The sequence below is a fragment of the Amia ocellicauda genome, chromosome 8 (genome assembly GCF_036373705.1).
Source record: "Amia ocellicauda isolate fAmiCal2 chromosome 8, fAmiCal2.hap1, whole genome shotgun sequence".
NCBI lineage: Eukaryota > Metazoa > Chordata > Actinopteri > Amiiformes > Amiidae > Amia > Amia ocellicauda.
This window is the reverse complement of record NC_089857.1, coordinates 10,367,297-10,492,161: the sequence shown is the minus strand read 5'-3', so window position 1 is coordinate 10,492,161 and position 124,865 is coordinate 10,367,297. Positions and strand designations below refer to the sequence as shown.

General features: G+C 40.8%; 3 protein-coding genes across 5 annotated transcripts in view; 2 read left to right on the top strand and 1 right to left on the bottom strand.

Annotated features, from left to right (window-relative positions):
- Window positions 1-3,225: 3,225 nt before the first annotated feature.
- Window positions 3,226-57,176, top strand: LOC136755412 (LHFPL tetraspan subfamily member 2a protein). Of its 2 annotated transcripts, XM_066711975.1 has the most exons (4): window positions 3,226-3,464; window positions 23,717-23,782; window positions 41,628-42,422; window positions 52,283-57,176. In XM_066711975.1, exons 3-4 carry the CDS (start codon window positions 42,011-42,013, stop codon window positions 52,537-52,539), a joined length of 669 nt encoding a protein of 222 aa, XP_066568072.1. In that variant the 5' UTR covers window positions 3,226-3,464; window positions 23,717-23,782; window positions 41,628-42,010; the 3' UTR covers window positions 52,540-57,176. The 2 variants fall into 2 exon arrangements, with proteins under 2 accessions (XP_066568072.1, XP_066568073.1); XM_066711976.1 differs by lacking the exon at window positions 23,717-23,782.
- A 2,650-nt stretch (window positions 57,177-59,826) lies between these two features.
- Window positions 59,827-88,908, bottom strand: scamp1 (secretory carrier membrane protein 1). Its single transcript, XM_066711974.1, has 9 exons — window positions 88,735-88,908; window positions 75,536-75,613; window positions 72,164-72,271; window positions 70,638-70,749; window positions 68,597-68,725; window positions 65,909-66,068; window positions 65,494-65,595; window positions 64,886-65,003; window positions 59,827-63,872 (listed from the first exon to the last, which is right to left on the bottom strand). Exons 1-9 carry the CDS (start codon window positions 88,789-88,791, stop codon window positions 63,708-63,710), a joined length of 1,029 nt encoding a protein of 342 aa, XP_066568071.1. The 5' UTR covers window positions 88,792-88,908; the 3' UTR covers window positions 59,827-63,707.
- Window positions 88,909-95,006: 6,098 nt separating this feature from the next.
- The window catches only part of ap3b1a (adaptor related protein complex 3 subunit beta 1a), a 93,923-nt gene continuing 64,064 nt past the window's right edge, over window positions 95,007-124,865 (top strand). The window contains exons 1-7 of one of the 2 annotated variants that reach the window (XM_066711973.1): window positions 95,007-95,321; window positions 101,823-101,898; window positions 102,498-102,572; window positions 107,779-107,874; window positions 109,648-109,808; window positions 110,222-110,288; window positions 117,127-117,309. In XM_066711973.1, the coding sequence (XP_066568070.1) occupies window positions 95,185-95,321; window positions 101,823-101,898; window positions 102,498-102,572; window positions 107,779-107,874; window positions 109,648-109,808; window positions 110,222-110,288; window positions 117,127-117,309 (795 nt within the window). In that variant the 5' untranslated portion in view covers window positions 95,007-95,184. Of the gene's footprint in view, window positions 95,322-100,393; window positions 100,717-101,822; window positions 101,899-102,497; window positions 102,573-107,778; window positions 107,875-109,647; window positions 109,809-110,221; window positions 110,289-117,126; window positions 117,310-124,865 lie in introns of those variants that run through there. The other variant, XM_066711972.1, reaches the window with a different exon arrangement.

The following is a 124,865-nucleotide window of genomic DNA, read 5'->3' as shown; positions in this document are numbered from 1 at the left end:
TATAAACAGATTAATAACATCCTTCATTCAGAGTGACCAGCACAGCTTGGAATGCAAAGAGTTCTTCATCCTACTGCACTTTCTCACACAAACACAGAGCTGCAGGACCCTCCACCTCCCTGTATATACAGTGCAGACACTGTTGTTGTTTTTTTTTTGCAAGATTACATCATTGCAGTTTGATCACAAATGAGAAAATTACCTTTATTGGATGTATTATCACTATTTTGAAGTTACCTTTCAAATCAAAAGACAGCCATTACCGAATGGGAAGAGCCTTCTGACCTGCCAATCCGCCGTCGCAGTGGAAGCTCTACTCAAGTTCAAGGCACTGATGAGGTGTGCAGCAGAGGCAGTGGAGATTCCCTGCTCCCCTCAGGAGGAGGTTCCCAGAAATAGGCTTATAAGGGAAAAAGCCTCTAGACCCTCGGAAGCCTTGCCCCTCTTCGAGGATTATGTGGACATTGTCCAGTCCACCTGGAACCGGCCAGCAGCTGCTCCTGTGACTTCCAGGCAGGCAGACGCGATGTGCGCAATGACAGGGGTGGACCAGAAGGGCCTGGGATCCTTCCCACCAATAGGAGACTCAGTGGCCAGACTGGTGCGTATCCTCCAGTCTCTCCAGCCGGGCAATTGGTTCACGTCAATAGACCTCAGGGATGCCTACTTCCAGCTCGAGTTGACCTCTTTGCCACACGGACAACGACCCACTGCCCATTGTGGTTCTCCCTGGAAACAGGAGGCGGTCCCCTGGGCATGGACGCATTTGCTCACCCATGGCCACAGGAACTGCTGTACACTTCCCTCCACTGCCACTTCTTCCACTGACAATGGAGAGGATTCACCAGGACGGAGCCCAAGTTCTCCTGATTGCTCCCCTGTGGCCGAGACAGTTGTGGTTTGTGGCCTTTGACAGGACTTGCTGAGTCAAGCAGAGGGATTGCAGTGGCACCCCAACCCAGCACAGCTGCAGTTGAAAGGCACCGCCTGATGTCTATGGGGCTGCCTGATAATGGCGTGGAAGCACTGCAGTTGGCCAGGGCCCCCTCCACCAGGTCCCAATATACTTAAAAGTGGTCAGCCTTCCAGAACTGGTGTCTAGCCAGACATGTGGATCCAGTGTCTTGTCCCATGTTGACCATCTGGCTGCCATCTCAGTATGCCATGATGAGATTGACAATGTCTCCCCAGGAGCCCATTTCCTGGCAACCCAATTTCTGAAGGGTGCAAGACGTTTGAGACCACCAATAAAGGACACAATTCCAGCCTGGGACTTGGAATTATTTCTGCAAGGACTTAGCGGGTCTCCCTTTGAGCCCATTTCCACAACGGAGCTCCGCTTTCTCTTGGTCAAGGCAGCCTTCATGCCTTGTCCTCTGAGGACAAACCCAGGCTTCCTACCTAAGGTCGTGTTGGCATTCCACATTAATCAACCGATTGTCCTGGAGTCTTTCCATCCCGCTCCACATACATCAGATGAGGACCGCAGATTACACACACTCTGCCCTGTCCAGGCTTTGAGGTGCTATATGCAGAGGACCGCGCAAATCCGACCAGCTGTTTGTCTGCTACGGTTCCACTACCAGAGGGAGGGTGGTTTCAAAACAACTGGCGCACTGGGTGGTGAACACGATCCGTCTCACCTATGAGACTGCTAACGTTCCCATGCCTGAACACATCTCAGCGCACTCAACAAGGGGACAGGCCACGTCAATGGCTCTCTTTCATGGCGCCACACTTGAAGACTTGTGTAATTCTGCAACCTGGTCCGGTCAACAGACCTTCATGAGGTTCTACTGCCTCAATGTTGCCCTCAGGCACCATGAGGCTCTGCTATACTTGCCATGATGGCATTGGGGCTTAAATCAGGTGTCAGGACTCGCGACAGCTCTGGTAGAGTCTTCCAATTCGGTAATGGCTGTCTTTCAATTTGAAAGGGAACGATAGGTTATTATCATAACCCCGGTTCCCTGAAAAAGAAAGACAGCCATTACTCTTCAGGGGTCACTCGACCAGATGACCTTCCTGATGAAGAAATGGCAGGCAGCTGCAGTCAGGAGGAGACTTTTCACAGACGCCTAGGGTGGGTCTTCCTCCTGCCAGCAGGGCCCTTATTGGGCAGCTTTGGTACACGTTTCCACTGATTGGCAGGTCAGAAGGCTCTTCCATTCAGTAATGGCTGTCTTTCTTTTTCAGTGAATTGGGGTTACGAAAATAACCTGTCATTTCATATCCAAACATTCAAACATCGCAATCACAATGGATGCATGACAATGATAATAATAATATAATGTAATATATACTGCAGTGTATTGCTGTAGTGTTATGTAGTGTAGTGCAGCGCACTGTGTTGTACAGTGGTCAAACAGACAGGAAAGTGTGGTGCTCTGTGGCAAAAACACATTGCATCAGTCAGTAAAATGTCTGAGAAGTGTGGGAAACTCCTCAAAGACCATCAACACTCATCCACATCTTGGTATGCATCTGATCCAGGTGTAAGAGGGAGAGTTTAGATAATCCTGACTGAGATAAGGGCCATTAGGGTCATAAACTACAGTATGCCAAGCAATTATATTCCACTTATCAATGCATCAAAAACACACCTTTTTATTCCCTGAAATGACACAAACTCTCAATTTCCAGAGGAGAAAAGTGGATCGTACTGGAAGAACATTTAATTTCTGATGTTGCTGTAGTCAGCGAGACCTTTCTGCAGCCTTTTAGACAAATGGGCCAGGACGTTGGGTCCCCAGGCAAACTTCTTAAACAAAAAACAAAAAAACCGTGACAAATTGGTCTAATTAACCAAATAATGTTTAAATTACAAGTGATTACGGGGGCAAGTGAGCAGATTCAATTTAGTTCCTTCTACACCCCTTACTTATTTTATCTTCTCACTAATGTCCCCCACTGGATTGATAGATGCTTTCGCAATGCATATGGAGCAGAAACACACACACCTCAGACACGGCGCAGTCCCAGCCTGTGCACAGACAGCAGTGTTAAAATACGTGGCACACTTGTTAATCTGATGTTAGCTTTATTTCATGTCGGGTCTCTTCACAAATCCCGCTGTCCGGCCGGCCGTCCCGCTGGGAGTCCCTGTGCTGTCTGACTGAGGGCCGGGCGGGCGGCCGGGCGGGGGAGGAGAGCGGCGGCGGCGGCGGGCTGGAGACGCGACGTCAGGCGGCCGGGGGGCGGCTCTGCGCAGTCAGTGTGTAGGCAGCCAGCGAGAGGCAGCCTCTTTCCTTAGTCAATGGTCAGGGAGAAGCGTGGGGGAGGGAGACACGGCAAGAGCGGGGTAGATAGGGGGGTAAAACCAACAATAACAACAGCCACAAAACCAGCCAGGAGTCGCCAGCAACCCCGAGGAATTAACCCCAAAGAGCGGCGCGTCGCGGACGTGGAGACCCGTCATCACTCATTCATTGTCGAACACCTCAGCGTCCGAAACGGCATAAACTGTGAGTAAAGAGACCGCTGCTGGGGGAGACGATACTCCGTATGTGCACGTCCCCGGCTCGGTTATGTTGTGTTCATTGTGTATCCATCCACAGTGGCTTTCTGGGAGACATTGTGTCGACCTGGCTGCTGGTCCAGCTGCTTTCGCCCCCCGGGTTGGGAAAGCCAGAGAGAGCCGAGGCAGAGAGACCCGTCTCCCGCAAAGAGCGTTCCTGTTGCGGCTGACGGGGTGACCGAGTTGAATGCATTTCTCTTACGGCGTGTAGGGTTTGAATTCAGGCTTTTCTGGAGCTGAAGTTCCCGATCGGCGCAGATTTCACTGACAAGTTACTTTTGGGAGATGTGGATGAGACCCATCAGAAATGACTGATACTGTGCCATATGTATTCTTGCTTGTGATTTATAGTTCCTCAGATGTGCGGCATTTAGGCTAGAGATCAACAGCATCATTCAACCCAAACTGGCTGCAACGGAAAACGGGGTTTGTTTCTGAGAAAAGAAACCTAAAGGAAACTTTTTTTTTTTTAAAAAAAGAAAGAAAAACCTCCCTCGGTTGCCTTTGTATTAGAATAATGAAGCCGTCTCCGCTTTCACACTCAAAGGTGAGAGAGAGGGAGCAGGGCTTGCGCTGTAATGTAGACATTTTTCATGTTGCAGATGTGATTCTTTCAGCTGATTTAATTAAATTTGGGACCTTACAGTACAAATAGCAATTAGAGAAAAACGGTAGGGGGTCCTGCTAAAATGTAAGAGCCCTTTAATGCCCCCCGCCCCCCATCAGATCAAGTGACAATCATGGCCAATTATGCAGCATGCGTTTCCTGACAGCATGTTGCTCTGTACCCTCTCAGAGGTGAAGGATCTAGTGGAGGTTACAGAAATACGTGCACCCCTTTCGCCATTCAGCTGGACGAGAGCGAGGAGATATGGGTGGTTGCAACTCCAGAAGAAGTGTGTTTTGACAATTCACTTTCTTGGGTCTTGACTTGGTTGGACAGTTGACTGTTGGACCTCTCACTAGTTTATGGTCAAAGTCTTTGGTAACCAACCTGGCATGGAGGGAACAAAGGCAATGGAGGGGAGCCCATCCACCGATGACTTGACTGCAGAGAAAGTACAATTAAAACTGTACTGTCATAATTTCTGGAACATCAAAAGTGTGTGTGTGTGTGTGTGTGTGCGTGTGTGCGCGCGCACAACTGGCCTTTTACAGTCTGAGAGTGTAGCTGTAGGGAAAGTCTGGGGAGGGGATGCTATACATATGAATTGAATTCACCCCGCAGTTGCATTATGTATCTAGGTGTGCAGCTGAACTGACCGCCTGAACTCTCTCAAATTTGCTGACACCATTTCCTCTCGCTGCTCTGTTAAATGGCTCCGTCCGGGATGTTGTTGCTACCCCACAGTGACTCCCAGTGGCACTCGATGGCAGCTATTCCGAGCCTTGCTGGCTCTAATGAGCTTCTTTCAGTATCTGAGTAGGCCTATATCACACGTGTGCTTGCATGCTGGCCAGTGACACGTGTGGTTCTTGGGGCAGTCAAGTAGTGTGTTATTAAGTATGGTGTTCAGTCCTTGAACTTGATAATGCCTGAAATGTAAACCTCATGTGATGACTATAGATGTAAGCGTCCTATCTTTTCTGAAAAAAGAAGAATGTCTCTCTTGTTTTTAGTCCAATAAAGAGCATCGACCCATTTGGAAATATTGTTTCTTTGATCAGCTTGAAGCTTCAAAGATCCCACTCTCTGGTTTTATAGCTAGGTGTTAATAAGTGCCAAGGTGCTGTATACCGAAATAAAAGAAGGATTGAGGTTCCCAGTTGAGATTAACTAAAGGATTATAACACAAAACATGTCAGTATACTTCTTAGAAGCACTTGTCTGGAATGCAGATGAATCTTGAGCTGAGATTCTGGTGATCAAAGAGAAAAATCTTGTTTTTCTTTTTTTCTTCTTTATGTACTTGAAACCAGATCTGATCTCTGGGTTTTCTCAAGGGAATAACCTCTTTCTGAGTTGCCTTTGTGACACGAATGCTGAAGCACATGTGGAGATAAGGCCTGAGCAATCTAGCTTTGTTTGCCCTGTAATGCTTGAAAAAGGAGCCAGCTCTTGTATAACTGCGCTCTGCAAGAATGCTTTTTTTTTCTTTTGATGGTAATAGCTTTACCTAGCAGTTTCAGTTCTAGTTTTACATCTTCATATTGTGTGTGTTCCTGTCCCACAATGTGCCCTTTTTTGACTTTTGTAAAGCCCTATAGATATCTGTTACAGGAGAGGTTTGCTATTTTAATACTTCCAAATCGACCCACTTCCATCTTCCATTGAACATACACTTTATGGTGAGATCCCACTGTCTTGTTTAGATCTTCACAGAGCATGTGAGATTCTGTGCATCCCTCTACAGCTTTAAAGCAGGGTTCTGCTTTACTTGGGTTTACTCTGCTTTCAAAACTTTAAAAGTTGAGTTTGTTGAAAGTGACCTTAATTTAAGTGATTCTTAAAGAAGGCTACTCTGCTGGCATGTGGATCATGTCAACAGTATACAAAGGGGCCTCATGGAGAACAAAAAACTTGCAATGTAGTAATCTTTGCCATTAGAAAGCATAGGATTTTCTGAAGTGAGTGCATTGTTCTGCAGTCAAAATGTGCAAAGTGAAAATGCTAATTATAGCCTGCTTGTTACAGAGACCTATCTCCTTTTCTTTGTGCAGTGTGGTGTTTCCTCTTGAAAAGGAATACTGTGCACAGAATTGCCACAAGCAGGCTAATAAAAGGAGTAGCCACACATACCTTAAGCACACAATATATTGCCATTCCAGCCTCATTGAGATGTTGGTCTGAATACGAAAACAGACCTTCACTGTCAGTGATCATTGTATCTTATCACGTATAAGACAAAGTAACCCACCAGTAATGTTCCTTTTCTTATCACCTGTTACACATTAAAGGCCATTATTACCAATAATTGTATCTTAACACTCCATTCACACAATTACCTGTTGGGGCCACTGTATAATTGAGTGTAAACAGACCTTGTCTTCCAATTGCAACATTCTCTGCACTCTGGGATTGTGTTATTGTATGCTAGTGAATATACAGATCTACTGTAGAACTTTATTTTGTGTTCGTTCTGGTGTAAATATTTAAATAATGCATCTGCAGGATTCCGCTGAAGGACAATATTTTAAATGACATTTTGAGATTGATTTTGAGTATTTGCAATGTTCTGTTGAGCTGGCAAAAATTATGTATTCTGTCACTCACATTTAAAGTCCTCTAAGGAAGCCCTGAAAAGCACGGATCTGATCCCGGAGTTTGTAGAACATTCTAGCGGCCTGCCATATACAGGGTTCTCTTCTCGGTGTCGGGTTTCCAGGAAAAAAGAAAAAAGAAACGCAAAACTCCTTTTCATTTAATTTTTTAAATTAGAGGCCTGCACTTCTCCATAGCTCGTATTTGTTTTATAGAATCTGAGTGTAAAGAATACAGTCATTACAAAGGGGCAAGCCAGTAGCTGTTGTATGTTAAGTGGCATTGAACAGTACCCGCAGCCAATAGAAAGCCATGGTGAGAGCACAGGACATGGGGCTGTGTGCGTCTTCACGTGGTCCATAAAAACTAAAATAAAATCTGCTCCTCACTCATTATAGGCTTGGAAAACCCTCAGATGGTTAACTGCACATTGCCAAAAAGGAAAATGCAAAGTACAAGCCTTTTCATTCGCACTTGGCAGGACTGAATGTAATTACGTTGGAAGCTGCTTTAATGTAGTTTTACCGAATGGTGGGTTTAAAGAAGAAAAAAAAAAGAAAAGGAAAGTAAGTTGCCAGAAGTTGCCAGCCTCTTACAGATGCATTGTCCCTCTTGCATGGGTGGAGCGGAGCATTGTGGACCGGGCCCGTTACGAAGCGTGACTTGGCACTGTATGCCTGGGTAGCGGAGCATGCTGGTCTGGACCACACATTCTGTCTGCTGAACTGTAAGAACGCTGGTGTACATCTTATGGTATCACAATATTTTCAATTTTCATGTGCAAAAAAGAATTCTCATTGATTCCTAACAATATTAGTTCTGTAAGGTTCTCATGTTATTTATGAACTAAAAGCAAGCCATACTGTGTGAAGAGAACCTCACGGGTGCATCTTGCAGACTCTGAGCAGATCACAGCTGCTGACTCCAAAGAGAATGGCTGATTTGTCACAAGGCATTAACATTTTTCTGCATAGCAAAGACTTGAATATCCTTCTATCTGTTTAGTTAATCTTGATCATAAACGCAAGAGGTGGGGAATCCAAACAGACTCTGAACATAAAAGAGGTGTGAAGGACATTTATTGCATCTGGGCTTCAGTTCAAAGGTCAGACCACAGTGTTGGGCTATCCACATCAGTCTGCAGCTGAGCGCTGAGAAGGGTGAGCAATGAAAAGGGTAGGTTAAGGTGGGGTTTTAGGCAGTGCTTTTTTATGATGCACATATTAAGTTTACAGTGCTGTAACATTTTGGAGACTTTCTCCTGTTCAAAGCAAGACAGCCCTTCTGCAGACTCCTTTGAGTCTGTTGTTTAGAAGTCCTCTACTTTTCTCTGGGCCTCAGCAATTGGGCTATAAATACAAGGCTTGAAACCACACAGGCAAGACTGTGTAAATCTGAAATATTTTCAGGTAAATTTACTTCTAAATACCTACATGTGAGACTAATATTCGATCCATTTTCCTTCTCCTATTATATCTCCTAGAATGTGTTTTTGAAATGGGATCAAGAATTTAACAGCAAATTAGGAAAAAAACAAGAGAGGAAGTGGACAATTCCACGATTTCCCCCAAAAAATGACATGTTGGTTTCTTGGGTTGAATCTTCTTGAAACAGAAACAGATTGTACAGCTGGTCCTTTTTGTAAATCTTGACACTTTATTCACAAGCAAAACCTGAATGTGGCAAGCCAGCCTTCCCTTCACAAGGAAGACAAAGATTAAATAAAAGCCCTGTGTTGAGGGGACAATGCCTTGGCTGCATGCTGAAAGCCTCACTGTCTGTGGGGCTCCCCTCCCACCGTTTCGAAGCAGCAGACAGCCTGTTGCAGCTGTGCATGTTGCTCAGAGGCTGTCGGCTATGTGGTCGGGAAGGGAGGTGAGGCGCTAGCTGTGCCTGTTTGAGAGTGTTGTGCCCACACCTTGGGCCGCTATTGTTCTGAAGTTGCAAAGCGACAGATGGAGGTGGTCAGCCTTCAGAAGGATGTGTGATAAATCTGTAGCCCTTTCCCCCCCCTTCTTTCACTTGGAGGCGGTCGTGTGTGCTGATGAGATTAGGGCTTGCTCGAGTAAGCTCTCTGTGTGCCCCCTTTGCTTGTGTGCTTTAGCCACATGCTGGCTCTGAAGCCAACAGGCTCTTGTGAGGCTTCGCGAATGGATGGAGATAAATTTTGCCTGGCCATCTTTTGGAAAACCTGCGTCCTTTCCTTAAAAATAAAAAGTGAAGTCTGGTGCTTCGTGCAGAATGACAGATTTTAAAAAGAAAACTTGAAGACTCAAAGACATGAAAATCCAGCATCTGAATTGTGTATATTTTATATTATGAGTGGTTGAATTAGCATTTTATTTTTTGTTGCACTCCAAGTTTGTCGGCCATATCTGCATAAATGTGTGTGGTTATTTTGCCTTTGTGACTGACCTGTTCCCTTGAGAACGACAGGAGAAAATAAGTGAGTGAACTATGGCCTTGTTAGTCAAAGTGCACAGCACTCCTGTTACGTAAATTTTTCCCATGATTCTGTTCTTCGGCAACATCCTGTTAGTTGGTGCCGGCACTGGAGCTACGAATTCTGAGCCTGAGGGACCTGGGCTGACATCGGGCAGGACGGGCTCATTTGCTGTGAGGTGTTAGATGCTGGCAATGACCATAAGAACTTCCACCAGATCCACAGTTTTCTTAAGATTTTCTACATTTTACAATTGTACAAGTGGTCTCAAGTGGTGTTTCTGGAAGAGAGGCGGGAGTGTTAACAGCTGCCATGACAAGGACTGATTCCTCTTATGAGCCCAACTGACATTCATCTAATGGAGTTTGCGGATTTCACAGCTGTATGTAAATTAAATCGTACAGAGAAGGCTTGCTGGCCACAATGGATGAGGGACCGGTTGTTATGTGATATCCTGTACTCCTAATCGCATTTCACACTTGAGCTCTGATTTGCTTTTCCCCTGTTAGGCGAATGTTCTTTTTGGTTGCAGTTGAATTCTGCCGCCTGCGGTTCTTCGTTCTTGGAGTGTTCTTAGTTTCTGTTTTACACAGAAAGACATGGTCTGTGAGGCCTGTTGTTTATGACACGGCTTTTGTGATGTCATGGAAACCAAATTCAGCTGGAAGACCCTCAATAGGTAGCGTTTTCATCTGATTATACCCCCGACTGTAAGAAATATTTGAATCTGATTCTCATGGAGTGAAGAAGAATAACGGGGGCATTTTATAAAGCAACAGACAGTTTAAGCTTATGGAGTCAGCTTCTTCACACACGTGGCTGACCAAACCTGCCTATTCAATAGGGCTGTTTTTTGTTTTGTTTTGTTTTGTTTGTCTTACCTTGCCCTGCTTAAGCTGTGGAATCGCATACTATTTGTTGTGCTTAAGCATTTTCCCAATTTACAGTACAGAGTAAATGTTTAGTCACCGATGCTTTGTATCCTGAATGAGATATCTGTCTAAAAGGAGAATGCCGTCATACAGTTGATGTGGCACTTCTGTTTTCCTTCCCCCACTCTTTTCTGTATCATCATAAGATAATGCAGTCATTTAGCAGTGAGTGTACTTCCCATGTCTGGATCGTATAAAAACCTTGATATGTTGGCATTTCCCCGGCTACCTGAGGAACATTTTGACCTCACAGGAGATCAGAATTGTATTCCTTTTCCCTGAGGTCAAGTAGCAGACTACAGGAATGGTGTACAGCCATATTACTTTGAAATCCTTTTTTTTTATTATTATTTCTTCCCTCCCTTGTACTCTGTCAATATTTTTTCCAAAATGATGCAATAAGAAACTGTTCCTTTCAAGGCACACAACACAGGTAATACATATAATCTGATTTTGAGGTGTGTCATCAGTGAGGTGGAATGAATGAGCATTAAGGAATTGGGATACAATCCAGTCCATATCTTAGTTTTTAACAATACAGTATAATTTGAAAATGGTGATAATAGGATGAGTTCTATTTTAAAACTGAGAGGTTCTGCGGTGTTGAACATGCCTATATTAGTCAACACCAGTTAAGACCTAGGCTGAAATCTAGTCATAAATGTTCTAATTTAAGTACTTGCTCCATTTGTTTGCTTGACAACATATAATTTACGTGGTTAGTTAACTTTTTGACTTTTTGGCATTTTGTGTCACTCAGTGACTCTGAGACGACTGTACATCTGTCACACAGTGTATTAGATTGACCCCGTCTCTTCTTCTGTATGAAGTTTTCCAAAGATGTGACATTCTTGGGAACTGGTGAAGTGCAAAACATGGTTCTGTGAGGAAGATTATTAAAATGAACACATTGAAAAGATGTTACTCTGAGAAAGAGTAAAACATTAAAAGATAATTATGTGCTGTTTAAGTCCCTTTAATTGGGTTTATGATTTAGGCTTACTGTTGAAATGGAAGTCACCTCTTGTGCATGAAGGCTAAATCTCCTGGTGTTTTTGTGGTGGAAAGTTTTTACTTTTAGGACTTCTTGCGGCACTGTGTGCCCCTATACAGTGATGTGTCTTTGGCTGCCCAGTGAGCTTGAACTTCTATCTGCTATAATCAAGCCTGCATTTTTCAGGGTTGCAGGTTTAGTCCTGCCTGAGAGCTGCGCCATTGCTCTTATTTAATCTTTTAAGCATGAAGACTCTATTCCTTTACAAGAACACTGACTACTATTGTCCCTTTTGAAGGAGAAAGACAGTCAACTGGGATGCATGAAGTATAAAACCAAGGTGAATGCTACTACTGTTGCCTACGTATGTATTTTTTTTAACTAAGCTTGCAAATAATTGCAATAATCCTCCGTCTCAAACCTAATGCTCTAGTCCTCAAAATGATTTCATGGGGTCTTGGCCGAAGATCAAGAATCCACAAGAAGATTGCCGTAAAATGTACATGGTGCCTGTGCCACAGCCCTTCACTTCCTTTACTATATAATGGTGTCCTGAAAATTCTATAGCTGTACAAGAGATCAACACTCAAAACACAAAATATTCCCTGCTCTCTCTCTCCAACCACTTCTGACTATTGAGCACTTCATTCTGAAATCTAACAAACTGGCAATCTCCAGCTGGACAGTGAAATAAGAGTATTTCAAAAAGATTATTAAGTTTAGGAGGCTGTTCTGCCTGTCTTTATATGTGGGCAAAGGGTTGCTCTTATTAGCAGCTCAGCAGCAAAATATTGTATCTGCCACAAGAGGAGCATAAAGCTATCAAGGCATGAGGTAGAGTGATACCCCCACCTGCTCTCACTGAATTTACTGGTTTGATCCAAAACAGCCCCCTAATGAAAGGAAAATGCAAGCTGTAAGCACTCCTGGAAATGAAACGGACAACTGTACTGGCTGCTGTCTAAAGGTGTTGCGGTAGTCGATTTCATTCTGAGGTGTGCAATGCATTCATGTCATCAGCATCGTAATGATATACTTGCACAATAATGAGTCATTAATAAACATTAATGCTTGCTTTATATCTTTAAAAATCTAAATAGATTCTTTATTTCTCTTCAGTTGGCTTCGTGGCTGCGGCGTAGGTCGCACATCTGTGAATAATCTTCTGTGGAATATTTGTAGTTTCCTCTGCACTGTTTTCTTTAGTGTGAGATGGCAAAAGAGTTTTCATTGTTTATGACTGAGGTTTATAGAGTACGTTTCTTATCTTTTAAGAATGCTGTAGACAGTTTAGAAACCTTTACATACAGATAAAAAGGTTAGGTTTCCTAGGCTCAGAGCATGGAAACGGCTTACTTTGAAAAATAAAGTCTTGCATTTAAAGTGCAGTATAAATCAATAGAGGGAAAAGTGCACAGTACTATGAAGTAATTTGGTTCAGAAACACTGCTGCACATATGTTTATATCTAATGTAGGTGGGTGTTTGTGCTATAGTGGTTTTGCAACAGTCTGTATCCAAGCCAAGCACTGCAGAACCTCCTGGGCAATGTCAATGGGTATGCTGCAGAGCAGACCACAATGTCCTATGTCTGGAAGAGAGCAAGAACCTCGGTTTCATTTCACTGGTCATGGTGGAGAACAACATCGATTACAGGAATAAGAAGGGGTTAAAACCAGCAAACTCACTGTGATATATTGAACAGAATAGGACTCTATACATTCTTCCATCCTTACTGAGAGCTACAAAGACCTATCATTAAATCTGGTAAATGACATACATCTGCCATATGCATGACATCTGCTGCACTAGTGTATAGATTGACTGCATTGAAGGAACATTTTCCATCCTTTTCTTTAAGGAAGCTTTTTTCTCACCCCCTAGCTCTGACTGGTCCATTGTTACCTCATACGGACAGCTGACTAGAGACTGACAGTTTGTAATGCTGTGTGCAGCACAAATCCATTCAAACATTTAATTGATCAGGTTGTATTGAACAAACCAATGTAAAGGTTTAAACTACGTTGGGAAAACATTAGTGGCTGAATGCATAAAACAAAATCGTATGTGTGCATGAGCTCTCAAATAAATATATATATATATATATATATATATATATTTTTTTTTTTTAGATGAAGGAAATATGAACAAAGATATTCTTAACTATTGTTGAGTCTGCACTAAATGTCTCAAGGACACCTCCAAATTCCACAGTTGTTTAAAAACGGCAAAAACATAATTGGAAATATAAAGCCAATAAATTCTGTGGTGTGAATCAGCCCCTAAATTCCCCTGGATTCAACTGGTACACATTTGTGTGAATGAGAAACTGGATCGCTGAGGAAGTATAGCTGAACTTCTCATCTTTTATGTTAATAATTTCAGTAATTATTCCCCTTCTCCAGATGCTAGACTGTTCTTGGGTTTATGTCATTAAAGTCTCATGATTTAAAACAAAATGTATAAATTTAAAGTTTGGATGGAAAAGTAAATAGAATGTGAAAATGCATTACACTTGAAGAGCCTTCAGTGTAACTGTATTATAACAGCCTGTTTCTGATGTAACTCCCATTTCTGAAAGCTGCCAAGCCCTTGGGCCTTAGAAGTGGTTTCTCTAACATGAGACACATTTGTGGCACTGGTATGTTATGTTGTTGATGCAATGCTCTCCCTCCTCCTAATTCTTCTGCAGAGTATTCTTCTTATCCTCTTCTGTACTAACAAAACAAGAGTGGGGGGGATTCTCATTCACCAATAGGTAAAACGGGTGAATACACACAATCAACAGAGGTGCTGTTCTGAAAAGGACATGGTCAAACCTCAGCGACAAATCATTACACTAGTAAGAGCATAGTGAGGTAATCCAAACTAATGGTTTTCAGACGAAAACAGCTGCTACACTGATGAAGTAGGTCCTCCGTGAGTAATGACTGGCTTAGTTCACAGTATTACTGGTGGGGTAAACACTTTGGTTAACGTCCCACAGGCCTCTGCAACCGCAGCAGTCGTGGACATCGAATTGTCTGGTTTAAAAAACGCACTTGCAGAGCCAGTACCCGTTACTGAAATCATTCGATGTGCACCCCTCCACTGCAGTCCTTCTGCAAAGAGATGCGTCTACTCTACCGTATTCAGATATAACTTTTGCCATTTCCAACCTTCAGTGAGCTGAGTAATGGACTCTAAGGCAGGAGCTTATTTTAATTTCTGCTTTACCAAGTAATTACCAGGCCTTGGTACTGGGAAGGCTGCTGTCATCTGTTTAACACAAATTAAAGCTTGCCAGAGTTGCAGATGGAAATTTTGCTGCTGCGGTTGCTACGTACAATGTGATTTTGTTCCTAAAGACAGTATTCTTGTGGCGATACTCAAAGTCCTGGTGTTGTGTTGAAGGTCACGATTGGGTCCCCTTCACCAAATCTGATTTATGATAAAGTGACCTTTCTGTAACTTTCATTCTGCTAGTGGGGCTAAGCTCCTATTATGTCTACTACACATTTCTTGCAGCGTTCACACTTTCCAAGTCTGATTAAACTTCAGGAAACCATACCTAAAAAAAGGGAGGTATTTTGAGGCCTGACCTTAAAAAAAGGACTAAGGGCAGAACTGAACACAGTATCCTGTGGTTTGTAAATCACTAAGGTTTGCTCATCAAAACCAATGAATTGCATTAACTTTCTTTTTCCAAGCAGGCATTAAAATACAGTACCATATTCATGAGCTACTGCTTTGTAGCCTGTTATAAAAAGTCATCTTTGTCAAAGCTCCATCACAATCCTCTTCAGTTGCTCCGGTCTAAATTATGCACATTGACACATTGAGCTTCACCCTGTCAGGCTGCCATATGATTTTATAGGCAAATAGGTTTCAATTCAAATCTATGGACTCTCAGTAGGGTACTTCTAAATATATAGGGCTACTGTGTGACCCTATTAAAATATCCCTCCATATAAAAATTACTGCTTGGGTTTTAAAGAGCTCTTGAGGGGTTAGAACCTACGTCTATAACCTGAGGCTTTGAAGTTTGTTTGGTTTGGAAGCCAGAGAACTCATGAGTTCTTAAGTACTGTGCAAACGAGGCTGACAACAGGGTGAGTTACTTGCCCACTCCCCACCCCTACCCCCTCTACTGAAAGACCACATGCAGGGGAGTGGAGCTGTAGCAAGGGACCAACTGGATTGAACAAGAATCTGGTATCTGGAATAGTTTGGTCTTTCTTTGATTTGCCACAAAATTGATGCACATTGACATTAGACATAGGCTGATATTGCTCAGATTTGCTGATCATATTTTTGCTGTACATCGAGAGAAATTACGATGGTAAGGTGGAGGTGGTAGTGCTTAAAGAATATTTCCCCTATACATGTGTATATTAATTATATAATGTGTATAAAAAAAATCCTTTTATGTTTTTTCTTTGAAATGACTGCAGTATTTGTAAGTATCTGGGACTTGGCAGTCTCTAATCAAATCTTGTGGTTTGGGTTTTCAAGTGTACACTTACCATGAAACTGCTGGATCATGTGACTGCTGGAAAAGAGGGACATCTGACTGCCATTATAAGGCCTCAGGGAGTGGTGGTGTACCTGGTCTAGTAGGAGCCTGAGCTTGCATAATCGTAAACCTGATTTCACACAGCTGCACGACAGGAGCGAAATCTGCACACTGACACTGAAGTGAAGGGACAGAAAGACTGAGTCAGAAAAATTACCTCATGCTGGAACTAGACCAACCTTTTGGCTCAGATTAGTTTTTCTCTTAGTGACCTACATTTCAAATCTCGGGCAACCTCTCTGCCTGGCTCTGGCATTACTATACTATGCCTTTTAGTAAGGTTTTGTAGAGTAACCAATGCTTTCAGTTTTGAGTATGGTAGTCTGTCAGTAGTTTTATCAGAAAATGGGGAGATTAAATGGAGTACAACTGAGTGATGTCAAAAAATAAATTAAAAAATCCCATTTTCTTTTTTCCCCCCAACATTTCTCTTTACCCTCATCACACTAGCGTGTTGCCTTCTACAAAGCTAGTGAAGTGCCTTGTCTAACAAAGGAAAAACAAACAAAAATATTTTTAAAAATGAACATTGACTCCATCCAGTGTGAGTCTAGAGAAGAATCCGCAAATCAATTTTGTACCGGGATTCATAGGACATGGTGGGGCTCTGATTCACAAAGCACTTTAATCTGGAGAAAACCTTTATTCTGGTTCCAGCAACATTTGTAAGAGGTTCTGAATTTTTTTTTTTTGGCATTTTACCTCCCTTTTTATATTCAAATTTAGTAGTTCTATTGTGACTTTTTTTCTCATGTATTTACCCCTCCTTTTGTGCCTGTTGCATAGCCTACTACTCCGTGTTGTGGCTGACTGGTCAGTGAGGACACAGTACTCCAAAAAACTAAACCATGGAAGTTAGAGAAAGTGAATGTACTGTGAGCCTTTGAAGCTCTGCTGGCAAAGCCTTCAAAGCTCTGAAGTTTCCAATTGGTTCTTAAAATAATTTAAGTCGTAAATTTCCGACAGCCGACAAGCTGTGTGCTTTACGTTGCCAGTGTTATTCTTTTCAGTAAAATAATTGATCCGGTTGTAGTTTCAGATTTCAAGGGGGTGTAACTGGTAGGCATGCTTGATTTCTCTATTTTCTGTGTGTATTCTTTCCTTGTTTGTAAAACAACAATACAGAATAATATCATGGCGCCGCAGGAGAACAGCGTGTCAGCACAGTCCATTTCCATAAAGGATGCCACACACAAGGGGAAAGCTATTAACAATATCATTTTCATAAAAAGGCCTCTACATGCTAAGGATGTGCATGGTACTGCTCCCCAGTGGTGTCTGTGATTTAGTCAATTGGTGGTTTGTGGCATGTATAAGGTATGGTGTAGGACTATCTATGCAATATAGCAGAGTGCGTCTTCTCAACCGCTTTGAGGTTTATACATTTTTTATTTTGTTATTTAAACCCTCCAAATGTGGTATGGCCCATTAGGAATAAGAATAGTAGGGCCTTGGCAGGGGGGGCAGGGTGATTTGTAGAAGGGTCAGAAGGGCAGAGTGTGCCTCTGCATCCACATGTTGCAGGAATGTATTCCTTGCAGGTTGAGAACTAAGGATTCACTGAGAGACCAAACTATACTCTGCAGTGAGAGCACCAAGGATGTCGGCGTCTGAACTTGATAATAGTTGAGCTGTGGCCTGGAGCCCATTGAGGGATACCTGAGGATCACCCCACAGCTCGTCCTGCTTCATCTTACTTCTAAGTCTCCGGTCCAAGCATTTTCATTCCTAAACTTGCATTTAATTCTCCAAATCTGGGTTGCAGTGTATTGACCAAGACGAGGCAGAGTTAAACAGCATGCACTGTCAGCTGTGGAAGAAGATGATAGAAAGCAGCTGCATATAAACCTTTCTTAAGATGTGGAAGAAATGCCCCTCTTCCTCCATGGTTAACGAAACATTTTGTTAATACACTTCCTGGCGGCCTCCTAATGATTGACTTGTATTTCACACTGTGGAGATGTTTTGGGCACTGGGAAGTCTGCTACCCCTACCCTCTTTCGTGTTGAGGCAAAATTTCAGATGCTCATGATTATTTTCTTCAGTAAGCATTTGTCTGAGGGGAAACAAATCTGGGTTCCTGGACTACTGAGAAGCAGATGTGGAATCCAGATAGTCCCTTTCTGTGCATTTCAGTATTTTAAAGGCATGTTGCATCTTAAAGATTCTATCTGCCAGCTCTGTAGACAAAAGCCAGCATGCCATGGGGGCAAGGATGTGCTTCATGTGTAATGGAACAGCTCTATAAAACCCATTTGAACTGTGTTCCTTGTCGTGCAAATTAAGAGGAAATTTAATTGAGCAGTTCTCAGATTCTGTCTGCAGAAATGCAGTTTCATTCAGACGAACCATTGAATACTTTCACTGAGGGATACCAGAATGTCTGTTGTTGTTGCTGTATAGAAACACTCACATGGTGACAAACAAACAACTGCTTTTTAAATCAAGGTTTGCCAGTGGCTTGACCTGACAGTCCAGATTGCTTTTGAACAGTTTTGGTCAGTTTTCAAATAAGTGGAGTCCATCTGAATTCATGAGAACTTCACACGTTTATTTACAAAGCTGAGCTTGCTGAGTCCAGTATTTTTTGGTAAAATACTAAACAGTCAGCTGTATCAACTTAAATTTAATTTGCACCAGAAAATGCATATATACCTAAACATCTGTTAAAATAGGAAATGGCAAATTGGTTTGCATTCTGTGCACTTAAATGCTCCCTTGAATCCATTAGTGTGCGCCCTCTTATCCTGTATAACTAACAACTGGGTTATCAGCCATGAATTACTGTCCTCATGCGTACACACAAGTATTTTGAAATCTACTCTTTGGAGATGCATGGCTCATTAAAACTCCCTACTTAATGGAGTGAACACAAACAGCAAGCTGGTGCGCTTATTGGTACAGTGACAAATTCTGAACTTTCGTCAAGTGGCAGCTCCAGAAGTGTGTAAAAGTAGTGTGCCCTTAGCGGGAGCTTGGATGTGCAGAAAAAGAAACTGAGAAAGAAAGGCCCCTTTGTGGTGAGTGAAGCCACAGTTGACAAGCCTGCAGAACTCCCAGAGTCCCCCAGGCCTGCTGGAACTCCAGCTGTGAAACGGCTGGAACCTTTGCCACATGGAGGCCAGTACTGTCTTCCTCTGCGCCCCCTGTGACAGAGCACAGCACCCCCTCCCCCCTTCCTCCCCCGGCCTGCGGTCGCTCAGGGAGGACCCTCTTTGTGGAGGCAGCCTGCAATCACTCAGGGGGCTCCAGACACTGGTGAAAGCAGCAGAGCCAGCAGTGGTTTGATCAGAGACATAAAAGAGCACAATGTCCTGGGTGGCCAGCCAGTACAGTGTTTCCAGAGAACCCCAAATCATTTATTTACATTTTGTAGCTCCACCCCTGAGCTGTTTGAGGAATGAGAGTTGGAAGTGTAAAACACTTTGGTCGATAGAATGAAATATGAGTTTTGTCCTGTGAAGATGAACTTTGTTTTTCAGTATAGACGTTTATACTGAAAGAAACGGTCGGGTTTCAAATCCCATTGTGCTAGTCTTCCCCGAAATGGTGTTGTAACACAGAGGTTTTCATTTTTCAGTTTTTCACACTGTAAATGGATAACTGCTGTTTGGCTGTATATGTAAAGGTAATTAAATACCAGTGACTTTCAATGCTGTCTCTAGGTAATGTTTCAAAGCCAAAACAAATGTTGGCCGTGGTAGATGATTTGAAATAAGAATGGCATATTTAAGATCCACCCTCATTAACCAGCAAACATGGCTGACGAAGAGGTGAAAAAAATTGTAAACATTCCTCTGAAAAAATAATGCAAAGGCAGAGATGGAAACTTGGATGAAATTCTGGTCAATATGTAAAATGAAGATAGCCAAAATAAGTTAAGTTGAATTATTATTAATAATGGTTGGTATACTATTGGAACCCTGAATTTTTTCTTTCTGTTCAGTTTGATTTGTGGAAATGTACAAAGACTGTAATATTAAGTCATGGTCTGACTCAACCAGACTGTAGAGGTCAAACTGGGATAACTGTTTTAGCTGTTTCCTTTCTTCCTCCATTGGATGGAATTCCTATTTCTCTGGCATATTTTTTGGGAAGTTATTTGTCCTCACAGATTCAATAACAAAACGTTCTTTACAGCATATGTTTTCTATGTTAAGAGATGTGATTCACTTTAGTTTGTTGATGGCTTGCCGATTCACAGTTGAACACAACATGTATTGTTCCATTTCATTTTCATGACCTGTAGGCCTTTTTATCTTTTTACTACACTATATTTAAAGGCAAGTATCAATTAATATATTCACCAAGTGTAATGTGCAGTTTGGCATACTGATTGTGTGGAACTCTTTAAGCAATAGAGCCCATCAATGTTGGCTCTAACATTTGATAGATGATGTGACTGGAGTCATGCTTCCCAAGCCGAAGGTGAAAATGCCCGCTAGATCTGGAAGCTGATTGGCTGTTGGCATATATTGCTTTGAGACCATTTTTCTGTATATTTCTGTCTGGAGGAGAAGCAAAAAATAAATATGTCTGGAATAACACAACTCAACTTCAAACCACCTATTAAAGATGTGGGGCGGCGCGGGGCGGGGGGGCGGTAGTCATTTTAACATTTTTGAAATGATGAAGCCCATGAAGGGAAGTTATAACATTTCTGGAACGAATAACAATTACACACTCAAAAATATTGGAAACAAACCTGACATGAATTTGATGTATTGCCATATCCGTACTGAAGATATGCAAGTTTTAGGTAAAAATCATGATATGAAAGATTGTAAAATCAGAAATGAGAAAATATGACCAAACTAAGTTTTAGTTACGGATACAGATGAAGGTATCATTATTTTGATTAATTGTGCCAATTTCTATATTAAATTAAGGTGACGTGATAAAATTGGAGCTACAATGTGGTCTGGGCTGAGTTAACTAAATCTGTACATTTTCACAGGCCTAACTTGACATTTGGGCCTTTGATGTCACTGAGCTAATGCCCACTGTTAGGGTTAAAATGAGGCAGGTAACCTGCTGATGTGACGCAATGGTATGTAGTGTAAGTTGTAGCACAACTGCAACAGCTCATGCTGCTGTGTCCCTTTCAGCAGGAAAGACCAATCTTCTGTGTCTAATAATGGTAAGATTTTTTTTTCTTCTTTTAAATAAGCTGACAGATGCAGATGTTGCCATTCCTGACAAATAGAACTGGCTGGATGGCTCGGGCAATAAAAGCAATGGAGACAGTATGTGTATTTTCATGATTATCCGAGGCATACATCACGATGAACATGTGAGGGCCAGAGATTGAATTCAAAGCATGTCAGGGAAGGAAGTTCAGGAATGTGACAGTCTGTTTTTTTTTTAAGGATACAGTAGTTCAAAGGACATATGGAGATGATCAGGAAATGTGACCATTAAGATATATTTATATGATCTGTGAAAGCCTGACGTTATGGAGAAATGCTAAAATTCCACATGTATAATTACATATAATGTTGAAAATAAAGTGGAAAATATTTATATTCAAATATTAAGTGAATTGGAATTCAGGGTTAGGTATTTGTTTACAGCATTGTTTAAACGTGAGTCAGCCATTAAGATGCAGGGTTGCATAAATCACTCCTGGTGCTGGTGGGGAAGTGCAGACTCCCTGAATGCTGACACTGTGCTGCTTATTATATTCATGATGGGGAAACGCTGTAATGGGGAGATGAAAGGTCAGATGAAGTCTTCCTAAAAGCTCAGGAGAAATGGCAGCAGTGGCTCACAGTTGGGCTGCTGAATGCTGTTCTTGAGGCAGGGGAATGATGTGCGGAGAGCAGCAGGCTCTGGAGCTCCACAGGCCTGGTATTTGACATCTTGGTGACATGTGGAAAGAAGATTGCTGTCTTTCACTCAAACCGTGCATTGATCTATGAGCCTGATAAAACCTTTTTGCAACGCAGGGGGCTGAGAGGTTTCACTTAAAGCTGTCTTTGGGAGAGAGTGGTCTGTGGTTCATTGGTGAGTGAAGTGTTTGCTTTGGCCTTCTGCTCTTCAGCGCACAACTTGCAAAGGCTCTGGAGGCTGAACTGCCATTTGTCCCACGAAAAGCCTGTTTTTGTTCGTGGGCATGTGTTGTTCCTGCACGTTACACTATTTTGAACTTGAATTTTGTCTATCAGGCAGTGATAGACAAGGTCTGATCCTGTAACTTCCATGAAAATGGTCTCCATGTGTATGAGGGTGTGACATGCACAACCAGCGAGAGGCTAAGGATTAGTGAATTCAGTCTCCAAACGATCACCTAATACTTTCTTTTAGATTTGATCAGTTTGCAGGCAGAAGTAATGTAATGTGTCTTTGCCCTGTTCACTCCCCTGCAAGGCTCAATTAGGCTGTTTCCTGTTCTTGAACCACTTTTCCAGTTCTTTGTCAAAAGGTTTTTATGGACTCGGGAGGAAAGAAAATTAAAACCAGAGGACTTCTTAACTCTGTGTGTGTGTGTGTGTCATACATACACACATACAATCGTTGTGCATAAATTCTGAAAATGACCTGTTTCAGGGATGTGTAATATTTTATATTTTATACAATAATTATTATAATGTGGGTCATGCCATGTGTCCACCCCCCCTTTAATGTGAGTAACATCCCTCACCCCTTAAACTCCATTTAAACACACAAAGATCATTGAATTCATATTGCTCAATAATATGTATTCATGCCAAAAGATACAAACGTAAAGTGAGGCGGAGGTGTGGACGGTGCAGCAGGTGTCAGTGTGTCTCCCTTGTTGTGTTTGAAGCAAGACTCATCCTGGCAGAGGTAGTATTAATTTAAAATAATAATAATAATAATAACAGTGATAAGAAGAATCCCAAACAGTCCGCTTCCTGTTGTTTTGTTAGTCAAGTCTAGTCATTTTTGTTGACCTTTATTATAATACACAGGACCCCTCATTAGCCAGCCCCCCATTGTCCTTCGCTCTTCCTCCACCCGCTTGCTATCAGGATGTTTTCAGGTCTGTTGGACTCGGGCTTTCTCAGCGGGGGGATGACCCTTGTGCTTAGTCAAGAAATCTTTGCTTTGGCTTGGCTGTAGCAGTGCAGGCAGCTGAAGGAGGACACCCTGTAGCCAAGTAACCCAGAGTGCCAGGGAGATCAGAGATACCAACCGTAATATAAACACATTTTATTTACAGCCTGGTTTATTTTAGGATGGTCTTCCCAAATTAAAACAAAAAAAACAAAATTGCAGAAAAAGGGCTTATTCTGCAGTAAAGTTTCAGGACTTCCCTTTTCTCACTCCACACCTGATTGTAGCTGGTGGAATGTGTTTATTGGGAAGGAAACTGCTATGCTGAATTGTACATGAATGGTCTTTTTCCATTCCTGAGTGCCAAATCCCAGACTATCTGTTTCATGTTTCACACACAGCAACACACAGTGTTTGATCAAACTTGACCTAGCACTTAGCTCAAGTGTGCATGCCTCCCTGGGCATTTCTGAGCCTGTTGCAGGATCATTAGGACAGAGTTGCCTCTATTGGCCCCTAAAACCTCATTGAAACTGCCAAGGAATGATTCCCAGTTATAATTTTGACTTAGATGGCTTGTGCACCTGTGCAACCATATACTTTGAATTTATTCATCATCAGGGATTGGGGGATGGATATTCAACACAGGTATTATATGATCTTATTTGTTCTTATATATTTTTCCCTATAAGAACAGGAAATCAAGTGATTTTGTTTTTCTCTGTAGACTAGATTGTTATAATTATTTTTATTTGTAGTAGCACCCCCAGTTTTAAATAACTATATACAGGTTTTTATCACAATCAATTGCTGGTGGGAGCAAATAAGCGAGTCTTCGGGTTCATGCTGTGCTGCTCCACCTCCTCTTATTGCTCAGAAACATGTGTTGTTTAGGGTAAGGTAGAGGATAAATTACTGGGGAAAAGCAACTTCTGTACTGTAGCCAAAAATGATGAAACCCCAGCCTCTTGTTAGGGAAAAGGATACACCAGTGATTGTGTCTAACAAGCTGCATTGCTCTGCTTTGTTAAAGTCATTGTTGTTGTGTTTGCAGGTATCGCACAGCCCAGGTTTGCATAAACCGTCCAGCAGACTGCTGTGAGAAACAAGCAAAAGAAAGGTATGTTCATTTCCATAGATTAAAACCGTTCAGATGATGCAATTCTTGGAGCTGAACTCCAGTATTTCTTCTCTAATAAGATCAGATGTGGACTACAATCTGTAATGCTCACAATGTTTGTCCTAACTCCATGTTTTTCTTAGCACAGAACAGTAGGCCTACATGTTGCATTAGTTATTTAAACATCCATATAAAATATCTGAATTTGAGTTAAAAATATGAATGCTACTTGAAAGTAATCTAGCTCAGAATCTGCCATGTAGCAATCTTCTCTTCTGAAGTACTACTTCCTAGCTGCAAATCGGAGACACTGTGAGTTGGTTGTTTGAGGAAATTATAGTGTCCTATAAACAAGTAGGTTTGTATTCTGATTTTTTTAAATAGTGTATTTGTAGTTACGGTGCTTTAATTATTTTTTTCTGAAGGGATAACTATAGGTTTGAATCAACTGTGTATTTAGCCTGAATGTGTCACTGGGTCAAGGGATCTACAAGGTTATTTTCCACCACGTAACTCAGTACTCTTATTGCCTTGAACTTGAGTTTTCAGGGAAAAAGCCTGCCCTGTATTTGGCCTCTATCTTCTGTATGTTCCAATACTGTAGTTTAGAGTTACAGAGTAGAATAACACGCACAAAAACGTACACTCCCTAACTGTTTAATTTAAACTTTGTAAGGGTGATGCTTGACATCATCTGTATGGAGCCGTGTGTCCGTCCTTTTATTAACACAAAGGAGTGATATTTATATTGTCTAAGGCCACCTGCAAAGACCATTTTAAAGAGGAAACTGTTAAAATAATAAACAGAATAATCAACTTTGTCGGAAGTTCTCGGAACCACTTAAAATAGCTTTCTGTGTAGGTGTTTTTTTATGTCATTTTAAATCTGTTTTGAAGGTTGTTTTTTGTATGCTTTCATATTGTAAAAAACAAACCTCAGAGTATGACTAAAACAGGCTTTGATTTATCATATATTGCCATAAAACCATTCATGTAATTAATTTTCCTATACAAAAGCAAACTGCTGATTAACATGCATTAATTGGCAGACACATATCTTTAGGAGAATATTTAAGAGTCTTTTAACATAATTTGTTTTAATTTACCTACAAACAACAGAATAGACCATCAACAAATCAAGACCCAAGGAAGATATAATCAAATGCTTTCAATTATTTAGTTCCTGTTTTTTGTATGTTGTGGTCAGATCTTATGACCATACTATTAACACTGTTTTATTTTTGCACAATTTATAGTAATTGGAATCTGTTTTTGTATTGTTATGTCCATATATTTAATTTGTAAATCAAATTGCTTTCACTTTGAAAAGAGCTTCTATTTAATGTTAAATCATTTCTTAGCTTCTGACTGGTTGGCAGTGGGTTTTTCCAGTTATTTTTCTCAGTGGGATGTAGCATTAGGAATAACTTTGGAATAAGAGTTGAAATGATCTCAGTGCTGGAGGGTAATGCAATACTTCCGACAGTCCCACTCAATAGATATTCAGTGTGACAATCTGCAGACTGTGCTCTCCAGAGTGTATTCCCAGCAATATTGCATGATAGTAACTGAACTGGTAACACTGTTAAAAATGACAGTTTAAATACGTCCCATATATCAGTGTCTGCTTTCAAAACACACAGATGAGCCATATTACTTGATCTTGTAGCCAACCTGTTTAATAACTTAACATCGTAATAAGTTGCAGATGTCAGGAATTATTTTATTCCCTCATCTAGATTCATTTATATCGGCATTTGATCGGTTCATAAAATATATATGATAAGGGACATAGAGCTCAACCTCACGTGATTTCAGAAAGGAAAAAATAAGCATGTCTACACACCCTGGTAGGTTAGTATATGGTTTACTCCGGTGTATTGATCCGGAGCAGCCAGAACTTCCAATGCTTTTAGAAATCCGTTAAGTCAGTCCCATGAGATCTGCCTTTTTTGTTTGGCCTCGTTATTTTGCAAAATATCAAAGACGCCAAGACTCTCAACGCACTGTGTGAGCAGACCCTGTGTCCTGCGATTGTAGACTTTCATGTGCATACAAAAACAGGCCGTATTAACAATTTATGAACTGGCTTCATAAGCGCATATCCTGTAGTGATAAATGAAGGCAAAAAGCCAGTGGCAGCTCAATAATAAATGCAGCATGCATCAGTACCATATGAGTGTCTGTAGGCACACCTTGTGCTAGCTAGAGTACATTATAATGCTTATTTTACCAGTGTGTCTGTGCCTATTGAGATTTAATTTTGCCATTAAAAACCATGTGTATTTAAAAGTGAAATGTTTGTAGAAGTATGGATGTAGATCTGCGAGCAACGTTTCGAGTGCAGAGGGTATAAACGCTTATGGTCCATTGGCTTCGGCTGCAGTTAATATTTGGTGAGTGCATGTAATTAATGGCAGACTAAGTGTTTCTGTCCGCAGGCGAAATTTATAACCCTTAGCCCTGCTCCGAGAGCTCCACTTTCCACTTCATTGTTTTCAGAACGGTCAAGGACTGCTTAGTTGATATAAAATTGGTTTAGTTCATTATGTGCCACTTATATAGCAAATCATTGACTGAGGACCCTGGAGTTGGCATGCTGATGAATGGTAAATGTGACCCAAGTCCATTAAATGCATTCTTTCAATCAGAGTTGTCTCTTAATAGTTTTTGTGGGGGCAAGTTCTGGGCCGGTGACGCGTCGTATTCCATATAATGTGAGGAAAGGTCCAAGATCACAAGGTAAGGTTACAGTCTGTCTCCAAGGCATTTTGGATTTTGCAGAGCCAAGGAATCACCCCCCCCACTCCACTGTGGTTTGAGCACAAATAGGTTAAACACTTGCCTGTCCTCCCAATTTGGTTAATGGAAGGAAGTTTTGGAGCAAAGTCTCAAGCTAGAATTTCACTCTCTCCGCAGGGAGCTGTGAGGTAGTGGCTGGGAGGAACACCGGTCTCCCTGTTAGTAGTGATGATGACTCGTGGTTTTCCTGTTTAACAGCTGTTCCCAAGCAACCCCTGCAACCCCACTTTTTTGTGCCATTAAATGGAATGGGTTATGATCTCACCTCGATATACAAGGGTCATTTTAGCATTCATTAATTTTTTAAAATCTGAATTTCTAAAAATGCAGAACCAAAAATAATTAAAAATATAAAGTCTATGGACTGTAAAGTATTTTATGGAAAAAAAATTTTATATCGCCTAGATATTTTCCTTCATGTTCTGGAATGGAATCCTTATTTTTATGTGTGATTGGTTCTGTTTTTCTCGGTTCTCATAATCGAATAGGGGCTGGCTATCTCGCCTGTTTGCTGAACTGAAACTTCCAATTGTAGCCTGTGTTTTTTGGCTTATGTTGCCATCAGATTATTTTAATGAATTTAGTAAGAAACAGAAATCAATCCTGCACAATGAGGAGACAATTGCCTCTAATTAAAGACATGTGTCCTTCTTCTTAATTTTGTTTTAAAACTGAAGAACCTACCTTTTTGATATTAATGAATATAATATAACTGCATAATGAGTGAATATTTACTTTCAGGTATCCTTTGTCTGTTTACAGCCCAGATCCAGGTTTAACTTCAATAACTACTGATATAAACATTGTCATTTTCTGTTTCCTGTTGCTTTGACTGCTCTCTGGACTGCTTGGTAGCATTATACTTGTACTGCTCAAGTGTGTCTGGTTACACTGTTTGTGTATGTTTTACAGGACTCTTTTCATGTAATACCCTGGAGGGTGAGAGAAACAAATATGCATCACCATTATCAAAAAGAGAACAATACAGTCACTATTGGGAATGAAGGCAGTAGTGCTGTGGAAAATTTGCTATTATTTTGACTGACAGGTCTGTTGAGCAAAGCTGACTTTTATTTCCCTGTTGGCTCTGTTGAATTTTAAGTATTGAACTTGGTTAAGTTTATGTAAAACATGTACTGTGCTTTTAAAGGTTGTACATTGGTTCCAGCTAATAGAGGAAATGGCTGATTGTGACGTTTTTAAAGATCCTGTTCCATCTTAACCACAGTTAGAAAAATTCAAATCAGTCCGAACAGCCCGCTTTAGAAAATGTCTGAACATGTCAGATAATTGTGTGGGAATTTCAGGAATAATCTCCATGGCATGATTGCCAGAGTTGGGGAAATAAGGCATTCCTTTACTCCTTTACATTCGTTTTCAGCTTAGATTCAAATACGAGAACTTTGGTCACGTATCCTCTGTTTAAAATGGCTGTTTTATGCCATACCTGTTACACAAAGTTTCACACAAGGATTCTTCACTCAGCTTCACAATTCCAAACCACCCGATACTGGATGTCAATTTAAAAAAAATGATAAAATTGCAGTCCAGGTGAACTCAGGTCAGTCTTCATACATGAGCTAGGGAAAGAGGGCTGCTGCGCCCTGCACAATACTCTATTCACTTCACGTCAGGGGACGCATCGAGGTACACATAGACAGAGCTCACCGAGCCACTGAGGGGCCGGTCATGACGCACCCTTGAGCTGCAGCAGTCAAACATGGAAAAAGACACAAGCACATTGAAGGCCCTTGGTGTACAACAGTCTAAACACTGGAGTGTGTCTCTGTGCACAGATGCTGCCCTGTCCAGCCAAAGGCTAACAACATTATCCCAAAATATTATAGCTCTGAAATTTCATTATTCATTATTCATTAGTAAGAGCACCAAATGAAAACATCAGAGTTGTGTTTGGCCAGTTCACTAAGCTTAAGGACTGTCGCTGTCTAAACCAAGTCATTCCGCTTATTGGAAAAATGTGCAGTGCTTGAAGGAAAATAAGTATTTGCCTCCCGAGTTTCCTATTTCCTATTTCACATCTGAATGCCCCCAACCACTCTAGCTGCTCCTCCTAGAGATTAGACTGTATTCAGGTCACTTCCTGCAACTGTCAGAGGACCGATGCACAAATGCTCCTATTTCGCACATGCCAAGAAACTATTTTATTTTAATATAAATATTTAATAACGGCGAATCCCTGGGGAGCTTTTGCAAGCTTTAACAAGATCGCTGTAGCTGCGGGTGGAGGTCCTCTGACATTCTGCATTGCTGAGCTGATTTACCCAAAACCTGTCAGCTGTCATTACCTTCCACGGGCTTGTCTGATCATGGATTCAAGGTTACATTTTTAAATATGAAGTACTGGGTATGTAGTTTAGTTTTCCTGTTATTATAACCTGAGCCTTTGAATGAGGAATATCTCATCCAAGAATCCAGTCCAGCGTTGGACCCGCTGTTCAGGTGATTTGTATACATGTTCAATTTAAGTGAAATTAGTTTGCTGTTAATGTATATGGTTTGGATAATTCCACATCATGGATATGAATGCAAGGGATGATAAGATGTCTGGTTTCCGTGGGAATTTAGGAAATGCAGCCTCGGAAATATATTCCCTTTTGTGGTCTGTATGTGTATTAATTAAATTATTATTACTCTCAATCTGACAGAGTGCTTTTATCTTGCAGCATCTTATTTATTCATCATTATTACATTCTGACAATTGCTTACTCTTCCCACAGCTAGTATTTATTTTATTGTACACTTTTAAATGTGTAATAAATTGTATTAGTATGTCAGTTGGTTTTATTTCCAGGAAAGGCTCTGGTATTTAGATGATGGTAATGTGATCATGTGATTTGTCACATTTTTCAATTTCTATTTCTCAGGTGTTTACTTCCAGTAAATCTTATAATAATGAGTTGCGACCACAAGTACGGTAAGGGAACTGCACTCCGCTTTGCCTGTCCTCAGACTGGCATATTGGGTACATTTATTCTTCATTGAGTTTGACAGATAGTTGCTAAACCACATACCGTTTCCCTGTGTTTACTCTGGAGGGAAGTCATTTTTTCGCAGTATGATGCGTTCCAGTAAAGTATTTTCATTTAAATGCGGGTGTAGCACCGCTAAAGCGCACAGTCCAGGAACAAAGACGCTTTTCGAGCTGGAGGTCGAGGCCTCTCTAGGAGACCCGCTCTGGGCCTGTCTTTGTGGGAGTAGTGGATAGTCATCTTCATTCCCATAGCTGAGGTAATCAGTTATCATTTAGCACCCACTCATGCAGAAGGCTAATTGGATTTCAAGGCAAGTCATTGCCTCTGATTCAGTGCATCTGCTCAGCTGAGTAGCCATCCAATGGTAAGTGAATCATCTTTTTCTTTATTTTTATTTTTTTATACCCCCTCCCTTGTGCAATAGCAGATTTTATTGAGTGACAGGAGTCTGGCTGCTGGTGGAGATGTGATTAGCAGATGAGAGTGAGTGAGGGTGAGAGTGTCGATTCAGCAGTGCACATGGCATTTGTAATGTGAGGAGAATGGAGCCGTCCCAGGGAGGGAGGAGGGTCCGCAGCTGGGCTCTGTGTGGGCTCAGTGTGGGCCGGTGCAAGTGGAGCTGTTTACACAACCACTACCAGTGCTCTGAGCAATCTGGATGCTGATATGAGTGGAGATTTAATCGCACCCCATCTCTGTGCTTTGTCACATATTCTTTAATACATTGAGAGTGCTTTGTGCTCGAACGTTCATGGCTGGATTCTGTACTGGCCCCTCGGTAACATCATGGGGTCTGAACAGTAACAGGGATATCCACACTGTCCATCATACTCCCTGCTCTGGGCTGTTGGATCCATCCTGTAAATAACAGAAAGTATATCTCCCGATTTTATTCATTAATATCAATAAACCATGCAAGATTCCTGACAGGGTGTTGTCGTAGAAACGAAGCTTCACTTCAGGTTTAGGTTCAAAGCAGTTACTATGCATTATTTAGCATGCTGGAGAGAGACAGGTTTCTCTGCATGCAGGCACAGGCAGTTTTTATAGAGAACGCTAAAACAGTGTGCTTTTAGAACACTTCTCTATATGGATCATATAGTTTAAGTACCTAATTTCATAAAGCAGGTAAACAACACAGAACAAAAAGGATGTGGTTTTAGCACCTTTATATTCTTATTATATTCTTATCTCATCTTATTCTTTAGAAGCTTAGCTTACTCACCCAGTGGTTTGACACCTAGGCTTATTTTCAACTATCGGACAAACTGTCTGACCTACACTTGACCCTTCTGTAGGTACTGAACTTCAACAAGTCTGAGGATTGATAGCTGTTTCAATACCGTCAAATCACAACTGGAATAACAACCCCGGGGCCAGCTCTAAGAAAACTGTACTCCAGATTGTGTTAGTCTTCTGGACATTTTCACTTGTCACAGCTTGGGAACCACTGCCAACCTTGACATTTTTGCAGATAGCCCTAGGTCTTGGTTTTTGGTGGTCCCAGACCGCGCAAACAGAGAAGACAGTAGTGCGTGGTTGTCTTAGAGGAGTAATAACAGGGACAGCGATTTGCAACTTAGGTTTCATGTTTGTTTCCTCCCAGGCAGGAATGAGGAAGTAGTTTTCCCTCGGAAGGGGATTTGCAAAGGCAGTTGAATCAAACCAGGGTGTCATTTCGCTCAATGTAGGTAACGACTACATCCTCTATTTTTGCTAGGGAGACCATGGTTATTGTCCCAATTTAGATGGTCACCACCCCTAACACTTCTCATTACACACTTCAATTCACTTAAATGGCAAACAAGCCACACCCCCTCCTGTGTGGAGGTGATTCTGTGGGACTGCATGAGATCGCAGTGCATTTATAATGGCCGAAGTACACACATTGAACACATTACCTCTGGGACAGTTGTACATTCGCTGCTGTTTCAAGGGCTTTGGAATTGTGCACGGCTAGTTAAACTTGTCATTGGTCACTGGTTTATAACTGCCTCGCACCATTTGGTTTCCTCAACACATCAAATATATTTTCCTTAACCAGTTGGTCAGGTACACTGTATTCGCACAAAAAGCTAATTTTGCTTCAGTGTACAGGGAGCTGGAAAATATTATGCCGAGTCTGAAATATCTAGTGACGGCTATGAAAGGAATAAAAAAATAAAAACAGAATATAAATACAAGATGAGATTCACATGTGTGGCATATGTCCCAGCAGTGAAGCAACTTGCTCTTTGTTCCCATCAAACCACCATTCCTATGTAATGTATGTTGCATTTGTGAGTTGGAACTTAACAGTATTTATGTAGTTACTTATTGTCTACTTTCCAAGCAAGTATCTATTTATTTATACCCATTTTATTTTTAAGGGGTTACTATGGTAATTATTAATTTACATCTGCAGTGTGTTAGGCTTGTGTCATGTAGAGGTAAAGGGATTGACAGTTGTTGGTTACTAGGTTGGCCCCTTTTAATGTTTGTCAGTCTTGCAGTTTGATGTGCCAGGAGTGAATGCTTGCGCTAAGAAAACGAGATGAGCAATCTTACTGTCTAGTGCCAGTAGTAAAGTGATGCACTGAGCGTTCTGCAGTTCCATGGTCAGGTTTTATTTAAATCGTACAGTGCTAGAACATAGCTGCCACTTCTTAGTGACCAATCTGTCTTACCTCGTACAGCTGTTTAATGACTAAAACAAAGCTGGGGAGTATTTCAGGGTGCAGAAACTGTACTGTACTAAAAGAAGTCCAAAAATGGGAAGAGGGCTACAAATAAAGGCTGTAGATCCTGATACTGAAGACAACCTTAAAGGTTTCACTCTATAGTTTAATTTATTGATTTGATTTTTACTTTGCTTAATATTGTGTAAGTTACATATTACTACTGAGGTGTTTGGCTGAAGGAAAACCGTTGTCAGTTTCCACGCTCTTGTCATTTGCCCTGTATGACTTAAACAACGCCTTCTTTCAACATATTCTGGACTTCAGGTCTTCAATAGGTAATTACTGTCTTTACAAATGTTAGAGAAAATGCTGATGTGGTTTAACATGACTTTATCTGAGTTCCATACTAATCTTCTCTTTTTTTTTTTTTTTTTTTTTTTAACCAGTCTTTTCCAAACATATTAGATTGACCTGATGCTGAATAATTAAGACAATTTCCTGGTAGTAGTATGCTAATGTACTAAACACATAGTGTTTTCCTCTCTTATAGAAACACTGATCTGCAAATTCCACTGAACTGGTGCACATCCAAGAGCAGAAAGCAAGTCTTTGTGTAGTTTAATTGGAATGAAATGGGATTTGCCATGATTTATAATCATGATAATACTGTAATGGGTCTGGTGAGGAAGTTCTACAATTCCCAAACCCACATTACTCTATTTAAAAAAAAAAAATCCCATTTTCTGATCATTTAAACCAGTTATTTCCTAGTCTTCGATATTTTCTGGGAATATTGAACCTTCAGACATATTCACTTCCTGTTTAACTGAACTGTTTCCTATTTTACAGAAGTATATGTGTAAGTGATTCTGCCTGAAAAAAGCAGAAACATTCGGGATATGGACAAAGTAAACGGAGTGGCTTTAGTTGATCAGAAGCCATGAAATTAATGTCCAAAGGTCCTGCTTTCTTAGGAGGTGATTTAAATGTCTTTTGACACAACACTTTTTGTAAAAACACAACCTTTTTATTTTCAGATTTGCCCGATCCAAAGTCTGACTGTATTCCAGTCTCTCTCTGTCTGGAGGGTAAACCATGCTGGGTTTTCATGCCAGAACATATCCCCTGCATCACGATCGTTGCCAGAGATGGATCACGTTCATCTAGTTTCCAAACAAGCTCATGCATAGCTGACATTGTGTCCACAGCAGGGAGTGCAAGGCGATGGCACTGTGTAGATCAAATCTTGCATTGAAAAAGAGCAAGTGTAAAATTACACAACTGTTATTGTTCAAAGCAGCTCAGGTTTCTAACCATGACTGGCTCTACAGCCGGCGATGCTTGTTCAGCACAGCCTGAGCACGCTGTGATGAGAGCTGCTGGGCTAAAGACCATGCCGCCCACAAGGCTCTGCTGTCGTGTTGGGTCCAGTGCCATCCCAAAACAGCATCCCGACTGTTTCTGGTCATACTAATGTACTGACAAAACGATGACCCGCCCCCCCCGTATCAATCCTTTCGGGGTAGTTCGTTTTTTTAACCTGGTTCCACCAGTTTAATACAGCTGCTTATCAGTAGGCATATGTTTATAATGTCTTTTTTTTTTCTCCAAGAAAAATGTTTTTCTTCGCTTTATACTTTTCTGGACAGCATGACACATTTCTTTTAAAGAAAATAAAACAACCCTCCGAAACTGTTTTTCTTACATTTACGTGTTACCCCACAAAAAGTATCAAGTGGCAAAAATATATCCCAAAATGCCTTAAACGTAAATGGCATATGGGACGAGCTGTTCAGTTTTCACGGAGGCCCAGGAGATGCCTGCTCTCAGAAACTGTTAGCGTACCACAGCAGTATACATTCCAGTATTGATCTCCCAGACCGATTCTCCACATTCTTGTTTACTTTAAAAAATTCTTATGTCAACTAAAAGGGATTTATTTTTATTTTTATAAACTACAAAAATATATTAAATATGCTGTTTTATGTATGTACTATGTATGTACAGTATTTTAAAGATTCATTACCACTGTTTGAATGATATGCAAGAAAACAAACAAAAGCACTGCCTTATTGATACCAATAAGGAAATATCCAATTTTTTGTTTATCATGTTTTTTTCAACAAGTAATAATCCGTTTCCCTCAAAGACCCCTGTGGTTACTTTAGGACCACCTGAAATAGCCATTCCTGTTGTTGTTTATGTGAGGAGCATGCCTGGCTTCCGCAGCTGTGTGGCAGCTCTTACCTTGACCCAGAGATCCCCACCACCAGACCTCCCTGGCTGCAGATTGCACTGGTCTGCTTGGTGTTGAGATTCATTGTGGTCTATTTTTTTTTTGGGGGGGGGGGCAAGCTGAAGGGAATTAAAAACACATTCCAATAGGCTTACCTTATCTCTATTACTATGGTCTGTCAGTTTTGTGTGGATTTCAAAAGCAGGACATCTCTCAAACAACTCCTACTGAGTGTTAAAGCTCCAGATCGGCAGATCTTTTGGTTTTCGATGAAAAAACAAATGTTCCGTTTTAACGTAATTGTTTTTGTTTTGACGTTCCTTTACTTTTGCCTTTTTCTTATGTATGTTTTTATAATTTTCTGAAAGCTTCATATATATTTGTGACTTTTTCAGTATGTTCTCATAACTGTATGACTCAAACCAAAGCAAAAATAAATGTTGGGAGGACTCTGAGGATCTTTCACTTTTGCACATGCAATAGCTAGGTTTAGCTGTTACAGTGGTAGCTTATGTTCTGCTAACAAATACATATGAACATTTAATGGGAAAAAAAGTTCTATTTCAATGTTGTCGCAGACGTTATAACCTTAATGCGCAGAGAAGTCAGAAGATCTTATAGACAGAAAATAGTGTTCCTGTACTGTCAATTTGCAAAAATGTGTTCTCAATTAAAATCACTTTAATTTCCATTAATCATGGCAAGAACTGTGGAAATATTCCATCATATGAAAGGCTATGCATTTCACTTTTTACAATTAGTAATCCGATCTATTTGGTGTATATATTATGGTGATATCTAGTGTGTTTATATGTATATCTGCATATCTAATTGGTCTTTGGAGAATACTATAAATCAGTCTGAGGAGCTTAGTCTGCTGCCACAAGCTGACAAATCCTATGAAATCCGCCTCTGTGGTCGCTCCTGCCAGCCGGGCCTTTTCACAGGTTAATCATACAGATGTCTCCATATGCTTCACCATTTTGTTCCTCAGTGAAGCTTTTGTTCCACGCTGTATAGACATGACCTCACTCTTCTGAGATTTCAGTTCCCAGTGAACGGTGCTGGAATAATAGGACAGGTGTTAAGGTCACTGCACTGCTTTCTCACCTCTATCTGTAACAGACTCTTGTAAGCATTAAAACATCTCCCACCAGGGCTAATTAATTCCGTATTTGATATTGTAGTACTTTGCATTCCCGCTGTGTGCATAATAATAGAGTTCTTCTATGGATAACACTTTAGTATGAAGGCGCACTTCCTATGAGCAGTGATGCTGATCAAATGTAGACCCACCCTCACCCCTAACCCCAGTCTGACCTGCAGTGCGATGATCAGGATCAGAGCTTGGAGGAAGTGCATGGGATTGTCAGGTTTATTCCTTTGGTATTCGAACACTAACCCATGAAGAACTCCACAATGTGTTTTTCCACAATGTCAGTGTTAAATGTTTAGTTTCAGGTATTTAACAACTAAACGTTAACCCTCTCAGCAATTTAGTTTGTTACTGAGCTGTCTTTGTCTTTGTCTTTGTCTCCGTTGCCCATGAGGAGCACACTGGAGCCTTGACAGGTGCCTGCCACAGGCTACAGGTGTCTCTGAGTGAAGGGCTGTGCTGCGGGGAGCAGGGATGGGCAGGATTGGCCATGAGAGCCACGAGCAAACACCCCCTCGGTCTTGCAGGAAATCAAAATGGACGAACTTGCATGATAGCTGTTGATGGTGAGATCAGTGTGCAACATTTAGTTTGTGATGCTCCTCCACGCGCCCGGGCTTCCTCGCAGCTGTGAGCGACAGTCCATATGGGAGACCGAGAGAGAGGAAGCATTTTCCTAATAAGGGTATTTCAGAGGGCGATTGCGACTATGGTACTTCCATCATTGTTTTTTCGTCTCCCTGGTTAACCTTCGGAGGAAGTTCCTGGTAATGTCAAAAGTGTGTTGACAGGAAAACAACAGATGTGAGTGGCTGGTGATTATTCCTGTGGACTGTTTGTGCTTTGACACAGTGTGTTACTGGCACCTGGATCTTACCCACGCTTTATGGCCCAACCGGGCAATATTACAGAGCTCTCCAGCCTTTCAAATAAATAGATGGCTATTTAACTCCTTGTGTGTGATTCACTTCTGTCCTAATGCTTTACGTAACTTGTGCAGAAAAGAAGGTATTTGCTGTATACTAATGAAAATATTTGCTTTTGTGTGAATGGAAAGTGACCTGAGGTTTTGGAATTGTAGGTTGCTGCAGCACTGTGAATGTTTTGGTTATTAGAAAGAATAGGGTGACTGGTTGGGTCTTTGAAGAGCAAAGGTATGACACTGATGCCAGCAGGGGGCACTCTCTGCAGTACTCTGCTTAATTAAAGCTGTAACAGGTGGATAACTTGTAATTTGTTACCTTATTTATCAATATATACAAGAATAAAAATAACAATCCATATAATTTAACTTTCCTACTGAATCTGCTTTAAATTAATTAAAGCACAATGCAATGCAGATCTGACACACTTTCTGTATGCACATTAGAATAAATGTATTTAATCTGTTTCAAAACTTCAAATGTATAAACACACAGTATTTTGATGTCTCTGCTCTGTCTTTGTGCTTTATTCAAATCTCAGAGCTGCCCAGTATACTTCTGTAGGAGACAAATTTGTTTCCCTTGACCAGGATTGCGAAGGCTCTCGGCACAAGCCTGAATGATTTAGTGTTGTGGAAGGGAATGAAGTGTGCGAGCAGGCAAGGCTGGGCAGCTTCACCACTGAGCTCGTTACTGTGGGCCATGAGGGGCAGGGCTGAGGTCACGCTCCGAGGAATTCGGCACCAAACTGCTACACAATTAGTGAGGCGAGTGGAGGCAAAGGTCAGGATAGCAGCACCGTCAAGTCATTGTGTCAGCAACCAGCTTCACAACCCAGGAATCTTAATACATTTTAAAAATCATACATGCATACATACAGTATACGTGGATAATAAACTCAATAGTCTGTATTTTATTTTTATCTGCAAATATAGGTACTCTATAGGTGCTCTATGCTGGCTAATGTTGCATTCCACAGGTAGGGGGCCATTAGCTCTAAAGATTAGGACTGTGTTTGTACTATTTCTGTATACCTGTGACTTTGACACCATTTCCCTTCTGGGAGTATTTTGTATTCTAAACTAAAGTTATGACAAGAGAATTAGGAAATACGTTGATGTAATCTGTGTTATACAGCCTCAGGTGCAAAACAACTCTGCAGAACATGCATCACATTTCAGATGTGCTGGAATCGCCACCACCGTGCCTGCTGTAAAACAATGATGTGTCCTTTGAGGAATGATGCCATTTTAATCAAACTACAATGATTCCATCTGGCATCACAAATTTCAGTGAAGCAGATTGGAAGTGCAGATTTTCAAAGCCGTTCCCCTGCCGTGGATATCGGATAAGGGAAGGGCTTTTTGAAACACGGGAAAGGTGTTCTTGTTCAAAAGTAATGATGCCCCTTCTGGTTTATAGATAATTGAGGTTTTGCTGTGTCAATGAAGAGGACTGTCCTGAAATGTGAGGTACTGTGCTGTGTGCAGGTTTGGGATGGTGAGGCTGGTGAGTAGCATTTGGAGAAGTTATGTGGTCGTGATGTGATTTGTGCATAAAATTACAAGCCTAACACAAAAAGAGCTATATACTATGAAAACTACACATGCAAAGTAAGAGTGTAGCTCTCAAGGTGATCAATGACATTTTCTACTTGTTTCACAAACCCCACCACGAGCACTGTCATCTCTCAAGTGTTGACTAGCCTACAGCTGTGGAAAGTGGTTGTGATTTTATAAGCTTGCCAGTGCTTGCTAGGCTTGTTAAAGGGAGGCCTGTCGAAACAGGAGGAGCAGCAGTTTCAGGTCCTGACCATGGGTAGAGTGAAGCTTGCTGTGCTGGAGCTGCACTGCAGGCTCACTGGGCAAGATGAGAAGACCTCCACAGAGTCCCCTCGATACGGTCAACCAGTCAGTCATGCCCAGGGGGGAGGGAAGACAGGGTCGCTGACATGTGGCTGAAGGCTGGACCCCCACAGTGCCTTTGGAAAGTGTGGTTTCTTAACATGAGGCCTCTTTGTGCTTGTTTATAGCTCTAAGGGAACGACCCACTCCTTATTACAATTATCCACTGCACACCACGGTTTGGCAAGTGCAAGGCTCCAGGCCTCGACATGGACTGCTTGCATCAGGAGCCTGGACCTCAGTTTCCCCTCCTTCCCTCTTTCTGCTCCCAAATGTTGTTTGGTGATGTTTGACCGTTAATGTCTGGTGTCTTGCAGATCCTTGATAACATAGAATTGGTCATTCACAATTTAACAGTAAATACGCGTAACTTCCTCGAACACACTGAACCTGACACAGATACGGTTGTAATCGGCAGCATCAATCTCCAATACCAGTCTGCAGATTACTGAAATGCACCATGTGGTAACTGGCAAAGAACTTGTACCATTTCCTCTCTTGTTATTTCCTTGTCTGATACAGTGTGATAAAATAAATAAATGTTTAAACCAGATGGATCTGTTCTAATACAGTGGCTTCATAAGGGTTCTTGGTGCCTTTGCTGTATGCAAGATCTCTCATACCTTCCTATGAGCTCTGAGCAGCGTGTGTTTAACCCCTTGACGTGTACATTTGTGTCAAGTGTTTGCAACGTAAGAAACGTACATTTATTAAATGCAGACATTGTTCACAATGTGGAGAGTGACGGCTGTAACCTGAATCGGCTTGCACGAGTTCATCTGTGCTGCACAAGCTGTTGGAGATGTGTGAATCTCTGTGCTTATTGTAGTCTTTGCTCATACTGACCGGCGGGGCAGTAACAGGAGCCCTTGCAGGGCTGGGGAACAGTGAAATACTGATGACTCATCAAAAGAAAACAATGGAGCAGACTCGCTGTTCACCCTGGGGTTGTCTCTGACCTCATGAAGTGAGCTAATCCCCTGAGTGGCACAGGGGGCTGTACGGTGGGCTTGAGTTTGGACCTCTGAAGATTAGAAAGTCAGCAGTAACATGACCACCAAAGGCTCCATATTGTTAAGACAATGCGGAGTCTCTATTTGGGATTTTCATTAGGAAACAGAATGGAGCCTTGTGACTTCATTCCCAGCCGGAGCATTCCTGAACTGTTACACTGTTCAGTAACTGTGGCCAAGTGAATTCCCGGCCGCGTGAAGGTTTTTTTTCTTTTCTTTTTCTTTTTTTTCCTTTTGCTCCGGTGAAATGTAATTTCTGCGTAGGTGCCGAAAGATAAAATCAAAGAAGGTTCTTTTCTCTGGAAAAATCAGTTAATTCTTTGTGCAGATGTTTACTTGTGGTGCTACACAGAGTATTGGACCATGCTAATTCCATTGGGGCCTTTATAGTGTAAGTAATGTTCAAGAAGGCTGTGCTGTAATTTATTACAGAGCAGTATGGATTTGCTCACACAAAAAGCTATCTGATAGTGTATTCACCTACTGCTCGCATTCAGTTTGTTTTTAAGAGCCAGTTTGCTCCAGTTTTAAAAAACTGGAGCAAACTGGCTCTTAAAAACAAGCTGTTTGAGCAAAACATTCCTCCAAGGCACCTTTTCATTCATTAGTTAGGTCTAGTTTTTATTTTATGTAGGGTTGCATGTGTGATGTAGTGATACTTAATTAATTCATAAAATGCTATGTTTGTCTTTTATTAGGTTCATTTTTAGAATTTGTGGCTGTGACAAATTGTCACAGAAAAAGGAAACTGGAAAAAGATTTAACTTGACTGACATGCTGGGTATATAAAAACTCTATGGCTGAGTAATAAACATGACCTGAGAGATGTGAGATATGATCTAGAAAGGTAAAGACAACCAAGTAACAGTCTTCTTTGTTAGCACAGCTCACCATGACTGGACCCATCCCTTCCCAGAGCAAGGCTGTCACTCGCCTTGATAAGTTAGCAGCCTGGTGAACTCCTGTAAACAAGGGAAAGAGCGCGAGGAGGCGGGTGGGGGGGCTGCTTGCTGTTTTGCGAGAATAGGTTCCTACGTCAGAGGCTATACAGCATAAACACTTCAGCCACCTTTGTTTTCCCCGTCATCTCTTTTCTTAAAATTAACATGCACCAAAAACTAAATAAACTCTCGCACTCTGTTCAGGAACTGTGCTGAGGAGGGAGTTTGTGGTTTTTAAGGGGTGTGTTAATTGAAGTGTACTCCTTAAGCCATTTAAATATTCGCTTTTTTTACGCTGCCATCTGATGTCATGCGGGTCCAAAGGTCAGAGGATGTTATGGTTTTATTCTGTTTGTCCTTCTTTGAGTCAGAGGCATTTATTACGGCAAATCTGAAGGCAGTCATTTCTTCACAAATTGCAATGAGATTTAAAAACGCACTAAAATCCAGTTCAGTTGCAAGAATCCAGTTCAGTTGATCTCTACAGCAGTTTCTCTGGCTAGGCACAAGTCTGAAGGGCTGAGTACGAAAGCAGCCCCTCACGAATGTGTATTACTCTAAAATAATCCATAGACGGGAGAGTTCATCTATGTACTTCTGATTCAGGCTCAAAAGCAAGTGTGTGTATGTATGGATATATAAATGCTGGTTTGTTGTTGGTTGGTTTGTTTTGTAGACATTGTTTAAAATATGTTAGTGTTGTTTTTTCTTTACTAACTTGGTATTTCTCCAGTTACAAGAAGAAGAAGAAAAAAGCTTAGTCTTAATTATTGCTGGTTGAGTAGGCACTTTCAAAGTACGTTTATAATAAGAAAAAAAATAGGATTGTTTTGGCTGAAATTGTGGTTAAATTAAATTGCTTTTCGGTAGGGTCTCAGTCTCTTTAAAATATGGATGATTCTACCATTATGGTACATTTTGCAGCATTTAAAATAATCAGGAGTATATATATTTTATATATATATACAATGGGGTAGTGGGTGTTTCTGAACTATGGAAGATAAATAGCTGTGGGGAAGAAATGAATTGGGAAGCTTCCAGCTGATGCTATGTAACAGCTTCATGTCGGAAGTTTTGTGTGCTGATTCAGAGCTGCACACATTGCAGTAACTGACAGTGCCGGGGTGGGCGGGTGGCTCCACATGCCTTAGTTTTCTCCCTCCTATGCATGTGTTTAATTTTTTTGCTCATATATCTTTTTTTTTTGGTTGTTGTAGGTGTGTTCTGCTGTGATGTCAGTAGGCTGCCCCTGGGGACGTCCTTCACTACAATGTAGCGTCATGTGCCAAGCGTGAAAGTGCTCACAGCTACATCCCCCACTGGCCTCAACAGTTAGGAGAGAGAAAGAGAAAGCAAGAGAAGGAGGGAGAGAGAGAGAGAGAGACCGGGACGACATGAGAAGATAAGCTGTGAATTAATGACCAGAGCTCTATGAGATTTCATGTTTGAGACTGCCTGTCTGCGAGGGTGGAGGGAAAAGATCTAAATCGATAAAAGGAAAGGAATACAGAAACTAGGTTTAATTAAACCACTTGGATTACACACCAAAGAGCTCTCCTGCTTAGGACCCGTGCAGCTGGCTCCAGCTTGGATAAGCACCATGTGTCATGTGATTGTCACTTGCCGCTCAATGCTGTGGACCCTGCTGAGCATAGTGGTCGCCTTTGCAGAACTCATCGCCTTCATGAGTGCGGATTGGCTCGTCGGGCACCCAAAGACTTCCGACTCCAAGGTCAGCACGCACAGCACCGCCGAGCCGTACCGGCCCACTCTGGGCATCTATGGGCGCTGTATCAAAGTTGCAAACCTCAGACGGGAGGACTTGTGTGGCCCGTATGCCGATCACTTCGGGGAGATTGCCAGCGGGTTCTGGCAGGCCACTGCGATTTTCCTGGCAGCCGGGATCCTGCTGCTCTGCGCCGTAGCCTTTATATCTGTGTTTACTATGTGCTTCCAGAGCATCATGAAGAAGAGTATCTTCAACGTGTGTGGATTACTACAGGGAATTGCAGGTGAGTGCTGCTTTTCTGGTTAATATGTTTCCAACATCAGCGACATCAGGGTAATGACTGATCCTTTTTTCTTTTTTCCCCCTTTCCCTCTATGAACTCCAGTTGTCAGGATTCCTCATTGTCCTGTTGTTTGAATATCAGTGACTTTATTGTCCCGAGCAGCTTCAGCTCTCGACTGTAGAGCTCTCTGCCTCGCTTTCTCTCTGTAGGTCTTTATTCTGTTTGACACAGCTGATCGCACAAAGTCTCAGGAATGTACAGAAAAAAAGGAAAAGCGCTGGCAAGCACTATTTGAACAAGTAACTTTATCGCAGATTCCACTAGTGTTTAAACATTGACCAGCTCAATTAACCGGCACTAAGTATGCCACACTTGTTTGAAAATGTATTAATGCATTCTAAGGTCTCCATTATAGTTTTCTCTTTTATTTAACCTAAAGAAATGGAGACTGCCAGGGGTGACTGTGGGGTTAATTGCAGTGCACAGACCCCCGGCGCAAGGTCACTGCCTATTGAAACAGTTGCCGTTAGTGATGCCCTGCCAAATATTTGTATCTTTCACTCTTGCTTAGCTTTTGGCTTCCACACTGAAGGTGGAAGATGTTGCTTTTTAATCCGAAGCAGAAGTTGCCTTTATTTTTGACGAATGAAATATCGAACAACTGTTTTCATCAAGTGACAGCATCCTGTAGGGTGAAAAGCTTCCACTCAGTTGTCCGAGTCCTATTCCTGTAACTGAGGACTTCTCTATTGGGGGGAACGCTCCAATTGAAACTAAGATGTTGGAAAGTGGGTGGTTGACGATTGCTGCTTCTTCTAACACTGGTAATGGAAAGAGTGATAGGTCAGGAAAATATTCCACAGCAGAGAGGGGTGAATCTGAGGTCACTAGCAGAGGTCACTGCTTGACTGTGTGCTCCGAGAGCTTTGACAATATTTCCATTGCTGTTATTGTTGCCTGGAGGCTTCTAACACATTGATTTTTTTCACAGAATTAATCTTCATAGCATCAGGGTGGGGGGAGACTTAGTCTGTCAAAGAGAACTTGGTTGATTCCTTTTTTGATTTCCAATAAGTTGCCAACTAAACGTGAAACAGCTTTTCAAAGATAATTTTGTGTGTGTGGGTATGATACTGATGTTTCTCTTTGAGGACTTACATTTCACTTAATATCCTGATACTGAAATAAATAAAGGTGTTCTTGAGTTTACCAAGTCATTGATATTCATAGAGAAAAGTCCTCTGGTGATTTGAATGCATGCCACTTAAATATGAGCACAATTTTACTCTTCTTGCATTTGGCTTAGATTTGTATTGCAGTATATTATCTAGTTAATTTCCTGTCAAGAGTAAGACAAAACTTACATCTGATGTAGCTGATGAAAAGGCCAGCCAAGCGGAAACCTTGAAGAACTGGCTGAGAATGTAACCCCTCTGAACTATGACTTTAAAAACTACCCTGGAGATGCTGTCGTTGTATTGCCTTTAAGAAGCACCGGAAGGTTACTCAGCTATGACTGTTAGGCTGTTGTTTTTTAAAACAGACTTTTGGGTTTAAGTTTGATTTACAGTGCATCCTTCACTGTGTTGACCTTTAGAGATCACACACACATCCCCAAATGTAAAATGACACAGTGTTTTAGAAAGGTACTTTTAAAACATAGGGAAATAATTATGAATGACACCTGATTGTGATTAAACCTGTCCTTCATAGGTTTGACACAGGCTCAGAAGGAATTGTAGTGTTGTCTTCCAGAGGAGAATTCAATGGACCTGGCATTCACTTTTCATGCCATTTTCATGCCGTTGCGTTTCAAAGGCTGCGTTTCCATGCGAGTTTCAGAAAGCCGTGTTTTAAGTGGCAAGTGTAAATTGGAAAGACTGAATTACAGCAGCAGTGTTCATTGAGCTAGTCCGGGCATTTTTGTACAGATGCCCTTTGCTGCTGTTTGTAGGACCTGCACTGCGATACAAAGCTCTGTGCTTCTCTTAGTAATGGCAAAGGTTCATTCTTCCAGCAGAGTGATTTAAAATCTGTATAATACCTGAAAGAGTAGTTATTGAATCAATGATTGAACTGCTCCCACTGATCCCACATTTCTGACTCTACCGCCATGCAAGATATCCAGCCTCTGGCAGAGATCCGGGTCATGCTGATGGGAGACGGCCAGTTTTGGTCGTGTGTAGGCCGATTCTCTTCCTGAAATACTTGCTTCTAGCCTTGAGAGGGAATGTTTCAGCGGAAAAGATACAAAGGGGAAGTCCTTATCATGTCCTTGCCCACAAGCTGAAATAGAGCAAACATGGCTAAAGAACAGGATTAGATAAAGTCCATGAAGTAACAGCATTTAATACTTTGTGTTGAACATTGTGTGGGATTTCTTATCTGAGTCTGGGTTTCAGTGTTGTGAAAACATGGGTTCCTGTTGCCTTGGAAATATTAGGGCCTTTGACTGCTTGGGTGCAGTGGTGAATAGGAGCGCAGTTGCCTAGCAGTGCTTTGCCATGCTCAGTAGAAACCTGGGGCTAGTGTTAGTCTTGGAGATATGCAGGGTGTTTGGTGTTTGCCTCTATTCAATAATCTGACCAGAACATGCAAAGTATATGGCATGTTCTGAATTTAAAACTGAAATATCATTACATACTGATTTCAGCCCAAAAATACAAGTTTACAATACATTTCTATTTTTAATGTTACATTCAAGTTTTTAGTTGTTTTTTTTCACACTTTTCTACGCAGACAATATTAAAGTCAAGTGGGAATGCTTTGACTGTGGAAAGAACGAAACCACTGTGATTCCACTTCAAGGCACCTTTTGTTAACTAATCAGATCCAGCAGAGTTATTGCACAACCGCACAGGTGATCGTGTGCAGGCAGGCCGACGCAGCTCAAACTGACAGGGTGCTGTTTTATGTTGGCAGATTTAAAGGTGTCTTCATCACCGTGTACATCTTCCCCCGTGATACAGCTTCTAACCAGGCATGCAATACAAATATTTCTTTCTGGACTTAAAAGCCTAATGCATTTATTTTTTTGTTCTTTTTTATAAGGCCTGCACTGTGAATGTAAAGTGTTAATCAGTTATCAATTCCTTCCCCTTTTCTAGCCAGTGGTAGTGGTTACTCCATCATTTCTACTCAACATGAAATAGCTTCTTGGAGGGGAGCCCCCACCCCCCCCCTATCTGATGGCTGTTGACTCTTGTGGACATAGTGACTATATTGTAATGGCCCTTAAATCTGTGACAACACTCTGTGACAACTTGTTGCAAAGAGTGCTATTCCACATACAAATCATTTGGCTAATTGATCTTATGTTTTAAAAAAGGCCTGGCCTAGATCAAGGCCTAGTGCTCAACAACAGCTGCTCTAATCCTGTTACTGACCAGGTGCTGTGTCTAGGCAGCTGTGTTTGTCAAGTCATGTGACCTAGAGTTTGTGGCTGTTGGCCTCAGGAGTATTGTGTTTTTTTTTTTTAATGTTATCTCCTCCGTCTTGAAGAAAGCCCAGGGTAAAATGAAAAAATCAGCAGCTTGAAATTTCTGGGATTACTGCATTGCCCATTCGTAACAGCTGAAAACTTTCAAAACTCCCCAGTGTCAATCTTGGAAAATCCTTGTGGCTGGCTGGCTTCAACCCAACACAAAGGTTGAGGTTGCCAATACAATTCAATACTTGTCAGTAATATCTTGCCAGCCACCCGGTTTTATTTTTAGCACTTTTTAAGGATTGTCTTATCGGAGGTACAGTACGAAATCCTGAGTTAGTGTTTCAAGGCTTTTGACTTTATTAAGTGTCAGATCTTCAGATATCTAATTTAGCCTAAGGTCACCCCGACCATGAAAACTAATCTTTTGACCGTTTTTTAACAGAATGTCTACAGTAATTTTCTTCTGGAAAGATGTATGATAATTTAATGTACTGATATGTAGTAAATCCAGTTTCTCACACAACCCATACCTCTTGCTTATGTTCTCTCAGTCTGATCTCTCTGGAGGCTTGGTGTGCTACACAGTGAAATTTATTTTTGTCTTTGTCTTCTTAGTTGTCTGTACTTATTTCCACTGAGTGTATGGAACAATTTAAGTGGACAGCTTATGATATTAGATACAGACATTCAGCATCACTTAATTAATTTACAAAGAGTGTGTAGGCTTTCCTTGAAGTGTGCTTGAGAGAAACCTCATCCGTTACATTTGATTTTGAATTCTGTTCTTGACTGTTCTTCTTTATTCTTCTTGTTGATGCTGTTTTGAGATCTCCCACTGGAATGTAGACTGTAAGCAGCAGAACAGAGACATTATGCAGCTGTATCTATGCAAGCCAGATTGAATTCAGTGCGGAGAACTTGAGACTGGTGGGGGTTTGGACGTTCAAACTGTGGTCTCAAAACTACCAGTTGGTGTAGTAAACAAATAAAAGGTGCTAAATAAAGTGTTTGACTATTTGAATGCTGTTTTCCAGTAGACCTCTGGAATGAAACTGCCTGAAGTGATTGCCACTTATAATTGTGCAACAGCTGCTAGTTTCTATTGATTTAATCAGCACTGTGGGAAGACATGAGGATCACTGAATACCTGGGATGAGAGGATAAGAATTCTTCACCTGAGCACAGAGGTTTCAAAGCTTCTCTGTCTCCCTTGCCAGGTGAATCACTTTCCGTCATGTCGTCCCACAGTGCTCTTTAATCAAAACCCATTCCATTCCTATCACGTTTACCCTTCCTAGAAAATCTTTGAATTTTAATTTTGTGCAGCTTGAATACATTTCCTTTATAATGATACTTGAATGAGCAATCTAGAAACTCTGGAGTGTGTTTGATTGCTATCCAGTACTGTACTCGCATGACAACTAAGATTTAGAAACTAAATGTTTAGGAATTAAATTGGTAAAAATGGGTGTGAACCCTGTATTAAAGGGCAAGCTGGCTTCCCAAGCACTCTGAAACATGGCTTCCTAGTTGAACACTTAGGGCTTCTGTTTGTCTTCATCACAATTTGGTTATTTAGCACTGGGTTACCGTAGAATAAAGTTTTGCTTTCAAGTGCATCTGCTGTGTGGCCCTGTGAACCTCATAACTAGGATGCTTGATTTTTTGCAAGTTATATGTCTGACATGCTGCTTTTCCCCACTGATTTCCATGGCATCCTCACGAAAACCTTTTAGCTCTTGTTCTGCTGAGAGGAAGCCATGCCACCTCTGCAGGATTTTTTCTATGAATCGGAAGCTGATTGCCTCAGCTCCTTTTAACAAGTGAAGTTAAAATGCAGTTAAGCAGCGGGGCATGAGTCTGATGCCAGTGCCAAGCAAGGAAAGCAGGAATGTAGGTCAGAACAGCTACTCCAGATCACGCAGGGCAGGTTTGTCAGAACAGCCGGGACACCACGCTTTGGGCGCAGATGAGGTCTGCCAAGCACGAGACCCAAAGGAGTTCTTGACATTCTTCAGTTGGGAACAGCATTTTGTTCCTGTGTACACTGATCTCATCCCCGAACGTAACGGAGGTGGCAAACAATGAGAAGGTAGCTATGGGTCTGCAGCATCTTTAGTCATTACTGTGTTAATCTTTTGAACCTGGCAGTATCCTATCTCATATGATGAAAGGTGGCTGATGTGAGTTCCTCTGCCTGAACGCATGGTGCCTCTTGAACGGAAGTAAAACTCTGGGCATATAGGTTATTACCCATAAAATTTGTAAGCATATAGGCTGCATATGTAAGCAGAGTCGTCGTTACACCTCAGCTCACCCTGGGGCTGACCATGATTTGTCCGGTACGACCGGGGGGGTGCTAATGGTGATTTCTCCGGTAGGAACGAGGGGAATCTGATTGTGATTTCTCCGGTACGAGCGGGGGAAGGTCAAAAGATCCAGGGCTATTACAAATTGATAGCCCGGGTCTAACAACGCCGATGTATGTAAGTAATACATATAGCCTGTTAGGCTAGTTTTAGTTACTCACTTACAGTAATGTATCTCCAAAGTAACTATCAAGTTTTATAGCCTGAATGAATCGGATTCTTTCTGTCTCCAGTAAGTTGTGTAACATTTTCTACACAGTCATTTGTGCTTACCACAGCAATCAACAGCTCTGTGGAGGGATCCTTTGCTCTTAAAATTTTCTCACAGTATGGCCATCAGTGCATTTCACTAACGGTTTTCTGGCAAACCACTTCTCCATTCTACTGCCGTGCTGGAACTGAAGTTTGTTTTGCAGGAAGATGCTTACTCAGTGATTATTGAGAGTGGGTTTTAAAGGGCTATAGCTCCCATATGAAAAAGGAAAGAAGCTCATATTGTTATCCCTTCGGAGAGTTTCCAGATAATTTGTCTTCAGTTGATCAAACGTCTACATGATTTTTAGTGGGACAAATTACTACAGCAGAGCAAGTTATTTTGCAATCGCTGTGTCCCTGCCTCGTGTTTCTGGGATGAGAACGCACGAGGCGGAGAGGACCATACGCAGGACTTGCTCAGCGTGATGACTCGGCTCAAGCTGTACAGCCTGCAGTCAGATTGAGAAATACCCTTCTCAACCAAGTGTTCCCTGTTAGGTACACCCAGGATGAGTCTGATCTAGACGGTGGGATTCTGTCTTTTGTCCTTGGCACTGTGCGTGTTCTTTGACGAGAAGACAGCTGAGTAAATTCTGTGGTTAAAAAAAAAAAAGAAATGAAGACAAAGAAAATAAGAAACCAAGGGGTGCGGCTTTACTGGAGAGTGAAACGGGATCTGCTCTGTCTGTGTTCAGTGTTTACTGCTGGTGCTCCATGTGTAATCACGGCGTTTAGCACCGCTTAGGAGGTTTACCAAACACAGCTTTCTAAACTGTACACCAGCAGCTGCTTAAACAAAGGACTGTCAAGAAAGGAGATATGCATGTTGCCATTTCAAAGGAAAGCCTAATTAAATAGTCAGATTTTAGCTTTAAAAAAATAAAATAACGATTCAAGCAGTTGGCGTAAAATGAAAAGGCCTCCGTTACAATCTTGCTGAGTTAGTAGATTTTAATAATAACAATTATAACAGTTTAAAAGACACTTGGTTATTTGCTGTGATATTTATGACTTGAGGAAAATATAGATCGCTGCGGTTGGTGGTTAATTCTTGGAAACTCTCGTATGCATCGCTCATCTGAGTTATCCAGTGCAGCTGCGGACTGTGCTGACTGTCATACATACTGATTCTGCTGATAAAAGCCTATTGAAGCGGCCTGCATGGGGGCGCTGACCCGTGACTACGGGATTAATGTTGGTGGCGATTGAATTCCTTTGTGTTTCCACATAGGGTGTTTGAGTTGTGTACAGTGGGGATGCAGATACGTGATGATCTTGCATAATTTATTGTTGCCCACAGATCTAATTCATAACAGCACCAGCAGATCAATGATTAAGTCACTGGTGGCTCGGCAGGACTCACGGCCCAGGCGGACCTGGCTAATCACAATCCGCTAAAGAGGGTGGGTGTGAGCGTGTCCTGGTCTGCTAATGGTTAATGGAGTCGATCGGACTCAGGGCTCGTCTTCAGCTTCAGGTTGAAAGTGCAACAGTATGAGTGTTGTTTTGTTTCCCGGAAAATGGAAACCACATCGTCATCCATCTGACACCAGACGTTGCATAGCTGTCAGGCCAGATAACATGTGGAAAGCATTTATGACCTAGTTTTTCGTTTCCTGATGCGAAGCACATTTGAACGGAAAGTACCCCCAAACATTCGCTAAGTTTCAAGATGTGTATAATAATGGGCCACTGAAATCTCTAGAAACAGGGGGCCTCTTTACTGTTGTTTTTATTGTTGTGTTTAAACTGTGTGAAGTAGATTTTTGTGTGTGTGTGTTTGTGAGTGAAATGGAACTCACCCCAAATAAAGGAAACTACAGCATTCTGAGAGAGGCATCTGTTTGTAACTTTCCCTAACATGGGACATGCCAATTGCAGTGCAGGGCAATTGATATTTTCTGTTCTTATTTGTATTTTCCCCTCATTTGTGAGCCACTGGGCTGCCAGACAGCATTGGTACGGTGGTGGGGGCAGAAGGAAGGGATCTGTCTGGTTCACTATGGATGAGAGAGAGGATTTCACTGTTCCACATTTCAACAAAGCTGTTTGAGAAAGGGCTACTCAAAGCTTTAAAAAATATATAGCTCTAGAGCTTAAGGAATATATATAATATTTTTTTTTTTTCTCCTTAATATATTCTTTGCTTTCTTTCCTGTGACTGTTGAGCGCTGTGACAGTAGGTCAGCGCTCTTTGGAAATGGCCTCAATTGGAGATCTCTAGTGGACACAGGAAGGCAGGAGTCTTCTATAGCAGGGCAAGGCAGGTTGTCAAAGTTGCCTCTCCTCCTGTTTTCAAGCAGTGACCTCTAAAGGGATAGCAGGCAGCCAGGATGTATATATTTGTACTAAAGAAACTTTGTGTCATAGACAGTCTGTTTTTAAGAATTGCGAGAAACGTAAAACCGTGTACATCGATGATGGTTTGCATCAGCCAGTCAGATGTTTTTTCTTTTTTCATTTATGTACTAAAGCTCCTCTAGCTTTCACATAAGATGCAGGCTGCACCAGTTCTAAGACCTGGATAACTGCATCCTAAAAGCTGTTTGGTTCGTTTCTCCATTCCTCCGGTCTAATGTGTGCTGCAGCGGGCGCTGAAGGGAAACTCTTATCTGGAATGTGATGTTCATCCCCTGCTGCGTGCCAATTAACATAATTGACGTTTTGTGATTCCTGCCTGGTAAAGATCTCGGCTTGGAATTAATGAAAAGCTGTGTCATAGTTCACTTCATTTCCACTGACTTTCCAGGGGTCCAACAGATGTTTGTTTTCTTTGTTTCCAAGGACTTTTTGCCGCCTCATTCCTACCTCTCTCTCAATCTATAGACATGTTTACCTCAATATGTCAATGGAATTAATGAGTCCTCTAAATATTTCTAGCACAAATCTGCTGCCAGGCGTTTAAATGAAGAACTGTGTCCACAACTGTGTGCACTTAAGAGCACAGTACAATGTCTGTGGCAAATAAACTAATAAAAAACAATACCTAGGAATAATAGACTGTTATAATAAACCATGACCTTTACAGAAGTGTAATGAAGTCACGTTATTGACAAAGTATTTAAAGTGTAAAATGAGTCAGATCTGGTATTCTGTATTGACGTCACAGATTAGGTTAATGCTGAGGGAGAAAAAAATCCTGCATAACTTTTGAATGTCTCGTTGTTGATATTAAGGCATCAGATTAATTTACCTAGGTTGCAACTGCCAGAATTACTCCTCAGCTTGTGTGCCCCAATACACTTTAATTTAAATTTAATTTTAATTTACCTGAGGGTTTCCATTTAATTTCACTTCCATGTCATTAGTTACAAGTGTTTTTTTTAGTTTTTTTTAATCTGTCCCTAGTACATTCACTGTCTGGCTTGCATTGTGTCTAGTGGAAACCAGGCCTGATCAGGGCCCCTGAGCCGCCCATCACAGCTAAAAGCACCGGGAAGTAGGAAGGACCTTTATTTGAACAGGAAATGTTTTTCAAGGAACTTTTTCCAGTAAGAGTGAAATCAGTGACGTAGTCTGCAGTAAGCTCGATGATGGCTTTTCCCCTCAAATATATATTTTGCAAATTCAACTTGAGATTTCTGATAATTTACTTTTGACACAAACTCATGGCCTTAAGGAATGACATTTTGAACCTTAGACAACTGCTGCCTGGAAACTGCATGTCAGTTTAACTCAAGAATACCCCTCAAAGTGAGTTTTGTTTTTCTGCCTGTTTGCCACAGAGACTTTTAAAGCAGCCAGGGTGATAACCTGTGTCCTACCTTTTAATATAACCAGATTGAACTTCCCTCATGTCTTTCCAGGCCTCTTCCTCATCCTGGGTCTGATGCTGTACCCAGCGGGCTGGGGCTCAGACAAGGTCTTGACATACTGTGGGCAGGACGCCTCCCCCTACAAGGTGGGCCAGTGTTCGCTGGGCTGGGCCTTCTACACCGCCATCGGGGGCACCGTGCTCACCTTCATCTGCGCCGTATTCTCTGCCCAGGCCGAGATCGCCACATCCAGCGACAAAGTACAGGAGGAGATCGAGGAAGGGAAGAGTCTCATCTGCCTGCTGTGAGACCCGCTGCCTTCATCGCCAGCCGCTGTCTGGAAGTCGGGCCTTTGAGTTCAGGCCTCCTCTCCCTCTCTCCCTCTCTCTCTCTCTCTCTCTCTCTCTCTCTCTCTCTCTCTCAACAAAAAAAGGGATTAAGACTATTTACCACTAAGACTAACACCCTTAACCAGTTTGTTGGTTTTATTTGTTTGTTTGTTTTGTTGAAATTCCCATCCTGTGTCAGGCGTTTCTCTTTGTTTTGTTTTTATATAATATTTGTACTCTAACAACTTTTAATAATATGGTGGTCAGAATATGGTGCCAATGTAAGCTATACTGATGCAGAGATAATTGTAAATAACTGTGTATATAATGTACAGAACTAATCACTTCACAGACAATTGGAATTGAATGGAACTTGGACCAGCAGATTTCTGCCAACTAAACATGGGCAGTGGTTGCCTTTCTTCACAGAATTGCGCCTTGCTAAAGTCTTTTTAAGAGGAAACCACTATTTGCTAAATAAACCATCATTCAGCATGGCTATGCATTCATAATTCTTGTAAAATGCAGAATGTAAGCCGGGGGGGGGTATTTTCTCTCACCTTTTCGAAAGGTGACAATTTTAAACCTTGCAGTGGTTTTGGTTTCTCACTTGAGGAGGAGTTTTCTCAGTTTTGCAGAAGCTACCTTCTCTGCAGCCCCTTCAACATGAGCTCCACCGTGCAGCTGGAGCGCTCCATCCCAGTCCACCGCTCGGCCCTTGGCTTGTTCTCCCTTCTTTTTATAGGAATATGAATGCAAGAGAAGCTGTGCACACACTTCAGACATCCTGTGAAAAGCAGTGCATCAGGGAAGACCATACATCTTAAGACATAAAGGACAATACCAGGCGGCATTGCCAATGACTACTTGCATATTGTTGGAGGATCGAATATCTTTTTCCACATGCCACTGCTGCCAAAAAGGGAAAAGGAAGCAAGTGCTTCATGTCTATTTCAAACCCTCCCCCATCCACCTCTCACGTCAGACGTCCCCTGACCGCCTGCAGCCCCACTCACACAGGCACTGATTTTCCATCGCTAACCACAGGCAGAGACTGGTGTTTCGAGCGCAGTCAGTGCTGAGGACTCCTGCCAAAGACAATGGTCTCCCGGAGAACACCTCTCTGCTGATGTAGCACTTGTCCCTGGTCCTTCACGCCATCGATGGGGAATCAGGGCAGTGTCTGTGTGCACTGCTGCACTGCCAGTGCTGGACACACTCATATGCAGGGTGTGGGTGTGAGTATCGGGGCATGTTCTGGAGGCCTGTCTGACTTTTTGCGGGGGTTGACTGTTGTAGGGGGGGGGGGTTGGGTTGTATCATTAAGAAGTATTGTGTCTGTCTGCATTTAAAATCTTGGCAAAAAAATCAGCAGCTTTCAGCTTTCCTTGTCAATCTGGGAAAACGATTATATAGAACTCTCTCCCTCTCTGTGGGCGGTGAACTGGGGGGCTTTATTGAGTAGCCAGCAAGTTTCCAGTCCGTAGCACAATTCCACACACAGCAGCCTCCCCATTGTATTGTCTCTATATCGCCCACCCTTTAACTCTCAGTAGGTCTGGGCCAGTGAGGGAGAGAAACACTGGCAAAGGCCTCGTGCTGCCTGCTGTACCAGAGCTGAAGAGAGCTGGCCCTCATCATCAGCACTGTATCCAGAGAACTGCTCTTATGAACTCAGTTTAATCCCCCCTTGCCTTCTCCTTGCTTTTTTTTTTTTTTTTTTTTTTGGACAAAACAAGTTGTCAGCACTTCAGTTTTATGGGGGGAACCTCACACTGAACTGCAGTGCCTGGAAAAGCCCCCGTGAACTGCTTTTACTGTTTGTGACTAAAATCCCTAGGCCTTCACAGCTCCGTTACTGTAGAAGCTGCCATGGAAAAGCAGTGATGGCTTTGCATTGTAGTCTACTACATATCTGACTACAACTACCTGTCTAGCCCTTGAATCAGTCCAGCGGACTCCTTCAGCCTTGTCGTTCTCTGCCAGACACATTCCTAAGCTTGGTACTGGTAAATCGAGACAGTTCCTCAAAATCCGAGTAGGTGCTGCTCTAAAACGGACTCCGCTGCTGCCTTTCTGTGTCTGGATTTGAGCCCGTCCCACTGGGTGCTGTGACGGGCGGAAATAAGGTGCAGTAGCTTGGTGCGGGAGACAACTGGTTTGGAGAGCAATGGGCCTGAGTACCAGCATGCTCAAATCAGGCCACGTCGGCAAAGTGCCTCGGCCTTAGGGCCATCTGGTTCTGTACTGAAGCCAAATGAGATTTAAGCAAGAAAACAAAACCGGATCTATTTATTGTATTCTGTATGCAGGATGAGTGAGTTGTAATAAAAGGCATTTCTCGTGTGCGTGTGTGCGTGTGGGGAGGCGAGCAGGAGTGAGCTGTTCCAGAGGCCGCAAAAAAACACTGTGAATCTGTATTCCGAAATAAGAACAGGTGTCTAATCCTTAAAATAACAAAAGATTATTTTAAGAGCCTTCTGCAGCCTCCTGTGACCTGTTATTAGTCAGAAGGAATTTGAAATGGGATATTTTCTGTTATACCAAATGTTAGTCGTAACAATAGGCATTTGTCATTGAATACAAATATGAAAAATCTTTAATTCTGCTACACTGTGGGAACATAACATGCCTTTTATCTTGGTTTTTGTTTTGATGTTAGGGTTACTTGTGTCTCAAAGCAATAAACTCACATTTAAATGTAGGACTGTGCATGTCTGAGTGTGGTCTTGCAGTTAAACTCTGTATTATGTATTTTAAAAGTGGCTGGAAAGAGTATCCTGGCAGAGACCGTGGTCCTGCTTGTTCGGAGCTTCTGATCTGCAAATGAACGTGATCATCACAACCAGCGTCTCCGATCAAGGGCAAGAGATTCAGAATCAAAATCAATCAAACAAACAAACAAAAAAAAACTTAGCAAACAAAAACAAAGAACATTTGTTTTTCTGCAAGTCTTTGAACATATTTAGCAATTTGCTCCTGCAAAGAAACAAAATCATTCTTGAAGGTTTGTACCATAATATCCTGAAAGCATGTTTTTTCATTTTTGTTTGTTTATTTTTTAAACTTTTTCCGAATTGTGAGGTGGTCCTGTTGAACCTGTGTAGTAATGCAACTTTGTAATTTCCTTTCATTTCACACATGGTTTTAGTTGGTCTTTAATGTGTTCATTGTCTGTGGTTGTGCCATTTTGAATCATGTACTGCAAGGTGCCATAACCATTGCTGTAAAATGTAACATATTTTTTAAATAATATATGTGTATACTCCTAATTATGTGAGAGATGTGCAATATCCTATCATTGTGCTTTCAGTCAAAGTGGAGAAAGGGTTTGTGACGAATGTAGAAGCTAATTCTGTAGTGGCAGCGAGGGTTAAAGTGGAAGACCTCCCTTTGCGAGGGGAGTGGGTTATAGACTGGAACCTGATTGGGTTTCAGAAAGAAAAGAAAAAAAAACAAAAAGCTAGGAGACACCAGCATTAGTTCAGGAAATGACATCAGTTAAAGTCATTATGGGTTTGGGGTTCCTTTTTTCCTTGTATTGCAAATCAATTTTCTTCTCTAATCACCAAGCATTGTACTGGACAGATTATTCCTGCTTGTAAAGTATTCTTGTGATTATAGATAGTTACATTCATAAATCTGATATGCCCCTTTATTCTTATGTTAACAAGATTAACTTTGTTGCCGCTGATTCAATGGCAGTAGATAGAATATATTGTGCGTGACTTGCAGGGCGAAAGCTTTTTAAATCTATACCTGACACTGTGGACATCCTAGGTAAAAGGAGCATTGAGCACGGCTCTCTATATGCAATCCTGCTAAGAAGGCCTAGAAGATTCACCTAAAAACAGGTCCCATCTCAGGTCTGTGGGGGAAGCATTGAACCGTGATTGTTTACCTGAGACTCCGCATCTCGCAGAATGTGTGTACTGTGAAAGTAGATCGTGCAGTTGACCAGGATCTGGAATATGGACTTTTCCATACTGAGGCCGCTGTGCAGAATCGTTTCAAGGTGTTTATCCGTTTGATTTGCAGTGTGGTCCACACTAACAAGGTCCCTTTCTGACTCCCCCACACACCATGTGTACTGTACGTGTAAACAACAATGAAGATAAACATACTAGGGTTCATATTTTTAGATCAGCCGTTTACAGAACATCTTTATTACTTGTTGCTTAATATAAGTACTACAGTCGGCTCCACGGAAAGACGGGGGCCCCTGTGAGGCTGCCAGCCAAACCCCTTCCTCCACCTCCTCTGTGCCCCAGGACTAAGATCAGAGCGCAGGCGGTCTGTGCCACGCTCCCGTCACTAAGGCCTCCCCCGTCTGCGAGTCCTGCGCATTGTGGGCATCGCTTATTTCTTATCAGTTGATCTGAAAGCTGTTGTGTTTTTTTTCTGGGAAAGTTTTTTTTTTTTTTTGTATTATTCTTAAAAATTACCGTCCTTTGTGTGCTTCCGTCTGACCATTCGTTTGTTGGCTTGTTTTTATTTTTTATGTTGTTCAGAGGATTCATCAACCACATGTGCACATGCATGTCACATTTCCATGATACTGAAAGTGATTTATGCTGATTTAAAAAAAATAAATCTGGTCTTGTTTTACAAAATCACATTGCAGTCTTTCCTTGCATTGTTCTGTGTCTCCTAGATGAAGTCATATTTGAAGAATGGCTGGTGGACTCCTCTATATGTGGTTAAATACATTTGCCTTAATTTAGTCCAGTTGTGGAAGATGAATATTGATTTGATTTAAACCCATAGTCTGTATTTTCTGGTGTAAACACTATAATGTGAAACAGGCTCGTTTGCCTCCCTGGATGCAGTGTGGTATCTGTCCGATTACTTCATCGGTTGGTGAAGTCACCAGCTCACTCGTGTAGCAGCATGTTTGAAAAATTGGGTCAGGCATGTTTTTATTTCTAATATTTTACTGCAATACCTTCTCGAAGTATCAGAATAAAACAGCCTTGGTTTCCCCCTCAAATGATTTGAGTGTTGGAGTTAGATCTCTCTTTCTCTAAAGACTGAATACTTAATGAAAGGGGAAAACTTTTTGTTTTTGGTGCGATACAGCATTAAGAAAAACATCTTTGCTATACTCAGTCTAAAACTGGTTCTTGTAGAGTAAATACTATACACAAATACAATCACTAAAGTGTTTTTCCATCATAAACCATGTATACCAGGGGGTAATGTTAATAAGTGTCCTCATTCTCCAATCTTTGTTTAGCAAATAAAAACATTTTATGTTGTGAAAATCTCAGGAATGCAGAAATACATACAAGAATAAGTTCTAATTCCATAAATTGGGAGCTGTGCTCCACACAGTGTAATTCTGCCTTCTGGGTGTCCTGGGCTCAGGCGGGCTGGCGAGGCCGCTGTGACGGGCGTGCGCTCAGACATAATCCTTTGTTTAAATTCCAAGGTTTGCCGGGGTTCTCATTCGATTCGGATTGTGTGACGATGTACTTCTCAAGACAGAATCATAATATTTACAGTCTCCAAACAAGAATGATACACGTCAGATAAGAGCTGGAAATGCAGCAGCTGTTGTCCCATACGGAGAGCTCGTCAACGTTTCATCTCAAAAGCCATATTAACAAAAGACAACAAATTGATTTACACAATTTCAGCATTTCTTTGGGGAGGTAATTCAGGAATATCCAGATCTTCGATATACTGTAATACTATTGTCTAATTTCAGTAAAAGCAATGCAGGACAGAATCGTAGAATAAATCTGGGCAGCGGGGGAGCAGGCTAACCCGGCTCGCTCGCTCTTTCCTGGTCTGCCTCAGCGCTCTTTCGAGTACGATTACAGTGTCTGATGGTTCTACACTGTAAATGAAGGCCTATCAAAGCTATATAGCAGCAAACATTTAATTTGTGGCTCTATTGGAGCTCAGGCCCAGGCACTCAGGGGTGAAGCTGACCTAGCAACTGGGTGTTTGGAATTGCAGGTTAGTGTTTATTTCCTGTTCAGCCTTCAAAGGAAGGAAACAGACAAAGTGCTCATTGCAGCCCGGTGCCTTTTCATTTCTCCTATCTGTCAGGAGCCAACCCTCCTGACCCACACAGCGCAGGTCCTGGAAGCACAGCCGTGTGATGATTATATAATTATATATATATATATATATATATATATATATATATATTATATATATATATATATACACACACACACACACACACACAATATTAAAAAAAATTAAAAAAATGATTCACTGCCACGCATCACAGATTGCATCTCTGGCCATAAAAAAAGTAATCCCTACAGGGATACAGTTCAGAGCGCCCGTGTGCAAAGTAAGATGTTGCCTGTAGGGAAGGTTATAAGGCAGCAACCCGGTTAGGAGAAACTTTGGTCAAATTGACACTGTAGTGCAGTCCTGACAAATGACTTTTAACAAATACCTAGTTGGAAGGTTTGCGCTCGTTAGACAGAGAGCGAGAGTTTGTCTGTGACACTGTCTCACACTGACCCCTGCTGGCACCTGGACACAATGAACACTGCAGCCGCCCGCAGCTCGCTGGGCTGATAGGAATCCACGTCAGCCTCCTCTTGAGAGGGCCTGGAATACACACACCAGCAGCGAATGCACCACTGCGCCTCCCACGCTCGGCTCCCATTCCCAGAAACACGAGATCCACCATAAGACATGGATCCTCACCTCCACCGCAGGCAGCCTTTGGTTTCCACGCTTGCAAAGATGCCTCCTTCAGAGCAGAGCTCAGCTCCTGTAACATGCATCATTCCCTGGTATTTGAGAGTAAATTTAAAAACAAATCCAAACAACTGCTTGATTTGGTAAGCCCAGTCTGGATAATCACTCAGTTTTCCAGACTGAAGCCTGAATAAAAACCGAGCTGACAGTTTGGTTTCTCATGTTGCCCTGGAGTCTTCATCAGGAAGGCCTGTTGAAAACCTCCCAACTCAGGAGGCAGGGTGGGCTTCAGAATCAGAAACCTAAGACACTAATCCTGAACTCGTGGGGGCTGGAGTGTGAGCGTGTTCCCACAAGAGCCTCCAAACATGGCTTTACACACCAGACTGCAAATCAAAATGATCAGTAGTTTCAGCAGTGACTTTGAAATATTGCACAAGTTTAATAAGCGGACAAACATTCTTTGCCAGTGAACATATTCAAAGACACCCAGACCACAGGCGGGGGGGCGGCTCTGCTCTGCACATCTATTCAGTGATGATGTCACAGAAAAACAGAAACTATTCCACAGAAGAAGCTAACATTGGGAACAAATGATGAAGTTGGCTTTATATTTTTATTTGAGACTTTGTGTTAATACAATAAATATACAAAACTGAAACTACTTGACATGCGACAGAGAGAGGGAGAGAGAGAGAGAGAGAGAGAGAGAGAGAGAGAGAGAGAAATAGAAAATAAAGAGTGCATTTGTACAGTACAATGAAATTCAGAACAATGGCAGACCAATCGTCAATTTTACAAAATATACAAATATCCCTTTATGTCTTTTAAATACTCAAATCCATAATCACAGACCAACTGACCATTTTCGTTTTCATTTCAGTGTTTAAACTACACACGTCCCATTGTTTCAGAAATAAAACTTCAAAGCCAAAGCCACAGTCCATCGCAACACAGATAAATTCACATGGCATCAGCCTATCAAACTCTCAGTTGTGGGTCGTCTGACTTGAACCAGCTATGACATTGTTTCAAACAAACTGAAAAACACGGGAACATTCAGGTGCCATTCTTTAAGTTTTCAACAAAAGGAAAACAAACTCTTGCAGTAGCTCAACAAATGCACACACACACACACACACACACGCACACACACGCACACGCACACTGCAGAGAAAGGTGAAAAGAAAGCACTATTAGCTGAATTTTTTTTTTATCACTACACATTCTTAAAACATTCTGCAGCCTTTCATAATCGATCATGAACTGTTAAAACCGGTTCCATGGATGAAATGTAAATGTTTCGATGTGTCACACAAGCAAGTGAAGGATGTTACTCTACCTGTGCTGCTCTCTATATACATCGATCTAGTGTTAAGTCACATTGAAGGTGTATACATAACACCACATGCTGAACATGGACATCTCCTGGACTGAAATGGAAAGAGTTCTTCCAGAATTTCACTTCCAAGTTCAAAGGACACAGCCCAGCTATTTCAATGCTAATATTGCACAGTAGAAACACTACTGTACAGCTGTAAATCATATGCCACGAAGAGCATACTGTGCATAAAGACAAATACTGAAGAATAAAACACTGAAGAAAGAAAAAGAAAAAAGAAAAACTATAACCGGAAAGTAATTCAACTTAATAAGTCAACCTAAGGACGGTCACTTGAGACCCGTGGAGGGAACCTGCAACAGTCCACTCACTCAACAGGGGAGAAGAAAACCAAACTCTCCTTGGACTGAAACAGAAATGCGAAATACCATTTAAATAAATCAACCTTGAAAAATAAATGAAACCAAAGCTTGAGCATGTGACAGTTTTAAATTTCCTCTTTTCCCGACCACAACTTTCAGAAACTGGAAAAAATCAGAGTCACAGGCAGCAGTAAGCAGTGACGCACTAGAGTGCAGGGAGCCGGGCTGCTAAACCGGACTTCTCTGCTCGGCCTCACTTCAGTGTTGTTCTGCTGTTTAAACTCCGTGTGCAAGCCAAAATAAATGAAACACAAAGCCCTGTTAAGTATATTAGGCAATTGTCCATGCATGTGAAATACATATCCTGAGTATTACTGGTTTAAATACCTTTCTGAGTGAGTTTTCATTATGAAAAGGCTGGAATAATTGTTTTGTTTTTTTATATGCTTGATTTTTCTTTTTAACACGTGTATATACATGGAAGGTTAAGGTTGTTCCCATTTTTTATTTTTTATCATCATCATCATCATTATTATTATTATTATTATTATTTTTAGAAAAGTCTTTCATGTAAAGGAATAATGATACAATGATTTTTTTTTTCTTTTTTTTTTCCCAACATACAAGGTAGTTAAAAGTGGCAGCAACCAACAATTAGATGCATGCTCACTGAGCAACACAGTGGACACTTGCAGACTCGGACAGACAGGCCGTGCAGACCGAGGACAGGGACCTGGGACAGCTGAGGAAACCCTAAGGAGAAATGGGCAAAACTGTCTTAGGTTGACCAGAGATCTTCACGAACCCCAGAACCACAAATAAAAAATGAAACATCACAGAAAATACAAAAGGACATACAGGCAGGAGTCTTGTCAAACCCAACACCGATTGCTACAGTCACTTTTTATTTGCATGTGCATATACAAAGCTAGACCAAGCGACAAGGATTATTCAAATGACAACAAGGTTGTTAAAGAGGGGTCTGGAATTAAATAGCTGGGCTTAGAAATACATCTTTCTTTAGTGGGCAAATACTCATGAAAAATATTAATACTTAAAACATTAAAAGTCCTAAAGTTCTCTTACTATGCCTCGCTAATCTGCACTGCGCAGGGCTGCACTCCCTGCGATGGAAATGTTTAAGACAAATGTATGTTTTGTGTGCGTCTGTGGGGTCAAGCCCCCCCTCTCACAAAACAAACTGCACCTCTTATTTCCCCAACAATACACACATACACACACACGCATATATATATATATATATATATATATATAAAGAATAATTATCATTTGTATCAGTTGAGTTGCGATTCTGAATTGTGATTCTGTCAATTAAAATGGTCAAAAACAAACATTTATTTAAAGATGCCGTAACAAAAGAGTCAAGAATTGTATCATTTAATAATATTAATACATGTTTAGAGATGTTACGTGTTGAGGAATATCTAAAAGGTATTTGTTTTTAGTACAGTACAGATTTTATGACTGAAAACAAGCTTCTGGATAACAATTGCAACACTGTGGATGCGCACGCATGCTCTGGCAAACCCTCTACGCGTATAACGGACACCTGCTCTGGACAGCCAGGGCTGCCCGATGCACTGGTCACTTCTAGACGATGCTGATGTGTTGTCCTGGGTCTGGAACCGCGGCGCACATACAGCTCATTGCCTTTTCGGTTTCCTGGACACCAAAGAGAATCCAGAGTGTTTCTTTCAGAGGGGTGCTTATTGTTATACTGGCGTCTGTCTGGTTTCCTACACTTCCACAGCAGTGTGGCAAAGCACAAGAGAGACGCTCGAGGGATTGCCAGAGCTTTAGCAAAAGCAGTCTCTCAACAGCACTGACGACACTCTGTGCCTTCTGTTACCAGGAGTGTTTCAGTGTCACCTCACGTGTGAGTAAAGCTGATGGATACTGAACTATTATTTCAGATGTCATTTTATTAATTTATGCTTGTTGATTACATAATATCAACAGTACTTATACTGTTAACTGTTTCTCATTAGCAAAACGAGTGAATGCCTTTAACTGATCAGGCACAAGGTTTTGCATCAAAACGGGGACATGGAATCCTCAGTTTGAAAATTGAGAGAAAAGGAGCATTAAGCCACGAAGCAATACCGTTAAAATCCGGGATTAACGAGGACCAATCTGTGCAAATCCTTACATATTCAGCCAGCATTCAGTGTTCAAAATAGTTTTGTTTGTTTGTATTTTATAAAAGACTTTGTGTAGCTCAAATCAAAGATGCTGCACGTCAAGAGTGAGGATCGATCTCAGACCGCTGTGTGTCAGGATGGGGGTCAGTTGAAATGAATCAGTCAGTCTAGTGAATCCTCCCTCTCCCTGCTCCTTTACAGCTGTGCGGGAAGGAGAGTAAACAGCTCATCTGTTTCTGCAAAACAAACGCTGTGATGACCGTTATCGCCGTCCCCTAGCTCCTTATCCGGGGAAACCAAAGAAATTAAATAAACCAAATCAAAAATCAACAACAAAAACAAACAACAAAAAAATATATATATTACCTCATTTTAACATGAACGCTCATGATTAAAACTGACAAGCTTTTGTTCATCCGAGTCTCGGCCCATGCACGTGTACATTAGGGGGCGAGGGGTTAGAGACATGCCGAGCGGAAGATGGGGAGGTCGGAGTCTGTTGACTGGAGTGCATTAAAGAAATGGGGGCTGAACAGAGGAGGACTGCGTGGAGGTGGGGGGGGCTGAGTGGCCGTGGTGTCGGGAGGGTAGAGGTCAATGCACCCAGTCTGCTCAGATCTGATCTCCTTTGAAGGCCCCGCGCGCTGCGTTGGTGGCCGCGCTGGAGGCCGCATTGGCCGCCGCGGTCTGGACCGTTTTGTTCGCCATGACGCCCGTCGCAAACTCCTGCTGAGCCTTCTCGAAGCTGGCGCCCGTGGTCCGGTAGAGCCCGTGTACCTGCGAGGGACAGACGGACAAGCGCAGTCATTAGCAGTACATTTATTTACAGTTTCCCCACTTAAATGCATCCCGGTGAAAGATCTACTGCAGATTTCAGCCTCCTTCCCTTACTTCACCTCCCTAAAACGCACAGAAAATCAAGCCTTAAAGACTCCCTTTGGACAGGATGGCCAGGGGCTGAATTAGTGCTTTCCAGGGATCAGTTTCCATGGCAATATATCTTTCATCCTCTTTTTTCTGGGTTAATCAGGACTGGTCTTTCTTACAGAGTTATGCTCTGGAAAATGTGATTCTGAAAACAAACTCGTATTGTTTTAATGGCACAGATACCTACCCTTTCATTGAAATTATATAAAAGAAAGGCCAAACAAAGCAAAAAAACTTGGAAGGTTGGCTGTTTGACAGAACAAAATGCGTGCGATACTGCCACCTTGTGGAGGGCTGTGAACTGTGGCCCTCTGCTGATGGGGAACAGCAGCCTCAATTCACAGCCCGTGGCCGGATTATGGAATAAAGCATATTGGATCAAATGATTTAATGGATTGCTAATTTACAATGTCAATTGGCAAGAGGAGCACAACGCTGGAGAGAGAGATGAAACCCAAGCGACTGGTTTCCGCTCTGCAGTCCCTGCAAGTACCCAAGATCATACCACTACCAGTGAAGTGATCTGGTATCAACAAGACAAGTACAGCCCCCCATACAGTTACTGCTTCAGAGCACAGTGGACGATGTCTTTAATTTCCCCTTGTGTGTTTCAGAAAATGACGCTCAGCTGTTTGAGTTGGTCAGCATCTTCAGGATGTAGTTTAGGAAGAAAAGTATTTGTCTCACTCCATTAAGAGACTACAGATTGGAGGCCTATAGACACAAACTTTTCTCAACTTGGTTATTTTCATCCATCCATTCATGTGGGCAGGTCTAAAATTCAGCACTGACAACTTAAGGATCTTCATACATGTGAATTAGTCAGATAAGGTGTATGGAAAAGAGGGCACTGAGCTTCCTACCTTTTTAAACATGATTAGTGAAATAACTGCAGAGGCTGTGAAGAGGGCGGCTATGAGGATCATTATTATTCCCACAGGAATATTCTTGTTGAGGCCGGTCAGCGCCGAGATCCAGCCGCTGCACACAAACACACAAGACAGACACCATGAGACAACGCAATTCAATGCAAGGGATAGAGTGAAAACATGGCAATCATCATCAGTGTTATACAAATATTAATTTTGGTCTTTTTTTAATTAAGTCTTATTAAGACTGATTATAAAATACGTACTTCAATGGCAAGGTTCTTCAATGTTTCCTCAGTGTAAAATAAATGGGAGCATTAGAATACATAAATACAAGGACAAATGTGCACATACTCTGTATATATGAAAAACTGGCTGCAAATGTCATGTAATTATGCTATAATATAGGACTGCCATGTGAAAGCACATGAAACCTGGAAATGCACACCATGAAAAATCACGGTCAATTCACGGTTCTCACACAGCTAGGTAACGGAGATATTTACTAAGACTTAAGAAAAGCTGGGGGGAAATATAATCACTTTAATCAGCAATGTTTGCAGACACTTCACCATTTAAACTTACATTTACTGTCTACTTACCAGTTGCCCCATCCTGTAATACCGATGGCCTGCAGCACGTGGACACCAAACTGACAGATATATATAAAGAAGAAGACAAAGAACCTGAAGGAGCTGTCACTCCTGCAAGAGAGAAAAACAACCCAGCGTGAGAGTGGTCACTCTGCGGCTCTCACAGCCCTGCCCTCCTCCTGCACTCCAGCAGGAAAGACAGTCGCACCGAACAGACGGGCTTCGGGATTTAGCCATTAGAGCACCTGAGCCAACTAATGGTGAAACATCGTGCTAGCTGTGCACAATTGAACATATTAGTCAATAATAAAAATGAAATGCGTCTTTTATGGCTAAAAACGTTGAATTTCAGACTTCAGTCCTGTTTTGCAGTTGTGCATGATCACAAGGCACTGTGTAAGAGATAAATCGATGTTCGTCTCACCTGAATGCCCCATACAGGGGTCTGTACCAGCAGACGAATGAGCACGGAGTAAAAAGCATGAACCACAGCATAGCCAGCCCAAAGTCCACTCCTCGCGCGTTATCCACACAGAACCAGGCCAGGCAGCCAAAGATATTCACAAACAGCGTGCCTGTGTGAACTGTGGACAACAACAGACATTGAGTAAATATACAAACACAGGGCATGAACTACAAAACAAAGGACAACCAACACATTAATTTAAAAGAGAAAAAAAATAAAGGAAGGTAAGTATTTGACAACATCGAGTTTTATATCATTGATCAGGGATGTTTTGTAGCTTCCCCTGCTGTATGACAAAGAATGCACTGAAACCCATCACTGCCCTCGAGCCTACGATTACAGACGGAGAGAAATCACATGAAGTCAATCAATGATCTTGAAGACCACGCGATACTGTGCCATGATGTGAAACGTGCACAAAAGGGGTGTTGCAACGACCGCAGTCGTACACTCATAAGGACCGAACACTGTACTTTTCTTCTTAAAAGAGTCAATGTCAAACTAATAAGCAAAAAATGTGCACAGAAGAAATGCCAGCACAGATTCCTGTGGGGGAACGACTTAAAGACAAAACAAAAAGTCTTGTGTATCCGCATTGAAGGGGATATTCTGCTGCACAGAACCTGTGTGTTATCTGGTAACTGCCAGTCACTAGGAAATTCTTTGGTACCACTGACACTGGAGCGAGCTCTCAGACAGGACCAGGCTGGCTGGAGATGAAAGGATTTCGTCCTTCGTCTGGCTGACCTCAGAAATACCAACTGCAAAACCTGTATGCCAAAACCTGCCTCAAACAGAGACTATCTTGGGTCTGATAACAGGACAGATGAAAAGGCATAAAATTAGTTCCAACTGCTGTTAAAATGTAACCCTAAAGTCTGTAGAAAAACTAACAACGGTTTTCAAAGAATCACTAAAACACGGTTAGTTACTTTAAACATGGATGTGCACTACAGCACACTGTGGAGATCAGCCCTCAGTGGATTATCACAACCGATCAATAATGAAATACCCAGTTTTTTATTAAACTAGATCACATGCCTCCCAGTGATTGAATTAGGCTGAGACTGAAAGGGGTCTGGTCCGAATGCAAGGAAAGGCACTGGGAGAGGGCACAGCCGCTGAGAGTGAAGACATATCCTATTTGTCAGCACACAGACAGTCATATTAACCTTTGTGAGCCTTGTGAAGCTATATACACTCACCTAAAGGATTATTAGGAACACCATACTAATACTGTGTTTGACCCCCTTTCGCCTTCAGAACTGCCTTAATTCTACGTGGCATTGATTCAACAAGGTGCTGAAAGCATTCTTTAGAAATGTTGGCCCATATTGATAGGATAGCATCTTGCAGTTGATGGAGATTTGTGGGATGCACATCCAGGGCACGAAGCTCCCGTTCCACCACATCCCAAAGATGCTCTATTGGGTTGAGATCTGGTGACTGTGGGGGCCAGTTTAGTGCAGTGAACTCATTGTCATGTTCAAGAAACCAATTTGAAATGATTCGACCTTTGTGACATGGTGCATTATCCTGCTGGAAGTAGCCATCAGAGGATGGGTACATGGTGGTCATAAAGGGATGGACATGGTCAGAAACAATGCTCAGGTAGGCCGTGGCATTTAAACGATGCCCAATTGGCACTAAGGGGCCTAAAGTGTGCCAAGAAAACATCCCCCACACCATTACACCACCACCACCAGCCTGCACAGTGGTAACAAGGCATGATGGATCCATGTTCTCATTCTGTTTACGCCAAATTCTGACTCTACCATCTGAATGTCTCAACAGAAATCGAGACTCATCAGACCAGGCAACATTTTTCCAGTCTTCAACTGTCCAATTTTGGTGAGCTTGTGCAAATTGTAGCCTCTTTTTCCTATTTGTAGTGGAGATGAGTGGTACCCGGTGGGGTCTTCTGCTGTTGTAGCCCATCCGCCTCAAGGTTGTACGTGTTGTGGCTTCACAAATGCTTTGCTGCATACCTCGGTTGTAACGAGTGGTTATTTCAGTCAAAGTTGCTCTTCTATCAGCTTGAATCAGTCGGCCCATTCTCCTCTGACCTCTAGCATCAACAAGGCATTTTCGCCCACAGGACTGCCGCATACTGGATGTTTTTCCCTTTTCACACCATTCTTTGTAAACCCTAGAAATGGTTGTGCGTGAAAATCCCAGTAACTGAGCAGATTGTGAAATACTCAGACCGGCCCGTCTGGCACCAACAACCATGCCACGCTCAAAATTGCTTACATCACCTTTCTTTCCCATTCAGACATTCAGTTTGGAGTTCAGGAGATTGTCTTGACAAGGACCACACCCCTAAATGCATTGAAGCAACTGCCATGTGATTGGTTGATTAGATAATTGCATTAATGAGAAATTGAACAGGTGTTCCTAATAATCCTTTAGGTGAGTGTATAGTGCAACAGCCTTCTTCTTACAGGAAAAAACAAACAAAATGTTAATGTTTATTTAATAAAAAGGACATTTAAATACTCAAACCACACAGTTACAGTTACTAACAGTATGCACCACAAACAAAATACTTCTGAAACCAGATTTAACACCGAACATTTGAAAGTAGTGGTGTTTTTGGTGTACATGGCTACACTCTGATCATATGATTGTTTCTGTGATACTCACACATCCATAGATAGTACATGATCTTGACTGTCTTCTGGAACTCCACAGGTATGTCTACAGCGATGTCATGATAAAAGCAGGGCCCTACAGGAAATTTCTCTGGAAGGGGCGGCCAGTTGTTTTTCCTTCCTGAGAAAGCAACAAAAACAAGTTATAAACGTTGTATCGTTTCCAATCAACCAACCTCTCAATGCTCCTGGAGTTCTGTGATTAGGAAATAGCTCTAGTTGGAAGTATTCACAATTCTTAATGTGAAACAAAATACATTTTGGCAATTAATTTAGTTGAATACATGATTTAAATGAAACTATATAAAAATCAATGTGGTGGTGTCTTCCCAATGGGCAGATATAAACTCAGTATAAACTCTCTGGTAAACAGAAGGCTGTCAGTACATACTGTGTCATTTGCATTTGCATATGAGCTTAAGTGTATTTGAAATGTGATGAATTCAGTACAGGTTTGTTTACATGAACATTGACACTCCCCAAGCATTTCGAGTTTATATCTGGAAGATCATTCCCAGGTAATATTGGAAACTGAACGATATTCAGAAATTATCTGCTCTAATTCCCTCAGAACCACAAGAGTCCTTGTTTGCATCATGCACAATTAATACAAATACACAAGGGGCCACAAACCTAGAAATGACAGATACTGAAGATTCGGAAGCAGTGAAGCTAAAACAGCTGTACCAATTTTAGAACAGCCCGTTACATTTCTTAGTCATATATGCATGCTAAATTATTCATGTCACTGAAGGACTCATAAATCTATGGATATGATATAATGTCAAATACCTTTGTTTACTTGTCTGGATACCCAAGTGATACGTTTAGATAATTTTCTAGAAAACTGCATCCTGGAGGGCAATTTTAAACCATTTATAAATGTAAACGGGGGCCTTTAATTTCCAAGGTGGACGAAAGGTACTCTTCCTAAACAATCGAAAACGTCATAGGATGTGACCTTGTGACCTCTACTAGCACAGACGCAACCAGTCTATTAATACAGTGCTTTAGGAAATAGAAATATCATTATTATTGTAGTTGAGGAAAATCAATCTATTCCAAACAATATTGCATCTGCACTAGAGGCAATGGATGCAGATGCAAAACCTGGCAGAAACGGAAAAGAATACTGACAGATCTGCTTTGTTGCTTCCTTACACTGCATTTGCGGTTGAGAGATGTATAGTTTTTTAATTATCTTATTAATCGGAAGCAATTAAAATACCACACATATAATGGGATTTTAATTTTAGTCCCAGAAGCCCAGACCCAAAATTGTGATGTTACACAGTGGACTTGAATGACCCCTACTAACACCCCCCCTGGAAAAATCACAAAGAAAATTCAGGGCTTTATTGAATGAGTAATGAGGTTACAGTTCAAGAATGGTTTGTAGTCACTGGCAGTCACTGGGTACACTTGTTTTAATATGTTGTTGGTTTGTTTTGGTTCCCTATGAACAGTTTTTTTCTTTACTAAAAATAATAATATTATTATTATTATTATTAATAATAATAATAATAAATTAATTAATAAACAAATACCCCCCCAAAAAAAGCAGTACTAGAATTAAGAATGATTTCATGTGAAAATGCTGGCGTGAGTAATTCTGCTGCCAGTGTGCAAACCGAAGGGAACACGTGATCTGCCAAAGCTGCGCAGTGGGCGAGTGCACACAGAGTCTGCAAACGAAGGAAGAGAGGCAGCTCGGAGCAGAGGAGTGGAGTGTGAATATACTGGGAGTTCCCCACTGGCACACTGAGTACAGGGGCAGAGCCAGAGATGTGTTGCTGGAGTGGGGGAGCACAGCTGTGGGTCAATTCGGGTTCACACTCAGGTGCATCAAGGATTAAACTGGCTGGATATCACTATCACTGGATATGTGGGTTAACAAATCTGGGGAAACCCGTGTGAAACAAGACCGTTTTTTCACATTTATTTTGTTCGGCTGCAGTGAGAGGAGCGAGTGCGAGGCTGCAGTAAGAGGAGTGGGAGGCGGGGAGAAGCCTGCTTGTGTCCGCAGGACTCACCTCCCTGCTGGCTGAGCGTCTGCATCTCCCGCTCCCGCCGGTCCAGCTCTGCGGCCTTCTTCTCCAGCTCCTCCTGGCGCCTCAGCAGCTCCGCCTGTGCCTGGGCCTGGTCCTGCGAGGGACAGTGTTGCACTTCAGAAGAAGAAACACTGTGGTCCTGTGCTCTGAAGGCCACCATGACATGAGAGGGAGTAGCTGGTTCAACTGAACCTCCAGCACCTTTATCTAAACAGCCCACTAACTGATTTTATTTTATTAAAAAAAAAAAAAACTACTTACTGGAAAATACAAAAGCAAAACATCCACATTTTGAGAAATGGATAAGGGTCTTAATTTTTTTTGTTTCAATATTTGAATGCCATTTGTATATTTCGGTGACCGACTCTTATTTCTAGTTTTGCTTGTCATTTACTTAGAATAAAAGACCATAAATGCTCCATATAGGTCTACTGACAAGAAATGTAGAAAATATAATGCATTCAAAAACAGTAAGGGTATTATTCATTAGCATTACTCATTAATTAATAACTTGTAAAACAGAGACTCTAGGATACCAACAAGATGGGTATCATTTGTCTTGGCATAACTGTGATACACTCCTTGCCAAGACATTGAATGAATAGTAGTCTTAAAGCAGAAAGCTTCTGGAGGCACTGAATTATTGATCTCCTGGTTTCTCATTAGCAATCCCTGCTTCCTTATGGGTTTCTGGCTGTAGGAAACTAAATTGAGTCAGAAAATGCAAACTGGAGCCAATAAAATAATATGCTTGATCTGTAGTGAGTCTTGGTCGGTGTGCAGTAGTTTTAAAGCAGTCATACCCAAACAGATAAGAACAGGGCCAGACAAACCTGGGCCTGGAGAACCACAGTTGTCTTAATTAGATGAATTTGGGGGATTTGATTAGTCACAATGATCACTTGTTGAAGGTATCGAGCGACTGCCGATACAGCAAGATCTGTGAGCCTGCAGGACTGCGGATCTCCAGGAACATTGTTGGTCAGCACTGGCACTCAAAAGTGTATCCTGTTTAGTATTATAACTCACATTTGAGAAACCATCCAATCACAGAGCAGCATTTCCAAAAAATCCCAAATCTCTGATCTTGTGTATAAATGGGATCCCGTGCAGAGAATTATCAGTATTTAAAAATGCTTCACTTACCAATGAGGTTTTAGGGTACGTAAATGCTATTGGTGCATGTTTTATATTTGTTTTTAAGAAACAGCTTGGATATGTTTAACTAGCATGAAAACACAGCACAGATGGGCTGCTGTGGGTCAGTTAAATTGTCATATTTAAGTAAAATAATAGTTTATTGTAACTGTATTTGTGCATCTAATCCTGACATAGGACTTATAAGAGGTTATTACATCGTTAGAATGGTGTCTTGCAAATTCATCCTCATTTGAAAAATGTTGCTTGATGCTTGAAACACACCCGGGCTGACAGTTTGAAAGGTATGTATTTGGCTAGGCCTCATTTGTCCATGCACCACCCTCGCATGTGGCTGTGTTGGGCAGTACCTGCGTCTGTTGTTGCTGTGTGTAGGCCGGGGGCTCTTCTGTGGGTTTCATGATGGCAGGCTGTGTGTTGGTGGTTGGAGGCACTTTGGGAGCAGTGCCTGGGGGCGCCTGGTGAGAAAAGCAAGTAAAACTGACTACCAACCTCCGATAAGAGAACATATGAATTACATTCCAATCACCCAGTTTATCTGGTAGGTACTGCGAGTCTTGTCCTCTGTAAATCTGAGGGAACAACTGAAAAACGCACGTTATGCAAGTTTTTTCAGTGAAAGCCATCCATGCATAAATTGAAAATGTTTAGAAAATAGGATTATTCATTGTATGATGAGAAACGGTAATCAGTGGGAACAGAATCTAACTGGGCGCTAGCAAAACAACAACGGCCAAACAGAATGATCCAATCAGTAGAACACTATACTTCAACATAATGTCAATGGCCAAAGGAATCACAGTAGGTCATTCTTGCTTGCAGGAAGTGAGAGGAAGTACTTACCACACAGACAAATATCAGCTCAAATATCAGCATCTCTATCACACAATGTCAGGTCAAGTCTGATATTATTTTTATGTGCAATTTGAACAGCACACGTGGCTGGAAACAATACCAATGTCATTAAAGCAGCAGGCCTTACTGAAACACCGGAATGAGACAAAAAAAAAAAAGACTTTTGTAGGAAGATGTCATTGAGATGTTCACATTCCTACTGCAGTTCGGTCACTATGGTTACTGACTTACTGAACTATACATATCTCTATGAACACCAGATACCAAAGTTTGAACCAAAACTCCCTCACAGGCACGTGGGAGAGGGAGCTGCTGTGCTGCTACAGAAATATTATGACAATATTCCAGATATCCAGATAAATGGATTAAGTAATAATAGCATGAATACATTGCCCTCATTTCAGGGATCCAGGGTCATTGCTTAGTATAGCCTAGTCATACAGGGTAGGGAGTTTTCTATAGTTTGAATGGTTTCTAGCTTTTCTTCTGATCATCTGACTGTCAAAGAAGAGAATTGAGTTTGTATAACCAGGGACCCTGCAGTCATTATATCAGATTAAAACTATATATTGAGTTACATTTGGATATTTCCAATAAGTAATAAACAAATATGTAAATGTACAGAGTGACCCTATATTATTGAACTGAGCTCAACAATAATAATGATCTAGCAGTTTAACCACGTGTTTGTAACTGAAGAACACTTGCAACTCTTAGGTTTCCACAGAGCTCCTCCCTATGGAAAAAGCCGGTCTGTCTGCCAAAGGCTTGAATGAGAAAGTCGAGGCCCTGTGCTTCAGCGGGTGGATCAGCTGGGCACAACATTTGAATTACTGATTGCCTTAACTATCACAGTTTGAATAAAAACCTCACACCAAATAAACAACCTGTGGGTTTTTTCACACTTGTCCTATAATGAACTTGGTTAGAACACTTATAACTTCAAAGGAGGAGCTTAATGGTTTTGCTCTGAAAGCTGCAGACCTAAATGCTTCCTAGCCAAGCAAAGCCATTTATTTTCTAAACATTAGCCTGAAAACAATGAAACTCTCCAGCCCGAGTTCATGAGGAAGCACCAGCTCAGACGGGATTAAATGCCACGGGGTGATTATCCAGACAGGATTGACAGTGAAGGAAATTCATCTCGGTATCAGATGTGAAAACATTTCAATTACCTGGAGCAGCAGCCTGCACGGTGACTGACATAGCCCGGTCCCCAGAAAGCTAAATCACTAAAGCTACAGCTGAAACACTTACTGGGAACAGATTCATAAACCTAGTTCAGACGGAAGCTTTTTCACCAGAAAGGCCAGCCACACAGACCGTTCCTGTACAATCGATGCCATTTCTTTCATTGTGGAAAACTCGCAAATCACGCTCACAAGCTTCCCACATTGAAATGGTCTTGTGTCGCCTGAGCTGCCTGAACACAATCGCTCGGGAATCTAGCAGGTTGCTTGCACATAAATAATTTCTCACAGTCCTGCCCTGAGACCCTATTGAGTGTCACTCTTCCATTTTGTTCTTCTGACAGAAGGAATAATTAAATACTACAGAGTGTAATTCAATTCATTTCAATGTCCCAGTCTGGCAGAGAAACCTCCTTGTGCATTTCAACATTTGGTTATCCAGGAGTTACCTACATGGCCATGTGTGGCAGATACTCCTCAGAGCCCTACCAAAGTATTAAAGGTCGCAATTGAAATGCCTCATTTGTGCTTTCTGAAAAGCTCTGTATGTCAGGATTATTTAAATAATTGCCCCACCTAGGGTATATTGACATGTGACTGCAAGACACAGCTCTCTCCTCACTGAGCAAATAAAATAAAATATGAATAAATAAATATGAATTTTGTAATTTCAATACAACACTAACCACATGGCGTGGAAATGGAGGTGCTTTATCAGCTGCATCAGAGCTGAGCCTGGGACCCTGGTATGCCTGGCATGGACTGAAGCATAATACACAGTCCTTTATGCTGGGGTCACGCTACACGATTTGAGCCCGATTTGGCCCTCCAGACAAATCTGCACTGATCGTCATGACAAGCAGCCTGGTCTGGGTGTGTCCCCACCACAGATTGTCGTGTAGTGTGATCTCGGAGCCCCTGCGATTTTATTAAACATGTTTAATATTTACGACTCGATCGGCACCGATCAGGTAGGGTGATGTGGTCAGTGTCACACAGAGACCATCAGCAGCCAATGAGAGTTGAGCTGATTGAAGAAGAAAAAAGAAATAGGAAGACTAAACAGTCAGAATAATATTTTCATACGTATTTATTAAAATACTTCAAATTCCGATGGTTGTTTCGGGGCAGGGTATTTACAAATGTTGTAATACAGGGAAAATAATATTTTCAAATACAAATATCAATTAGTATCTGTAATTGACCCAGGTCTTCACAAAATACCGATCCCTACAATGCAATGATCATACTGTGGGATGAATATAGCCTGTGTGTCGCTCACCTCCAGCTCTCACTCTGTGCTGCGTACAGAGTGACACTGACTAGATCAACTGACACTGAAAAGGGAACAACGACTGCCTGAATTTACACTGATGAATCGGCACAATGGGAAGAAAGGAGGGAAACACGTCAGGTGAATCCGTTAGCCTTGTTTCTTCTCACAGTGTGGATTTTTCAATACAGACTCTGGCAGCTGTGCCTCATAGTAAAGTGTCATCACCACAGGCCGCGGCAATCCATATCCCTTACAGAAACCACAGTCCAAATGGCTGAATAACTGTTTTGCCCAGCGCTCATCTTAGTAGATCAAGGAAACTTGCTCTGCACAGCAGGACACAACTCTGAGAATAGTCTGTATGTGTTTTAATTGTAGAAATAAACAGGCATTATACTCACTGTTCTTGCATCTGTGAAAGGATTATATTCTTCAAGCCCAGGTGGAACATTCCGTGTTACCTGTGTCACTGAGGGATCCTGGGAAGAAAGTAAGAAGCACCATTAGACAACACAGCTTGACCCAAGTCCACAGACACCTTCCTGCCAGCTGACTGACCCGACCTGTCCTAACTGCTTTCACCTCTGGAAACACTCACTCATCTTTATGGCTTCTCTCAGATATAGCTCACTGCCTGGAAGTGTGGGCACATCCTCGGGTGTGGGACCCCCAGAGATGTGTTGCGTTTCTCTATTCTCTGTGCCCTCTCTTCTGCTTCTTCTACTGACTGCATTGTAACTGTCCTTATTTTCCTTAAAGGCAAGTGCTGTGACAACTCATTGTAAAGGGTGCTATGCCACATAAAATAGACTGACTGGTTGATTGATTGATCTCATGAGGCTTAGAAGGTTTAGAATAATGGCCTCTCATACACAAGGCCGAGTTTCAATCCCGACTACAAAACATCTCTTTGTAATCAAGATGTCTCATGCCCCACCAAGTCTCAAATAACCTCACATAATAATTATTTCTAATGGCTTCTGTGGAGCACCTTGACTTCATATCAAGAAAGCTGCCTAAATAGGGTGTGTTGCTGCGGCCTACACCTACTCATAGCCCAGAGGATCCCTAAAGGCCTTGGCCAAGCACAACAGCCTTCTGCATGGCTTGCGACTTCAGGCTGCAAGCCCGTTATTTATTTATACATTTCTTTTCACTACTTTAAGACTTCTCTCGACATTTCGATTACGGAGCCAGTATCTTAAACCCACATTAATAGTGTAATGTTTGTGGGCCAACTTCAGTTCATATACTGCCTTGGTCATATACCGACCTAAATCTTTGGCTTTGAGAACAATCAGCCAACTTCACCAGTGCATCATCGCTGTGTGCATGTAATTTTTCAAATTCATAAATAGAGTGACAGATTAGTCTGTATGCTTAAAATGCATTTTCCAACCGAGATTATAACCTAATTGATCATTTTTATGCGTTTTTGTTTTTTCCAGGAGAATCACAATGAGGAACTGGAAGATTTTTGTAATTCTGAACAACTCTTTACCCTCATCAGGATGTAGGCAAAACCAACACTACAGATGAAATGCAGAAATAAAATAAAAAGTGGTATCCAGGTGCCACATGCATCACTAACTCATTGTGATTTCTTTGCACAGTACCAAATCAAGGCCTATTGAAAACGCACAGCCACAGGTGACAGCCTGACTTCACCTGGTTTCCATTGGTTACGAAGACGGATCTGAATTCACGGCATTCCATTTGTTTTCATGAGCCCAAAGGCAATGTGGGACACCCAGGACCCAAGACTGACATTACTGGGTTTTAATCACGGATGAAAGAAAACAATTTGCTCCATACACACTTGGGAACACAGTGACAACAGAAATGTTCCAGTGGTGGTTGCAAGGCAGGAGCAAGTGTTAATGTGGTCTGTCAAAAGCTGGTAAAACTAAATCATGTCAACTGTTGAAGGCGACATGTTCTATAATATGTTGCAGCGGGAAATGGGTGTTCACCAAATTCTGGGCATGTTCTAAAATCATTCTGCAAATATTACATACAAGGGAAAAAAAGAAATGGAAAATTGCACCTTGCAGATTGAAATGTCAGAATGAATAAACGAATACAGCTCAAATTAAATGTTTTTTCTTAAACCTTCAACCTTCAAGCTTCCCTATAATTAGATTAATGGTTTCTTTGTTTTGTTTCTGTTTTTTTTTCCAGGAAGTAAATTACATTGTATTTGCATGGCATGACAGCGGAGAAATTAGAGGAGAACAACGGAAGACCCACTGAGAGCTTATGGTTGGGAATCCATAGTATTCCTCCACTGCTAACATCTGTACTGCTTAGTCCCATCATATATTTAAATCCAGGAATAGGGCTGTAATTTAAAACTGGCACAGAGGGACAATCCTAACAATTTTCCCTGCCAGAAGTCTATAAATAGTCTTGTTAAGTGTCACAGAAGGAAAGGAAAATACATCTGGGGCAAAATCTAACTAATGTAATGAAACTAATGAAACACATTGAAATTGCTCACATGGTATGAAAACAAGTCATGGAAATCCACCGCTTCAGAGAGGAGCAGCGTGGTCAACTCAATGTACAATTTAAAAATAGCTGAAAGGTTTGCAGAAACTGTGCCAATTCATGTAAAAATGTGTTTACTGCTGAACACTGCATACTCCACAGCTGCATTTTGTCTTTCTTTGAAGACACCAGCTATTTAATAGAAATACTGATAACTGAGCTACTGCACAGCTGCTATGGCAATACTGTGTCAAGTACATCATGAATATTAACCAGGTTCAGTGGGACAGCTGAAAATCCCCAGGCAAAATTCACATAAGGGCATATTAATGATATACTAAATCAATTATAAATCGCCATCTGAACCGGCATTTGTTAACACCCAGTGTTTCATAATGCGCTTAAGAAATGGCAACTTTAACCATCAATTAAACTAACTTTGCACTTGCTCTTGTGCAAGAGAGGGAGAAAGTGCCTGTCTGAACAAATGTACAGGCAAACCACTGGAAAAGGCAACATGGAACATGTAAAAACATTCAGATACAGAACTCGTCATTTAGCAAATGATCTGGAAAACTCTCCAGAAGCTTCTGACAGAACATATTCCCGTTTACAAAAGAAAAGGGTTTTCTTCATAAACACAGAGGCTTAAACATCCATTTCTAATTAAACTGAATTGCATTAAATCATGATCAGCTAGGAGCACTTATTGATTGACTTGTATATGTGGTATGTTTTGCACAGGAGAAAAAACAAGAAAAACTAAAAAAAACCTCATGGATTATGCATTAAAGTCATTATGCAAGGAGCGACTGGAACTGGGCTGAGGAGACCACAGAAGGACTTGCGGTTACTTTGGGTATCTGTAATACAGGAGTATTTGTTTACAACACACTGACCGACAACGGTACAGTCAAACTGAGAAAGTTCCTTAGATTGTACAAATGTTTTTTGGTTTTGTTTTTGTACACAAAATCTAGGGCAAAGTTGACATTATGCAGGTAGAATTAATAATTCAGCGTTGTTCTAATGAATCATTTATAGATTTACTTCATTCAGGGAGGCAGATGAGGGTAGAAAAATCGGATTATTCCTACATGTACTGTAAGAGTCACCTTTTCCGTGAACGTATTCCCCCGTTGATGTGGTTCCGCTGTGTAGACAGTAAAGGCTGCAGAACTCTATTCTCGACAGTATTGCTGTAAAATCCACAGTAGATGTCAGCTTGTTCTTTTCTCAGTTAATAAGGGCGAGTCCCACACAGTCAAAGTCAGCACAGCAGAGGAACGGCATTCCATTATAATTCATTTACCATTCAAATCAAATCATCCTATTTAAACAAATAATTTAAACAACGAGACTTTTGCCATTGCAACTGGAAGACCACTGGACACTAGCCTCTCATTTCTTTCGTTCAGTTTCTACAGGTTATGTTGTGCTTGCTGTTGACTTGGGGCTGGCCAGCTCCGGTTCTAGAGAGCCACAGGGCCTTATTGGTTTTATCCAAAGTGCCAACTGTTTAATTGAGCCTGCAGTTGGACTCCATTAGTCAACATTTCCATGCAGGTACAGTCCAGGAACAGGACTGACCCCAACACCCCAACCCCCCCCCCCTGGGGATAATCCATTTGAAACACCCATCAGATTGAGATGTTATTTTAATAGTTATTTTATATACTTTTCCCTACTATAAGTCCAGGGTTTTGTAGAAGTTGGGACTGTCAAGATGTGTGCTGCAATTCTAGAGCAGGCAAATAATCATTACATTGAACAGATCCTTAATGTGTTGGCTAATCCTCCTATTGTTTACAGATATGTACGCATGCATGTATGAGTTTACCAACTGTACACTTGCAATACACATCTTCTCTGATCTTTATAGTATAAAGGAAATGGAAAATGTCTTTCAGATAATGCAAACAGAGAAGGCTTTCAATGACAGTGGAACATTAAACTGTGCATCTTTCTGAAACAGCCTCTTTAAAATGGCAAAGCAGAGCATGCTGAATAGCTTTTAGCACTGCATGAGGAAGGATACAGAAGGACTTCTCAGCAAGGTGGTGGGAACAATACTACATCCTGGTGTCTGCCTACTGCTCCTATTGCGAAGCAAAACCAAACATCTGCTGTGAGCTTAAAAGAATAAACCAACACAAACATGTTCAAATGTTAACTCAACCTTTGTTCCTTCTAAAAATGTAAACAAGCATTTGATTGTTGGTTCTCAGTTAGTGCAAAGCAGGGTAATAGCAACAAATGGAGAGAAATTGGGGAACAGAAGTTCAAATGAAGGGTTTCAATATTTCAAGTACAACTGTTTGGAAAGTGCATTCTGCTTTATTTTTGTGGACATTTAAGCAAATAGTCTGCGTACAAAAATATCACTAACATCTTCCACAGAAGTTAGACCGAAACAAAACACCAGTCAAAACTTCAGACCTGACTGCGTTTCTTCTGATGGTCTACAAAAAATAACATACCAAAACAAAAAAAGCCATGAATAAGAATGCAGAAGTAATAGGCCTTTCTGATTTCAGTTTACATCTGCATTGTATTTCCAGTTCCCCTAAAACAAGGTGTTCAGTAAGCGTCTGGTCAGCTCCAGTTAGGGAGTCAGTGATCAGTGCAGATACAGTGGTGCATTAGTGCATGTATGGGTTGTAAACGTCCCTCTCTAATACATGTGCCTATGTAGACCAATAGAACACCCTAGTAGGTAAAAGTCTACATGATGTTTATTCACCCTTTCATCACCTCTTTGGCGTTTAAACAGCACATGGCTAACAGCTGCCTGTCTGCTTATTATGTAAATGTAAGTGCTTTAGCTACACAGACTGTGATCCCTGTGATCTCAGCAACACCATCATCCTGTGAGATGGAAGGAAGGTGTGATATCAGTGGACTCAGTCAGTAGTAGTGTCCCACCCCCAATACACTGCCTACTGAAATACACAGCCTGACCGCACCACAAGCTCTTCACAATGGGGTTGCTGCTACATTCTTCTTTTCTTTGACACGTCTGCTGGCTGCAGTGTTATATGTTATCTTATCACCAGCTTTGGGAAGGAGTTTGTTCTTTAAGGCTGCAAGTGAATGCACATGAGAAGAGTTGCATTTTCTAACTACAGACCAATTTAGTTTTCATCTTATTGTTGCTTGATTATCTCATGGGCTTTGTTTTCCATGAACTGATTTTCAGGCTTTATCATCCGAAGGTGAGATTTTAAACTTGTGCCCAGCACTGTCACACCCTGGCGCCTAGAGATAAGGTTCTATTCAGCCTCACAAACCAAATGAATGTCACTGTGAGAGTGTGGATGCCATGGAAACAATGCGACGGTTTCAATTACAGCATGAAACTAACAAGACCCTACTATGAAGGAATCTTCGGAGATTAGCAATTGATTTCACAAAGCCCATAAGCAAAGCAAAGCCATATTATATCTGAGTTTACACGCATTTAGAAGATAATCTTGTTTATCTTGATGACTTGTAATTTAAGTGGTCATCACTTAAGACATGATAATTCAATAAATGTACATTTTATTATGAAGGTAGTAAGAGGCTATTTTCCCTCATATGGTTTCTGCAGAAGTGCAGTTAAAACACAAAATTAGACTTGTAAAAAAGATTGAAACAAACTATGAAAAGACTGAATGATTTCAGTTGTGCTACTGTGCTTTTTAACAGGCTGGATACAAAGCAAAGCCACAGTTTTTAAAATGCTGACATTATCCCTGTTTTAGCTTTTCATTAATAGTATACAGAAAGCAGAGATATAAAATACTTGATAACTGATGCATTTACAGTCAAGAAAACACAGACAAGAGACTTCATACCAAGTAATTAAAACCTGCTTTTGAGATGCATCATGCTGACAATGATTTGAAATAAATGTAACTCATCTATTTATTTTTAATTTCATTAATGAATTAAGGGAATGCATTAAATACTGTGGAAAAACATTTAAACCTCCTACTTCGTGGGATGAGGAATTGGAAATGGACAGGTATTTTTCAGAGCCTCAAAGACAAACCTTTCATTTACTGTCATAAAATACAGTTACCTAGCAAAAATAGATTTACACTAAGTGATTTGCAAACGTCAAAATTTAATAGACACCGAGTATCAGTCTACAAACGCACGGTCGGGTCTTAAATTGCTTCCCGCTGCCGTGACTCAACCAGGCATAAAAGCAAGATCAAATATTTCAAATCATAGCGTGCCGCACTACACTGGTCAGACCGTGCTGTAACAGACTGATTCTGTGCAGAGAAACAGCCCGTCACGCTTGTCTGTCAGCAGGAAAACCGTGCAACAGCATTTCTCACTGTCACGTCAGACCTCCTGTCCCCACGCTCTGCACATCCGAAATTTCACTGCAGTCACCCCTCACACACGCAGCCCTGTAGAAGGATGACAGCCACCTGGGAATGTTGTGGTCTATCAGGAGGTCCACATAACTATTTAGTATGGTTCAAAATGCTGGAATTATCACTATAGTGGACCTCCAACACAACAACAGATAAACTGCAGTCTACCGCAAGTGTATTACAGTAACTAAATTGTTAGCACTTGAAACTGCCTTTAACCATCCATACTTACACTTCTAACTGAGCATGTACTACAGATGCTCATGACAGGATTCCACAGACCCCTTCTGCCCGTCAAAAAATAATGTTTTATTTCCTACAGAATGATTGAAGGTATGGTATGCTACTTTGAACAGGAAGTTTCTTAATTGTTTTGTGGAATTCTGTTGATGGTGTTCTGCTTTTGAGGGTAAGAAATTAGACATACAGGACCATAAACAAAAAGATCCTTCCGAGTGCCAAACTATTTATTATAATTATAATTATTATTTTTAATAACACACTCAAGTGACTTGCACAGGATGAATGCAGGTCTTTTACATTGTATTATAATTGTCTGCTTGAAAATACTAAGCCAAGGACACACCTCGGCACATCAAAATCATATACTTTAAGTTATAAGATGAGATCCTAATCAGGTCAAATAGAGTACACAACATTAACTTACAGGAAAATTAAAATACGGTGCACCACATAACATTAAGATAATGATCACATTCAGGAGCCATTCAAACAGTGAAAACGCCACCAAAGACCTTGTGCAGAATACCAGTTATTGCAGACACAAAGAGTAAGTGGGAAAGCCACCATAGAGAGCCTTTATGGTGCAACTCAGTGGAATAATGAAGCAAGCTACAGGCCTGTGAGAATCCATTATTAAACAACAGCGACCGGAAGATATCCTGTGTGCCGACAGTGTGTAAGGATCAGTGAATGGGTCAACACTAACATCTCTATTGATCTCTACTTCTAGAATGAAAAATATTGTTTAGAAATGCAACATACGCCACAACAAAATATGCATTTGTAAATTACAAAGATGGACTTTGAAAAAAAATAAGAACAGCTGTGGACGGGAGATATTTAGAAGTGTTACAGAGTACAGAGTTTGAAACTGTGAAACTGGAAGCAACAGATTTTATTGCAAAGGCAGTATACATGGCAAGACTCTACCCTATAGGCCTGTCAAAATGATGAGCAAGGTTGTCCTCTTTTTATGTGTGGTATGTAAAGAGAAATCAAGATTGAGTTTCATGAAGGAAGGATACAGAATTCACTCGTGATCAAAGGTCAGCTACTCCCTATTCACATACCATGACATATTTCACGAAACAAAACCAAAATACTTATCTTCCAACACATTTTGAAGTCCACTATTACAATGCAAATGTTGAAGTCCACTGCTATTAACTGCAATGGGGAGGATATGTGAATTTCTGTGGTCTGGTCTCATAAATCTACTTACAGTAAGTGACAATTGAGGATGCCAAGTCCTCTGTGTAGATAAATGTTTCCTCTCAATAATGATTACACACTAGAATTTAATTATGAATCCACCATTGCTTAACGTCAGTCCCTGATTTCAAATTCACTGCTCAGTTTGCCTGAATGAAGATCCTTATTTTGGTTTCAGTGACAATCAATAAGAAAACTAATGACACTTGCTAAAATGTTACTGCTCAGATCTGGACAGTACAGCAAAACAGCATCATCAGCAGGGCTTTCTTGGCTCAACATACGTCAGTGTTTACAATAAACCTCAGAGTAACAGTGGAACTGGGAAATAATCAGAAATGTACATAACAGACAGGGAACACCTATTGATTGGAAAAACCCATTGTTATGATGCATTACCAAACTGTAAAATAGAAAAATCACACAAAACTGGCACTGAGAGTAAAATACCAGATTTGCACAATGTCATGATAACCATAGCTCTTACTATTTTTACATTCAAGGAAGAGAAGGTGTTGTTTTGACTTTCCCTGTAGAGCACATGATACCACTGCACTACCTGCCCAATAAAATAAACAATACACTCTCTCGCATTTCATGCTCCTGTTCAGCCCTGCTTCAGGCCTACACTGCTCTATCAGCTGTAAAGCTTTGACAATACGGATCGTTTCGAGACATACGTTGGTTGGTTCCATGTTTCCACGGCTGCAACACACCACTTCAGCCCACACAGGCTGCAACACATTCACAAAACTGTCACACACAATTTCACATTGATCAGATTGTGTTGAACACAAGAATCTTAAGTGCTATCCTTGCCCATAACCTCACAGACCACTTCTGCATCCTGCTCCATCGCATAGCTGGGAGGATTGCGGATGTGATGAACTACAGGGTACATATCTGCAGGGCATTTATGAATACTCCAGCCAGCATTGGAAATCATTAGGCAGCATGAGTTACTCTTGGGTTAAGGCCAGCATTGCATATTGTAATTCACCTCAAGCAGGCTCTTTATCCCTTTCAGGCAGCTTCTTCTTGGCTTCATGGTAGTATATTACATATGTCTTTTTTGCATCTCTGCTAGCTTATATCAAAGAGCCAAACATTGTTGTATACGTTTTACTTACACTATGCTCCATACAAGACTGTGTAGTGCTCAACGTGTCCTACTTACTCTTCGTGGAATTTAGAATGCTCCAGCCCAGTTCACCCCACTAGACCAACAGATCACACATCTAGACCAACACACAGTGACAGGGTGTCACCCTACTGACTGTGCCATCTCCACTTGCAGCAAACAGGAACAGTTGGGCTAATCGAAACAGGCAGCTTTACACGACCTGGTCTCACAGCACAGTGTACAACATGAACATCAGCTTTTAACGTTCAGAACTTACTCCTGTAGATTAAATAAAGCAAGAGGGTTATCCCCATCAAACACAGCTCATGGCACCCTATCTGTCCATCTCTAGGAAGCACCCTGCGAAGTAGGCTTGTGAAGAAGTGGTCAATACAGCCACGGGCCATCGGAGGACCCTTTCCAGCCATTCCTCATTGATTTCCTTCTATGAGGACCTCTGAACCCACTTAGCTAATTACGTCAATGGTACATTTCATCAGGTCAACTTCAAATAAAATGTAGAGCAGATTTTCTGGGTAATTAAAATGACTCAGAGAAGAGGTACCCTTTGCTTTCCTAGGAATGTTGATTAGGCTAATCTGTCATGTGTGCTGAATAAATCCACAGTAGACAAAATACTTGTTAAGAAATCCTTATTGCTTTAAAAAGCAATATTTGTATTGGGTAAAACTGTGTGCAAAGAAGTTAAATTAAAAAATTGTGGACCCTTACTCCAAGTTTAGGACATCCAAAAAGTTTTGTTTTGGCTTTTCAATTCCCACCCCTGTGCCCTTTCATTGCGGTACACATAAGAGTGCCGTTTCAAAACAATACTTCAGCGAATGAAGCCCAGCAAAGGCATGATGCGAAGAACAAAACACACTGATAGTGATTAACAAAATTATGACCTACTGTTTTACACACAAAGGTGGTAAACCATATCCTCATTAGTGGGTGTAAATTAGCCATGCTGTAGCATTCGCTGTCTGACCTACAGATCAGCAAATCAACAACACGTCAACCACAGCTGCCAACATCTGCAGGAGAAGCTCAGGAACAAAAGTAGAGAGCTGAGGCAAGCTTAGAAACCTCCAACCCTCGACAGTTATGCTCCAGCTCTCCAGCCACAAAGACAGAATTTCCTTTTTCTTAGGTTCAAGTTCTTATAACTGTGGTGCTCCGTGACACCATTATGTAGCACACTGACAGGAACTTCACAGATTATCTGAAGGTCCACTGAAAGGTACCTAGTGCATGCTATTTTTAATTTGTTAGATTTTGAAAAATTCTGATTCAACGTTTTGTTTCGTTCCCGGTACTAAGTCAGTTACCTCTATTAAATTATTTACAACCCTAGCGGGGGCACTGACACTCAGCTCCTGTGCTGCAGAGTATAAAATGCCAGGCTGAAGGATACACGAACCTCCTGCCCAGGATCCTGTAACAAGAGGTACAGAATCCTTAGCAAACAAAGCCTGGCCTGGCCATGGCACCCTGTCCTCCCCCAAAAAAGGCCTGCATTTCTCAGCTGCACTCTCCGATATTAACATACACTATCGCTTGTTTTCATTTCTTAATTTAAAATATGCATATGTATTGTTTTTCTGCTTTCACACTCCATTTAGAAGCATAACCTCATGCAACACAACTTACTCTGTACTAATATCGTCCCAGACTGGCTCGCCTGAACCGTCAGCTCTTCTCACTGCCACATCCACAACACAAACAAATGGAGCTCTTAGGGCTATTACCTATTCACACATTACATTGTGCAATGGCATATTCCTGGTCTTAACCATGCATATGCAACGTAATATGTATTACCTCTGTGTTACTAGATTTGCTACTAAAAAATGAACTATTTGAATTTTTGACAGAAACATCACATTCACAACCCTGTCCTGGTATCGGAACCCCCATTTTAACAGAAGCCCTGCACGTTTTTGTTTTTTTTCTCCTACACTACACATTCAATCTACTGGTAAAGCTACTCTCAATATTATCTTGAGACAAATAGTATGGTTGAGAAGAAAAAAACACAAATCGATATAAAAGTTCAATGAGCCCTTCAGAGTCAGACATAGGATAAAACTACCCAGTGACAAGTCTTCAGAAATCATATTGAAATCATCACTGTATTGCTGGGATTGGAATTACAGATACCCACAGATATCAGTGGTACATCTGTGGTGTTAAAGATGCAGACCTTCTACTTCTATATCCAGCTAATGAATATGCAAACATTAAAAATATATGCACACAAAACAAATAGGAGTCCTATTACTCGTCCCAGTTTGACTGAAAGACAAAACAAAATAACTTCTAAATTTGTTTAGCAAACTAAAACAAACACACAATCGTTTCTATGCAGGAGAGAAAACTAAAACTACACATCACCCATTGATTATTTTAAAGTATAAGAGTTTAATGTGTTAAGAGTTTAATATGCATTCAAAATGGAAAACAGGAGACACTTTTTCACACACAGAGTTGTCACAATCTGGAACAAACTCCCCAGCAATGTGGTTGAAGCTGAAAATTTGGGATCATTTAAAAACAGACTGGATGGGATCCTTGGATCACTTCTAATGGACACCAAATGAGTACAATGGGTCGAATTGCCTCCTCTCGTTTGTACACTTTCTTATGTTCTTAAAGACAAACAGTAATGCAATTATATAAGAAATTGACAGAAAACACACAAACAAGATATGATGAGCAATAGAAGGAGTTTACCACAGCTCATTAGCTTATATGTAGCTTGTGCTTTTTGTCATGTGTCTTTCATCACCATTAAGTTAGATGTGTTTAACTGAAAGAGACCACAGGATAGGCTTAGAAGTGCATTTCCATATTCATATAGATGTATTTCTACCCTTTAGCAGCTTGGGAGCATGCAAACATCTGTCTTCATTGATTCATTTCATGTTCAAGGTACGCTGCTTAGAAAATAATACTGCCGACTAGGGTGAGACGATTATCATTATGATCTTAGGTTAGAAAGACAGTACTAAAAGTAGAAAAAAACAGCCTCTTAATGATCATGCATGTACATTCAGGAAACTCACAATTACACACCTGGTAGCCTGCTATACCATAACAGTGGTTCCTAGTTCCCTTTAAATGTAATATTCCCATATGGTCTGCCAACGATTGTGAGATCTGCAAATAACGATATTAAAAACTCAAATCCTAGTAAAAGGGATACCGAAACATGTTCCATTTAAACAGAGTGAACTGCTTGCTTCTCCCACACAAAGCAGGCCTGGTACAGAAACAAGCCGACAGAGGGGTAACGGTGCATGGGGGGTCGCGCCGCGTCCACTGTAATGTATATGAACCGTACATGGCGTGACCCACTGCCACAGGAATCACGCAAAGCGGGTGCGGATACGGCCCCTTGCTGGTTTGGATCTGGCTGCACTGTTATGTGCTACACGTTATGCAAAGACACTCCAGTAAGGCCAACAACTGTGCCGCTGCACTTATTTAAGCACAGCCATGGACCGTGACACGCAACGCTGAGTCTGGGAACACACTCCCACGCCAGCGCATCGGCGAACACAACACAAGCGAATGGACCGAAACCAACTGCATCTACTACTAGGGATGCACAAGCATTGCTCCGAGACTGGCACTATTACTTGGCACATGTGATTACCGACGTGACCAAACCAACACACGCGAAAGCAGCACATGTAAAGAGCTCTGTCGTGGTGATGTGCTGAAACAGCTGGAAGCCGGCTACGTGCTTGCAGTTAAAAAAGAATAATGATACTATAGACTTGCCATCGCAATTTGCCTGCCAGTTTCAAGGTTTGATGACAAGGTATTCGTCTGCCTTCGGGGCCTACATGTGCAAGATCTCCGCTTGGATCATCGGAACAACAGCCTCCCAAGTCAGCTACCAAGCTAGTGGAAGCAGCTACACAATACCAAGCCAGGTCTACCACACAATAACAACTGCAAGAGCGCAGGGCCCGGCCACAGTACAGCGAAGTGCCAGACTTGGCTTCAGCCCTGCGATGAAAGCCCTCCGAAGGGCACAGTCCCTCTGGTTGCACCGGTTGGTAGACCGATCGGGTGAAGTAACTGTTTTCCCACAGCAAGTGATCAAGAGACGGCGATCGTGTCGGCAACTGATTCGCGTCGCCGTTACCTGAAAGGGGTTACTGAAGTCCGGGTCCGCAAACGGGTTGCTGTCGAAATCGGACATGGTGAGACGATGCTGCCGCTGTGTTTCCAATCAATTTGGAGATGCAAGGGTTATCCCCCCTCCTCGGCCGCCGCAGTAGCACTACAGTGGCTCCCAGCTTGAGCAGCAAAATGGCAGGAACGGAAGTGACGTCCCCCCCCCCCCCCCCCCCAGCTCACTTGCATGACGTCACCCCTCTGCTACACTTCAAAGGATGAAAGTCAGTACATTGTGTGGCGGACGCGGTGTACCTGTACCTGTACCTGTACCTGCGGGTCTAGGGTGGAGCTTTTATTATTATACCTTATTCAAATGTTTTCTACTCTTTCCTCTGGATCAGTCATCCCATCAAAGTAAATCATTTATATCTACATTTTATAACAGCAACTTTCCTTTCTCCAGTGAAAACATAATGCTTGACATTTAATTAAATTGTAACATTACCCAAAATCATATGTTATACTGTGCTATAAACTATTATTTAAAGTCGTTGAAATTAGTTTAGGAGTAGTATTGCCTAGCTTAAAGTGATAGTATGTGAGTAGTAGCAGTAGTACTGTAGTGTTCACATTCCTTTTACCACTGGACTGATCATATTGTGGCAACAATACTGCTACTACTACTACTGCTACTACTACTAATAATAATAATAATAATAATAATAATAATAATAATAATAACAAGCTATAGTACTAGAAGTATGAACTTGACTGTAATTAATATGGATAAACTTTGATATGCTTGTTTTTATTGTGTTACCTTGTTTCAAAACTTTAACAGTGTGTGTCTTCAGGATTTTATGTTGTGGTTTCAAACTTACCAAATGAACTGAATGAAATTAATTGAACTGCTTTGAAATACCTGACTCATTTGAGTTGTTAGGTTTCAGTGAATCAGTGAATGAACTGAACGAATCAGTGTTCCTGATTTAATGCTGTTAAACATAGCAATGGCTGAGACTTAAAATAGGTCATCTTAGTGTTAAAGGTTTACTACAGACAGGCATATTACACTTATTCAGGGAATCCCTTGTCATTTTGACTTCATCATTGGGGAAAAAAAGTGATAAAAAATGCTGACCTAACCCCCCCCTTACATACTCACGTTCATTCATTCAACCAGCACTCACAATGTGACACTGACACAATTTTCCTGGGTGCTTTTTGTTCTAGTTAGAAATCATCAGTGCTCCAAAATACACTATGCAGTTTTTGTAATACATAATTAATCCAAATGACTAACAGCTATGAAGTAGACATCTTCTGATGCAAAAACTTGTTACAAATGTAACTGTCTTCAGATTGAATCACTGAAACTGTGTGAAGACTATGTTTCCCTACAAAAATTAAATTAAATAGCTCAGATCTATATTGTTTAACAGATTAAACACATGACAAACTATACATCATTATCAATAAATTAAATTGCTTTCATATAAACTTTTATCTGTTTAGACTCCAATTGCAAATGGCATGTAGGCAGGTGCTGAATTGAAAAAAAAAAAAATCTGATCTTTGATCAAGAGGTGTTCTGTTCCTTCAGCCTGGCTTCTGAGAAGAGACAGGAAAAAGCTTTACACTCTCTCTCAGTAACTGACTATCGAGCCCTCGGTTTGCCAAACCCGCACAGAAGGCAAGGCCCCAGGCCTGTCTCTGAGGAAAATCCCCATTCTGTATTTCAGAAATAACTGGGTTATTTGCATGTATTCCAGGACTCACATTTTGTAGTGGTTTTATTTCTTTACTCATCCACACCAGTCATCTAAAAAAATGAACCAAAAATATATCAAAAGAACTCTTCAGAAATTAAACGAAATCAAATGTCACATCTAAACCCATCTTCAGTTCAAATCATCCTGAACAGAATGAAGTTAGCAGTAAATTGTAATGTTTTCACTAGATCATTCAGAAGGAATGTAAAAACTCCTAATTACAAAAATAAATAAATAAACACAGTTAAAGAAAATAAAATGAAAAAGCCTCATTGGAAGTCACAACTATTTTTTTGAAGAAGAATAAGAAATCATATACATTTGTGTTATAAAATTCTGCATCTTCTATTCTTGTTGCTTAGGAAACTAAGCTTTATTAAGCTGACTTTAAACAGTCACATATTGTTCTAGTGGTGTTCTCTCAGCAGTACAGATGGTTGACTCTGCTTGACTACTGCAGAAAGGAACTGCATCGGCAACTTGTCATGTGTAACAGGTGCATTGTCAGCGCTGCGGGACACAGATCTCTGCGCAGGTGCAGTGTCAGCACTGCAGGACACAGATCTCTGCGCAGCTGGAGTGTCAGTGCTGCAGGACACAGATCTCTGCGCAGATTCAGTGTCAGCGCTGCAGGACACAGATCTCTGCACTGAGCCCACGAAGCTGTGCAGCAGAAAGAATTACACAAGGTGTCCAATATGTTGTGCTGCAATGATAGAAATTAGGGTTCCAGCAAAACTGCAGACAGATTGTTTTAGAGGAACAGCTTTCACTGCATGCAACCTTCAGACAACATCTATAGTGATGAGGAATCTGTATTAGTAAAGTGGCACAATGGAGACAATCAGTATCACTTTGGAATGGTTGCAGCTCTTTTGAGTAATTGCAATTTTAAGATGACAGACTGAAAATATAATACATATAATACAAATATAATACATGTTAATATAATTTAAATTAATATAATTACATGTAAACATAACAATATAAAAAATGAGGGAATACGTTTTTAGTTGAGTTGTGCATGTGGTTCAGTTTTAGAAACAGGCTTCTTTTCTTTCAATTAACATATTGATCCCCAACAGGAGGCTTACCAGCACAGCAAAATAACACTGCAAAGCTGCAGGCTGTGCAATTCCTGATTCCAGATTATACAACCATCAACTTGTGAAGCTGTGATTTCCTGGTCTAGAATTAACCAGAGCATTTCACATGACCAGGAGCCACATACTGATCATTCCTTCTGTGACATGCACAGCACCAGCCTGTACTCTTTAATAATGTGTCATGAGTGAATCTGTACAGTCACTGGTCCCTGCTGGATAAGTAATTGATCAAAGCATTACCTTGCATGGCTCAGGCTAAGCACATTCCTAATGGCACCAGATTTTTTTTTTCTCCCACCATCTTGGTGTCTCTGAGTTGCACAACTCTTTTAAGTCCAAATCCAATCCCCATGAGACAGACAGCCCATCAGTGTCTGCAGAGATTTATTTTGCTTAGGATATATCGAAGTTGAAACAAACAGGACAAATAGACATAATATGCAATACATAATTATTATTAATCCATTAATTATTTGATCAGCACAGACAGGGGTATTTATACTTGAGCAGTGTTGTCTGACCTTTCTTGATTCACGCTCCCCTTGATCAAGTTTTTATCTTGCCTTGCCTTGCCTTGCCTTTTTTTATCTTGCCTTGTACGCCCTTGTGCTGTTGAGCTTGCCAGAGCAAGATTTGAAATGAGAGAACATCCCACAGACCTCTCATGCACCCCCTGGGGAATCTGTGCTTGACAACCCTGACAGGTAAACAGTAAAGCTAATAACCTCTCATGAACTAATAATCTGGTGTGGTCTGAATAAACTCATGGAATAATGTATTTTTTGTAATTTGTTTCATTACTTTCCATTGCTATCAGTGGACTGAACTGATACACAGCCTTTAAATGAGTGAATATAGACACCACTAATTTCCCTTTGCTATGTCCTTCATTTGAATTTCATTTGAAAGAATAAAATACATTGAGAAGGACAATTCCACTGTATTTGCTGTGTGAATGTAATGTCCGTATAATGTGTTCACTTGGGAGGGGGGAAAGTATAAATTACAGTATTATTAAAAATACAAAAATTACTAGAATTTAAACTATCTGAAAATACTTTGTCTGTTTACCTATTGAATTATAATACATGATTATGATAATATAGTATATTCTTGAATATGTAATATTTTTATGGCAGTATGCAGGTTAGTCCACTATCATATGTACATTCGGATTGCCCCGATAGCTAAGGATTGTGGGTTTGACCTTCCCCTCCTCAGATAAGTGAAAATTGAATATATATATACACTCACCTAAAGGATTATTAGGAACACCTGTTCAATTTCTCATTAATGCAATTATCTAACCAACCAATCACATGGCAGTTGCTTCAATGCATTTAGGGGTGTGGTCCTGGTCAAGACAATCTCCTGAACTCCAAACTGAATGTCTGAATGGGAAAGAAAGGTGATTTAAGCAATTTTGAGCGTGGCATGGTTGTTGGTGCCAGACGGGCCGGTCTGAGTATTTCACAATCTGCTCAGTTACTGGGATTTTCACGCACAACCATTTCTAGGGTTTACAAAGAATGGTGTGAAAAGGGAAAAACATCCAGTATGTGGCAGTCCTGTGGGCGAAAATGCCTTGTTGATGCTAGAGGTCAGAGGAGAACGGGCCGACTGATTCAAGCTGATAGAAGAGCAACTTTGACTGAAATAACCACTCGTTACAACCGAGGTATGCAGCACAGCATTTGTGAAGCCACAACACCTACAACCTTGAGGCGGATGGGCTACAACAGCAGAAGACCCCACCGGGTACCACTCATCTCCACTACAAATAGGAAAAAGAGGCTACAATTTGCACAAGCTCACCAAAATTGGACAGTTGAAGACTGGAAAAATGTTGCCTGGTCTGATGAGTCTCGATTTCTGTTGAGACATTCAGATGGTAGAGGCAGAATTTGGCGTAAACAGAATGAGAACATGGATCCATCATGCCTTGTTACCACTGTGCAGGCTGGTGGTGGTGGTGTAATGGTGTGGGGGATGTTTTCTTGGCACACTTTAGGTCCCTTAGTGCCAATTGGGCATCGTTTAAATGCCACGGCCTACCTGAGCATTGTTTCTGACCATGTCCATCCCTTTATGACCACCATGTACCCATCCTCTGATGGCTACTTCCAGCAGGATAATGCACCATGTCACAAAGGTCGAATCATTTCAAATTGGTTTCTTGAACATGACAATGAGTTCACTGTACTAAACTGGCCCCCACAGTCACCAGATCTCAACCCAATAGAGCATCTTTGGGATGTGGTGGAACGGGAGCTTCGTGCCCTGGATGTGCATCCCACAAATCTCCATCAACTGCAAGATGCTATCCTATCAATATGGGCCAACATTTCTAAAGAATGCTTTCAGCACCTTGTTGAATCAATGCCACGTAGAATTAAGGCAGTTCTGAAGGCGAAAGGGGGTCAAACACAGTATTAGTATGGTGTTCCTAATAATCCTTTAGGTGAGTGTATATATATAAAAATTATACTAACTAACTTGAATTTTAAACATCTGCATGTGACAAAACTTAGGGCACAAAATTGATGCAGCCATATCTTTGGCCCATATTGTATACCTGCTAATTGTGTTACCACTACACCTCTGTATACATTATGTTTTACATAAAATTACCTATTTATAAAACTAAAGAACAATCTAGGTACAGTACCTTGCTCAAGGGTAGCTAAGCAGTGTCCCCCACCTGCAACTGTTTTTACATTGTACTGTAACACACGGTATTGTACTACAATGTATTATAGTGTGATACACTGCAGTGTATTATATTGTATTGTATTGTATTGTACGTTACGTACTGCCCTGTATTGTGCTATACTATAATAATGCAACTACAATTGCACTAATATTTCTACACACAAGATATTACTTAATGAATGTGGTTTAATTTTTTATTGTGGCATTATGGGAGTAAATTCTGTGCATGAAGCAGAATTACTGTACGAAGTTTAAACTGTGTATCATAAAAGACGTTTGAGGAGGTAGTGATTGTTTTAACAGATTATTATTCTTATTTTATCGGAATAATTATAATAAAGACCTTGCAAGGGGGGGGGGGGGACTGTTCTCACATAGATTTCACTAGAACAAGATCCAACGTACTACTTTAATGCACTTTATTAACCAACAGTTTTGTTCAGTGTTTAAAATATTAGGCATATTTTAAGTTTTACGTTGGAATTACTAATACTGGGTGAAACTAGTCGGCACCACAACACCCAGCCCGTCCTCAGCCCGGCTCCTGCAGACCTGCCTGTGTTCACTGACCGGCTTCCGGGGTCGCACAGCGCCTTCTGATTGGACCAAGGCCAAGGATGCCATTGTAACCAGCAGTCAGGTGCTCCTCCTCGCTAGGCCCCGCCCCCCGGCCTCAGGCCCTGTCATGTGACCCGCCCATCTCCAGCTCACACTTCCGGTACTGCGTGGACGAGAGGAGAGGAAAGTTTCACATTTGAGTCAAACTTTTTGTTTTGTTTTGTACGGAGAATATATCTTTTTTTTTTTTTTTTTTTTTAAGTAGGGCTAAGCTTTCAGTATTGTATTCAACTGTACACTAGTTACCCTTCAACTACGAAAACGCCAATGCTGAACATGTCGACCAACAGCTTGTCGTACAATGACCAAGGAGGAGCGGAGCTGGTTGTCGAGGTTGGGCAGGAGTCGACTCCCACCTCGGGAGCCGGGATGGGATTCGGCCTCTTCAGCACCGATTTCAAAAAGTAAGCATGGCCATATAGCTGCTAAATAAGCACAGCTAATGAAACCGAGCGACTGCGAACAACAATCGGGCGAATACATAAAACGATGTTGTTAACCTTGGCACCTCTGACCCTAAATAACCGTTATGCAGTTAAGTAAACCGGTTTCGACGTGTTGTATAACGCAAGAGAGGAGTTGATCCCGATGTTTCCCCCTTTCATAGCCCTACTGAAGTTACTAACTCCAGACTGTATGTAATGTAAGTGGTAATAACAGCTGTAGCCTATCTTCTGCATCAACAACATGTAGGCGCATTGATGTGGTGTGCGATACAGATGAGTAACATGTATATAAGTTATAAGAATCCACTATGTTTGTTGTTACTGTTTCACAAACGATATGTGTAATGGCTGCAATATTCCTGTGGTTTGCATGCACTCCCTGTTTCTCTGTATGATAGACATGGCTGCACGTTGCTCAGTGCACGGTGTTGTGTTTAACTGGGATGCAGCACAGAGGGACAGTCAGGAGGGAAATGAAACTCGGGACTACCCTAAAGGCAGAGAGAAGTTAGCTTATTGATGTGTTTAGTTCATTGTGGTGTACAGCATACAATCATTAATCGGCACAATCCTAATAAAGATGGAGGAACTCTGGGTAGGTACTGCCTGGCAACAGCACAATGCATCAGTCTTACCACCCTGGACACAGGAATTTTTGTCCCATAGTCTTTTGCTTTAATTTTAGTCAGTCAGTTGCAAAGCTAGTAAACACGACCTTTTAGCTCCAGCCAGCCTTGGCTGGTTTGAATTACTGTGCGGCAGACCCAACCAGCGTTTTCAAAATTAGCTATAATATGGGTATCCAAAACTGTGATTTCCAGTTTGCCTTACTGTGCTCCAGTCTTGTCAATCAGAGCATAAACTGTACAACGTTGTGTGCCCGAAGTCAGGGAAGTAAAAGACAAGTCTAAGCGTATTCATTAAAGGATGTATAAAATAGGCTACTGGTTTATGTTGCCAAAGGCCTACAGTAATCCCACGGCCACGTGTTTTGGACAGCCTTCAATTCAGTTCTTCGTTACACCTGAGATGATAGTGGTGCTGAGCATAGATATGCGTGTTTGTTGTCCACTGTCTTGTGTCATATGCCTGTTACCAGGGTCAGTCTGGTGGCTGTCTGTTCACAAGGCACATTGAGATTGTGTTAGCATGTGCCGCTAGAGTGCAGCAAATACTACCTTTGAAGTGTCATCTCTCTATTCTGTAACCATAGCACCGGCCAAGCGGGTTAATACTTTATTGCGCCACCCTTTTGCCCTTTGAAACAGTCACTTATGCAGTGTCTGAATCAGATAATTATCTCTAGTTTCCAGGGTGACAGAATCTGCATCAGGGAGTCCTGGGAATTAGTTATGGGGAAGACGTAGTGGGAATCAGTCAGTGGTCTTCATGTTTCATAGCTAGTCAGGCCCTGTCCTCTGCATTCCCATCATGCTCCATCTGCATTACAAAATGTGCTTGTATAGCCCGATTAAACCGATTCACATTTTATAAACGCGTCCTGCACTGTCATGTTTAACCAAAAATCATGTGGTACTAGTGACAAAAAGGGTTTTGTCTTCTCCTGGAAACGGCAGCTTTTCCTCATATTGGCAACTGAATGGTTTGGAGTGAAATCATGGAGAAAGGGGGCTGTCATGCTTGGCTTGTGAGTGCCTTGAGGCTTCCTTGGGGCTGCTGTCTCTCATTTGGGATCTGCAGTGGCAGCCCATGTGGTATGTTTGGTATTTCTTTAATGTTCACCCAGGGCTTTGGTGATCAGAAATCACTGAAGCCCATTAGACATGCGTTTAGTCGTGTTCGCCTGCATACAGTACAATCAATTTATAATTAGGGATGAAGTGATTAATGTGTTATTAATGAAGCATGGTTCATCCTTGATTAATGTACATAGTGCAGTTTAATAAAATGATCTATAATTATCAATGATCAGTTTATCTTGTTACACTTCATGCAAGATCTAGTACAATGTCCTGTTAGTAACTAGTAATGTACATCTTTTTAACTTTGGAACAAATATGCATCAGGTTTTTTTCATTTTGAAAGTTTATTTTCCTTGGGGTGAGAGGCCTTACTGCCCACACGATCCAAAACCAGTGTGCCACATGTTATCAAGAGCATAGGCTACTTCTTCTGATCAGACTACAGATCTCACAGATGCATTTCATTTTCTAATTTTGATTTATTTTAAGCGCTGTTTATTTTATTTTTTTCTTGTCCGCAAAGTATGGCCCATATTTTCATTATTTGTGTCTCATGATGTGTTCCAATTGTGGTCATGTAGGCTATGTCTTTTGTATGTTCAGTTTCTCTGGCAGCAGACAAAAGGTTTAAAGTACCAGTATGTTAAAAATGAAACCCATGTCATTCATGTAAACATTTTTTTGTATTTTTTGTCAGGTCCCAACTTTTGCAATTGCAATGCAATAGTTCAGAATCATGATTTTGAGTAGTTCCTAAGTGTTAGACAAATTAATTTGTATATTTGTATGAAATACAGGTTTCTGTGCTACATAACATATTGATGCAATCCAGTGAGATGCACGTACTTGGCATACTGTGGTAGGCTTATGTAATTTTAATAGGCTATATTTCCCCCCCCCCCACTGTTTGATATTTTCAAGTTTTCTGTGTTTTTGTTTTCTGGGTAATGAGAACACAATTACCTTACCATTTATTCATCAAATTTTATGGTGGACATCTTCTCTGCATATTTCAGTGAAAACTTAACAGCAGTTCTTGTCTGATACCACAAGAGGGCAGTCCTTTAACAGCTGATTGGTAAAGGCATGCGCTCTTACTATGTTAAAGCCAGCTTTTTGTTTCGTGTTTAACACATGTAAGCTTACACTTTATTCCAAATTTAAATGCTGAGGTTTTGTATTTTTGAAATGTCATTTATGCTTACTCTATAGAAAAATTACAGAATGTATGCATTTAAAATGGAATCACCCATTAATACATTATTTCTAACCCTGCTGTAGTATTAAATATTGTTATGTTGTATCTATGTTAGAATGAGGTGATGTAAAATCAGAAGACATTTCTATGATGAAATAAAACATTTGTTAACTGTGTAGTTAATTTTTTGGGATTGTGTTGTCTGAGTAGAATGCCACTGACTGAAGTGATTGATGGTTAACATTGGAGAGTAGCTGCAAAGTGTTTGTATTGATTAATGAGTGTTGTGGGAAGAGATCTGATGAACTGTCTCACCTGGTGAGAGAGGAGGGCTGATGCATGCTGAAACTGTTGTGATGTGAGGAATTCCCTCTCTCAGATCACTCGCTAAGTTCTGTGTTTACGGTCTTTTAGTACATTCCTAGAAGACTGTTACAGATCTAACTTAAATTGTTCCCATGTTCAGAATAAACATTACATAGTCTTTCACATGAGCAAGATAGTCTCAGACAAGATTTCAAACTATCCCTTAGGGACCCTGTGGTTTGTGTGATGTGCACCAACTTGCAATAATAACGCTTTGACGCTTCGCACTATATTTGCAGCTTGTTGCCTTTTTCCTTAACATCGTGCACTCTGTGGTCTTCCTGTTGAACTTTCCGAGGACAGCTCTGCTTGTCTTTAGATGAGATGCTGAGATTGTGGCAGACATGGTTGTAATTGCAAATGCCAGATATATTGATTTTTTTTTTTTAGGCTTGCATCCCCATCATCCTCTTTCTTTTCTTAAGAAACATACCATGTTCAACCCCATATCCTTTTACGATATCCACAAAAGCTTGTGTGACTGAGCACCACTGCATGCTCATGTTGCAGCTATGAAACCAGGAACCCACAGATTGATGTGTATCTCAATAATACAAATACAAAAGCAGCATTGTAACAAAGTAACTAGAGAAACCTGAGAGGGCAGAGTATTTTTGCCTATTGGAATTCAATTATTGTCTTTATAACAACCACAATCTCCACCACCACAAAAAAAAGCACTAATGTCCACAAGCCACGGCTCAACAGATACTTGTAATGTCACACTGGAGGACCGTGCTTGATACTTCATGTACAGGCAAACTTGACATGGTCTTTTTTTTTAATGCTGTAATAGTTAAAGTGGTGTTCTCAAAGAGGAAAATCAGAGGAGAGGTTAGGAATATATTTTTGTGGCAGCTGTTGACAGTGTTAGATGATCCTTTAGTCAGAGTTACAGCTTGGATACATCAGCCGCTTAACAGCCATGCAGGCCAGAGTGATAGGCCGGGAGGCAATGCTGAAATAAAATCAACCTGAAACCCGGCTGACATGGGCTGATGATGAGTTCCTTGTGCTGCTGTTGAGGTATGTCCTGGTTCTGGAGCTGAGGCTGTGCGGTCCTTTAGAACACATGTTTACTTGCAAACCCTGCCTTTTAAATTTAAATGTGTTTAAACCCCCAACACAGTTTAAAACCTGATAAACTGTACTTCCAATGCTGTAAAGTACAGGCTATTTGTTGGGGGTCTATTTCACAAAAATAAATGATCCTTGCTTAGTCAGTCTCTTCTAAATACTTTGCAGCTTCCATGGGTCCTCCATGGTGACAAGGCATCTGTCTAATTATTTCACTGGACACTGACTAGTAAGTTGCTTCCCAACCTGAGTGCGAGCCTGCTTTGAAATTTGGTCATTTCTTTGCAGTGCAACATACTGGTAAAACATGTTTATCTATGTTAAAAACTAATGTTATTTGTGTAATAGTGTTGGGCTGCAATTTAGAGAGATTGTCATTGAAGGAAGGACATCTGACAATGTGGTTGGGTAGGACAGTTCTGGAGGCCCTATAGCTGGTTCAGTGCACATGTTCTACTCTCTTATACATACCAAGGACTTTTGTGCTACTCTTAGGGAGTGTTTCCCCAGACTGCAGGGTAGGGGATGAAAGCTCGTAGGCGTTTTATTGTTTGAATTGGTGAATTTTAACGAGGAAGTGTGCAAGCTGAGCTGATGTTAGATTTCAACAGTGTTTACTGAAGAACGCTGATAAGGGCTGCTTTCCTATCGACGGGAAGTAGCCTTCTAAAGCTTGACCTGGAGCTTTTCTCGCTGCCTGTTTGTAGCTGCTGAACAGACGCTCTGACAGGATTGGTATCCTGTTGCTCCTGGGGACTTTACTTTACTGTTTTTCAAGTTGAGCTCAGGCACACGTAGTTGGGAAACTGAACATTCGGGGTCTTTATGGTGGAGAAGAAGGAAGAATGGATTGTGACTTTTACTTGCTGCGAGCAGACGCTGTGTGTGCCGTGAAAATGGCCCTTGTTACGGCTGAGAGCTTACAGCTTACCTTGAAGCCAGAGCCTAGTGTGGAGGAGCAGGCGCTGACCAATAGCAGTAACCCTCCTGAAGAAAGCAGCTGTGCAGGGTATGTACTCAACATGCAGGGCATGCAAAACTGTCCTGCTGCTGCTAGAAACTACTCTATGTAAAATTCCTAGGATCCATATACAGCTCTTCTCTTGCTGTTGTTCTGTGCCCCCTCGGTATCTGTAATGTATAGGATACAATGGCATGGAGTTGTTGGCTACACTACACCCCCTTGGTTTTATTTACTTACTGTATTTTCTTCAGTGTCCATGAAACCAAGAATTGAAGGGTTGCACGCTGTGTTTGTGCGCTACTATTCGTGTGTTGATGTCAGTGTTATCTGTGTCTTATAGAGCAACAGGACAGTTTCCATTAAGTGCAGTTGAATCTCGTATAAGTACAGGTAGCTATAACAAATTGTCTAAATAGTGTCTTCATCATAGTAATAAGATCTCATAAATTGTGCTTAAATCGGGGAATTTAATTGCCACATCCTGTGTACCTGTACAATTTCCTACAGAAACAACATTTTGTTTACTTACATATAGAAATAGTTGCTTTATCCTTTTTCCTGCTAATGTGTAATCTGGAACACAATACTACTGAAACAATATAAGGTATATATAGTGGCCTGTTTTGTGAGTAAGGTTATTCACAATTTGAGTTGAGAACTAGGCCTCTGTGAAGCCGCTCCCTAGGTCCTGAAGCGATAGCAGAATTGTGTGATTAATCACAAAACAAAGACAGTTCTGACTCGCAGGAAGGTTTGTAAATAAGGTGGTGCGATGGTAATCCATGTTTTTCCCAGAACATAGTAATCTTACACATGGGTGTGTGCGGTTAACCCCTTCTCTCCTGCAGTGTGATGATCGATAACCCCACAGCTGCAGGCAAATTACGGTGGAGCTTTCCTTTTTTTTTTTTCTCCTCTCGGCAAGGGAAGCATTTGGGATAATTGTAACCATGGTGATAAGGGTGACCGGACTAACTCTTTGGAGGAAAGTATGCATCGCTGCTGTAAATGATGGGTTGTCTTTCCACAGAGCACCCGGTGGGGAGAGTCAGTCCTCAGGCAGTGGCAGTGTTTGCTATGTATTTTATAGAACAGGGTTAAGTCTCGTGGCCTTCCTTGCAGATGTTGAAGAATCTGCTTTCTTTTCACAGGAATGATGACCTGAAAGAAATGTTGGAGAGCAGCAAGGATTCGCTCAAGCTGGAGGCTATGAAAAGGATCGTGGGGGTAAATCTGACAGGTTCCTATACAGCGATGTGTTCTCCCCAACCAACAGCTTCAGCAGGACCCCCCCCTACCCTCAAAGTCCATACAAATGAGCCCTTTCCTTAATGTCCTTGCCAATTTGTGCCTACAGTGGTATGCATACAAAGTGGCGATCATTATCACTTCCTCTCCACACGGCAGTTTTCCCCTACAATTTCCAAAGGCAGCTGTTGTAATTGACTTCTTATGTAATGCTCAAAGGAGTGCAATATGGGCCGAAAAACAAGCCCTACCGATTTTCCCCTTGTCTTTCTGGAGCTGCTTTGGCAAGTATATTTTCTAGTAATTCACTTCTAGTAACTCAAACGAACCAGCGCAAATGCCACTGTGGTGGTGAAACTGTAAGTGATGTACATGGTTATCGTCCTTCCTTTGTTAAATGAGCCTTAAATTCATATGTAATTGAGTGGTAATTTACAAGGGAAATGCCTATCAAGCACTGTGAATTGTGAAGAAAACAAACCACTTTACCCCAGTTGATGTCTTGTCAAACAACTACGAAGTGGGGATTTAACCCTGAATATGAGACTGTTTTCAATATGTTTTATTTGATTTCTCAGTTGATCGCTAAAGGGAAGAATGCATCCGAGTTGTTCCCTGCGGTTGTGAAGAACGTGGCCAGCAAGAACATTGAGGTATGAAGGGGGAAGAGGGAGGCAATTGGGGAGAGGGGCAGTTTACACTGTGATGTGGCTAATGATAATTTTTAATCGTTTATAATCATAACTCTGAATGGGTGTGAGGTAGATTTCCTAATCAGTGATACATGTTTTATTCCTTACTGTATTCTTATTAAGATGTCTTGTGTGGCTGTCATTCATATGACAGGAAAATCCCAGTTTTTACGTTTGGGTGACTTGGCTAGAATCCACTTTATCTTGAAAGCTGAGGTGTTTGTATTTCCAAGGATGTTGTTGAAAGTGAAATTAATCCTGATTTGCAGTGATGGAGCTCAGACTTGGCACTGGATATGGAGTAATTATCTATCTCTCTCTCTCTCTCTCTCTCTCTCTATATATACACTCACCTAAATGATTATTAGGAACACCATACTAATACTGTGTTTGACCCCCTTTCGCCTTCAGAACTGCCTTAATTCTACGTGGCATTGATTCAACAAGGTGCTGAAAGCATTCTTTAGAAATGTTGGCCCATATTGATAGGATAGCATCTTGCAGTTGATGGAGATTTGTGGGATGCACATCCAGGGCACGAAGCTCCCGTTCCACCACATCCCAAAGATGCTCTATTGGGTTGAGATCTGGTGACTGTGGGGGCCAGTTTAGTACAGTGAACTCATTGTCATGTTCAAGAAACCTATTTGAAATGATTCCACCTTTGTGACATGGTGCATTATCCTGCTGGAAGTAGCCATCAGAGGATGGGTACATGGTGGTCATAAAGGGATGGACATGGTCAGAAACAATGCTCAGGTAGGCCGTGGCATTTAAACGATGCCCAATTGGCACTAAGGGGCCTAAAGTGTGCCAAGAAAACATCCCCCACACCATTACACCACCACCACCAGCCTGCACAGTGGTAACAAGGCATGATGGATCCATGTTCTCATTCTGTTTACGCCAAATTCTCACTCTACCATCTGAAGGTCTCAACAGAAATCGAGACTCATCAGACCAGGCAACATTTTTCCAGTCTTCAACTGTCCAATTTTGGTGAGCTTGTGCAAATTGTAGCCTCTTTTTCCTATTTGTAGTGGAGATGAGTGGTACCCGGTGGGGTCTTCTGCTGTTGTAGCCCATCCGCCTCAAGGTTGTACGTGTTGTGGCTTCACAAATGCTTTGCTGCATACCTCGGTTGTAACGAGTGGTTATTTCAGTCAAAGTTGCTCTTCTATCAGCTTGAATCAGTCGGCCCATTCTCCTCTGACCTCTAGCATCAACAAGGCATTTTCGCCCACAGGACTGCCGCATACTGGATGTTTTTCCCTTTTCACACCATTCTTTGTAAACCCTAGAAATGGTTGTGCGTGAAAATCCCAGTAACTGAGCAGATTGTGAAATACTCAGACCAGCCCGTCTGGCACCAACAACCATGCCACGCTCAAAATTGCTTAAATCACCTTTCTTTCCCATTCAGTCATTCAGTTTGGAGTTCAGGAGATTGTCTTGACCAGGACCACATCCCTAAATGCTTTGAAGCAACTGCCATGTGATTGGTTGGTTAGATAATTGCATAAATGAGAAATTGAACAGGTGTTCCTAATAATCCTTTAGGTGAGTGTATATATATATATATATATATATATATATATATATATATAATTTATTTATTTATTTATTTATTTTTACATCAGTGCTTTATTCTATAGATTTTACATAACTGCTGTGGTGTATGGGGAGACCTCCTAAAACTATTTCTGTACAGCTAAATAAAATTCACTTTTGGGAAGTGAAATCCAAATGAATGTGCTTTGTATTGAGTGCTTTGCGGCCTTATTTTTGCATTTGCTGCCAGAAGAGCACAACAACTATTTTTGAGGGGTTATATGCATGTAAACAAATGCAGACTGTTTCATATGTGCTTTTATGTAATTTAAACATTTTCACGCTATGGGGCTGTGGCTTTTTCTCACTGAAGGATGTGTTTTGTCTTGAGCTTTATTTCCACAAAGTACGATTCATTTTCTCTAGCTTTTGCTAGACTGCTTCACTTCGTTCACACATTTAGTTTTTGCCATGAGAAAAAACAAAAAGAAATGAACCACTGAGAGGGAATATTTCAATAGGAGCTGCAGGTGATTGACATGGGGATGCTTTGAGATGAATAAACCAAATGCTCAGTGAGGTAATTGTGTGATTTGTTTTCCCTAAGGTTGCCAATATAGTTCTCCTTATTAAACACAGGAGGGGAGATTTCATTAGACACTGGATTACCTGCCTAGTTTCTGCTTTACCATATTCAGTGCATGTTGCCTAGAAGGACAAGCTCGACTGACTTCAGCTGGCTGCAGCAGGGTCATTAAAGGCCACCTCTTTTGACTCTGTGCCAGAATGGATCACAGCTCTATATGCATCTCATGTAATCCTCAGCTGTTATGCCAGACTCTATGCAGCTAGAGACATTGAGTTGAAATTGAGTCCTGTACTCTGAAAGGGGGCCTTTTCCATTGGAGCCACTCACCTGGTCCCAAGCAGTGTATGACATTGATGGCCTAACTGCAGTATATTAGGAAATATTGATGACCTTCCCTGAACATCGTCACAATAATTATTGGCAATTGAGCGTCGTAGAAAGAACTCTTGGCAGTACTGGCACATTTAAAACTGATGATTTCTTCGGTCTGCCTGTGTGTAATGTATTTGGGGCTGGCATCTGTGTTTTTTTTAATAGAAATTAAATTAAAAACTTGACGTGACATCGAGTATTTGCCAGCAGCACAAAGAGGTTGTTTGTTTCTCATTGTCCAGGGTGCTCGGCTAAGATGGACTGGTGGAGATTTTGTTTCCTTTTTTTTCTAATCACAATTTTAATTTCAGCCCCTGCTGCTTTTAAATTAGGTCATAGGATGCATTGTGTGTCATAGGATGGTAACCAGTATCTTCTGTGACCCAGTAATGGATCATTGGTATGGAACAAAAATAATAGACGGTTTAGCCAATAAGTCATGAAGTCTCATTCGTGAATATCGATTAATTAATTAAACAGCTGGCAATGGGAGATCTGCCTGTGTTTTTGAAGCCCATTATGTCACTGTTGTGATTAGCTTCCCGGCAGGGAGCAGGGTAACACAGAGAAGCAGTAAGTGGTGGTGCAGGAACGAGGTCACGTTGCACCAAGCACTGCCGTTACTGTCCACCGGCTGTCTCGCTGTGAGAGAGGGTATTACTGCACACCTGCAGGCACACAATCCCCAGGCCTCTTGTGGCCGACATTGATCGGATCTAATCAAAACCAGCACAGGGACAAATCGACTGTTTTGCTGCCTTCTGTGATTTAATATTGGGATGCTGTGTTCCTAAACTAGTACAAAAATGGTTTTGGAACAGCAGCCTCCAGATGATTTTTTTTCCTTTTTCCTTTTCTTTTTTTCCTTCTTTCTCTTCAAAGAGAAAGTATTACAGAATCTATCAAGTCATTTATTGGGTTAGATTGCCAGGTTATGACAGTGTTGGACATTTTCCACGGTGCCGGGAGTCCGCGGGACCCTGCGGGTGAAGCAGGCGCTGGCCGGAGGCGCCTCGGGTCATGGCTTTATTCTCTTATTTAATTGTGACTCACCCCGGGATTCTTTAAAGGCCGCTACAGTGTTTTAGAAAGTAATACGTTTACCGAGAAGACTTTAGGGATTGCCGGAGGAGCCCCTGTGTGCTGGGTGGTTTCCCTGCAATATTGATTTTTAGTTTTTTTTTTTTTTTTTTTTACAAATGAAAAACCCTTTGCAAAATAAAAGGTTTTCTCAGCTGCCACGTTACATTTCACAAACAAACAAGACACCCACATAAATGATGACTGTATCAGGATTTCTTATTTTTCATTTTAAAAGATCACCATTCAAATTGCCTTAATTCAGTGGCCTTACTGTTTTCATTAATACTTGAAATATTGTACTGAATGCAGTAATGGACACCTTCTGTTTGGGTTTCCTATTATGTTCTGAAATATTAAAAATAGGACACATTTATTTCAGGTTTCCTTATTTGTTACTTCATTGGAAGCACACGTGTTTGAAGTCAGTTGATAATACTTACCATTCCAGATTCTTTACAGTTTAATTTTGAAATCTATCTATCATGGAATAAGAGCCAGTGTGTCTAAAATCTAAAGCCACGCATTTATGGTGCTTTCCTTATCTTCTGTGTAAATGGTGAGTAGTGATTTAATTATCTAATGTATGTCTTTGCAAAGCTGACTTGGATGTTGGCATTGCTGGGGAACACCCCTGTGCAATCAGAGGGCAGATCTGTGCGCCTCCTTACCTGTTCAAACCCAGCGGAGAGAGGGAATGGCTTTAAATGCGAGGGAATGGATGAATGTTTGATCAATGGATCTCCAGTTGAACTGATTTTAGTGACCAGGTGCTCCGCTGTGCTGAATGTGTACAAAAGGTGTGGAGTTAGTCGGTTTTTGAACTTTTGTCATTAACTCTGATACAATTCCACCCTTGGCATTTTTATCATTGCTTAGATAAAAGTCTAGATCATATTTATTACATTGAAAAGTTCTTGAAATATTAGCACTGTATCCATTTAAACTGTGTTATGCTATTAATTTGATAACTGACAAAATGATTATTAAAATCCTTCTGCTCACGCTGCTTGAGTGGAGGAATGGCAATGAATTATGTAATGTGATCTCTGAACCCCAGACAGAACCCAGCAGCTCCTCAGCAAATATCTGAGCACCCTTTCCTCTCGCCCTGTCTGCAGTCCTGCAAGGAGAGGGAAGTGCGTGGGCGGCTGTGTTTTGTTTTAAAAACACACCCTTTTACTGAACCAGTGATGAAAGAATGATATTTAGCACTATTAACGCCCTCCCAACAGTAACACAATGGTGTTAAGTATTGGAATTAGAAAAAAATACATCTGACATCTGAACGTGTATTGCTGAAGCACAGCGGAAGTAAAATTAAAATCGGATAGAACTACTGTGTGGTCAGATATTTCCTGGAAACATGTTGAAGGAGTCAGTTTCTAAACATTTCTGCATCAGACATACAGAATGAAAGAAGGTTAAAAAAAATAAAAACTGTGCGAAATAGTGCTTTGTAATTGGACTTTAATATTCTGTGGTTTGCAATAACTTCTCGATCATGGTATACTAATACATGACAGTGATTTGGAGGAGAAGCGTGTTGATCATGTCATGTGTTTTTGATTGCAGCTGAAGAAACTGGTGTACGTGTACCTAGTTCGATACGCAGAAGAGCAGCAGGACCTGGCCCTCCTGTCCATCAGCACCTTTCAACGTGCTTTGAAGGTCAGTGGTCATTTAAAATGGGGTCTGTCCACTCACAACCATGGACAACGGCATCGCCTTTGTGCAGGAGGAATTCTTGGCCTTGATACCAAATAAATATTTCACTCCTATAAGACCGCTATCCATCCCAATACCACGATTATTTTAGCAGTGTTAGCACATCTTAATTCAATAAAGTGGTTGTTGTGATGGATATTCTCCTGGCTAAAGATTTGTTCAATTAATCCACACTTGGCGTCTTGTTTTTATTTTTTTCTGTGTGAATTACAAACTGCTCTGTATGTTCCATATGTGCTGTTTATTCAAAAATACGTCCGTGATTACTTTCCTTGCACAATGGATTGGATGTTTTAGGCAGACGATTGTTCATGTTATAATTCTGCAGTCTATCTAAGCATGTCTGTTGCTTTTAAATACATATTTTTGTGGTGTTCCTCCTCTATTCTTGTGGCTTGTCTCTTTGATGGGAACAATTACATTAACTGTGTCATAGCAGCTCCTGAGATGGCACATGTGTTTGCCTGAGCTGCTTCCCTGCTGTAGCTCACACCGATGGGAATGAATAAATAAAGATTCATGTGCTGCTGCTTGGGGCACAAACAACATTTTGGTGTGAAGCATTTGCCATGATTGCCCATGAATTTTTCAGATTTCCTTTAATTAACACTGCTGTGTGCCCATATGGCCTTCAGCATGTGGCCTGTTTCTATGCCAGTAAATAAATTCTGCCTTCGATTGCTGTTTGACAAGACCCAGTTTGTGTGGCTGATACCCAAACCAAGACACTGTAGATACTGGCTGAAACTTCATCAATAATCTGTTTCACGAAAGGATGTAGAGTCCTTACAGGAAGTAAGAACAATGCATCTGAATACCCTCTCTCCTGATTTTTTTTTTTTTTTTAATATTCTGTTTAATTTGGAAATACACACAGATTGTTGTTGGAATCTAGAGACCTTGAGAAATGTTCGATCAGTTTATTTAAACTGTGAAGAGGCACCTGGTGTATTTGTATTGAGCTTTGAGTGCATATTCATGAACATGAAGTATTGAGCTATTTGTCCTGCAGAAAACCACAAAAAAAAATGGTGATCTCACATCCTGACTGAGATGTCGACATTTTTTAAAAGCTGCTTCTGTGGTTCTCACCCCTGTACAGAAAACCTATTTCAGACCCTGCTAGTTCTCAATCACTCTTCAATTTATCTTAGCATGGGCTCACAAGAGGTACTTTCAGCCTGAAACAGACTGCTGGCACAGCACTTACAGGTAGCTCGTCCAGTGTGTATGAACCTGTCCAAGATTGGACTTCAGAGCTACAGTGATGTGGCACCAAGTTAAAGTATTACATGTTCACCGAGCAAGCGGAGAGAAGGGGGTGACATGCTGATCAGAAACCCAGCCAGCCCCAGACAAATGATGCCTCCCGTCAGGCGCCCACTGTTCAGTCTCCATGACTTTCAGCGATGTCATTGTATTAAGCATTAAATGTGTATATCAGCATTAAATACTGTGATGTACTTTAAAACGGGAATCTGAAATTTGTTCTCTAAAAATGCCTTTTTTAAATCACAGATGCATGATTTTTTTGAAGTATTTTTTTGCATTTTCTTTCTTCAATATTCTGTTGAATAACCTACTGCAGGCTTTCTGTTACCATCATTGTTGTCTCTATGTATTAATACAAACAAAAAGTAAACTTAAATTCTTCCTCTCAGAGGAGGAAAAAAATAATGCTTACCTGAGGTGTTTTCTGATTCTTGTGTGTTGCAGGATCCTAACCAGCTGATTCGTGCCAGTGCTCTGAGAGTGTTATCCAGCATCCGAGTGACTATTATTGTTCCAATCATGATGCTGGCCATTAAAGAAGCAGCCACGGATTTGTCACCATATGTCAGAAAAACTGCAGCTCATGCAATTCAGAAACTGTACAGGTAAAGCAGCCTTGTTTCAAGAGGAATGGCTAGATATGGAGATAACAATTGCATAACAGTCGCCAGGAAAGAAAATGTATCCCTCAGAATTATATTCTTTGGGTTGTAAAAGCTTTGGGGTTTATACAGTGGGCTTCATGTGTAGGTGTGTGGATTGTCTTTGTGTTTCCCTTAATATCTAGAAGGATTCTTCACAAAACCATATAACATACCAAATTAGAACTGATTGTTACCGTTTAATTCAGTGTGAGATCCTGGAAAGGGAAAATGTTAAACTCCATCATAGAATATAATGTCTTTTTCTAACAAGATTAGGTAAAAAGCTTGTGAACGCTGTTTATTTTTTAATACTGTTTTTCATAACAAAATCAGCAACATTATTGTAATATTTTGCCATATTGATGTTTTCTTAGTCTTGAACCGGATCAGAAGGAACATTTAATTGAGGTCATTGAGAAACTGCTGAAGGACAAAAGCACAGTAAGTACAGTGAATACCCATTCATTTCTAGGTCACCTTACTTATTTTTCTTTATTGCTCTATAGCTGAAGGGGGGCATCTGAGAATGCATTATTTCCACTCACTCGATGCCCATTTGATCTATCAGTCTGTTCATGTCTGTGGAATAGACAGCTTTTCTATATTTTGCCTCTACCTAGGCATTCTCAGGGTAGGCTTTTTGATGCAGTTACAGGTGGTGGACACATGGGGGAGACGCATCCAAGCAATTTTTATTGTTACGTGCATCTTTACACAATTTTATTTTTCCACCAGGATGAATCTTATATTGTATTTACATGCTTTGATTTATACTTGTTTCTTGAATAAATGCACTACACATGTACTGAATCTTTGGCAAGTGCCAGCTGGCATTGAAGGATGTATATGTTTATCTGTAAAAGATTTGAATGAAATGAGCCCAGTGATATGCTTCCCATATCAATATAACATTTATATAATGGAAATATCACCGTAGAGTTTTAACTAATGGAAAGGATGCAGTGGAAATTATAACCAGGCATCCTAGAAATCGGCTTTCCCTGGATAAACACAGCAAAAAACAGACTTACCATTTTTAGAGAATTTGTAGTTTTCTGAGACCCCCCCCCCCCCCCCAACACACACTTTATTAGTATTAAAATATTAAGTAAACCAAATTAAATACCAGTGTCATGCATACAACGTGTGCAACAACCCCCACGTGTGGTTGAATTCTTTAAAGCACATTTATAAGCCCACACTCACTCCAATTAACCTCTTCCTGCGCATACAGATTAATCAGCGGCCTGCATTGTTTTAATGCTGCTTACCTTTTACTTCAGCCTGCAGACTGAAGGAGTAATTAATGTGACTGATCGGTCTGTGAGGAGATGACAAAAACTTATTTCATCCCTAAAATTTGATGATAAACCACAGGCGACTGTGCTAGAGCAGTGGGGAACACAAAAACACAAGCACCGTCACCAAACTGGTGAAAATCTGTAAAACTCAATGCTTTTAACAAAATAATTGTAAAAGGTACATTATTGGTGAAGCTCAGTAACAGTTGAAAATCTTATTTTCTCTACGGATTTTATTTTCTCTGTCGTCTTCTCCTTCATCTTCTCCTGCTGTTTCTCCTTCAGTTCTGTTTTAGAAAATGTTTTATCCTTGATCACAAAGCATCAGTTGGTTAACATTAGTAACTACACTCCTTCAGAGAAATTTGTTGTGGCACAGAACTATTCATCGGAAACCATTACAAAGCTATTAAAATCACTTGCCATGAGGAGTGCTGATGAAGCTTGTTTGGACTATCACATGGTTTATTTGCTGTGAAATGCAAAACGAAAACACAGAAAAGGAGAAAGACATTTGTCTCATTTCGCTTGTTCCCCAAGGTATGTTGAACCCATGCCAACAGAGGGAAAAGACAAATGGCTGCTATGTTAGCCTACCATGCCACCTGGCCACAAACAGACGTGGTTGTTGTTAGTTGTTAGTTGTTTTAAATTGTGGTTGTTGTTATTAGGTTGAACTTTCTTATTAAAAGCTTCAGAGCATTAATACAACTAAATATGTTAATAAAATATGTATTTGGTGACGTGCCACATTGGTTATAAATACCAGGTACCAGGTCTTTGTTTCTCAATCTGATAAATAAAAATAATACATACTTTTTTGTTATTGTGTTATTACTGGCATGGTATAGAATTACTATGTCTTTCCCTGTGTACAGATTAATATACAATCCAAGAAATCATCAGTTTCATGCAAGCTAATGAAAGATTTATAGAGTAGCCAGGTTATATATGCTTCCCCTTTTTGTACCATAGATGTTCTTGAATGTGTTAAGATATCGGCAATGGTTTAATTAATGCCCATGATACTGGGTAACTAAAATAAGATGACATCATTGTAGTAACCTTTAGAAGGGTTCCTTTGTATCCTTGACAGGCCGAAAACAAGCCCTTGGTGTTGTTTTTGTAAACCTTGTTCATTTAACAGGAGCTGACAGGGGAAAGCCAAGCTAACCTGACAGCATGGAGAAGGTTTAATGCATTCCTTCCTCTATTTAATTTAGGCCTAGTGACAGAGTAATTTTCACTATAGGAAGGTGAATTCGTAACAGTTTACATACACTGTTTAAATATTAAAAGAGAAACGAAAATCCTTGTCCTGGCCATAGCTAGTTTTAAAGTATTATACTTAATGAATGTAAGGTGGAAGATGTTGATGCTACAAAAGAAACTATACATTAATTGTAATTCATGTTCAGAAAATGCTGTGCACCAGATGCATTGCATGTTTACTTTAGATTTTAATGAAGAGTGATCACTTCCCTGTTCAAAATTGCTCTTTCTCGGGGAGACTTGTAATGAGCAAGCAGGTGTCATTTGGATTATTTCGTGCAAAATAGAATTTGGCTGTTTTTTATATTTTTTATTTATGTTTTTCCAAACAGCTCACCCTTAAAGCCACAGTAGTGAATATAATGTATTGTTCTTAATGATTTTCTCTTCCCTTGTTGCTAGGGCAATATTAATTTTGTTGTCAAAATTCATCAGTTTGCTGCAAACAGCTAATTAAAAATAAGATACTTTTATCCACTAATTAATACATTTGCAGGTACTGTAGATTTTATAATATTTGCAGATTACATTTCTACATTACAATGCAAAATGTATAATTATTTGCATAACATTCTTTTTTTAACAACCAAAAATATTTGAGTTGGAAATTAAATCTTAATTTGCTCAGATGACAAGATCTACTGTTTTGCTACAGTGGAAAGTGTGGAAATAACTGAAAACAGACTAAAAAGTGGGATTATTTGACTAAAGAAATGCAAAATAAAATCAACCTAGTTGAATGTGCAAAATCATTGGAACATTTCTATCTTGCTGAATGTAATCAAAATAAATGTTATAAGCAATTAACAACGTTTTCTTTAAGTATTTAATTTTCTAAATATTTGTTTGACGATCACTTCACTCATACTTTGTTAAATCAGGTGTGTGCAGTTTGTCAAACCATGCCTTTCAGTACCATAAAGGATTTAAAATAGTTTGTGCACTTTTGCACATAGAATTGTCTTTGGGCTACTTAACACAGGGAATCGTCCCACAGAGCCCTGGCACCATTGCACAGTAATGCCAGGTCAGTTCAGGTCGCTGTGCTGCCCTCAGTGACACACTGTAACTGGCCCCAGGTTCAGATGGGGATATCATAACAGGGCAGACAGGGTCACAGTTACACTGCTGCTCTTGCCTGGGTCTCTGAGGTGTGTAAATTAACTCACAACTTACAATGACAATCTAGCTTATTTTTTATCTTCATGGAAGCAAGTGTGAGCATGCTGTATCAGTTTTGGTATTCTAAAATCAACGCATAACATACACTACCGGTGAATATAAGTTAATTTTATTTATTTTGGGGTGTATATGTTTGTGTGTAATGTTGTACTTTTCAACCTTAAAACAGCGTAGAAAAACAGACTAAAGGCCCATTAGCTTCCTTGTACAAATGCTAATATTTCTCTGTCGGCTTGTGTGTAGTAAAGCACAGTTCAGTACATATCCCTAAAAGATTTACATATTACCCTGATGTCTTCGGAGTCAAACGCATGGGTACACCACAGCTTACTCAAGGTATTGATTTAGTATTGTTGGTGGCAGTGGGGAAGGAGGGAGGGAGGGTTTAGTTTTATAGGGTTGGGGGTTGAATTCGGAGTTTGTGCAGATGTTTCATTGTGATAGATCTATTATCCAGCTATTACAAGATAAATGAGTGATCTTTCTTATTTTCCATGCCTCCAGAAAATTGAAATAAGAGGGGGAATATCATTTGGGCTTTATGATTAGGGTAGGTGGGACGGCCATTAATTTAACCGAAAGCAACGTTGGCAGCACTGGCCAAGTTGCACTGAAATATCAATCAAGCCTCAGCAGTCTCCTAGTGATGACCCAGCACTCTCAGGTTTTCGCGGCGTTAATTAGAATTCATGACAAAATAGATGCAAGGAAACGTTTTGTACCCTTCATAATTTTATAGGAAATTTATTGTTATTAGAAGAACCATTTGCTTAGTGTGATTTTTCCATTACCAGCTTGTCAACTAGCATAGATAATCTGGAGAAAATATGAACTCCATAGACTGGTTGTCAGTTTTGTTGATGGTGCATGTAGTTTACCTTGCAGCCGAGCTAATGGCTGAAGTTCATAGCAACAGCACAGCAAAGCTTTGGCAACGGCAGCAAGACAAATGATTCCCCCCCCCCTTATTGCTTTAATATAAAAAATACATAAGTGGAAAATAACATTTAAATATTATGAGCTCACCACAGGGACTGGTGCTGGTGGTGATTTTCTTATCTAGAATCAAAAGCTAATTTCTCTCAGCCAGTCGCAGCATTGTGTGAGGGTAACCTGTGCAACTCCCCCCCGCCACCGACATAGCCTTGTTAATGAAATTGAATTATACATGGGGTGAAGGATGCCAAAGGCTGCAGCAATTTTTTTCCTTTAGTATTTTTTTGTTTTTGCCATCTAAAATTACCAACAATATACATACTAGCCTAATTGCTGCCTGTTTTTGTTTTGTTGACTGGAAACATTTGTGAACTGGGTCAGTTGAACCCTCCTATTGTGTATAGTAACAGCCACACCAGACTAAACTTGTTGTTTGAAGTGCAATGGACGAAGAGTGGGACACATTATTATAATGAAATGTGTTAATGAGTTTTAAAATATTTATTCAAGATAATTGGCTTAAGAGCTCTACAAATTATAGATTTGTGTCACTGTCCAATGTGAAAAATGTACACACCTTAATGTTTTTAATATTTTTGGTATATAAAGTGTTCTTGTGAAATGTTATGAGTTGGGTGTTGGCAGTACTGTTTTAGGCACAACCAAAGCTGAGATATCCATTTTCTGCAGTCTGCCATGCTTGTTGACTATGCCATCATATCCTGAGCCAATGGTTACCAGTGTTTTAATAAAGATTCTTTGAATCTCACTTGTTGTGCAGATGTTGTTTATTTCAAAATTGCGGGATTTGAGAATGATTAGTGGTCTTGCTGGGCCCAGCAGGTATCAGAACATCAACAGGATGGGAGTCAATAAATGCAGGTTCACGTTTATGCTGATAGGTAATGCATAAAATCCCCATAGGACCCGAAGCCAGTCTGTTATAATAAGGAAACTCTATTCCAGTCTCTTTCCTTCTAAGTGTAATGCTGTTGCATATTAATAAACCTAATGTCAGTCAGCACCCAGAAAATAACTTTGGCGCATCTGATCATTTTCATAAATTGTCATTCAAACAGTTTTTTTTTTCTTTAATAAGCTCTTCTGTCACTGAAGGCTTAAAATTGGATGTAAAGAAAAACATTAAAATAGAATATGGTTTGATAAAATAGTCAGTCTTTATTTTTTTTCCAAGACATCATTACTTAGGTTTGCCATGATATTTTCCTTTTAGACACAAATGAATTATACCATTAAATAATTAAAATGATGATCTAGTGATGATAATTATATTATGAAACTTAAAAATAGTGTTTTTTTTTTTTTTATGGATCTTCTAGTTTTGATGATCATCGAAGGCACACATCGTGTCTTCAAATAATTGCTTTTCTTTGTAAATACTGTTAAGGGTGGTATAATTATATTAAAACTACATGTAATATTGTAATTCTGCAAACTAAAGAAACCACCTAGAAACGAACCATGAATTACTTAACTTGTAATTTAAAGTAATGTATTTTAAAATTAAATCTGGTGAATGCTGTTTAAAGTAAATGATTATACACAACAAAGAAACGGACACGGATAACTGATAATCTTGTGATGTGCAGTAACGGATGTTTCTCTGGAGTAATGTCAGTTTGTGCCATTCAGTGTGTTCATTTCTGAGAGGGGTTTTGCATTGTGTGCGCTTGCATTATCAGACATTCCTGTTAGAATCTGTTTTGTGAGATTACAACTCATTGAATTTGGTCACATCACCACCAAAGCTGTGATGCTTCATAACAAGATGTGTTAGATGACTCGCACATTACTACATGCTCAACAGTTCACTAGTTTGTGGGTGTGTTCTATGGTATCATGACTTATTTCTGTGTGTATTGTTTAATAGTCCTTAAATGCAATGTATCACCTGGAGGGGGGTGGGGTGGTCTGGATTTCTAAATGAGAAATAAGACTTTCAGAACAGAAGCCATTGTTTTATTCACCCATTCTGGATAGGATTCACCCAAAACTGGATAGGGTCCTTGGATCACTTAGTTATTAATGGACATTAAACGAGCATGATGGGTCGAATGGCCTCCTCTAGTTTATAAACTTTATGTTCTTATTCATGTTGCTAAATGACCTGTGCTGTGCAAACCTGGGAGCCCCCACACGCCCAAAGCACTAGCTATGACTCATGAGTTATGTTATGACTCATCCAATTTAGGGTTTGGGATGACCCATTTTCTGGCATCTGTGAGGGATTATACATGCACATGAAATGTTATCTTAACTGGTATTAATGTTCTATACAAACAAAAGGGACAGAAGGTCATCCTGTGGTACTCCAGAGGTCAGCCTGACTATAGTGGATAATCAGCCCCCAACAGCAGGTCTCCCCGAAAGTGTTGCTTGCATGGAACATGTCTGGGTTTAGGCTCACTGCCGAGCGTCTGAACACAGGCTGAGCGAAAACTGCACTGTAGGACCATAGCAGAGTTGTGAAAATTAGTCAGCTATAGCATTGAATAGTCTTTGTGTGATGTGTTTGTTGGTGCCTTTGCTGATTCAATCAATTGCTGTATTATTTTTGTTTAAAATAGCTTGTCGCAGGGAGTGTGGTGATGGCTTTTGAAGAAGTGTGCCCGGAACGCATTGACCTGATTCACAAGAACTATCGCAAGCTGTGTAACCTGCTGGTTGATGTGGAGGAGTGGGGCCAGGTCGTCATCATCAACATGCTGACCAGATATGCGCGCACACAGTTTCTCAGCCCTTGGAAGGAGGTGAGTCATTGTAACCCCCTTTCTGTCTTGTTTTTTTTTTTTTTTTTGTTAATCTATACGGGTGCCTCCAAAATAATGCCTGATCTCAGGGTCAGTACTAGTCCAGTACAAAGAATACTAAAAATGCATTGTACTCAGACCTGTAATAGTGCCATAGGAGAGGTTGGATGTTCATATTTCCATTTTGGGACTTTCGTCTTGTTTGTTGTAGTCAGTTTGATTTTGAGTAAGCTGTTTATGAAGCCCAAAGTGCAGTACCAGAGTATCACAAATACTCTTGCAAGAATTTCAAACTTGCCTTGACTCTAAAAGCCGGTATTGATAGACTTGTCCCAGCATGCATAGTATTATGTTATTGTATTTGTGTGGGGGAACCATTTATTTATTTAATTTTGATTATGGCTTAGGTCTGTACAAATATCTAATTTCTAGTGTTTCTTTAAACTGTACAGACCATTTATGTTTTAATTATTTCAGTTTTACATGTATGCGCTTTCTTCTGTTTCTCTAAAGCCACCCAGGACAGTGTCCAGGTAAGAAGAGGGTTTTAGTAAATAGATTAAAGTATTGAAAATAACTTCACTCATACTGTCAAAGATATTTCTGCATTATTAAAACAAAACAAAAAACAGTTAATCTATATTAACTTTGGGAAAAATACATTTGAACATTTTCTTTAGTATTTTAGTATTTTGGAAAGAAACCTCCAATATAGATGTGATGTGCTCTTTTGATGAAATGTGTTTCAAGCACTAGTTAACCACTATGATAGCAAATATAATAATTGTAGGTGTTATATTTGTTTTGGCAGCCCTCCAAACAATGTTGATTTGCATCCATGTAAATTACAGAGGAGGTTTGTCTTTTTAATATAAGAAAAACCAAACCAGGTGTATGTTTCAGTTACTACATCTAATTAAAATACAAGTTTAATTGATAGCCATTTCAGTAGAGGTCTGAGGAACCACACACATTGAACCTAATATGCTTGTTCATATAAATGAACCCTCATGGTTCAACACATGGCATATTGCCAACTGCTTGAACAGGACACAGGCTGTCTACCTCCACTGCTTAAAGGTTCAGCTATAATTTGTGTGATAGTCTGCCATTAATTTTTATATATATATATATATATATATATATATATATATATATAAACAAACAATAAATAATAATCACCACCATCAGCCTGTATCAATCCAGTGCTGCATGAATGCCTCCCCAAGATGTTTCCACTTGTTTTGATCTACAGCTTCTTTTTTCCATATCACACCATTTCTTCTCTTGGCATCCATTCGATAACTCCTTTGTCCATATTTGATCTGTTCTTCTTGCAATGTGTGTGGCCCATTGCCATTTCAAAAATTTCACTTTCAATAATGTCACATAGTTTGGTTTGTTCTTGGATCCATTCATTTATTTATCTTTGTTATTCCAAGCATACATCTTTCCTTATATATGTGTGTAAATGTGTAAAGGGAAACATGTATATAATATATATATATATTGTGTGTGTGTGTAATATATACCGGTATGTAGGGCTTTGCAATATGATGATATATATCGTATGACGATAGAAAAACGTCTATCGTTTCATATTATGCTATATCGTTTATATCGTGGTGTCGCAAATTGCAATCTTTACGGCAGTATTCGTCATTAGGACGCTTTGCGTTCTTCCCGGTTTTTCCACACGTGTCGTATGCGGCAAGAAATGTGCATCAGAAACACCGACAGACATGAGGAGAGAGACCTGACACACAATAACCAACACAACCAAGAGATTCTTTAATGCACAAGCGCACACGCTGCGCCCCGCTCTCGTCGCCGGGCTGCAAGCACCCCCACCCCCGCTAATTTAGATTGATATCATTTGTATAAAATTAATAAACGTTTGTTTGCATTGTAATGAATTGGAAAGCAATGCAAACACATGCAGCAAGTATTATTTTCTTATTATTATGATGGTGAAGTGGTTCAACAGTTGTATTATTATTATTGTTATTATTATTATTATTACTATTATTATAACTATTTTGTATTAACATCGTGCTGTACTTGTAAGTAGAATCGAGACGCGACAGTCAGAGGAGAAATGTCCCCGTCTAGCAGATGTTAATGCGCCACTATAAACCCGGCTGTGATAAATCTACCTGAATCTATACCTTTAACAGCGCATGTGTTGCGTGATTACCATTACCTACTGTGTATATTTATATATGTGCTCTGAGGAAGATAAGTCGGAACGTGTAAAAGCATTATGATGTTCACCTTTTCTCTAATAAATAATTTTTGAGACATCGGTGAATATGGACTGCTTTTAGACGGGAGCTGCTGTCCTTCCTTGACCGGATAATTGTTCTATATAAAATCCCTGGGATAAGGCACCCCGCATTTAAACCTATTTTTAAACTTATGTGTATGTATGTATATACACTCACCTAAAGGATTATTAGGAACACCTGTTCAATTTCTCATTAATGCAATTATCTAACCAACCAATCACATGGCAGTTGCTTCAATGCATTTAGGGGTGTGGTCCTGGTCAAGACAATCTCCTGAACTCCAAACTGAATGTCTGAATGGGAAAGAAAGGTGATTTAAGCAATTTTGAGCGTGGCATGGTTGTTGGTGCCAGACGGGCCGGTCTGAGTATTTCACAATCTGCTCAGTTACTGGGATTTTCACGCACAACCATTTCTAGGGTTTACAAAGAATGGTGTGAAAAGGGAAAAACATCCAGTATGCGGCAGTCCTGTGGGCGAAAATGCCTTGTTGATGCTAGAGGTCAGAGGAGAATGGGCCGACTGATTCAAGCTGATAGAAGAGCAACTTTGACTGAAATAACCACTCGTTACAACCGAGGTATGCAGCAAAGCATTTGTGAAGCCACAACACGTACAACCTTGAGGCGGATGGGCTACAACAGCAGAAGACCCCACCGGGTACCACTCATCTCCACTACAAATAGGAAAAAGAGGCTACAATTTGCACAAGCTCACCAAAATTGGACAGTTGAAGACTGGAAAAATGTTGCCTGGTCTGATGAGTCTCGATTTCTGTTGAGACATTCAGATGGTAGAGTCAGAATTTGGCGTAAACAGAATGAGAACATGGATCCATCATGCCTTGTTACCACTGTGCAGGCTGGTGGTGGTGGTGTAATGGTGTGGGGGATGTTTTCTTGGCACACTTTAGGCCCCTTAGTGCCAATTGGGCATCGTTTAAATGCCACGGCCTACCTGAGCATTGTTTCTGACCATGTCCATCCCTTTATGACCACCATGTACCCATCCTCTGATGGCTACTTCCAGCAGGATAATGCACCATGTCACAAAGGTCGAATCATTTCAAATTGGTTTCTTGAACATGACAATGAGTTCACTGTACTAAACCGGCCCCCACAGTCACCAGATCTCAACCCAATAGAGCATCTTTGGGATGTGGTGGAACGGGAGCTTCGTGCCCTGGATGTGCATCCCACTAATCTCCATCAACTGCAAGATGCTATCCTATCAATATGGGCCAACATTTCTAAAGAATGCTTTCAGCACCTTGTTGAATCAATGCCACGTAGAATTAAGGCAGTTCTGAAGGCGAAAGGGGGTCAAACACAGTATTAGTATGGTGTTCCTAATAATCCTTTAGGTGAGTGTATATATCCCATAACAACATAACACATGTAATAGTAATCACACAACACTTGCCCTGTAATGTGTTGCATTCTGCATATATGTACCATGACAGCCTGCATGTAGTATTTGTTAGTTTTGCTTATTGAAGGATTTACAAAATATTTGTAGTTTGAATGTCTTTGGTCTCATTTTGTGGCTTGATTGAATAAAAACAAGAAATATTGAGATATATATCGTGTATCGCCCAAACGTCTACAAACATCAAGATATTATTTTTAAGTCATATCGCTCAGCCCTACCGGTATGTAAAAAATTCTATTGCTGAATGCAAAATTGCTTGCTTTCCTTTTCCCTCTGGTACAGCTCTTTTTTCGATGATTTAGAAATGTGCACACCGGGTGGTCACTGACATTGGCTGTGTTTTCCTGCGAGTTTCACCTGGACAGAAATCTGGACAAGTATAATGAGTCTGTGTCTCTGATTCCCAAAACAGCAAGAATTATATTATTTGTTAGCTTATGCTATGGCCAGTTAAAATGCTTCAAACATTATGTTTAAATAAATTCATGGGGTTTGTTGTTGATGCATCATAAGACAGTCAAAATTTAAATGGGAAACAGAAACGGTACTTCACAGTGGTACACAAAAAACTAAAATGCAGATTGCTCAAAAGTAATTTAAGTGCAGTTTATTAGGTATTGGAAATGATTTGAAAATCACAGTGTAATAGTTTATAGGAGTTTTTAGAACTGTATTGAGTTGACAGAATATAAGTTTGGTTCTCTCACTTTATAATAGGTACCTTCTTTCAAAACCACTTATTTTCCTGCCAAGTACAATCTGTGTGACCTGCATACAATAGTATACTCTTATTAGTTCAAATAGACTATCTTGAGATCCACCGTTTTGTAAGTGTAATCTAAATCCTTTAAGTCGGAGGGATTTTTAAAAGGACGGTTCCATTACACTGTCAATTGTGCCAAAACAAGTCACTGCAACACTCTGTTAAGAATCCTGCTTTCCTGCATTGTTCAAAACTTAAAAAGTCTGATGCTTCTCCCATGGACTTGGCCTTCGTGAATTGGTCATAATGAACTGAATGGTTTAAAAAAATATATAATAAATGATAGTAATACCTTATAAAGTACAAATAAATTGAGCAATATGTTTGTAATGTAGTTCTTATATAAATATACTTATACATATATAAGTACTTTTCTCCCTTGGAAGTAATAAGATGCTCTGATCTAAGATGATCATTGTGTCTCCAGCCTTGAGAAATTTAGCGTTACATTTTCCAGGCTTAGAGACAGTGTTGCTGAAGGCATCGAGAGCTCTGCACGGCCCTGGGGTTTTAATGGAACGCCTCAGTAGACTAGTGAATATGGAAGGCTTCCCTTGGATAAAGAAACTGGCTCTAATTTATGCTGCTCTGATAGCCCATGTTTTTGCAACTTACTAAATGCAACATCAAGCTATATAATGTGTCTTCTGGCAGAATGGATTTCTCATTTATTTGTATAAAATATGAATTGTTTATGGAGCAGTATTTAGCCTTTAAGGATATAAATCTGTGATTTGAGGAACAATTAAATGGAGAGCAACCAGATAGCAGTCACATCACTTTCAGTATATTTCCCATAATTTTTCTAAACTGACATCTTTTATGATAAATAGTGGATGCCAAGTCAAAGCTGATTACACAGTGCTCTAGGAATTCATAGTGCTGTCAGGGAGAAGACCGATTGACTTTAAATTTACATATTAATGAGAAGATTTGTTAAGAGGGTGCTTGAGTATAAGAAAATAACAGGATATTTATAGGGCACGACATTTATAAATAAAGCTGATGCAGGAAAATGGAAATTAAACCTTTTAGGTTAATAAATTCAAGAGCCCGGTAAAGCGCGTATTTGCATTTTCATTTTTTAAATCATCTTACTGTTTGCATATCTGAGATCCTTTTTGTTATTCTAAAACAATCAGCAAAACAAATGACCAGGTAATTTTTTTCTCTCCTTCCAATTGCAAATTTTTATACGCAGTTTGTTGTTGCTGGTGAGGAATACCAAATTTAAGTGGTGGTTATTTATGAATCTATTTGTTAATGTACAATCCACTCCTTCTAACTGAGCTATGACAGCTTCATTATATTGATGATGGGAAGCCATGGTAAAGATTGTAATGCAAGTGCAATCCTCTTTTCAGACAAGAAATGGTTAAAAGGCAGTGAAAACAAATCTTTTTTCTACCTTCAAAACTCCTTTCAGGGACTCGCCAGAGTGGCTTTGCCAGAATTGCCCATCCTGAGCTAGCCTCAGTGGAGCCAGCGAGATCGGCCCTGTTGTCATGAACTCAGAACAGTGGCCCCTCCGCTGACTGGATTGGGTTCATGCGCATAGATATAACTGCCATGAAGTGGGGCTTTTTGCTATGTCAGGATCTGGTGTGAACTACAGTACTGGCATACTTTGGATTTGGCATTCAAGCCCAGAATTAAGGGGGGTTATTTGAAAAATAAAGCAAATCTTGTAAGTTTAATGCACATTGAGGAAATAAATGGTACAGTGGCTCTGTGAAGAACATCTTGGCTATTGTGTTCAGATGGGAACTGTTGTCAAAGGCTTCTCTAGCTGGCATTCAGTCAAATGGAAATGTGGTTTAGTTTCACGTTTAATTTTTTCAGGCTTCTTGGTTGTGTGATCAAGACAGGAATGAAAACAAAAGTGTACCGAAAAATATATATATAAAAAAAGTAAGCTGGTAGGTTGCCACCGAATGCAGAACCGAGGTATGAAACACAGGTGGACTAAGAAAAAAGGCCAAAGCATCCTGCAGATGTGAGTGAACCTGTCGAAGGCTCCCATTGGGAATATACCTTAAAACCTGCTTAAAACCTGTATGTATGCACGTAGAGGTCTGTGGTCCAGTTCAATGAGATGATATGGGGCTGGCACTAGTGTAGCCTGCTGCTCCAGTGACCAGTGGAGCTCTGCTGAGGCTCCCAACATTGTTCGGCCCTGGGGTTTAGGAAAACATAAAATGGCCTCTGCTTTTACACATAAAAATCACTCTGAATTAATTACAGAAATAAAACTTAACCTGTCATTTGCCCTTTACAACGCTGACTTCCAGCCGATCAGAGCGAGCAGTATTAATGAATGGCCGCTGCCTGAGTGCTTTGCGCAGGCAGACCGAAGGAGTGCCTTGCACAGGTTAATAGGGAAGGTGCACATCTTCCAACTCATACATTATTTATGCCAATGCGAGTTTTCTCAAGTGCAGTTGCTGTGCTGAGCGCTGATGGCTGCCTGTCATCTCCATGGATGGCTAATGCACTTAGTGAGGCTGCGGACTCATAGGACTATAAAACAGTCATTTGAAATGCCTTTTGTGTGAAGTCATTAAAGTGGGTCTGAGCACAGTTTGAATAAAAATAACTAGAAAACTGCTGTCTTATGGTGAAGGCTTTATAAGAGCTTTTGAAAGTGGATGGGGGGGTGCAGTGGAAATTATTTCCTGTATTTCAATGATATTTAATCTAGTCAATCTGAAGGTCTTCACAGTTAGTTTTGTAAGTCGATGTTTTCTTCTGGGATGCCGGTCTACTCTTTAAAAGAAATCGGGTTTCCTCAGTGCCTGTACTCGTGTATGAAAGGTTTTGCGCTGGTTAATCAATGCTTTTACTGCAGTGGAGAAGTCCTTTTGCTCATGACCTTGTTATCATTATTTACATGAAGTCTGATGCTCGGAGCTTCATATCGCGACTGGTAAAACACATTTTCAAATAGCAATTCGCACATTATATTAATGTGGTATCTACTGAAGGTATACAGATGGTTTACAACCTCAGTTATATATATACACAGCAGATGCTTTAGACAAATGGGGAAAATATTTGTATATGTTTATTCCTTA

Coding starts and splice junctions, on each gene's coding strand:
- LOC136755412 (XM_066711976.1), top strand. CDS start 42,011: ATGTGTCATGTGATTGTCACTTGCCGCTCAATGCTGTGGACCCTGCTG. Junction 42,423..52,282: donor ATTACTACAGGGAATTGCAG/GTGAGTGCTGCT, acceptor ATGTCTTTCCAG/GCCTCTTCCTCATCCTGGGT.
- scamp1 (XM_066711974.1), bottom strand. CDS start 88,791: ATGTCCGATTTCGACAGCAACCCGTTTGCGGACCCGGACTTCAGTAAC. Junction 65,596..65,908: donor CCCCTGTATGGGGCATTCAG/GTGAGACGAACA, acceptor TCTCTCTTGCAG/GAGTGACAGCTCCTTCAGGT. Junction 63,873..64,885: donor CACTAATCATGTTTAAAAAG/GTAGGAAGCTCA, acceptor TGTCCCTCGCAG/GTACACGGGCTCTACCGGAC.